The 109,711-nt window shown below is 38.4% G+C and overlaps 1 protein-coding gene across 2 annotated transcripts; it reads right to left on the reverse strand.

The window, feature by feature from the left end:
- Window positions 1-9,054: 9,054 nt before the first annotated feature.
- Window positions 9,055-106,757, reverse strand: NPEPPS (aminopeptidase puromycin sensitive). 2 transcript variants are annotated; one of them, XM_060133369.1, is made up of 24 exons: window positions 106,372-106,757; window positions 95,874-95,958; window positions 80,306-80,440; window positions 50,403-50,480; window positions 41,935-42,056; window positions 39,229-39,336; window positions 37,769-37,969; window positions 37,219-37,315; window positions 37,076-37,109; window positions 36,120-36,234; window positions 33,824-33,988; window positions 32,908-33,012; window positions 32,421-32,481; window positions 30,440-30,549; window positions 28,006-28,069; window positions 25,492-25,631; window positions 23,528-23,662; window positions 22,055-22,274; window positions 17,911-18,053; window positions 16,720-16,776; window positions 13,783-13,890; window positions 13,139-13,294; window positions 12,821-12,868; window positions 9,055-10,568 (listed from the first exon to the last, which is right to left on the reverse strand). In XM_060133369.1, the coding sequence occupies exons 1-24, from the start codon at window positions 106,630-106,632 to the stop codon at window positions 10,416-10,418; spliced, it is 2,901 nt and encodes a 966-aa protein (XP_059989352.1). In that variant the 5' UTR covers window positions 106,633-106,757; the 3' UTR covers window positions 9,055-10,415. The 2 variants fall into 2 exon arrangements, with proteins under 2 accessions (XP_059989352.1, XP_059989353.1); XM_060133370.1 differs by lacking the exon at window positions 80,306-80,440.
- Window positions 106,758-109,711: the final 2,954 nt, after the last annotated feature.

Here is a 109,711-nt window from a genome sequence, read left to right on the forward strand (position 1 = left end):
TATGTATTTGAATCTGGCATATGTTAGGCTGACGTGTGACACATTATACTGTAAATTTTTTTCTAGTTTTTTTCCACTAGTGAGCAGTTTGAGGGCAGGCTCTTGTCTGTAAGGTTCTGGTACTTGACACAGACCTTCGATTTTTTTTTTTTTAATCTAATTTTAAGTCACCACAAGAGACCACAGTTTGAGTTGATGACCACATCTAATACTTGCAGAGCCTTCCGTTGCTCACACACACTGTCACATCCGTCTGCCCCATACTGAGGTTGGTGTTTTCAGTATTCTCTCTTCTACCGTCCCATTTTGCAGACGACGACCTGAGTTCCAGAGAGTGCCTTGCCGAAGGTCGCACAAGTCAGCATTGGAGCCTCTAGCAGAACTCAGGTCTCCTGACACCCAGTGACACATTAAAATACTTTTTAAAAAACTGGTTAAAAAAAATTACCATCAACCATTTTTAAGTGTATAGTTCAGTAGTGTTAAGTATAGTCACATGGTTGTGTAACAAATCTCTAGAACTTACTCATCTTGCAAAACTGAAACTTTATATCCATTGAACAACTCTACTTTCCCCTCACCCCTGCCCCTGGCAACCACCATTCTACTTTCTGTCTATGAATTTGAGTGCTCTAGATACCTTCTGTAAGTGGAATCACACAGTATGTGTCTCTTTGTGATTGGCTCGTTTCACTTAGCATATGTCCTCGAGGTTGATACATTTCCTCCCTTAAGGCTGAACAGTATTACATTGTAGCACATTTTGTTGATCCCTTCTTCCATCAACGGACACTTAGGTTGCTTCCACCTTTTAGCTATTACGAATAATGCTGCTCTGAGCATGGGAATACATGTATCTCTTTGAGATATTGCTTTCAGTCCTTTTGGATATATACTTGGAAGTGGGATTCCAGTAATGCATTTTTTTAAAAAATTATTTATTTATTTATTTTCGGCTGTGTTTGGTCTTCGTTTCTGTGCGAGGGCTTTCTCTAGTTGCGGCGAGCGGGTGCCACTCTTCATCTCGGTGCACGGGCCTCTCACTGTCGTGGCCTCTCTTGTTGCGGAGCACAGGCTCCAGACGCGCAGGCTCAGTAGTTGTGGCTCAGTAGTTGTGGCTCCACAGCATGTGGGATCTTCCCAGACCAGGGCTCGAACCCGTGTCCCCTGCATTGGCAGGCAGATTCTCAACCACTGCGCCACCAGGGAAGCCCCAGTAATGCATCTTTTAAGTTCTCCATCTCATTCCAAAAATGATTTGAGGCCACTGTCCCAGCACCTTCATAAGTATTAAAAAAAAAAAAAAAGTTCTGAATTTCTAATGAATGAACAAAGGGGTCAGAATGGAACAGAGGAGACAGCAGAAAGGAGTGGCCTATGAGAAGTCTGATAGAATAAAGCTTTTTACCTTTACCCTCGGGAAATAGCTGCAAATAATTAAGATCCACCAGAGATGGACTGGAGTGGCCAAGGCTTGTTTTCTCATCTACATAAAGGTCTCCAGAGCATTCCCAAAGTTGCATTCAAACAGAGTAAGCCCTGTGCATATGAAAGGGTCACAAAGGAGGGATTCGGTATTCATGGTACGTGGTCTGTACAGGGGTGGGTGCACAAACTCAGATATTCTGGGCCTGTCATGGGACCTTCATAAAGGATCTAGTCAGAGTGGGGACTGTGGTAGAGTGTGCTGGTCATAAGTCTGTACTCAGCTCCAGACATTGATGTCAGATCTTACGATTTTTCAAGAAAAACTAGATACACCTGAAACTAACACAACATTATAAGTCAACTATACTCCAATAAAATTTTTTTTAAAAAAAGAAAAGCTGGAAATCTGGATTTCTGTGTGAAATACCATGATTTTTTAAAGCTGGCATTTAAATTTTCAAAAAGATTTAAAAGGCATTGTGTAAATCAAAGACAAAATACAAGTTTGCAACCTCTGGTGTGTGGTACTGTGGAGCATTTATGGTAGGTAGTGAGCTCTGGGGAAGAATTGTGTCTGGTTTGTTTGGCCAGGGCTGGGAAGAGGTTAATGGGGCCTAAATCAGATGCCTGCACCTGCACAAGCTCTGCCCTTCTGTCCTTGGGTAAAGTTTAATGTGTTGCAGGCAGAGAGGAAATGGCCTAAAATGAACCATTAAGTTCTCCTGGTAGCATATCTGTGCCGGTCAGACAGGAGGGGAGGGCCCCCAATTTCGCATCATTTCTGTGAGATTCATTTGTGCCTACTTCACAGAACCGCTGTAGAATAAAACATCACAGATTTGGAAAGGTGTTGAATTTCTCCTAAAATGTAATGCAGGTGCTAACTGGGATAATTATCTTGCTGTGAAGAGCTCAGAAGAGTGTAATGTTTTGGGAACAGCTTCTATAAAAGCTGACCTAGGAGATGCTGGGCCCCAGCTGTGGCTGGAAGAAGTGAAGGGGAAAGAATGTGTCAGCCGTTGTGCTCTGGTGGGTTTGAGAAGGAGGCAGAACACTGATCTTTCCTGGAAGTGGCATTGAAGAGTCAGTGCGGAGTTGAGACATACATGTGGCCATAAATGGCATGACCCTGCTCCAAACAGCTCAGCTCGTGCCTGGCTTCGTGAACCTCACACTGGAAGTTTCAACTGCAATAAACTTCTGACCTTTCCATCAGTTCCTTTCAGTCAGAGTTTTATATGTTATAGACTATTTCAGGGACTTCCCTGGCGGTCCAGTAGTTAAGACTCCTCACTTCCACTGGAGGGGGCACGGGTTTGATCCCTGGTCCGGGAACTAAGATCCTGCAAGCTGCATGGCACGGTCAGAAAGAAAAAAAAAAAAAAAATTTCATATTCCCTCTTAGGAGATTTGAACTGTTACCTCTGTTACTTAAGAAAGCAGCACTGCTTATTACTACTACTACTATCATAATGTTAGTAATATTCCTATCATGCTTTATAACTTACAAGACCTTCCACTTGCATTCTTCTCATTTTGTTTCCTGGTAACTCTGAGATTATTATTTCTCACTTTACAGATAAGGAAACTGATGGTTTCCCATTGTCATTTAGCTAAAGTTTAGAATCTTCAACGTGACCTAAGTCCCTCCCTAGTCTGGGCCTTGCCTACCTCTCCAGATCCCTCTTTCACTACCTTCCCAAGACCTCTCTTTGTTCCAGCTATTCTGGGTTTCTTTTGAGTTCCTTAAGTAGGTCAGGTTCTCTCCAGCCATAGGCCTTGTGTTGCATGTGCCGTTTCTCCCACATAGGACACTTTTCCCTGTCCTCTTTGCCTGGCTAGCAACTACTCATCTTTTGGGTCTCAGTTTAACACCATTTCTTCATGGGAGCCTTTCCTGAACATTGAGGCTATGTTGGACTCCCCAGTAATATCCTCTTATACCCCCTGGCACTTCCCATTCCAAAGACTCATCACACTTCATGTTACTCATTCAATAATTCTTGTTCCTGCTGGACTGTAAGCTCCATGAGGCAGAAACCAAATCTGCCTTAATTGATTCTATAGTCTCAGTGCCTCGTATAATATACTTTCATTCTGAAAGTTTTTGTAATGAGTCTGCTATCTGGATTCCATTGCCATGGAACTAATGCATCAAAACCTTGCCTTCAAGTCCAGTGCTGTGGGGCTTTTCTGACAGGCTTCTTCTGATATTTCAATAACCAACATCCTTTGATGAGTGACCAAAATGCACACCTCCCACATCCAATAGCAGGTTGTAAGGTTAGAACACAGCGACACTGTATTCTTTATTAATGACTAGAAAAGGCTGGTGCTGTTCTCACCTCTTCTGTTGTTTCTGTGATGCTCACATACCAATGAGAACCTTTGCCCAGCATCCTTTTGGAGCAGTCAAGGGTGGATCACAGATGACAGGGACATTAACAGCTATTCATGGCTTCCCTGGTGGCGCAGTGGTTAAGAATCCACCTGCCAATGCAGGGGACACGGGTTTGAGCCCTGGTCCAGGAAGATCCCACATGCCGCAGAGCGACTAAGCCTGTGCACCACAGCTACTGAGCCTGCGCTCTAGAGCCCGCGAGTCACAACTACTGAAACCTGCACAGCTCTAGAGAAGCCACTGCAGTGAGAAGCCCACGCACCACAACAAAGAGTAGCCCCCCCACCCCCGACCCCGCTCGCCGCAACTAGAGAAAGCCCGCGTGCAGCAACGAAGACCTAACGCAGCCATAAATAAATTAATAAAATATATTAAAATTTTTTTAAAATAAAGGATTATTTTTAAAAAATAAAAAACGAAAGCTATTCTGACTATTTGCATCTCAGGTCTTGGTTTGGTGCACACCTGGGTCATTTATAGTTGGATGGCACATTTGTTTTACTTGTTGGAAGCAGTGAGGTATAGTTACCAAATTAATGGTGCAAGCCTAGGAGTGGAAGTAATACAGTCGCTCAAGCTGGCGAGGCAGGCATTAAGCAGGTAAGCAGGGTCCAGTGGGAGGAGCGCATGGCCTCATTTCAACAGCTGCAGCAAGCTGAAGTCCCTGAAGGTTTTCAAGCCAGCTACATCTCTCCTCAGCACAGTCTTTATGAAATCTGTCACCATATAACTTCCTCAGTCCAGTTCACGGTGATCAAAACTTGTGGCTAAATACCCAGGCAGTGGCGTATAAGGTTGCAAATGGTAGTTCCAAATATAGTGCAGTTCACGTCTCCAGTAAGGAAAGAACATTGAATGAATTCATTACATGAACGGCTTAAACTAACTGAGCCTGAGAGCTTAAAGCCACATTCCTCAAATATGTGCACTCCGCAAAACTGGCACTTAGCGTCAGGCAGTCAGGCTGGAAAACAGTCGTGAACCAAAGAATCTAAACAAGGAAGAAATGCTCTCAAGGTATGCATTTGCCATATGTTACTTTGTTCTCAAGTCATCTTTGGTGATGAGCTCCATGACTTAAAGCATGACATCAGGGGTCGCAGGTCTGAGCCTGGCACACTTGGCGTCACAAGGCAAAGACTGAAGATGTGTGGCACTGGTTACAAAGGGGAATAGGCAAAAGGGGCACAGCCTGTCTTTGTTACCAAAAATAATTAAGTGCATAAAGTATAAAAACATAGCTGGAAGAGGGCTTCCCTGGTGGCGCAGTAGTTGAGAGTCCGCCTGCCGATGCAGGGGACGCGGATTCGTGCCCCGGTCTGGGAGGATCCCACATGCCGCGAGCGGCTGGGCCCGTGAGCTATGGGCACTGAGCCTGCGCGTCCGGAGCCTGTGCTCCGCAACGGGAGAGGGAGAGGCCACAACTGTGAGAGGCCTGCGCACCGCAAAACAACAACAACAACAAAAACATAGCTGGAAGAATATGCCCCAAACTTATCTATTAATCATGATTGTCTTTGGGAGGTGGGTTTATAAGAAGGGATAGTCACTTTCTAGGGTTTTTTTTTTTCCCTTCAAAATTTGGAAAATGGATCTGTATTACATTTTGTGAACAGAATTAAAATTTTAAGTGGATACAGTATTCTCAGATGAATAGCAAATTGTTACAATGAGGTTGGTAAAGAAAAGCCACAGACTCTATTTTCTACCATACACAAAAAATACACTTGCACATACTAGATATAGAACAGTTCAAATAGAACTTTCTTTGGTGATGGATATGACCTATATCTGTGCTGCCCAATATGGTAGCCACTAGCCATGGGTGGCTACTGGGCACTTGAAATGTGGCTAGCGCAGCTTAGGAACTTATTTTTTATTTAATTTAAACTTAAATAGTGCATATGGCTAGTGGCTACTGCATTTGGACACACAGGTCTACAACTTTCCATTTACAGGAAATAAGATTGTCAGCAGGGGCAGGGAGAGACCAGATTTGGTAGCCAAGAGATCTTCTATAAGCCATGTTCTGTTATGCTGTCTATCCAGTAGAGTCTATGTACTCTAGGATTGTTACAAGAATAGAGGAGACACTTCTTTACACTTGTAAAGGCCACAGCATTAACTTCATCCTACCACACCCCTTCACATTCTCCTGAGTTTAACTGCTCCATTGATAGACGAAGGAACTGACCTATTAGAAAAGCAACAATCATCTCACCCATCCTCATTCATCTCAAATATTTTAAATGTTTTGTATTTTTTTCTTATAAGCTGTTTCTTTTCACCTCTCCTCCATTATCTTGTATTCTACGTTGTCTTGAGACTTCTCCCATTAAACCATCAGCCATTCAGCATACTGTTTTCTTAATTTCTTTGTCAGTCTAATAAGCATTAAGAGTATATCCATAAGACTAGTATATATTATACAAGGTAGATAATCAATCCCCTAATAAATTAGAGTGGATTAAAATTGCAGTGTAATGTAATATACCTGTACAGTTTGTCAAATTTATGATCAAAGTTAAGGTTGTTTTGGGGTGAGAGGAGGCGGATGTCTCAGAGGACCATACTGGTATGATCAGCCAAACCATGGCAAGATTTAATTTTTATTTCTTTCTTGGTTGTCATTTTAATTGGTGTATAACATGTCTGCTGGCAGCTGCTGGCAGCTTCCTGAGAAAGCACAGATTATGATAGTAAGCTACGTTCCTTCTCTTGCTAATTCCACCCCAGCGTCGGACCAGAAGTTCAGTAGTGAAAGCTACAGCTGCCAGATATCAGCAACTAAATCAGAGGAACAGAGTTCTTTACAAATGCCATAAGAACCCGATTGACTTTCCTGACACTGCCATCTATCACAGTTTGCCATCAATCGTACTGTTAGAGCAACCTGATTTGGGTTCCTAGGGAAAGCAGTTGTTTGGCCCAATGTTTCATTAACCTCAGGGTCTCCTGTCTCAGTCTTGCATTGGAAACCAAACACCTTAACCACTTTGCTTGCACTCGGGTTGGTACAAGAAGGCATGGTCCATCTTGGGTGGGTATTTTCCATGACCACAAAAGAGAGTCCTATTAAAAACAACTCTGAGATCCTAAAACTAGTAAGAGATTAAATTCTCATCAGCTGATTTTATTATTCAGTCAAAAATGATGCTGTAGGGCTTCCCTGGTGGTGCAGTGGTTAAGAATCCGCCTGCCAATGCAGGAGACACGAGTTCTGGTCTGGGAAGATCCCACATGCTGCGGAGCGACTAAGCCCATGCACCACAATGACTGAGCCTGCACTCTAGAGCCCGCAAGCCACAACTACTGAAGCCCGTGTGCCTAGAGCCTGTGCTCTGCAACAAGAGAAGCCACCACATTGAGAAGCCTGCGCACCGCAACGAAGAGTAGCCTCCGCTCGCTGCAACTAGAGAAAGCCCATGCGCAGCAATGAAGACCCAATGCAGCCAAAAATAAATTTATAAAAAAAATGATGCCGTAAGTATAGATTCAAAATTATAAATTTATTACCCAAAGCTTTTTATTTTCTTGCTGAGAAAAAAATTACTAACCCTACAAATGTGGCTCCAAGTCCAGGACTCATTTGGATAATAGAGTTGAAAACTTGATTTAAAGCTATAAAACCCCTCCTACCCCCCCAAATTGCACACTACAGAGATATTCTTTTCAGAGGGGTTCCTTGCTTCCTGAAATTCATCCTTAGAAAATGCAAGATAAGAATTCACCCACAACTGCCCACTGTCCCAAAAGGCTTTACTGCTTCCCATTAATAAAATATAAAATAACATTCTCTGTAAGGAAATAACACATTCATCTTTCTTTCCAACCTTCTGATTTCCACTAAAAATTTTAACCGAAGAATATTAGGGAAAAGGACAATGACTGAATATCTTTAAAGCTATTGCCTGGGTCCAGTGTGACTGTATGTTCTTCTAATTGTGGAGACCTAACAGCTGGGAGAACACAGGTTTTTGCAGACTGGCAAGCTTGCGTTGATCACTAGTACTGAGAGTTATTTGCTGTTTAACTACTTTGCCTAATTTTTCGGTACCTGCTTTCTCGTCTGTAAGATGAGTATACTACCTAGGATAGGGAGCTATCTGGAAGACAAATTAAAACATCTGACAGGGAATTCCCCGCCGGTCCAGTGGTTAATGCACTTTCATTGCCCAGGGTGCAGGTTCAATCCCTGGTCGGGGAACTAAGATCCTGCAAGCCTTGTGGTGTGGCCAAACAAAACAAAAATATCTGACATGCAAAATGTCGGACTAAGACCTCTAGAGACACAAAGCATCAGGACTGTGGTGCCCAGATCAATCAAGATATTAGTAGAAAACAGAATACACTAAAACTGGGTAATTTGAGAAAGGTTTAATAAAGGGACTGTTTACAAAGACATGGGCAGAGTTCAGAGAAACCAACAGGGAATAATGGAGTTATCCAGAGCTAGTAAATGAGTGGTCCTTTCTATCCCTAGATCTGAAGGGCCAAAGAGAAGGAGCTAGAAGCTAGAGAGGCTGCCTGATAGGAGTCGCAGTCCTTCGTAGAGGGACTCAGACAACCTATGTGACCTGGCAATTTACAGCCAGGGGAATAAACACCCTAGCTTCTAAATATCCATTCCTCAGCCTTTTGATCTTCTGAGGGTGTTACTAATTGGATCAACACAACCTGAAGTCAGAGGGCAAAGGAGCCTGTTAATGCAGTCCATGGGGGTCAATACCTCCTGGGACGCAGAGCAGGATGAAAAGCAGTTCTAAAGAGGAAGCGGAAGATACCTAGCGCAACCTCTTCCCCAACATATTCACAAACTGCTAAACCAGTATACACAAAACTTGCATGTATGCTGAAACTAAAATAACTTCTTTCCAGAATTTGACTGTGAGTTCTTTAATTAAAGCAGAATTTCTTTCAGTCTTTTTGATGCCCCTGCTTTGCCGGTGGCACATGCCTAGATAAAAGGAAGCCTCAATAAATGGGAACTGGCAGGCTCAAGTTGACTCCTGAATGCTGACTATAAGAGACTTGAGTTAACCCAGAACTAATTTAGGAGGAATCTTAAGATTTTTCTGGTTAGGTACTCTTCATTAGGAATTCAGCAACTGGATTTTCTTAGACTCAGAAAAATCCTATGGTAGTAAAACTTCTCATAATCCTACTGAATGATAGGAAAGGTTTTAGTTGCTTATCAGAGAGAATAAAGGACATCAGGACATCAATTTCACATTGACATTTTTATTAACGCCAACTGTTTTTTAATTATTTTTTTAAAACAACAGCACAAAAATGTTTCAAGGAAGCAGTCTCACAATCTGATGACCTTCTGAAATACAGTTAAGCCACACCAAATATGAATTCCTGTTAATAACACACAAAAATATTTTTTTTTAAGAAAAAGAAAAGAAAAAAGGTAGGGAAAGAGGAAAGGAATGAGATTTAGACTTAAAATGTACTGGATTAGGTTGGTGAGGCTTGTTAGTAGGATACACTGTGGAAGCAGAGTGGCACACACAGGCTTATAGTCTTTGTTGTTTTTAAAACCAGTTACCACTAATATATAGGCCCTGCAGCAGTTACCAATGACTTCTTACATGCCCAAAATGAACCAGAAGAAGCCAGTGTTGATACTGTCATAAAGAGATTCAACAGTTGGCCTGTCAGACAACTAAGACCATTTTCAGCAGAGTAACTCCTTCAGAAAGGCCTGGATGAAAACCTTTCATTTCTATTGTCTCACCTATATGCATTTCAGGGTTCTTAAAAGTCATCTTAAAAAAGAAAGAAAAAAATAATGTATATCAGTTTCTCTTATTTAATGTGGCTATAAAAGATGTTTCCTTATTATTTCTTTATCTCTAAGAAGGACACCGGGGTGGTGGGTTGGGGATGGAACTAGGGGAGGAAAAAACCCAGACCAGGATAGGTTTTTTTTTTAAACTTTTTTTTTTTTTTTTTTTTTGCCAAGGGGTCACACAGAAGGGAAAGCAAGGAGGAAAACTACAATCCTTGGTTCAGATTGAGTTATGCAGGAAAATATATCTTCCTGATCAGTCCCCATGCCAAAAAAAAAAAAAAAAAAAAACCCACTTGAAATTATGCACAGACTCTATGTATACCAGCTATCAGCCTTTCATGTTTAACATCCCCAGCAATGGACACTACCCTTGGTTTGTAGGCTGCTCGTAGAACCCATTTCACAAAAATCCTCTTTACCCAGAAGCCTCTAGTTTCCTTTTGGTAGGTTATAAAAACAGAACATCTGTCATTAACAGGAGAGTGTTAAATACTTTTAACCACTGACAAGGCTTCAGGAAGTTTCACAGTTTCGTTATGCTCTATTTTATTACTATCATATTTACATTTTTTTTATTTTTTATTTTTTTTGCTGAATTGCTGATTTTCCTTTTTCAATAGAATTTAATTCTGGAGTGTGAGCAGGAACCAGTTAACTACATTCAATGTCCAACCCCCACTGGCTTGAAAGAAGACTCCAAATTCTTGGCATATGAATCAGCTGTTCGGTCGCTCCACCTTATCCCTGCATGAAGCAGCAGAACCGCAGTGGCGGCATGCTCCGGGTTCATGCTGTGGGTGGTGAGGCCTTTCGCTGAAGGAGGTACTGGTGGATGCTCTCAGCATCACGCTTTAGCCAAGCAGCATTCAGCAGGATATTTTCACAACACTGCTGGATGGTACGCTCAGCTGAAGGAGCTGGGTGACTCTCGAAGAAAGCCTGGTATAAAACAACCCAGAATGTAGGATCATTACCAGCAATAGTAAGAAGCTAATATCACAGGCTCTGAAAAAATACCCACTGCCTATAAAGGGTTCATAAGCTTCACTCATGAAAATTTACCACTGCCACCTCCAGGCTAAAAGAAAACAAGCAGCTCCTTGTACCTGCCTACAGGAATTCTCCTCCAAATATATTATATGCTTACAACCTAATCAAAAGTTAACAGTAAAGAGACAGAACCTTCGGCCTTTCTTTTAAGTTCATTGTCCAACCAGCAAAAGAAAGTAAAAAAGAACTGGTATCAAGGACTTACTCTGTTCCAGGCCCCCTGTGTTAGTTACTTCATCTAAATGACAATCTTATCACTTCATTTTACAGATGAAACTGGCTCACAGGGGTTAAAAAACCTACTTGAAGTCTAGGTTTTGGAATCAGACTTGGGACTTGATCTAGGCTCCATCATGTACTATCCTGTGACTGAGTAAATTAACTGCTCTAAGTATGTTTTCTCATCTATGAGAAAATATTTACTCCAGAAGATTAAAGAGACAACCCATATAAACAGCATAATACTTGGCACAGAGTAGTTAAGGACTCAACACATTTTGGCTGCTTCAAATAAAGATTAATTTGTAAGGGTTGATAAAATTAAGAAGCTTAAATTGCTTCTATATCCTAATAATTTAAAATTTTATAGACTCGCATTTTTCACACAGTAAAACTACTTCAGTTTCTTGTAATTATCACAATGCTTATTGATTAAACGCTGAATAAATCATTTTCTAATGAAGTACACCTGGTTCCATAGAAAATACCAACTAGCAAAAGGACACGGGTCTTTCCTTTGAGCTAGTCATCACCACAGGTATATAAGAGAGAATGACTAATTCATCAGATTAAGTCTAGACCTTTTAGAAATCAAACTTTATTTACATGGATGACAATGGCTCCTGCTCCAAGGCTCCTATCACAGTTGGGTTCTTAGGGCCTGAGTAAGATACAAGACTTCCTCTCATTTCACTTTGAGAAGCAGCACCACTATTTACATACCAGAAACCTGGGAATTATCCTTGACTCTTCGTTCTTCCTCCCCAGATACGTTCACAACACAGAGAAGCCACTCAGTAAATACTGGTTGAATTAAAGATTAACAAAATCAAGCCCCTGAATTTCTTTCTTACTCCATCTTCTCCAAGCTACTAAATCATTTTTGCTTGGAGAGTTAGCTTCCCGACATCTTCTCTTCTCCTTTCCAAATTATGCATTCTCCACACTGTGGCCAGAGTGAAATTTTTATCATATAAACAAAGGAGTGACTTGATCTGGTTTGTAAGCCGTTCAAGGGCTTCCCATTCTTAGGAAAAGTTTAATATGGCCTACAAGGCCCTCCTCGGTCTGGCCTCTGCCTACTTTACCAGGCTTAGCTTAACCAGTGCCCTCCCCTCAAACTAATTATACATATTTCTCCTTCAGAGTATTTATTACCTTTACAATAAAGTAATTATTAACACAATACAATACGCAATGTAAACTAAATGAATCTTATTTCTAACAATGGATCATAAAGTGAATCAAACATTATAGCTCTCAGAATTTCCAAATTCACACCTGATAACCCCCTTGCTTTCAAGAATGAAGGTGGAAGTGACACTTAAGAAATACTTTGCGATTAAATGCAATGAAAGGCTTAAAGTTAAGATTTTCCTAATCAGTGTAGATTTGTCCTCCAAACACTGAACTCTGCCACTAAACTGATTATCAGTCTTTCTAAGAGCTAAGAGGAGAGTCCCTACATAGTCATCTTGTCTCATTGTGCCTACAAAAGACCTATGAAGGTTTTAGAAAAGGAAAAAGAACGAATATCAAGGACCTACTATGTTCCAGGCCCCCTGTGTTACTTAATCTAAATGACAATCTTAACACCTCATCTTATGGATGAGGAGCCGGGCTCACAGAGGTTAAAAAACTTGCTTGAAGTTACACAGCTAACAAGGAGCAGAGCACAGATTATTTATACCCAGGTCGACTGATGTCAAGTTCCACATTCTTTCAACCACGCTTCAATGCCCCAAAGATGATTCCAACTCTAAATTCTTCAAGCATTAAAGATACAACCTAACCTGTCTTTCTCCAAGCAAGAACATGGAGACCCTAAAGTACAACATTACCCCAACACTCTATCATTACAATTGGGTTAGTGTTTTTACTTACTGGATTGAAAAGTGAAAAGTAAACAGTCCTTTCCTTACCTTAACTTCTCCAGCCATTTTATCAACTGCAAATCCCTCAACTGATAGCTGAAAAAAAAATGGTTTATAAATAGTAAGAACAACTAAGAGTTTAGGAACAAACTTCCATTTACCATAAAAACAAATCATTCCATTCTTTCCCAACTTCAGTTTATTCTAGAGGGTACAGGATGGGTTATGGAGAAACTCTTTAGTAAAGCTAATAACTACTTAAGGAAACTCTTAAAAGGCAAAGGCCATAATCTATGGGTCTAGTGAATCATGGATGTTTCTCAATAATACCCATGATAAGCAAGCTACTCAAAAATTTTCACCTACCTTTATTAGTCTAGATATTAAGAATCCTCCCTGGTATCGATTATAAAGTTCTTCCCAGTTGTCTTTTATGAATTTCCAAGCAGCCTTCCTTCCATGCTTACTGCCTCCAGCCACTCCACCAATTACTGATACAGTGTCCTGTGGACGTACCTCTTCCTAAAAAAAAGAAGAGAACTAAAAGTCTACCATATCCAGAACATCATCTGCTGCCAGAAAGGGCAAATGCTGTTGAGGTATACCCAAGTAATCCCACTGAAGACACTTATTGTTTTAGGAATAACTTGCACCAGAAGCTTCTAACAAAGAGGAGAATGTTTAACCTAAAGATCAGCCAAATTGAGAATGAAGCACTGGGATGGGTACAAACAGGCTGCTCAATAGACACCTGCTCTAGGGTAAAGAAAGGAAGAGACAGAAAGTAGGCACAGGGATGTGTCAGCTTTCCAGTTTATTTCCTCTCCCAACTATTCTGATTCTCACCACTAGAGGGAGATACAGTGATTAGTAACAAAAGCTTATTCCAGTCCTCCAAGAATGAGGGAGCCTTTAGTCTAGGGTTAAGGCAGAGAATACTGAATCAAGGACACTTGCTACAGATCAGTGGGTAACAATTCCCTCTAAAAGCAGTTTTCATGGTAACTTACTGAAAGTGCAAACGTGAGGACTTTTTGAATCAATTCAGGTGAAAGAGTAGCCCCAAGGACTCTTTCAATCCGGTTTTTCTCTTCCTGCATATCTGCTTGTTTGTGAAGCTATAGTGAAAAAATACAGATAGAGATAATTAACTTCTCCCCCATTAAGGTGAAACTTTTGCTCTACATTCTCATTGGCTAAGACTGCAGGATATGAAATTAACAAAAGAATATTTTTCAAGATGTTTGGGCACTAAATTTGTCGTGTGCCCCTATAGTAAGACACTAGGTGCAAGTGCTTACTGTATGAATAGCTTGTCATCAGTTCTAAGCAGTTCAACATCAAGATCTAAGGGGTCAACCTGTCATGACCAAATTCTTTACTCATTGATGTCTGACTAATGTTCTATGTTAGATGAGCAAAATAATAATTACTAATACCACTTCAATTTATAATATTTTTCACTATTTACAATAGTGGAAAATATAAGATGCATTATTGAAAGTAATATTTTAAGAATGTCTGATGACATAAACATGCTCTTGATATATTAAATGAAAGAAGACAGAGCAAAATGATTCTAAATTTTTAAAAAGTTAATGTGAAGGGGAAAAAACACTTGAAAACATATCAAAATATTAACAATAATAATGGTCTCTGATCAGTGGGATCATCACATTTTTTAACTGCAAAAGCAGCACATGCTGAATGAAGAATATTAAGAAAACAGAAAAGCATAAAGAAAAAACAAATCAGGAATAAGATCATATTATACATGCTATATTTGTCACATTTTAAAAATTACAGGTAAGTTCTGTTTTCTTCTTTATACTTTTCTAGTCTCTAAATCTTCCATAGTGAGTATACCAAAATCTTTTTTCATAATTAGAAACAAAATATTATTATATATTTTTTAAAATTAGAACTACAAATGTATATGAGATACTTCTCTAGGACAACTTAATTTATAGACTCTCTTGACCTTTTTTCCCCTCTGAAGATTTAACACTGACCAGTGTCTGGAGACCCCATCACAGCTCCCAGTTTCCTCTTCCTTTCCTTTGGACTCTTTTGAGCAGCAGTGTAGTAAAATAGATAGGAGGTCAGAAGACCTGGGTTCTAGTCCCAGTTTTGCCTCTAACTAGCTGTGTGATCTTGACTAAGTCCTTAACCTCTCCGGGTCTCAGTTTCCCCATCTGTAAAATGAGTGGGGTGGACAGATGATTTCTAAGGTCCTTTTCAGCTCTAATACTCAAGGTCTGAACTCTGGCTTTTAGGAAGCATTCCCCACCCCACCCCCTGGAGAACCTGTTACAGGAGTCCACTAGATGGCATCATAACACCACATTTCAAATACACTTTGAATTAAAGTTATTTATCCTGCTTCATTATTCCTAAATTACCATCAGAAAACTGTCTTCCTTATCTCTCATCAACTGGTTTCTTTCTTTTTTTTAAATTTATTTTATTGAAGTATAGTTGATTTACATTGTTGTGCTAGTTTCTGATGTACAGCAAGTGATTCAGTTATACATACATAATAATAGTTTGCATTTGCTAATCTCAAACTCCCAATCCATCCCTCTGCAACCTCCCCTGACTGGTTTCTTGAAGAACCCTGACTCTGCCTTCATTAGAGCTTTCCATAGTAAAGCTGAATCACTGTGAGCTCCCTTGTGTTAGATGCAAACATTTATTAAATAAACATACTAGTATAAATTGTTAAAAATATGCCATGACATGAAAATGTCTCAGTACCTCTCATGAAAATTTCGGAACCCCTATTTTTCCCACACCTTTATGGAATAGACAAAAAATACCAAGTACTTCATTTCATATGCAAAGAAATACATGATTTATAGTGCATAGGTTCACAGAATATTAAGAATGAGAAGGGACCTTAATGTCATTTAGTTGAAAGGTAAACCCAAAGTATATTTTTTTGTTATTAGAAAGGAAATCCTTATACAAGATAGGTAGTTAAAGCAATACAGTTTGAGATGTAGTTTCTTAAATAAAGTTTATAATATATATTTTTTAAAACATTCTAATCATTTAAATAGGATTTGTTTAGAACTAAAATACTAGAAATTAGATTTGCAATTCTGATCCACTTGGGATAAGAAAAGTATTCTGATTAAGGGTAGAAGTATTAAAGCACATCCCATTCCTACCTATCCTGTTTGTCTCCCTAAGTGCAGATCATTTAATGAATGGGTCTGATAGATGATTTGGGTATTGAGGCACATTTTGCACATTTTATTTAATGGTAATAAGTAGAATCAGCTCTCTCCACCTCTAATGCAACCAGATTGTCAAGTTATTTCTTAGACTAATAACTGCATGGACAAGGACTGGAGATAGCACTTGTTCCACAGCATTAGGACTTTCAAACAGATCACTGCCATTATAAGGACATGGAAAGTTTTACCTATATTTTTCTAAGTCGGAGTTTAATTATATGCCAACCACCCTGGGACTACAGAGGCTGTGAAAGCAAGTGAATTAATTTCCTGTCCATTCATAAGAGGCACTGGCATAGACCAAACCCTTGAGACACCTAATCATCTATCCCTTTTCTAAGCAAAGAAACAAACCTTTTGTATAAAATGGGCAGAACCCCAAGTAAATTTGCATTGATGGGAAAAGTTTTAAGAACTTGACTTTTTAATCAAAATTAACATTTCGGTATTAAGATTTAAGATGCATAAATTCGTGAGTAAAAAAAAAAAGTGAAAAAATTAGATGACTTTTGGCACTTGTATTGGTAGTACAGATAAACAGATATTATATATTTCTCTCACAGTTTCCTAATATTTGCATGTCTACAGTATGCATATCAGCATGTATTTCTTTTGCCAGGACTTTTTTTTAACCGCTCAAGCTCATACTCTATGTCAATTCAACTTAAAAAGCAGAAAGTGGGAGCCCTTTCTAAATTTACTCACCTTCAGCATAATGTCTAAGGTAGTGCCATCACCATGCTTCAAAACAGTCAGATAGACCTACAAGAGAATACAGGAACAAAAAAGAAGGCATCTGATTAAATGTATCTTGTTCCAAATATTCTAACGTTAAGAAAAGACAGAAAGCAAGTCAAAAAAAATTGTGTGGATATTACATATTAATACAAATTGTGGCAAGGATCTAAGAGCCCACATGAACAACCAGAAAGGTAGATGGCAGGTAGTAAGTAACAGCAGAACACACCAGTCTTTCAGGAGAATGTGCACGGACAGTCAATCACCTTTCAGTACCCTAGTGCAGACTGAGAAGCTTCACATCAATGAGAAGCTGCCTACAGACCTCATAAGTGGTGTATATTTAAAGAATCAGGAGGGACTTCCCTGGTCACAGTGGTTAAGAATCTGCCTGCCAACGGAGGGGACATGGGTTCGATCCCTGGTCTGGGAAGATCCCACATGCTGCAGAGCAACTAAGCCTGTGCACCACAACTACTGAGCCTATGCTCTAGAGCCCACGAGTCACAACTACTGAGCCCATGCACCACAACTCCTAAGCCTGTGCACCTAGAGCCCATGCTCCGCAACAAGAGAAGCCACCACAATGAGAAGCCCGCGCACCATAACAAAGAGTAATCCCAGCTCGCCACAGCTAGAGAAAGCCCATGTAAAGCCAAAAAAAAAAAAAAAAAATTGTAATAAAATATCTTAAAACAATAAAAGAATCAGGGGACTTCCCTGGTGGTCCAGTGGTAAAGAATCCACCTTGCAATGCAGGAGACGCAGGTTAGATGCCTGTGTGCCACAACTACTGAGCTCGCGTGCGTCAACGAAGGAGCCAGTCTGCTGCAAACTACAGAGCCCACGTGTTCTGGAGCCCCTGTGCCACAACTAGAGAGAGAAAACCCACATGCCACAACTAGAGAGAAGCCTGAGTGCTGCAATGAAGAGACTGTGTGCCTCAGTGAAGATCCCGTATGCCGCAAGTAAGACTCAACACAGCCAAAAAGTAAAAAAAAATAAGAAAAAAAAATAAAGGAAAAAAATAAAGAAAAGAATCAGACATGATTTGTGAGTCAATACTTAGGTCATTTTTGGTTACTATTAAATACATTCCACACTACACAGAATGATGAAGTCACCTAGAAATCAAGGTACTTTATTATGAAAACCTACCGGACTCCTCAAATCAGCGGAGAGAATCTGTTTCCCTTCCACATGGTCCTTAAACCGACGACGGGCTTCTTCTAACGTTGCCTTATGTCCTGCCTTCCCTAGTTTTCCCAGAACCAAGCCCCTCAGGAGTGCATCGAGATGACCTGATTGAGAAGTAAAAGAGATATAGAACTACTTAAAAAGCTTATTTTTACAAATACGCCACCTAGATATCTTATAATTGTGTTATACCGTGTCTACAGTCTTGAACAAACAAAATCAATTACCTTAGTACTCTAGAGAACACTTGATTTAAATTTATCAAATAAGAATGAAATGAAGTGCTTAACACACTAGACAAGCAAATATGATGCCTCTGTCTATAGTTATAATGCCAACTTGATTTACTAAATGTTCACTCCATCTAGGTAATTACACTAATAAGAATTATGTGTGAAAGGAACAGACTTAGATTATGCAATTTTGACCCAAGATTTAGAGAAAGGTCACATATAGAACTAGTATGCTGGGTACATTGAAATCTTAGATTTTTAAAATCAGAATCTGATAGATTACTCCAAAGATATGCAGATGGCCAATAAGCTATCACTGGCCATTAGGGAAATGCAAATCAAAACCACAAGATACCACTTCACACCAATTAGGATGGCTAGAATAAAAGAGACAATAACAAGTGTTGGCAAGGATGGGGAGAAATTAGAAACCTCATACATTGCTGGTAGGAATGTAAAATGGTGTGGCCACTTTGAAAAACAGTCCAGCAATTCCTCAAAAGGTTAAACACAGAGTTACCGTATGACCCAGCAATTCCACTCTTCAGTATATACCCAAGAGAAATGAAAGTATTTGTCTATACAAAAACTTGTATACATATGTTCATAACAGTATTCCTAACAGTCAAAAAGTAGAAACAATCCAAACATACATAAACTGATAAATGAACAAAGAAAATGTGGTATATCCATATAATACAATGGAATATTATTTGACTATAAAAGGAAATGAAGTACTGATACATGCTACAACATGGATGAACCTTGAAAACATACTAAATGAAAGAAGCCAAATATAAAAGGCCACACAGGGTATGATTCCATTTATATGAAATGTCAGAACAGACAAATCCATGAGACAGCAGATTAGTGGCTGCCTGGGACTGAGTTGCCAGGGAATACAGAGTGACTGCCAATGGGTATGGAGTTTCTTTTGAGGGTAAAGAAATTGTTCTGGAATTAGATAGTGCTGGTGGTTGTACAACACTGTGAAAAAAGACTGAATTGTATATTTAAAAGAGTGCATTTTGTGGTATATTGATTATACCTCAAAAAAAAATAGTTAACCTAGCATACAAACTGATGGACTGCAACAGCACAATGGACAAATAAATTGTGGTATATTCATACAATGAAATAGCACTCAGCGATAAAAAGGATGTATCTCTAGAACATTATACTGAGTGAGACAAACCAGATAAAAGAATAGACTATATAATATGATTCCATTTATATAAAGTTCTAGAAGAGACCATATTAATCTAGGGTGAAAGAAGTCAGAATAGTGTTTGCCTGCAAGGGATGTGAGGGTTGGTGGGGTGGGTAGAGTGGCAGGGACTGGGAAGTGGCCTGAGGGCAACCTCCTGTGGTGATGGAGATGTTGTATGCATTTGTCAAGTCACTGAATTGAACATGCACAATTTGCCATATTTAAATAGTAACTCCATGAAAAATACATTTAAGAAAACCGTAAGAAATCAATAGATAACACGATGCTAGTGAAGGTTCTTATAAGAACCAATTTATAATTCTGGTGCTGATTTGCTGTGTTGATACAGGCAATATTTTTATTATTTTGCTATGTTTGATTCTTCCATCTGTAAAGCTGGGAAACTAATGACATTCTCCCTATTTCAAAAAGGTATTTTTTAGCCCCCAAAGTTTCACATATTATCATCATGAAAGAAAGTGCAACATCCACCAATTTACCTGCATCTGTGTCCATATACTTCCTGTCTTGTTCTTATGGATCTGCTGTATTCCTACCTAAAGCCAACTCCTCCACTTGTGCAATGGATCCTGACTCCTCTCGATTATTCAGCCATCACTCCAGCAATTACCTCTCTTTCACATCATGAATTTTTCTATTACTGCATCATTTTCATCAGCACAAAAACATAAAGTCTCCCACTTTAAAAAAAAAAAAAAGCCCCCATGACCTCACATCTCTCTCCAGATTATCCCCTTTTATCTGATCCTCTTTTTAGCAAAACTCCTTTAAAAAGTTGTCTAAAAGTGCTGTCTCCTTTTCCTCTCTTCCCTTTCTGGTGTTGTTCATCACCACGCCACAGAACTTGGCCAATGCAATCATCAGTTCTTCATCATTCTGCCCGACTTAGAGCAGCATTTGTCACAGACGATCACTTCTCCCTCTCTACTGCTTCTTTAAGGCTTCTGGGACACTCCTCTCCCTCCTGTCTCTCCTACCTTATTGTCCAGTCAATCTCCCTTGCTGATTCCTCCTCTTCTACCCAATCTCTAAATCTTGGACTGACCATGCCCTCATCCAATCTTATGGCTGTAAATACCATCTATGCGTTAAATGTATCTATTCAGCCTGGACCTCTAGGCATGGGACTCCCCACTTGGATGTCTAAAAGGACCTCAAATTTAAGATGTCCAAAACCAAACTGCTGATTCCCTTTTGTACCCAAATCTGCTTCTACAGCAGTCTTCCCCGTCCCTGTATATGGTAACTTCACTCTTTCAGTTCTTCAGGCCAAAATTTGATGACTCCCCTCTTTCTCTCCACCACACAGGCCACCACCAAGTATTTTCAGTTCTACCTTCAAAACATACCCAGAATTTACTACCTACAAGTGCTACCTGCAACCAGCACCTAACTGGATTACTGAAATAGCTTTCTAACTTGTCTCCCTGCTTCCTCTTTTGCCTCCCCTGCTACAGTCTGTTCTTCACACAGCTGAGTAAATAAGTCATGTTCCTCTGCTTTAAACTCTCAAATGAGTTGCTCATACCACTAAATGTGAAAGTCCCACGGGTTCTATAGGAGCTGATATGCTTCCACCCTCCTCTCTCCCTCAGTTTCTCTGTCCTGACTTTACCAGCCTCCTTGTTATTCCTTGAACATCTAAGCATGCCTCTGCCTCAGGTCTTTTGTACTTGCTGTTTCCTGTTTGGACCATTTTCCCACTAGATATCCTCACAGGTCTCTCCTACAGGTTTCTGCTTACGCTCAAATATCACCTCACTAGTTTTCCTGCATTTTCCTGTCCACTCTCCATAAAACAGTGGCTTACTACTCCTTTTACTCCTGATCTACCTTACCTAACTTTATTTTTCTTCACGATACTTGCTGCCACCTAAAATATTATCTATTGAACTGTTTGCTGTGTCTTCCACTAGAATGTAAGCCACACAGGGTGATTTTTTGTTCACTGTTATACCACCATCTCCTAGTACGGTACCTGGCATTTACTGGGTACATAAATATTTGTTGAATCAATAAAAGAAAGACATAGAGCTCTAGATAATTGTTACTATTGTTCTTATTGTAAAAGACTGCCAGAATAAGAAGGGCAGGAGGAAATACCACCTTCAGTTATTAGCATATAGTAGAAAATAATTATATTTAAAGCCCTGTAATCACTATTCCCAACATTTAAATGACAGCAAAAGAGTAAATACAGGATTACAGAAATAAAGAGGACAGGATACATGTAGAAAGCAAATAACTCCTTTAATTCAGAAAACTGGCCCCTGTGTCTCTCAACACCTTTTCAAGCTGTACATAAGGTGCCTGGTATTTATGGTAAAATAATAAATAAAATAATCCAGAATGCCCTTTAGCTTTTCTTTACTAAAAATGGGCCTTTGGAACTTTGTGAAAGACTTCTATTTCCACCATTTGCTCTGTGCATATATCATATTTAGCAACAAATACACATAGCCACCACTGTTTTTATGTAACTTCACCAGGAGGCTTAAAAGTCCTAAGTCTTACTAGTTAGCTGAATACACAGTAACATCCAGCAGACACAAAGATGATGCTATTGTTATTGTTAACCACAGCTGAGTAAAAAAAGGACCAATTTCTGATCAATTCTTTCCCCATTCAGTACATCCATTACCTTCTCCAGGCTTGGGGTCCCAGCCCAGTCTCTCCCCTATAGGTGAAAAGACATCTTTCACAAACTCCTGGATTTCCTCATAGAAGTCTGTGTGGGACAAGAGAGTTGAGAGAATCCCCAGGTTACAGCTCAGGTCGCTCCATACAGTATAATTGGGCTCATTCACAAAAGCCTCCATGACTTTTAGAACCTCTACAGTGCTAATGATTCCAGCTCGAGCCTGGGATAGGAAAAAACATAAATTAATCTAGTCTTCAAACAAAAGCAAAACAAAAAACACAAGCATGTATTTTTGGCATTATCTTCTGCTAGTTAGCCATCCCTTAAGGAAGAGACTAGACTATATAAGCTCAGACTACTACAGAATTTTATAAAATAAAAACTGTATTATGACACCATTCCTTACTTTTTTGCTATTTATAGAAGAGCCACTTTAAAAAATTGCTAGAATTCCACCAATTTAGAAAAAGATAGAAAACAGTTAACGTCCTATTTCTATTCAGTTTCTGGGGTCTTGGCATTGTTTTTTATTTTGAAAATTTTCATACTTTCAGAAAAGTTGCAAAAACAGTTGGGGCTTTGGTTTTTGACAGAGGCGCTTTCAAAACTAGACCTGCAAACTATGTCAACGTCAGCCTGTCCTTTACTCATTTCTAAAAGAAGGCAAACTGGAAGGCACTACAAATTCAGTCCTTTCAGAACTGACTAACAGAGTTAGGAAAAAGAACTTCTGTTACAGCAGCCAACTGCACAAACACACCACTCTCCTGGGACAGGTCTCTCTCAGCAATGAAATCAGCAGATGTGAGGTTTTGTGCATCAATGCTAATCTGTGTTTATACAAAGGAGGAATCCAAAACCAGTTACTGCAGAGGGGAATGAAAATTTCAAGTCCAATTAAAGGAACACTAGGAGGAATCTGACAATTTTATCACAGAGACATCTAGAAATTATCTAACCTATGTTTTGGGGTCATAAAGATAATACTACTAATTGCTCCTTAAAATTTTTTCTGGAACAAAGCTAAATATAAATATAATTCTAAAGCTAATGGGATATTATAATTTGAATAGTAAGGGAATGTTAAAAAATTCTACTAGACTTTCCCTGCAAAGTATAACCACTATTTTAGAAAAATATAAATCACTCTGAATTATTTTTAAAAACTACATAAGTAGAGAAATTTCTTCAAGGTTCGTATCTATGTGTGTTGAAAAGAATTTTTGCCTTACAAAGGATAGTTTAAGTATAGTTGCAAAAAGCTGGCTTAGGAGTAATAAAATGAGATTTGTTTGTGGTAAATTATATAGGTTCAATCTTGTCATGTTAATTAATAATTAGTCATTTGCTTTGGTACTAAAGGCATTCAACCTTCAGGAAGAACTATATTCTTCTAGTTATGTTTCAGTCAGGCACTCCAGGAAAAACAAAATCCTTTAATCAGCAAAATCCATCTTACTACTGGAGGCTCACCAAGGAGAAGAGGTCATTCTGTAATCCAAGTCGATCCACAGGGGGCAGAGAAAGGTCACGAATGCCTGGTAATAAACTTTCCAGCATGGCTGAGCTGTATTGGGTCCGATAAAACCCAACTGTTCCCAGGTTTAACTGAAAAGATATACAACAGGTATTATTAAGGAGCTGCATTTATTTTTTAAATCAATTTTTTGTAGGTATGAAAGAAGTTCTAGTTTTAGTATATCTGGATGAAAAACAACAAAGATCATTTATGCTAACAGACAAATTATTAAAATGAAACAACATATAAAGATAGTAATCAGTTGTCAAAGATGAATACAGAGGCAAAAGAAAACAGAAACTTGGCATAGTGGGAGGCAAAGTGAGCGACAGTGAAAAGAACATGGCTGAAAAGGAGGATATAATGCGGCTAAGTTTCTATTTCTAATTTCAGTGAATGGTTTTCAGTTTACAGAAAACATTTACTACAAAATAAAAATACTTGGACAATAAAATCTCTGAGGAAGACTAAACCTTTACAAATACTGATCTAATGAGCCCAGAGCCTCAACAGAATAACAACTGTCAGGTCCTAGATTTTAAAGAATTACATGGAGTTAAAAGGCAATTTCATATGATTTTTGGAGTGAGGTAATCATTGACTATCATTATTTTCTATAGGCTATTTACCAACAGTCAAAAATATTTTTGATAATATTTATATGCAAAGTATTTTAATGATAAAATGACAGTATAAGATATAAATATTTTGGGCTTCCCTGGTGGTGCAGTGGTTAAGAATCCGCCTGCCAATGCAGGGGACATGGGTTCGAGCCCTGGTCCGGGAAGATCCCACATGCCTCAGAGCAACTAAGCCTGTGCGCCACAGCTCTGGAGCCTGTGAGCCACAGCTACTGAGCCCGCGTGCCACAACTACTAAAGCCCGTGCGCCTAGAGCCCCTGCTCTGCAACAAGGGAAGCCACCGCAATAAGAAGCCCACACACTGCAACGAAGAGTAGCCCTCACTCGCTGCAACTAAAGAAAGCCCACGCACAGCAACGAAGACCCAACACAGCCAAAAATAAAATAAATTAATTTTTTAAAAAAGATATAAATATTTTACTATTTATATATATTTAAGTCACTTCACATTTCTAATACAGTAATTATTTTATTGATTCCCTTTATCTTTTACTATAGGAATAACACCTTTATTTACCTAATTACAATCATAGTGTTTTTTCTTATAAGAAAAATTTCATATTGCTACATATGTTCCAGAATGTAATTTCAAATGGTAATATAGTATTCCACTGGGTATATTACAAAAATATATTAAAAAAATTAAAACAGAGGGAGAAATAGTTCTGCAAGCACAAAAGCCTGAGACAATGTATAATTCCTATTAGGAACCTATAATTGGGAGAAAAGTCTGTAACAGATACTTTCATTATGAAAGGCAGAGTACAGAATAATGAAAAATAATATTTACTGACTCTTAGTGTTGTGAAATGGCTTTAAAACACCAGCTAAAAGTAATTTCACATTTCAGTGACACAAACTGATTATTATATGTCTGATCTCACTTGATTATAGTTGTACATGCACAATGACAACACATCACTGAAGTTAACATGTCATTACAATGACAGGGCAGTTTGAAGTTGCAAGACTACAAATGTTTTGGTTAATGTGACTTTATACATAGACTACTAGTTTTTTCCTGTTTAATCCTATCCCTTTGTAACTGCTTACTGACCACTCCCTTACCTGACATAAAGGCAAATATCTAGACAATACTATTTGAAAGTTGGCCCTAAATTTCACACAAGAAAGTTCAGAAATGTTTTTTTCTTTTCAAGTCCTAGTCCAAAATGAAGCAGTAGAATTTAGAGCCAGCCATAAAATGAATAAAGGAAATGAAAGAAATAAACAAATTTAGGTAAGATAAAAATGGCCATGTCATTTCTGGACTCACCTTCACCCACTGGTCTGGTTTGACATCTTTTAAAACTACATTCATCTCTGGCTTGTCCATGAGAATCTTCATTTTGGCATGGCTGGAATCTTCACTAGTAGAGATTGTGATAGGAACCATCCACTGGGGACAGTCTTCTCCTTAAGCAAGAGAAGAACAAAGAGGAAACTTGAAAAATAATTTCTCACTGGGAGAAATAGAAGGTAAAGTAGAGAGAGAGGAGTGGTGTCCCATGCATGGGTTTGAATCCAATTGTTAAGCCAATAGCTCATTTTTAATGGTACATGAACTCTTCCAGGTAACCTGAATAATAATAAGGAAGAGAGAATTTACTAATGAAATCACAATAGCCTATAAAAAAGAGAACACTGTGTTTACTTGTAGAATCACAAATACAACAATTTTAATTTAATTGTTGTTTTCCCCTTTCAGAGCAAAAGAAATAATGATTTTACTAGTAAGAGACATTTCGAGTGGGTTAAAGCTCTTACATAGCACTTAAAAACAAATTCTAAGGTGCAGGGCTTCCCTGGTGGCGCAGTGGTTGAGAGTCCGCCTGCCGATGCAGGGGACACAGGTTCATGCCCCGGTCCGGGAAGATCCCTACATGCTGCGGAGCGGCTGGGCCTGTGAGCTGCGTCCGGAGCCTGTGCTCCGCAACAGGAGAGGCCACAGCAGTGAGAGGCTTGCGTACAACAACAACAACAACAACAACAACAAATTCTAAGGTGCAATTCTTAACAGGTATATACACTGCTGAGAAACTGAAGGGCTGATTCTATTTCTGCGACAGATAGGATACACCTTGGGAGCTGCTGGATTCGAACACTGAGAAGTCACATCTAAAAGCCAAAGCTTTTGTAAGGCAAATACATACACTCTCTTAGGTATTATACAGCAAAACAGATTTTGCATTAAGATGCCAAACAAAAGAGAGTCATTGCCCAGTACATTAATGAAACTATCTTAATAAATTATATAGCTTTATGCTATCAGGCTAAACCACAAATGAAAATTCCCTCCTGACACTGGGATAATTCAGGTTTTAATAATGCCTAGAGTGGTCACAGAGTATTGGAAAGACCTGCAAAACCTGTCAGTCCTACAATGCAGATTGCAGATATGTGCAGAAAACAGCAACTGTGACACTATTTATTTAGATAATAAACATGTCACCTCACTTGTCAGACATATTTATTAAGAGTAACTCTCAATGCTAAGACTAAGGGTTGAAGGCTGTACCTCTTAAACCTAGTAGAGTGCATCATCATTTGGTGGGTGGAACATGAAAAGGCATTGGTGATTCTGATATACCCTTCCCCCTGTTGGGAACTACTATTTTAAAGGAAGTGAGAAAGGTGCAGAAAAACAGTTTACTTCTTGATTTTTCAATTCATCTTTCATTCCCTGGGTAAAAGAGTCTATTGTCAGGCTTCCCTGGTGATGCAGTGGTTAAGAATCCACCTGACAATGCAGGGGACACTGGTTTGAGTCCTGGTTCAGGAAGATCCCACACGCCGTGGAGCAACTAAGCCCGTGCGCCACAACTACTGAGCCTGCACTCTACAGCCCGCAAGCCACAACTACTGAGCCCAAGTGCCACATCTACTGAAGACCACGCGCCTAGAGCCCGTGCTCTGCAACGAGAAGCCACTGCAGTGAGAAGTCCACGCACCGCAACAAAGAGTAGCCCCCGCTTACCACAACTAGAGAAAGCCCATGTGCAGCAACGAAGACCCAACACAGCCGAAAATAATTAAACAACAAAAAAGTCTAATGTCATGTAGAAATACTTGAAAAAGCAGAGTTGAATGATAATTAAGGGTATAAACTTAAGGATTATAAACTTATATAATCCAACTATTTTGTTTGAATTCCTACTCTTTGACTTATTATATAGGTTATCTTGCACAATTTAACTTAGTTAGCTATGCCTCAGCTTCCCTATTTGTAAACAGAAATAATATGACCTACCTAATAGGGTTGCTGAGAGTATAAAATAAGGGTCAGTTATAGTGCTTAGCACAATGACTGGTACATAATAAATCTAAATAATCATTAGGCTTTATTTATTTGCTTAGTTACTTACTACGCCCAAGAATTAAAAAAAAAAAAAGTAGCCACAATGTATACACTTGGTACACAAATATAACAAATGTACTTAGCACACGAGTGCATAAGACTTAGTACACAAATGCATACCAAGTCTTCTTTTAGGGATTAAGGTTAGAGACATCCCTTGAGTGTTCCTATACTTCTTCATTCATTACAGCCCCCAATAACACACAGAGACATGGACTTTCAAAAATCTAAGAATATGACAATACTACAAATACCCCATGAATCTCCTGTTTTGACTTCCTAGATTTCGTTTTTATTCTATTACCATTACCTTGTTTCTGTTTAATTCTATTAAAAATATTTTTAAATGGATAATTATTTCTTATTAGTTGGAACACTATGGTATGGTATCCAAACTCACTGATCAGCTCCCACTCATAGCCATTTGCTTACCAACATATGGTCCACTGGCACAGAACTTCCTTTGGGACAACCTCAGTAGTCTGTCATCTTCTATCTAAAGAAGCAAAACAAAATAAAGGCTGTAGTAGCAACAACACTTTTTTTTTTGGAGGGGACGACATCTCTGTGACAAAGCAGACGTGAAACCATATAGCCAAATGGCTCCTGAATATACAAAATGCAATGGTGATAAAGAGCATGATACTACAGAATGGTAGAAAAGTCACTATTTCACATTAAGGCCTCAAAATAACAATACTCTAAAAATTAAAGGCCAGGTGCTATGAAATATTGCTCATGTGAAGAGATATGTATCCAGATAAGAACTTCAAAGTGTTAAAGTTTTCAAAAAGGATACATAGTTAACCTTTATGGAGGAAGGTTATGTCTTCAGCCTTTTCTACTTCCAAAAAGTGGCAACATTAAATTAGCATGGGGACTCAATATTCAGAATTCAAATTCTGAATTCAGAATCCAAAGTCATTTTTAGAACAACTGACAAACATGAAAGCAGCACACACCTTGTTTCAAAGGATGAGCTTTGCAATGAAACACAAAAAAAAGTCGGGGAGAGGTACTGCAATAAACTAAAAAGCCAGAAGGAACAAAGGCAAGTACATATTTTTAAAAAACTACTTCAACAATATGCAATCTTTTATTTAGTTATCATTTGTTACTATGCCCTAGACATTTTAAATAATGCAAGATAAAACAATTTTAAGATCACTTAAATCAAACACTAAATTGGGTCAATGACCTTTATAAAGGGATAAACTGCAAGAGACAGAAATGAAAAACCAAAAAATTTGAGTGAGGAAGCAATGGCCACTTTGATGCCATAAAGAAACTACTAATGAACTTAAATACGGATACTACATCACTGATTAATTATGTATCACATAGATTTCCTTGAAAAAGTTATTAGGTGACTTTTAAATTGATTCAGAAATAAAGCAAAAATATTTAAATTTAGGGAATATAAAGTGAGATACAGATCATAATCAAGATACAATGTTGCAGAGTTCTCCTATCTGTAAAAGAACTGAGCCATAGACAGGCTTTTTATTGTAATGTAAAATGGAGGATTAGTTTGGCTGTGCTTGGAGACAAAAAAAAATGCAGAGAAAAAGTAAGATCTTGAAAGTAGCTTGATGGAAAAGTTCGCTGAGTCTCAATAACATTGGGAGGAAGTGGGGTATTAGTGTCCTCTGTTCTGATAAACTAGAAAGAAACAGAATGGTCACAATGACAGCTCACTAAAGTTTTAGATATCCTTTCTCACCAAATATGATTAATTGTGTTCCCTAAACTGCCTTTTCAAATGCTTGCAGCCAATCTAACTGAGAGGTTCTCCAATGTATGTACTTTATTGCCACATTGAGCCTTTGTAAAATATTAGCTTCATGGACAATGCAGAACCACAAGGACAAACACATATCTAAAAAAGAGCTATGAATCCTCCTCCCTAAAAAAGAATGGAATTAATTCCCTATGCAGCTTATAAAACCATGGCAAAGAAATTTAAGAGAATGATTTCATAGTTTCATACAATTAAACTAAGTTAAGACAAACTTTCTGGTATGCATTATAGGTTGATGGTAATTCTCAGTACTGTTGGAGGACAACTCATTTTGAATTACACCTGTCTGAATTCAGATAACAGTTCAACTAATATGAATGCAATTCTAATCAAAATCACAATGCCATCCAACATTAAAAACTAATTTTAGGGCTTCCCTGGTGGCGCAGTGGTTGGGAGTCTGCCTGCCGATGCAGGGGACGCAGGTTCATGCCCCGGTCCGGGAGGATCCCACATGCCGCGGAGCGGCTGGGCCCGTGAGCCATGGCCGCTGAGCCTGCGCGTCTGGAGCCGGTGCTCCGCAATGGGAAAGGCTGCAGCGGTGAGAGGCCCGCGTATCGCAAAAAACAAACAAAAAAAAAAACAAAAAACAAAACAAAAAAAACCCTAATTTTAAAGAATGATATTATAAACGGGTGTAGTTGAATTTTACCAAATCCTTTTTATGCAACAGGTGAGGTCATTATGTGGTTTTTCTAATTTGATTCTGTTAATGTAGTGACTATGAGTCAATACATTGACTGTTTTTTAATATTAAACCAACCTTGAATTCTCAGAAAAAACCTCATTTGGTGATTTTAGAACTATATCAATAAGGTTACAGTGTTTTCCTTGGGGACAGTAAGGGCGACAATATTTTGTTTTCTACCATAAGCATGTATAATTTTAAAGACATGGGGGTAAACTGTTTGGTATAGACATAATAAATCATTGAGAAAAGAGTATAAGGGCTGGCTTAAATCTTACCTAGAATACTTAAAGGACAGAAAAGCAAATTTGATAACACTGACTGAATTTCATTTAATACAATATCAAAAAAAATTGAAGGACTTTTTATAAGTTTACCTGTTCCGCTTCCACATAAATGAGGGGGAATCCCATTTGTTTGGTCCAGGTATTCATCACAGCGGCTATAGGTTTACCACTGGCATTTTCTAAACTTTCCCAGAGATCCTCTAGAAGATATACAAACAATGAAAATCTAAAATGTTTCCATTTTTATTTTCCTAAACAAACCAGAAATTTTATATAACTCTTGGCACTGCAACACTGACCAATTTTGTGGTTCTTTCAGGTTCAGGAACAGTGGGCCAAATTAACGTTCCCCTTGCCTTCCCATTAAGTGAACTCTATGGTCTTATATTCTAAGATGTTCTTAATTGTTCCAATTTATTAAAAAATTACAAGTTATAAACAAAAGACAAACAGGTGAGTTCAAACAAGAAGAAACAGAAACAAACAAATGGAAACATATTCAAGGTCACTACTAAACAATCATTCACAAACTTAAAACTATTATACCCATTCAATTAACAGAAGTTAAAAAATACTCAATGCTGATGCTGTTTTTGACCCATATGGTCAAACAACTCTGGTGGTAGAATAAGCAAAACAACAATACAATGTGGTACATACTATAACAGGGGCAAGAACAGAGAAAGAAAAATCCAAAGAATAAAGGCTTCACAAGAGGTAAACTTTTGGTCTGCAGCTTGAAGAGGAGTTGTTCATTAGACAGTGGGAAAAAGAGCATTCCAGGTAGACAGAATAAAGGTACAAAGAGGTAAATAAAAAGGAATTCGCCGGCGTCCAGTGGTTAGGCCTCTGAGCTTTCACTGCCGTGGGCCCGGGTTCGATCCCTGGTCAGGGAACTAAGATCCCATAAGCCATGCAGCATGGCCAAAAAAAAAAGAGGAAAGTATAAGAAATGACAGAAAATGTCAGTACAGCAATACATTCAATAAGCTGAAGACAGAGGCGCATGTGTGGGAGCAACAGGCCATGAGGCTAAAAAAGTAGGCAGGGGTTGAACTGTTCAAGACTGTATGGCTTACAAAGAAGTATAGACTTTATCGTGAAAGGAATGTGGCATCTCAAGTGTTTTTAATCAGTAGGGTGATGTAATTAGATATTCACTTTAGAAAGATAACCCTAGCTAGCCTCAGAGTGAGAGATGAAACTGAAGAGAGTGGGACAAGGCGAGTAGTAAATTAGTAGTGAATTCCAGGGGAGAGATTAAGAAAGCATAAATTAAGGGCGGGGCGGAGACAGTAGACAGAGAGCACTACAACTGCTACAAGAGGATAAAAATCATGGATGATTAACGGGAATGTATTTGAACTGCCAATTGTCTTTCATAAGTAACAAAAACAAACCAAAAAAAGTTACATGGTACACCCTGTACCAGTTACACTTTGGTAAGCTAAAGTACGGTCCATGAACTAGTAGCACTGGCTTCACCTGGGAGTCTGTTAGAAATGCAGACTCTCAGGCCCCACCCCAGACCTATACTAATGACATTACACAAATCTTGTATTTTAAACTATTTTTGTTCACTAAGGAACTCAGCTTCACAGTCAATCAACTATTACACCTTTATTCTTCCTTTTGACTCTAATATCTAATAGACCATCATAAAATCTTAAGAATTTACTTCATTGAAAATCTGTAGTTCCACAAGTTCACTCCTACAAATGGTTAATTTGCAGCTATTTTAATGGCCAATGGTCAACGAAGGGCAACAAAACCCACAAATCATCAAAAAGAACAAGCTCTGGTAAAGTAAACAGAACTTTTCAGATTCTTTAAAGTGACAAAACATTGAGCTGTGGAAAGCAGACTACTGGAGGATGACCAAAAGGATAATAGGTCCTGATTCATGTTGTTGATCCATGATGTAACACATCTTCAAATACGTCGACTCTATTTCCTATCCAGCACATGGAAAATTAAGTATTTAGAAAAAATAAAATGTCACACTCTAGATAGTATGCCAACACTTTCTCTCCATTTCTATCTCAATGGATTATTGAGATAGAAAGATTACCTGTGGCAGCATTCTTTTGTTGAAACTTGGTTAAATACATGTTCATTCCTTTCTTAAAGTCCTGAGAAAACACAATTTTTAAAATCCAGGAGAGTCAGAACTTAGAATTATAGTATATTTTGAGTATATAGTACTCAAAAACTAATTTACTCAAATTACTTGACTGTTAGATTTACTAAAACACATGTATCCCTCTAATGTCTACTACTTTCTGTTTAAAAATGCATACTCTTTGCCTTCTACTTTTGCTTTTAAGTTTTATACCAGACTTCCACCAACCCCCAAAACATATCTGCAACATCATTCATCTCAGAGACCAAAATAATCAGCATAAAAAGAAATAAAGACAAGCCAGAGTACTATCCTTATAAATTCTAGAAAAATTACTTAGGAACTTAACCTAAATAAAATCAAACTTTTTTTTTTCATGCAAAACTCTATGGCTTCAGCATAAAAGAATGGAAGATTTTTTAAATTGCTTTTTTACCTTATCCCCAATGTAGTCATGTAGCATTCGGATGACAGATGCACCTTTGCTATATGATATAGCGTCAAATATCTCATCAACTTCAGAAGGATGGCCCACACTGACCTAGCAGACAGTGTGATTCAAGGTTATGACAGGAAGCAGACAGCCTGTAATACTGAATTACATAAAAAGCTTTCTAGGAAAACCCTTCTAAATCATAAGATACTTTTTCCCTTTAGGTGACTCATAATGTGTAATTGTTTAAAAGGGCTTAATAACTAATACTAATAAAATAGAATATATAACACAATCCCCATCATCTCTTAGGACCTGGGTTCCAACCTTGGCACTGCTTTGCTGGGAGGCAAGTCACTATTGATCTCTTTGTGGGTAGGGAAGTGAGGGTAAGGAAGGGAGAGATGAAAAACATTTGACGTCTTGCACTAATTGTAATGGCTTACAGTTACACAGGACCCTGGTTAAATATGTCCAGGTAGACTCTAAGTCTAGCTCTTTAGAGGCAAAATTTATACAGATAAACTAGCTGAAATAAGGACAGGCTAAGTCAAAAGAATTAAAATATTTATATAAAAACAGACAATGACAACAATAAAAAGTATGTTCAGAATTTTCTCTGAAACAACAGAATCATACTACCCAACAGCTATGGTTCCCCCACACTATTCAATAAAAATCTATTTAGTGAATGCTTATGGGTACAGAGCACTTGCTTCTACAAAGATCATAGATGTTTAAAAAGAAACATAATTAGAACTTAGTATTGCTAGAATTTCAAGAATGGAAACATAAACTACAAAAGTAAATGACATCACCAATGCAATTTTCTTTTCAGAGTCCTAAGTATCTCTATAAACAAATTATATATTTTATTGAAAATGAGAGCAAAGGCCAATGAGTGAAAATTATGTCTCACTTCAATAGGATGGCTGTTATCTAAGGCATCAAGCTCCTGGGCACGTGTGTAATCAGCAGAAACAAACTGAGTCCAGATATCATACTCTGGGAAGCAGTGGTCTACACACAGATATTCAATCCATGATGCAAAGCCTTCATTTAACCAAAGATGAGTCCACCATTCCTAAAAACAAAAGATGGAAATATATTAAGAAAACAAGATGCTTGTCACTCCACTAATTTAAAAAACTCATATGTCCCTTCCACTATACTCTAAAGCTCTTAATGAACTGAAATTCATTTCAAAACATTTAGTGAATAACTCACATCCCTGAACAAAAGAAATGCCAAGAAAGGCCAACCTGGTGACACTAGCATTATCACCACTGCTAAGTAACTTTCTGGTACTGAAGGTAGAAAAGGAGGAAGAAGGAGGATGAAAAACACCCTAAATACGGAAAAGGGGAAGAGAGCGCATAAATATAGGCAAGAGCCTACACTGTCATATAAAATTTAGTTTAATGAACAGTTCTCTTAAAAACAACAGAAAGCTTATCAGGACCAAACAAGGAAAACTGGAAACTATTTCCACAATGACAGGGAAAAATCACTGTTGATTGAAAAGTTAAACTTTCTAGATAAACAGAAAAGCAGTACTGCTTATATAAGAATTATGTGAAATTAACAGAAATGTCATGGCAGTAAGTAGTTCAGTAACGAATTAGTGTTTAAACATTTATGAAATATAAAATTCTCATCTGTTAATAAGAATTAACAGTGGAGTGGATAAAGAATATAATGGGTCACAGACAAAATCAACTTTTTGAAAAAGAAATCAACTTTTTAGAAAGAGATTTCAATCTAATTTTCATTAAAGTTGATTAAATCTCTTATGAAAAGAAAGCAATACTATATGAATTTAGGACAAAGGACTAACGCAATGGTGAAAAACAAAAGGGCATTTTAAAATTCTGAAAAGATCAAATATTTTCAATATCAACTGATAAATGGCTATCTGTCTATATGCTTTGTGCACTTATTTAACTAAAAGCCTCCACTGAGATAAGCTGGTACAAACCTAGTAATTTTCCAACTATGTCTAAGCCTTTGAATTTTGGTTAATGAAACAAGTGACATCTAATAACTAGAAGTTGCTCCAATCCAGTAAAAAGTTGTTTAAAAGCAAAATGAGAATGCACACATTTCCCCTACTAAAATTTATTACTGGAAGTTTAAAAATAAAATCATAAAAAATAAAGTCTGCTCAACACTGAGCAAAAAAAATTGTTTGGCAGCAACAAACTTGCTGCATTAGGAGAAAAGAATGTTCCTGACATACTGAATACAGGTACTAGTATACTTACTTCCACATAAAATTATATTTCAAAAAAATTTTTTTTACCCCTAAGCAAAATTTTAAACATCCAAAGCAAAAAGGAAAGGATTTACTTTCAAGGGCTGACCTTCTTTAGAAACTCTTTCAAATATGTAAGAGTTGCTAAATGTTTTCCTTTCTTGCTTATTTTTGTGACATGTGGACTCAACTAATATCCAAATTGGGCTCTGCTCTTTGGCAGCCTAAAATGCCATCAGGGAATCTGGCTGGCTCCAGAATCTCCAGTTCTTTCTCTGCAGAGGCACTTCTAGTTCACTTATTAAACGCTGGGCTCCCAAGCTCTAACATAGTTGGCTGCTATAGATAGTACTTATTCAGAGTAAGAGGGAAAGGTCAAGACTAGAGGACAGAGATCATTCACTGCAAACATTATAATAAACAAGAACTTCAATAGGACAGTTGGAAATTTTAATATACTTCACAGTTATTGTTTCTTTGCTTTCATTTCTGTCAAATTTCAACTTAAAATTTCAGGCAATGAAGAAAATGACCCTTAAAAACATTTCAACCTAATCAAGGATAGTTTGTCATTTATCAGGTTACTTTACAGCTAGTGAGCTACATAATATATATGACACAAGAAACTACAATTAGTCTGAATCTCACTGCATGGAATCTCTCTACCTAAATGGAATCTCTTCCTTTCACCCAAATTAGTATCATGACTCCCCCCGCTTGCAGGCAGTATTTAGAACAGTTTAGGAAGTATTTTCTGTTGAATAAAGATTATCTACATGCTTTTGATCAACAAGAATATTCTGATAAACACTTCAAAGTGGACCTTTTAAAATAAAGTTTTTCAATCAAAAAACTACTTTTTTGGTACAACATTCCAGCCAAACCTGAAATACTATGTAGACAAAAAAAGGTGCAGCAGGAAAAAAATAAATATATTTGAGCACTTAAAAATATTAAATACCATAGTAACAAGATTTCCAAACCATTGATGGGCGAGTTCATGTCCCACAACCAGGGCAACCCACTGGCGTGATGAAGAACAGGAGTTTTTTGGATCAATAAGCAATGCAGTCTCCCTGTGTTTAAAAAAAAAATTTTTTTTTAAGTATTACAACCAAAGCAGGCATGCAGAAGTGGGGGAGGGAGATTCAAACAGTAAATAAGATGGTCAAGTTAGGCTTTAAAGATGTCAAGAAAACATTTCCTCAGAGTACACAGGATAGAAAAAGTTCTGGGAAGATTAAAGACACCACTCCAATAGAATTCATAACAGAAGATCAAAGATGTGACACAAGTTTAATTATCAGTTTGTTTATAGGACAGCTGCCTGAAATTTCAGAAAAACTTTGTCTAAAGGATTAGGGATTATTGTGCTAGACAGAGAGAGAAGACAGTCCTTCCATTAAAAGAAGGGGAGCAGAAAGTGGGGGGAAGATACATTCCACAGTCCTAAAGAGAACACTGAGCAGGCTGTCCAAAACTTAGCTCACTGAAGAAGGCAACTGAAAGTGGAAGACAAAAACTTGTTTACAGACACTGCTTTTAAAATTATACAACCTACATGTTTGTATTGTGGTGACAGACATGCAAAAATTTGGCCAGAAGATATTAAATCAGGGAAAGTTCTTCAAGCTGGATATATAACTATGTAACTACTAGAAGGAAGAGAAGGCACTGAAATGAGAAACTCAGCCAAAAATACATCTACAAATGCTACTAATGCCAGATGCTCACTTTAAAATCTTATACTCCAGAGGGTGTTCATCTGCATTCTTGAAATGTTCAAGGAAGTGGGGGGAGGTAGGAAAATTTATGACAGATCATAAAGCAGAAGCTACTGAACTGTACTTAGGAGTGAAGCTCTCATGAAATCAGTGATTTAAAAAGATAAGGCAGGGTAATACATCATTAACATACCTATAAGTAACAAGGCCCCAGTTCTCCATGGCACCTTCATAAAACAAATATAAACATTTATTGATATTTATATATACTTCTTGAAAAATCATAAAATTCAAAAAAGTTATTACAATTCATCAATAAAATGAAATTTACTTTACCAGCTGCAAAGTCTGCAATAGCAATGAGATCAATTTTAGGTAGAGGATAAGGAACATTGAAGTAGTCCTTATAAAAAGGCAGAGTTTTAGCAGCAACCTATAAAAGTATAGACAAAAGAACCATCTGATAAATCTTACTGTCATTCATATAGAAATCCACAAAGGAATCCTGTTGCAAGCCAAATATCTCAAGTTACTAGAAACCAACCCTGGGGAGCCCCACCTCCAAAGAGTGCTTTAGCCCTAAGCTTTGTATGTCAGCCAAACTTTAATCCATTTATAATTCAGAATGAAAAGTATAATTACGTATTTTCCCACCCACTCTCTGGGTAAATAAATTCTACTCTAATATTTTCTTAATCATTATCTTGTAAAATGTTAATAAAACACCAAAGTTGCTAGTTCCCAGATTCTATTAAAAGTAAAACCAAAGTAGTACATGAAATTTCAGATTAAATTATAAATAATTGTACTAATAATTGATCAGAAATGTAAATTCCCCAACCTGGAGTTATGGACTGTTGGAACAATCCTCTTCAAGTACATTTACCTCTAACGCAAATTTTCCTTGCTCTGCTTTGCCAACAGGGGTGTAAACACGGACACACACACCATCTTTTGACCTTGTTTCTACAAAGTCATATTCACCCACAACAAATGCCACCAGATATGTAGACATGACAGGTGTGCGAGCAAACTTCACTTCCACTACATTTTCATCATCAGGATATGGTTTCCGATCAATTACATTCTTTAAAAAAAAAAAAGGAAAATTTAACAGATTTACATTAAATACCTTAGAGCAAACACTAGCCAAAAACTCTAGGCTTTGGGGCCTTTTCTTCCCCCTTTCCAGCACTGCTTACTTCTCTATCCTAATTCATCCAGTGCTATTATGCTGTCAAGATCTTTCTTATTAAGAAGGAAAGTCACCTGATAAAGCATTCACACTAAGAAACTGGGGCCTAAAGTGTTAAAACTTCCAAGGATTTGTAAGAAAAAAGAAGCAACTTTTCTTGAATACCTACTAATATGCCAGATACTGGGATGTTTTAAGACCTCAATACTTTTCAAGTGAATGAAGGATAGGAGACAACAAATATTAATGAAAATAAAATGTAATTGTGTAATCAGACATTTCAAAGGGTACAGATTTCTAGATTTAGAGCATTCTCTGTACAAAGGCTGGCTCTAAACAAATTAGTCACAAAATCTCCACTTTACCTTTGGAGTCCCCTAATTTCCCTTTGGTGTTCTCCCTCTTTTTCCTATTCAGGATCTCAGTTTCCTCAAGGTCTCTCTATTCTTTCTTCCCAGTAAGACTTATTCAAGAATTGATCCGATAAATTCATTCATACTAAATTGTAAATGAACATTTCAGTGTAATATATTAGCTTCCTCTCTGAGAATATTTGAGAAGAGAATCTATGGAATTCTCTCCACCAATAAAGGAGGCAAAAGCCAGTTATTTTCAGGTGCAGCAGGCATTTCCAAGTTCCCTAGACTCCTATTATTATAAGCTACAAGCTACTCTATGTCTTAAGTAAGGCAGTCTCAGACAATACACTTCAAGTAGTGAATGCTTACTCTATTATGAATGAGGATCAACGACATCAGTGAAGGGAGCATATTCCAAGAATACAATCAGCCAAAAACCTAAATACACTTCATTATGTGGCTATATCTTTTGGCATTTAATAAGAATATCAGATTTTTTTTCTTTCAGGTAATATTTATTAAACTCATTTCTTATTTAGATTTCCAAATTGAAGGAATTAGATGATCTTGTTAATACAGTTTATAAAGAATTTCTTCCAGGAGGGGGGAAACTCCCCAAATAAGGCAATAAAGAAAAAGAAGGCTTTTCAGAAATTAAGAAAACTAACATTTGTGTTCCAATTATGTGTCAAGCACTGTGCTGGGTGGTTTCATGCTATCCCATCTAATCAGCAAACTAAATCTGCTAAACGCTTATTCAAAATATGAACATACTCACAAACACAAACGTACCATGTTTGATAAAGCTACTCTGTCTTTAGGAACAACCAATGAGATATCAAAAGTTGCTTTGATGGCAGGCTCATCCCAGCAAGGAAAAGCTCTCCGGGCATCAGTAGCCTTAAGAAAAGAATATGAAATATAAAATATCACAGAATTAACCTACCAGACTATTTCATGAAATAACAGACATTTCTTTCTTTCTATCATTTGTTCATTCACTTTTTCAAATATTTATTTTCTACTCAGTGCCAGGCAACAAGCTAGGCACTGACTACAAAGAAAACACAAGGTTTACTATCATTGCCACATCAGCAATTATCCAGGAACTAGGTCTGCTATAGAGCTTAACAATTTATAGTATTAGAATAACTGACAATTATACTTTTGTTTTTATTAAAACATTTCAATATTTCAAATTAAAGGCAAATGGCTTTATCTATAATGTCAACACAACACAGAGCACAGGAAGGTTAACAGTATACTACTGTAAGGATTCAACGATGGGAAAATATGACTGGTTGCCTCTCTGGCTTTGATTTCAAAATAAAAATAAAAATATCTCCAGAATTTTTGATGTGCTTTGTTCTTTATCTGGAATGGTAGCAACAGGAATAAAGACAGATGCTGTATCAGTTCCAAACAGGTCATTTGTTTAATGGCACTTCCATATACAACACATAACACTGTCACCATTTGACCTACCTTTTGAAAGAGATCTCATTCTTTCTTTAAAAATAAAAAAGAGCAAACTTGTTAAAGCAAAATAAGATTAGTGGTGCAGTAGAATACCAGTTATAAAAGAAAAAATCTTTAATAAAATAGAAATAGAACCATCGACAAGATTCTGTATCTTAAAAAGAAGTAACGAAATATGCAGAGGAAGCACATACTTCTGAAAAAGGATTTCTCCAAGGAAAAACATTAGATGGCTGATTGTACTCTCAAAGAAACTAAATAAATTATGAATTCTACTAAAGAATAAATAAGACTAAAGATGTTTAAAAAAAGAATAAATAAGACATTTGGAACAGTAAGTAGAGTGTAAAGAAAGAAATGCACAGAAAAATTCAAATTAGGAGCAACAGCAGTAAATAAATATATTTATATTAGAGGAAATCAAATGAATGACATAGATAGTAAGATTTAAGTTTCCAAAATATCCAAAGGACAAAGTGATAAAAGCAATCTAAGGTACATGTGGGGGATAGACACTAGAGCTAAAGTTATTATTAAATGATGTTCCTGAAGAAGAGATCAGAACAGAAACCATGATGAAGACGCAATAGAAGAAAATACTGCTACACTGAAGAAAGCTCTGAATATGAACATCAATAGGGTTCACCAATTATTAAAAGTTAATGAAAAGTGAACACCTGGTGAAATTTTTTAATTTTTACGTACAAAGAAATAATTTAACAAGCAATCAGGAAGAAAATAAAACAAAATTTTAAAATGTGTTACCCTACAAAGGGAGAAGAAACATTCTAGTCTGACTCCTCCCCCTCAACAAAATGAGATGTGAAAGACTTTAAAACAATATTTATGCACCTTTGAAAGAGAAAAATTGTAAGCCAGTTGTACCACTCTTATCACTGAAGAAGTTGGGCTTATTACTCACTGTAGCAAGGGAAAACTCACATCAAAAGAAACCATGGGGTATCTCAGTAAGAGTCTAAGAAAGAAACAATTATGTGATTTTGGATTTGGCTGAATGATTTGGAGGAGGATTTAAGAAGAAAGGATTCATTCTAAGTTGGGTGCTGTCAGAAAGTGGAGGCAATTTTATGAGTGGGTATCTCAATAACTGTTATTTACCTGTGGAGAGGGCAGACTACATCAAGCCTAAAACTGCAAATGGTAAAGAAGCAGCAGTCACTCATTTTAACCAAGAGAGAGAGTTGTCTTTTGTGATTAACAAAGTGAACTTGTTTTTGTCTATGCTTGGATGAAATTATGAAGTGCCCTTGTTTTGTCTCACTTTATCATGGTCTCGGAGTGACCTTGTCTGAGGTTGGCATTCTATGATACTGTTTATGTCCAACAGGAAAACAACTTGGACTAGCTTTCAGTGCTAGGACAACTTCTGGATGTCAGGGGCTGCTTTTTTTCTTTTCCCCCCCAACAAATCTCTTACATGCTCAGTAAAACTGGTCATGTATAAAGGCAAATGAAAGATTTTCAGATATGCAAAGACTCAGGAAGTATACCACCCACATACCCTCTCTTAAAAAAAAATCATTTGGAGACACACTCCAGCCAACCATTCCAGGATGAAGAAGTGCTCAAAAGGGCTAGAGATAAGCATTGGAATCACACTCACACTCATACACACACACATACAGGTAACAAAATTATATATAAATTGATAGGTCTATATCTATATATATCCATATATAACTATATATACAGACATACAGGTAACAAAATTTCAATACCTGGATTCCTTTTATACTTTGTACCTCTTTTTGTACCTGTGGCTTTTCCTACTAAATTAATAATGGTACTGTTATAAATAAAATCATTCCCCAGCCCACATCCCTAATTCTCTCTCTTGTATAAGAGAGATAACTGGCTGAGTATAAAATAAAAATTCCAAAATCAATAATACAATTATGGCAAAAGGCACCTAAGCCTCAAATAATCATGCAAATAATAGAATTAGACCTTTGTCAGAATGTCTAATTTAAGGTCATAATATATTAAAGAATACCATACCTCAAACTGTGTGACAGCAGCATAGCGCACCTCTCCAGAAGGGGTAGTATATTTACTTCTATAGAAACCTTTCATTTTATCATTCAGCTCTCCAACAAAATCTATCTTTAAAGTTCCTGTACCTGTGATTGAAGATAAATGAAAACATTTTCATGGAGATATTAAGTACAAGTTATCAAAAGTATGTCCCTAAAACACTAATTCAGCTGGCTATTGACAATGTTCAAATCATTCCTTCCTTTCTCAAATACTCCTCCTGGCAATGGAGAGAATACAGTATTTACTAAAGTAAATGGCAGACTAATCTCATGTTTAGGGTGACTGCTTAGAAAGTTCTTTAATTTTACTAACTTAGTCTCAAATTACCAATACATGAAGATAAAAGCAGGAAAAGAAATGAACATTTATTATTAAATGTATGACAAGCTATTGTGCATTGGTGCTTTAAAAATATTTAGTTGGGTAGGTATTGTCTCCATTTTTTCAGATGAAGAAACTGAGCCTGAAAAGTTAAATAACTTGTCCAAGGTCACACCATTAGTAAGTAGCAAGAATAAGATTAAAAAGTTAGGTCTGTTTAATCCAAAGTTCATGCTCTCTGCCAATTATACCATGTAAATTGGTCCTTTTAGATGACTTCATGCCAATTATTCTATTATTAAGACAAGACACAGATGTTCAATCCAAATGGAACACTGATTCCATACATTTGTAAGGAACTATAGAGAAGACCAATGATTTGATCAGCAACAGGGCATAAAACAAACTTTTACAGTTACCTCAGTCATTTGAAATCTAATAATATTAAAGAAATAAATTTTAATCAATAATTATTAAATGCAAATAAAAATGAAACCTGAATACATATACCATTGTTATATAAGAGCAAAATCAATTTAGACAAAATGGGAGTTTCTGTTTTGTTTTTTACCAAAGTGTATTTGATTTACAATGTTGTGGCAACCTCTGCTGTACAGCAAAGTGACTCAGTTATACACAGAGACGTTCTTTTTTTTATATAAAATGTGAGTTTTGGACTTCCCTGGTGGTGCAGTGGTTAAGAATCTGCCTGCCAATGCAGGGGACACGGGTTTGAGCCCTGGTCCAGGAAGATCCCACATGCCACGGAGCAACTAAGCCTATGCGCCACAACTACTGAGCCTGCAAGCTACAACTACTGAGCCCATGCGCCTAAGAGCCCATGCTCTGCAACAAGAGAAGCCACCGCAATGAGAAGCCCATGCACCGTAACGAAAAGTAGCCCCCGCTCACCACAACTAGAGAAAGCCCGCACACAGCAATGAAGACCCAACACAGCCAAAAATAAAATAAATTAATTTAAAAAAAGAGAGAGAGAGAAGAAAATGAGAGTTTTTATGAGTATATATACAGCTGACCCTTGAATAATGCAGAGGTTAATCCACCTATAACTTATACAGGGCCCTCCATATCCACAGTTCCTCCACATCTCCTAATTCAACCATCCTTGGACTATGTGGTACAGTATTTACTACTGAAAAATATCTGAGTATAAGCGGACCCATGCAGCTCAAACCTGTGTTGTTCAAGCATCAGCTATGCTCTCTTTTGCTAACAGAAAAAAATTATCACCATTATCTAGTAGTCGTCTACTAAATTCAGATGCATGACAAAACAATAATCCCATTCTACATTTTACAAATCCAGTCACAAAAAAAAAACCCCAAAATGTTGACTTTGTAATAGATCCCTTTAAAGTGCCTATTTATAAAAGAATCTAGAGCATGGGAATCTAACAAGTCAGATACAGTATGACTATAAAGTAATTAGCCACTTATATTAAAACTTTTATATCCTAATGTTTCAAACTGTCATTTTGGAATGCTGTAGAGCAATGACACTGACATTGTTCAAAATGTTCTTACTCTCTCTCTGACATATCCTTTTGGATGTTCTCAAAGTCATGTCTTCACCTTCCAAAACTGAACTTGCTTTTTGGAAAGGTCCAAGTCATGAAGAGTTCAAGTCTACAGAATATGTGAATGACAAATTGCAATCTATTTCTAGACAAAACACTAATTGTGTCTATGAAATAATTAAACTGATTTTCTTATGTGCCTCAAACTGGCTCTGAAAATAATTTCAAGTGAAAATTTCAGAACTTTGCAGCAAAGTCACCACTAAAGAAAGTGCCACATTCTTAAATTAATCGTGCTGGGAACATAAAACAAAACAACTCAGTTGAAGGTCCAATGAATAGACATTTGTGATAGTTTTTTTTTAAAACCAGACATTCTGTCTGAAGGGGTCAATAAATGCTTTTTCTTTATATTTATTTATTTTATTTATTATTTATTTTGGCTGTGCCAGGTCTTAGTTGCGGCATGCAAACTCTCAGTTGCAGCATGCTTGTGGGATCTAGTTCCCCGGCCAGGAATCAAACCCAGACCCCCTGCATTGGGAGCACAGAGTCTTACCCACTGGACCACCAAGGAAGTCCCAATACTTTTTACTTTTAAAGAGAATGATAGATTACTGGGACAGGAAATAAGAATACAGTAAAAGAATCTGAAAGAATTCTAAATGATTGATACTGAAGAGTTTAGCTATAAATAATAAAAAATTTCTATTTTCATTAGGAATTCACTGATTTTTTTTTAATATTTATTTATTTTCTTTATTTTTTTGGCTACATCAGGTCTTCGCTGTGGTGCTCGGGCTTCTCTCCAGTTGCTGCATGTGGGCTTCTCTCTAGTTGTGGTGCGCAGGCTCCAGAGCATGTGGGCTCTGTAGTTTGTGGCATACAGGCTCTCTCATTGAGGTGCGCGGGCTCAGTAGTTGTGATGAGCGGGCCTAGTTGCCCCACGGCATGTGGGATCTTAGTTCCCTGACCAGGGATCGAACCTGCGAACCCTGCATTGGAAGGCAGATTCTTTACCACTGGACCACCGGGGAAGTCCCTCACTGATTTTTTTTTTTTAAAAAGCAGATGTGTTCACATTAATAAAGTTTACAAGGAATATCTATTAGATTACAAAAACCCCTTTAAAGATAACTATTTGATGGAACTTTATGTTACAATTCCATAAATGGAATTGGCCAGTCTGTTTTCCCTAAGTCAGCTGTTAAGATGTCTTTTATATAACTCATATTCCACAGTAAATCTACTTCTGACTTTTCTTATTTGGAATAAAAGTGGATTTAAAACTCAAAACTAAATAAGAAAGGCTGCTTACACTTTTAATTGGTTTTAAATCTCCAAGGTCATCATACTATATAGCAAGATACTGACAGTGACCACTTCCAAAAAATGGCATACTAAACAAAATATAAGTTATTGGGAATTCAAACAAAACACAAGTTTAAGTTTTTTTAATATATTAATATTTTAGTGTCACATTATACAATACTAATTACAAAGTATCTGCTATTGATATAGTAGAATTTTAGGGCAAGAACAGGAGGGAAAAGGACTTCACGATAAATTTCATTTATGAAATTTATACCATATTGACAAACCAATTGCCAGAAAGTCTGATTTTATACCTATTTTCACACATAATTGACACTGCTTCCTCAAATTAGATACCTTATTTGAATATCCAATGTATGCAATATTTATCTGCTTGGGGTACTAAGCCTCTTAAAATATACAATAAGCTCATTTATTAATTAAACAACTGAAAAATTGGGACCTCCTCCAAAAACCTTATTTGTTTATTAAAGCTTAGGAGAGTATAATAATTGTTGTAAAACCTGAGGTAATAAAATTACTAAAAATTAAATTATTAAAAATTTAATAAGCCTACCAAACACTATGAAATTTGAGACAGATTACTTTATATAAAGAGAAAACAAAGGTCTCTGCCTTTCTGTCACCATTTCTTATGATCCTGTTTTCCACTCTTCAAAATGTTAACATCTTCTAGTGTTTCTCCAAATGAACGTCACTCTACAGGATCCTTAACCACCGATTCTGAGGCTGTTAGGCCTTACAATGATCATGGTAAGTTAACCATTATTCTAGAATGGTGCTAATTTCAGAAAAGAAGATATTTTACTTAGCTATATAATATTCGGCATGACTGTTAAGTTTGAAGAGGCTAAACACAAAGGTTACTAATATCCTCCTGATATATGTTCAATATTTACTCCATTACCAGAAGAGAGACCACTTAAAATTTGAAAAAATAAGGACTTTATTCTTAAAGCAAAGAATGACTGGGTAACTTTGACCCAGAGAATCTTGGGAAAATGTGAAAGGCAGTGATTTTTGAACAGATATTTATAGATATTCAATAATTTAATATAGTCACATCTGCAAATAATTTTTTAATTCTAATATTCATATCAATTACTTATGTATATTGTTATATTAGCTAAAAATCTCCAAAACTCTGTCAAATGATAGTATACTAATGGTCATAACCTTCACTGACTTGTTCCTGCTTTTATTAGAATTGACTTAATTTACCATGTCTACTGTAAACAGTCCTTATCAAGAATGATGCAGCTCTTATATACTGATAATAAATGAACTCATATATATAAGGGGAAAAGAAGGGTACAGAATATGTATGACATGCTAACTTCTGTGTTCTTAAGTGGTACATACATAAATGCTTATAAACGCATGGAACAGTTTTGAAAGGATACATAGGAAACTGATCACTTCTGAGAAGTGGAGCTGAGAGAGGAAGACAGGACAGAATGACAAATTATCACTATATATCATTTGAATTTCAAACCATGCCCATGTATTATATTTTTTAATATTTAATTTAAAAAATAAAAAGAGCATAATGTGGTGGTTAGAAGTGCAAAGTTTTTAGTTAAACTGCTGGTGTTCAAATTCAGACTCCGCCTGAGTTTATTTAACTTAAATAACTTGCCCAAGGTCAATAGCTAGTAAGTCATTTTTATTTCATTAATTTCTGCTCTTAAATCTTTATCGCTTCTACTTTCTTCAAGCTACCTATTCTTTTTGTCTAATTTTGATGTTGATGCTTACTTAGCTAATTAATTTTCAGTCTTCCTTCTTAGCTAAATATACTCTCTGAGAATGTTTTACCTGCATCCCACCTGCTTTGTAAGTAGTAATTTCATTATTCAGTTCTAAATATTTTCTAATCTCCCTAACAAATATTCTTTGACTCATTAATTTTCAGAGGTATCATTTTTCCAAAGAAGGAATTTTTTTGTTTCTCTTTTGCAACTAACTTTTTTATCTTTTCACAGTGTGAACATAGAATATAGTCTGTAATGATACAGATTTTAAATTTTTTTTAAAGTTCATGTTACTTCTATCAAAATAATATTTCATAGTTTAAAACCTCATATAGTTCTACAGGCTTACATATGTAAGCTGCAGGCACCTGCCCAATGCCACTTACTCCCTACACTTGCCTCAGTAGCAACTCTGTGATTTCTAAATACCTTGCTTATTTAGCTATTTTTTCATTTTACAATTTTTTTTTTCATTTTACAATTTTACACACTCTTTTCTTCTTACTATAAAAAGTGAAGCGGGGCTTCCCTGGTGGCGCAGTGGCTACAAATCCGCCTGCCAATGCAAGGGACACGGGTTCGAGCCCTGGTCCGGGAGGATCCCACATGCTGCAGAGCAACTAAGTCCGTGCACCACAACTACTGAGCCTGAACTCTAGAGCCCACAAGCCACAACTACTGAAGCCCACACATCTAGAGCCCATGCTCCGCAACAAGGGAAGCCACCGCAATGAGAAGCCCGCACACCGCAACGAAGAGTAGTCCTCGCAAAAAAAAAAAAAAAAAAAAAAAGAGTAGCCCTTGCTCGCCGCAACTAGAGAAAGCCTGCGTGCAGCAACGAAGACCCAACGCAGCCAAAAATAAAATAAATAATAAAAATAAATACATTAAAAAAAAACAGTAAAAAGTGAAGTGTAGCTAAACTACTTCTCCACTCCTACATCTTTTACAAAGAATTAAATTTTCTGTAACCTTCCAAATCTGAAAATATTTTATTCTCTTTAACTTCACAGTTGGGCTAAGCACAGAATTCTAGATTGAAAATCAGATTCACTCATAATTTTGAAGGAACGGCCATACTAGAGTCTAGTTTCCACTGTTCCTGATAGTAAAATCTACTGCTATTCTGATTCCTGAAATTTGAAGGCAATCTGTCAGTCTTCCTTCCTTCCTCCCAAGTCCCTCACCTCCGGTAGAAACTCTTTGAGAGTCTCACTTTACCCCTGAAAGTTCTAAAATTTCCTCTGATGTGAGACTTTTTACATTTGAGTCAGTCCCTCTCAGTAGTGTATTTTTTTCAAACCTAAGGCTCATGCCCCATCCGTTCAGAGAAATGTTCATGTTTTGTGTCTTTCATCATTTCCCCTTACCATCTTCTCTGTCCTCTCTTTCACTAGATGGACGTCCAGTCCTGCTAGATTGGTCTTCCAATTTTCCTAATTGGAAGATGCCTCTATTTCATCTTCTACAACTTATTTTGGTTTTTTACTTCTAATGTATTATAATTTCCAAAAGTTTTCTTACTCTATTCCATACTGTCCTTATTTAATGAATGTAATATTAATAATACTTCTAAGGATATTAATCTGTTTGGGTTTTTTGAGGCTTTCTTTTCATTTGTCTTTGTTTCTTCCAAGTTCCTATATTTCTATTATACTTATTGTTTTGCTTTTTGCTTTATGTTTCATATTAGAAGTTTTATCAAATGTCTGGTAATTGTTGTGACTTTGCGCTTGGCCATGCTATTTGCTTTGGCCAATGAAATGTGAATGGACATCACCATCCACGCAGAAGCTTTAAATGTGTCTTTGTGGTTTGGCTCTGTCCCCATCTCTGAGCTTCTGCCTTCTGCCATGTAAGAGAACAGCATGCTGCAGATAGTAGCTACTCACTACAGAGCCTAGAATGAGCAGACTTGTGAGCTTAGTGGTGCTCAGTAAAGTTGGCAATATGGCTGCAGATGATCAGCAGTCCTCAGGGCCATGCGTAAACAAGAAATATTTGTTGCAAGCCACTGACATTTGTGATCCCATCTGTGGGTTAAAAGGTACATACACACTTATGGAATATTTCTAGAAAGAAACAGAATATTTCTGGAAGGATTAGTAGACAATGGAAGTAGAAGGGGTCAGAGAGAGGGAATCTCAATTTTCAGGTTATATTCTTCAGTATCTTTTAATACATGTTCATGGCAAGCATTTGTTTTTATAATAATTTCACACAAAAATAATCTTAGTTAGAAAAAGACAAAATGAAAGGTCTTTACGAGTATCAAAATAAAAGACAAAATTTCTCCAATTTAAAATTTTTCTTAAAATACTTTTATATTAAGGGAATATATTCTCAATATAAAAATTATGGAAACCAGAGAAAGGTATGAATAAGAAGAAAAATCGTCAATTATGTCAACAACCAGACATATAATTTCATTTGTACCATTTTAGAGATCTGATTCATCACCTTGTATATGTAATTTTGTATTCTGCTTTTCAATTTTACATTATAATAAGTACTTTAGAGTGTTAAGAATTCACAAACCTCACTTTTAATTGCTATATATATTCCACCATACATGTATGTCATAATTAGCTTAATTATTCCCTTAGTGTTGGACAAATGTATTAATTCTAATTTTTTACTACCTTAGGTAACGTCTCAATAGACATTTCTAGGCATAAAGTGTCTCCTGTATTTATGATTTTTCTTTAGGATATATTCCTATTACCAGAATTGCTGGGTCAAAGACATGAACATGTTTAGGCTCTTAATACATACTGCCAGACCGCTTTCCAAATAAATTACATGGATTTACATTCTTACCAGTAATATGAGGCAGTCACATCATTGAGAATCGTTTTTTTACTTCAGCTTATATGACAGGCAAAAACTGACATATCAGTAGCTGTTGTTTTAATATTGCTCATTACTAGGAGGGCAAATATCTTTTCACATGTTTATTATTTATTTGCATTTTCTTGCATACAAATTATCTGTGGCTTTTCATTTGCTCACTACTCGAAGTCTTAGTGCTTTACCAATTGATTTGTATATGATTTCTTCCATTATATTAAGCTCAGAACATCTAGTTTCTTTGTGCTTTTATATAGAACATATAGTAACATACCAACGAATCTTTTCATCTATGCCCTCACTAGTATAATAGCTCCCTAATCTCTGGTTGTATCTCAGAATCATCTGTGGGACATTCATCTCAGAGATTTGGATTCAATTAGTAGAAGATGGAGCTAGGTAGATATATTTTTTAAAAACCGAAAAGGTGAAAACAATGCATTATGTTCTATGTTTTTTTATTTTTTCTGGTGGCCCAAAAGTTGAAGTGCACCTGACTCTGTCTAAAGCTCTGTCTTAATACTTAATCTCCTTAAAACAATGAGTTAAAAAAAAAAAGGGCATATGATAAATTTTTCTGGAAGAAGATGTCACTATTCATAACAGGATTTTACAAAAGCCATTTCTCCTACCTGGTTGGAGAGTACTAGGAAAAGACAAGGTGACTTTTTCATCTTCATTCTGATAGTTAAATCCTGTAGCATGTATTTCTGGAATGGAAAAAAAAATTACTTCACAAATCTGACTGGACTGATAAGATCAAATCCAGATGGCAGCAATTAACATTTTCAAGAGCAAAATCTCTACTAAAACTAAATATTCTTAATTTAATAAATTAAGTTTCTATTAACAAGAGTATCATTTCAAAGTAACCTATTTTAGGCTATGTAACCTAAGTTAAATATGCTCCTTAGAAACAATTACACATCCTATATTAATTCACAAAACTTTTATGATATAAGGGAAATAGGGCTGCTATAAATATGAAAAGGTTTTCTACCAGATTCCCAGACACGCTTCATTCTCATCTTTGTGTGACTATGATACTGCTTTATACGTTGCAGTCTTACTCATGAACATTTGAAATACTGAGCAGATTGCTAAGATTTCAGTGTTAAAGATACATCAGTAAAAGTTCTGTCCCCCACCCAAACATAGGTAACAATTCCAACAAGATATAAATCATATTTCCAGTGAAATTCTTTGTTACATTTTACAGAAATAAGGAAGGTGAAAACAGGTGTGTGGATTAAATTTAGACTTTGATTTATTCCCTACCAGGAGTGAGAAGAGTCTGCTTATTTAACTGATACTTCAGAATGCTTAGTTGACACTTTAGGAAAAGAGCTAAGTAGATCAACTCCCAACCATATCATATCCCCATTCTGAAAGAAAAACTGCCCAAAGAGGCAGCCTTAATAAGCACTTGAAAAGATGTTCAACATCTTTAACCATCAGGGAAATGCAAATCAAAACCACAATGGGAAAAAAAAAAAAAAACCCACAATGAGATACCACTTAACACCTACTAGGATGACTATAACCAAAAAGATAGACAATAATAAGGTTTAAGGGAGGATGTAGAGAATTTGGAACCCTCATACATTGCTGATAGGAATGTAAAAATGTTTCCAAATGCTATGGGATGGACTTCCCTGGTGGCACAGTGGTTAAGAATCCACCTGTCAATGCAGGGGACACGGGGTTTGATCCCTGGTCCGGGAAGATCCCACGTGCCACGGAGCAACTAAGCCTGTGAGCCACAACTACGGAGCCCGCGGGCCTAGAGCCCGTGGTGCTCCACAACAAGAGAAGCCACCGCAAGGAGAAGTCCGCACACTGCAATGAAGAGTAGTCCCCACTCGCTGCAACTAGAGAAAGCCCAAGTGCAGCGACAAAGACCCTGTGCAGCCAAAAAAACAAACAAAAACAAATGCTATGGGAAACAGTCTGGCAGTTCCTCAAAAGATTAAATACAGAGTTACCATATAACCCAGAAATCCCACTCTTAGGTATATATCCAAGAGAAATGAATACATATGTCCATACAAAAATTTATACACAAATGAGATCTTAGTAGCCAAAAAGTAGGAACAACCCAAATGTCCAACAATTGATGGACAGAAAAAACGTGATATACAATGGAATATTATGCTACAACAAAAAGAAACGAAGCGCTGATATATGCTACAAAATGGATATGCCTTGAAAATATTATGCTGAGTGAAAGAAACCAGACACAAAAGGCCACATGTTTATATGAAATGTCCAGATTAGGCAAATCCATAGAGACAGAAAGTAGACTAGCCGTTGCCTAGGGCTGGAAGGTCATGCAGAAATGGAAAGTGACTGCTCATGGGTACTTTCTTTTTGCGATGATGAAAATGTTCTAAGGGACTACCCTGGTGGTCCAGTGGTTGAGAATCCACCTTCCAATGCAGGGACGCAGGTTCAATCCCTGGTCGGGAACTAAGATCCCACATGCCGCGGGGCAACTAAGCCCGCGCACTGAAACCGCTGAGCCAGTGCACCTCAACTAGAGAGCCTGCATGCCGCAAAATACAGAGTCCACGCACCACAACTACAGAGCACATGCACTCTGGAGCCTGCACACCACAGCTAGAGAGAAGCTCCCGTGCCGCAACTAGAGAGAAGCTCGCATGCCGCAACGAAGAGCCCACATGCCGCAATTAAGACCCGACGCGGCCAAATAATAAATTTTTTTTAAAAAAAAGGGGAAGAAAATGCTCTAATTGATTCTGACGATGATTGCACAACTCTGTGAATATATTAAAAACCACTGAATTGAACTGTATGGTGTGTGAATTATATCTCAATAAGCTATTATTAAAAGAGAGGTAGCCTTACCAGCCACAGGCTTAAGTTTGATATGGGTAACAGTGATTCAAATTTAGTAACATTCTATGAACCAGGCAAGATGCCCACAATTCACTTTTTTTTTCAAATGAGTCAGCCAAAGATTAAATTTCCAATGTTTCTTTTTTTTTTTAAATATTTATTTATTTATTTAGGTTGCGCTGGGTCTTAGTTGCGGCATGCAGGATCTTTTAGTTAAGGCGTGCGGAATCTTAGTTGCCGCGTACGGAATTCTTAGTTGCGGCATGCAGATTCTTAGTTGTGGCATGTGGACTTCTTAGTTGCAGCATGCAAACTTTTAGTTGCAGCATGCAGACTCTTAGTTGTGGCATGCATGCGGGATCTAGTTCCGTGACCAGGGATCAAACCCGGGGCCCCTGCACTGAGAGCATGGAGTCTTACCCACTGGACCACAAGGGAAATCCCTCCAATGTTTCTAATACGATGGTTCAAACATGTCTTTATAAAGCCAAAATCTTTACAAAACCAATAAGAAACTATAATTTCAGTTTTTAAAAGAACTTTAATCAATTATTCCTCATTTTACAGATGAAGAAAATGAGGCATATAAAGTTAATGATTCACCTAAGGTCACAGAGTTGGACTAGAACTCAGTTCTCTTCCTATTCCTGTTGCCAAAATTCTTTCTGCTATCATAAGCTAGCTCCTAAATTTGAACAGAAACTCAAGACTTGGTATATATATACAATATTAATGAAATCTCTACTGAAACAATGACTTTTGCTGGCAAAAATCTGAGATTTGCTCTAACTTGATCCCCAAGAATAGAATCTTACTTTGCCTATAGGGAAGCTAAGAAGCACTTCAAGGCTTAAGAATGTACCTTTCTAACTAATATATGAAGTAGGATTATGATACCTCTGAGGTACTATGATCAAAGACCATCTCCATAAAAGTTTACTAAAGCTAACTTGTTTTTATAGATGCACAAAAAAGCTTCAAAATGGTAAGAAATGAAGCTAGAAAAACAAAAGAATAGCAGTTTTTAAATTGAAATAATCAAGCACTGTCTATTGTTAGGTTACATTCTACAAAATATGCTTCCAAATGTACATATCAACTATACATGTGTACCAAAAAAGGAGTAAAATTCTCTTAGTAAAAAGGGAGTAGCCATATATTTGAATTCTTTAAATGTCTACTGTATTATGGGATACTCTTCCAATTACTTTATATTGGACAACATACTACTTGGCAAATGTACATTAGAGTTTGAAATAACCTCAGTCAGTTGTAGTTTTGTATATTTTGCATATGGCACCACCATTTATCCAGTGGCTCAAGTCAAAAATACGAAATGATCCTAACTGCCTCCCCTCCATGTCTGTCTGTCTCTTATATCATACATCCAACAAGCAAATTCAACACCCTTAATCCCAGACTTTTCAGTGTCTCCACCACTACAGCCCAGTCCAGAGTACCATTATTTTCTCTCCTCGACCACTACAATAGCCTCTTAACATTGCTGACCAGGGGATTTTTGCAGAAACTGTGGCCGGCAATTTGTTACATAAGGGAATATTGAAACACCCAAGTTTGAGTAAATACCAACAACTTTTTTTGCACGTAATGTACTTATTTGAAACTTTGTACATGTCTTACTAAAGCATTCTAATAGTTTGTTAGAGTGTGATATGCAGTACAGCAGGCACCTCTGTGCAGGGGAACAGAACATCTGTCACAAATATGCCGTGTTTCACTACGCTTTCCCCTAAGAGCACACTACGCTTTCTGGCAGCATTTTTTTTTTAGTCCTGTGTATATTATTTCCTCTAGCATATATTCTTTTATTTTACTTGAGAGTCGACAAGGTGGATCTTTGCGAAACACCACAAGAAGGACCAGGTTCGGGACTACCACTACACTTACCAGAATGTCCAGTTACCCATTCTCTAGCTACTGCTAAGAAAAATTGCTTGTAAGTCATTTATTCTATGCATTAAGGTTACAGTAAAATTTTAAATGCACTGAATAAACCTCAATTACTCAAATAGAAACTTACTTTCTTATACCATTTTCAAGTTTTCTGGAAGATACTGAAGTTTGCCAGATATTGATCAGACTGATCAACTCCTTTCATATATTTATTATACTCTAATACAGGGGTCCCCAACCCCCAGGCCACGGACCGGTAGTGGTCCGTGGCCTGTCAGGAACTGGGCCGCAGAGCAGTTAGGTGAGCGGCAGGAGAGCAAGCAAAGCTTCATCTGCCGCTCCCCATCGCTCGCATTACCACCTAAACCATCCCCCCGCCATCCGTGGAAAAATTGTCTTCCACAAAACCAGTCCCTGGTGCTAAAAAGGTTGGGGACAGCTGCTCTAGTATGTAAGTGGGCTTAGTTATCTGATGGCCAGTCCTGTCTTCCTTCCTGTAGATGTTATGGATCCATGCTATGGAGAGGCTATGGATGCGTCATGAATAGTTGTCACCATGGGGACCAGTCTCTTGTCTTTCCATATAAGAAGAGTCACTTCTCCCTTCCGTAAGAATGTCATTTCTCCCCTCTGCAGATATTTAGATTTCTCCTTTAATTGGTTTGGTAGATCACGATTCTCTCTTATAGTCCCACAAACTCTGGTTTTATTTTCAACAATATTTCAGATTTGGACACACTGTTGTAATAACCGTCTTGGTAAATATGGTGCCACGAACCAAGATAACGTTGTAGGACCGATAATATTGTTTCCTATAGTTTCTTTCCTTCATCCATGTAAATCTCAAGGTTGCACATATATCCAGTTTCACTTTCACCAACCATCCTGACCAAAATTCTGTATTTTGTAAGTTTTCTGGGGTTACAGGTTTTGAATCTGAGTCATCCTCTCTACTTTATCACTGCCTCCACAAGTGACAGCTCTTGTCTGGTTATATAGATTGATTGACATTTTGGTAGAGGGATTTCCTTGGTGGTCCACTGGGTAAGACTCTATGCTCCAAATCCAGGGGGCCCAGGTTCGATCCCTGGTTGGGGAACTAAATCCCACATGCATGCTGCAACCGAGAGTTTGCATGCCGCAACTAAGACCCGGCGCAGCCCGCATAAATAGATAGATAATAGATAAATAAATAAATAAATAGATAAATATTTTTAAAACTTATTAAACATTTTTGGTAGAAAATAAACCAAAAGAGGTTTAACTTTTGAAATTCTGTCTGTAGGAAGTGGAGTTCCTGAGTTATCATTAAAGTGAAGAAATGTCATTATTTGTTGGAACCTTCTTCTCGTCATAATCTTTGGAAAGATAGGTGTTTCAAGTAAGGTATCAGTCGACCAATGTTCCTTCCAGTGTGACTTTCTTATTTGTCCCATCAAAGTTATTAATCCAAGAAACTTCTTCATGTCACTATTGGTTACATCAGAACATTTTAAAGCCTCATCATACTTTTTATATGATTTTTCATTCTGCTGATGATACAAGTTTGTTTGAGACGTGACCAACTCAAAAAAGTCGTTACCAAAAATTGTTATTTCACTAACATTTTGCGGGTTATTACATTCAATAGTTAAACCTGGGCTTTCCTGGTGGCGCAGTGGTTAAGAATCCGTATGCCAATGCAGGGGACACGAGTTCAAGCCCTGGTCCGGGAAGGTCCCACATGCCGCAGAGCAACTAAGCCCGTGTGCCACAACTACTGAGCCTGCGCTCTAGAGCTCGTGTAACTACTGAGCCCACATGCCACAACTACTGAAGACTGCACGCCTATAGCCCATGCTCCGCAACAAGAGAAGCCACTGCAATGAGAAGCCCGCACACAGCAATGAACAGTAGCCCCTGCTCGCTGCAACCAGAGAAAGCCTGCACACAGCAACAAAGACCCAACGCAGCCCAAAATATAAATAAATAAGTAAATTTATTTATTTAAAAAAAAGGTTACACCTGACACACCTGTAAAGTATTCTAATTTTTGTGAAATGTTGTCTTCAACCCACTCTTCTGCCGAAGAAAAGGATCATTCTCCAGCATCATGGGTTTCATTTTCACTTTCCATATCAGAATCAATCACTGAGGTGTTTTGTCTTTTTGTTGGTCTAATATTCACATTCGTCTGAATCAGAACTATGTTCTGAAGAACTATCATCTTCTGAAACACTAGTATATACGTCGCTCAGACAATCAGTGAAAGTATCTGGATAAAATTCACTGAAATATTCTTCACTCAAAATTTCACAATGCATCATTTTTGAAAACTTTATGGTAATAAACTTGCATTTATAATATACACAAGGTGGAACAAAAACCTAATGGAGCAAAATGTGAATGATAACGACAATCATAAGTTGTATAATCAACCCTTGATCAATTTTAAGCTCTAACAATGTCTCACGGTGATGTTAATTGTATCGGCTAACAAAAGACGTATTAATATGTCCCCGGTCAATAAATTGTTAACTGGTCTGTTTCCACTTTTGCTGCCTTATAATCTTGTCTTCACACAGCAGCTAGAGTAATCAGTGAGATCTAAGCCTCTAACAGAGTCCAAATATTCAGAATGAAAAGCTAAGTCTGCTTAAGATGGGCAATTATTTCTTGGAGAGGACCAAAAAAAGCACTCACCATAAAATTAAAAAATTGATAGATCAAATTTCGTTAATATCATACTGTACGGCGCAGGGAACTATATTCAATATCCTGTGATAAACCATAATGGAAAAGAATATATATATGTAAAAAAATTTTTTTTAACTTGTAATTATCAAAAGACACTATTAAGAAAATGCACAGGCAAACCACAGACCAGGAGAAAATATTTTACTTTGTATATATGACAAAACACTTGTATCCAGAATACACATAAAAACTTCTACAACTCAGTAAAAAGACAGACAACCCCAGGGCTTCCCTGGTGGCGCAGTGGTTGAGAGTCCGCCTGCCAATGCAGGGGACACGGGTTCGTGCCCCGGTCCGGGAAGATCCCACATGCCGCGGAGCGGCTGGGCCCGTGAGCCATGGCCTTTGAGCCTGCACGTCTGGAGCCTGTGCTCCGCAATGGGAGAGGCCAAACACGGGCAGAATCTTCCACATTGGTCTTACCAATACAATGTCTTTCTAGATATGCTTCCTCTGGCAAGGGAAACAAAAGCAAAAATAAACAAATGGGATTACATCAAACTAAAAGGCTTCTGCACAGCAAAGGAAACCATCAATAAAACAAAAAGACAACCTACCAAATGGGAGAAGATATTTGCAAATGATGTATTTGAAAAGGGGTTAATCTCCAAAATATATAAACAACACATACAACCAACAACAAAAAAAACCCTGATTTTAAAATGGACAGAGGAGCTAAATAGACATTTTTTCCAAAGAAGACATATAAATGGCCAACAGGCACATGAAAAGATGTTTAACATCACTAATTTTTAGGGAAATGCAAATCAAAACCACAATGAGATATCCCCTCATGCCTGTTAGACTGGCTATTATCAAAAAGACAAGAAATAACAAGTGTTGGCAAGGATCTGGGGAAAAGGAAACTCTCATAAACTGTTGGTGGGAACGTAAACTGGTGTAGCCACTATGGAAGACAGTATGGAGATTCCTCAAAAATTTAAGAATAGAATTACCGGGACTTCCCCCTGGTGGCGCAGTGGTTTAAGAATCCGTCTGCCAATGCAGGGGACACGGGTTTGAGCCCCGGTCTGGGAAGATCCCACCTGCCGCAGAGCAACTGAGCCTGTGTGCCACAACTACTGAGCCCGAGTGCCACAACTACTGAGCTCTGCAACAAGAGAAGCCACTGCAATGAGAAGCCCACGCACCGCAACACAGAGTAGCCCCCACTCACCACAACTAGAGAAAGCCCGTGTGCAGCAGTGAAGACCCAACACAGCCATAAATAAATGAATGAATGAATGAATGAATGAATGGATAGAATTACCATATGATCCAGCTATCCCACTTCTGGGTATTTATCCAAAGAATAAGAAAACACTAATTCAAAAAGATATATGCACCCCTATGTTCATCACAACCTCATTTATAATAGCCAAGATATGGAAACAACCTAAGCACCCATCAACAGATAAATGGATAAAGATGTGGGATATATACACAATGGAATATTACTCAGCCATAAAAAGATGAAATCTTGCCATCTGCCACAACACGGATGAACCTTGAGGTTATTATGCTAAGTAAAATAAGTCAGATAGAGAAAGACAAATACCATATGATATTACTGATATGTGGAATATAAAACAAAATTAATTTTAAAAAAGCAAAATAAATGAACAAACTAAATCAAACAAAAACAAACATGCAGATACAGAGAACACAGTAGTGGTTACTGGGGGTGGAGGGTGCCCAGGAGAGGGCAAAATGGGTAAAGGAGATCAACTGTATAGTGATGAACAGAAATGAAATTTTTGGTGGTGAGCACACTGTATGGTATACAGAAGTGGAAATATAATGTTGTACACATGAAACATAACAAAATGTCATTGAAGATATGGAGCAATGACTAGAACTCATATTTTGCTGCTAGTGCCTCACTGTTGTTCCTCAAAGACTGTAAGCATTCTCCAACCTCAGAGTTTCTGCAACTTCATGGAAAATTCTTTATCCAGTTACCTACACATTTTGTGTCATTCAGGTCTCTGCTCAAATCACTTCTTTAGAAATCTGTTCTATCACCTTAAACAACAATCTTCACTCTATATCCTCTTATGTGATTTCTGAGTACTTATCACTACTTTACACCACATATTTGTTACTGTCTTTCTTTCCAGATTGAATATATGTATCTGGAATGTTGATTCTTGGTTTTGTCCACAATTCTACCTCCAATGCTAGAATGGTTTCTGGACCATAGTAGGTTTAGTAAATATTAGCAGCACAAATAGACCACTTTAAAAAGCAACAGACTAAGTGATTATATCATAGAGATCATCAATACCATCCATACAAAATACATTAATAAAAAAACCCTGGGACTTCCCTGGTGGTGCAAGGAATAAGTTGGCGCAGGTGGATAAGACTCCACGCTCCCAATGCTGGGGGCCTGGGTTTGATCCCTGGTCAGGGAACTAGATCCCAACATGCATGTCACAAGTAAGGAGACTGCCTGCCACAACTAAGAGCCAGTGCAACCAAATAAATAAATAAATATTAAAAAAAAAACCTTTACTAATGTTATATGAATGGGGATTTATGGCTAGAGAGAAATTTTCCAATTAGAACATAATACAGTGATTCAAAAAGGGATCTATCTCAAATACCTTAGAAGATAATATTTGCTCTGGAACAATTAGATTGTTCAAAGTGTGGAAAGCCATTAATACTAAAATACATATGAAAAGTCTGAATAAATATACTTCATTGAAGTAGAGAAGAAAAGGTAATATTTCTAAATTAATGTTCATATTAATTTAATACTAATGTATCAATAACAGTTTATATTAACATATTTATAATTTAAAATGTATACATGTAAACTGAGCATTATAAGTAGACACTTTCCTACATCATGTATAAACAATAAACTTAACCAAACTTAACCTTGATTAAAAAGCTTTTTAAAAAATATTTTAAATGGGAGAGTAGGAATCTTATAATCAGGCATATATGGTTATTCAACTCTCTGAGCCTTCATTGTCATACTTGTAAAATTAAAATCATTACCTACTCCTTAGTTATTTGAAGATTATATAATATACTCTATGCAAAGTGCTTAGCATAGTGTCTGGTTATGACAAATTACTTATCATGGAGTGCTACATTTCAGAAAAAAATTAAATGTAATTGGCATTTTCAAATCTATGGATATAAACATACCTATTTGGGAATAAGCATGCATGTGTTAAGTATGTATTTTAGTAATCAAATAAACAGAAGCAAAATTTGAATATAACCATAGCATGTATAAAACTGTAACAAGAAAAATCTTATACTCAAAACTACTAACAATATTCACTTTGACTATAAAAGGTTACTCATGACAATATATACCTACAAAGTTCATAACAAGATAGACCTATAAATTGGATTTTAAATGTCACTTTTTAAAAACCAATTAGGATATAATTTTGACTTAAGTAAAAAAAATTTCAGAACACAGGATGCTATCATTTATGAGCACACACACATTACATATGTATATATAGAAATATAGACACACATATCCATATATTCTTAGATATCTGTAGATATACAGACACACACACATGAACGTATATACACATATATGTCTGTAAATGCATAGAACAATCTGAGGAAGGATACATACAAACCTGACAACTTTGTCTCCAGGCAGGAGAGCTGGAAGGCTGGAGAGGCCTTACTTAGCAGGCTTACTTAGTACTGCATATCTTTTGAACTTGGCATCATGTGTACATATTAACTATGAAAAAAAAATTAATTGTTTAAAAAAATCTTTTTAAAGATATTCCTTTTGAGATCCTGGTCAAATTTTTATAGGAAGCCCATTTATCAAAAAAATCTAATGAATATGTGTTCTCATTCTGGGTTTTCCAAGTGTGGCTTATTGACAAGGAGGCACTCTTGCCTAGGTCTTTAGGACTTTGGCCAACCATAATTCAAAAACCATATTCATCTTTAGAAAACACAAAAGGTGAAGTGGCTCATCTTCTTTGTACAATCAGCCAGTGCAAAACTCTCTAACTATAACCAAAAGAAGGCAGACACTCTTAATCACTGTACCACTTAGTCTCTGACAAAATCTGAGAACCTCTCTCACATGAGTTCTTCTAGAACAAAGAGTTTGTTCAATATTTGTGCAGGTATCCTATCTGGTCCAATACCTTTCCTTTAAATTACCCTGCTTACTTCCACAAAGAATACCAGGATCCTCAGGTCCCTTCGTGAATCTGCTTTACTTCATTGTAATTTCCCCCCTCTCAGCTGGCCTTTCCCACTTTGTCACTTAATATGTTAATTCTGGTTCTCTCTTCTGCCATAATAGGCCTCAAGAGGGATACAATGCCTTTTATTTAGTAAACACCTACACCGCTATAAGGGAACCTACTGTTGCCCTTAAAGCCAATTTGTGTTATCAATGAATAACACAATGAGTAATTATGAGGTAACTCCTGCTCTCCTTATTAAAAAAAATCTAGGTCAGGGACTTCCCTGGTGGTGCAGTGGTTAAGAATCCGCCTGCCAACGCAGGGGACACGGGTTCGAGCCCTGGTCTGGTAAGATCCCAAATGCCACGGAGCAACTAAGCCTGTGTGCCACAACTACTGAGCCTGTGTTCTAGAGCCCACGTGCTGCCCGCGCACCTAGAGCCCGTGCTCTGCAACAAGAGAAGCTACCACAATGAGAAGCCCACACACCGCAACGAAGTGTAGCCCCTACTCGACGCAACTAGAGAAAGCCCGAGTGTAGCAACGAAGACCCAACACAGCCAAAAATAAATAAAAACAAACAAAAACAAGGTAACTTGTAAAAAAAACAAAAGAGGCACCGTTAAGAAAGTGAAGATGCAGAAGATATTTGTAACACACAAGGGGCAGAGAACTTATATCCAGAACATAAAAAGAATTCCTTTAAATTCTAAGAAAAAGACACAGAACCCAGTAGAAAAATGGACAAAAAACTTTTAACAGATACATCACAATAGAGGAAATAAATATGTCCAATATACATATAAAAGGTAACCAACCTCATTAAAATAAGGAAATAAAAATTAAAACCTCCATCAGATACCCACCAAGTTAGCTAACAGCAAGAAGTCTGAAAATATCAAGTGTTAATGAGGACAAGAAAAGATGGTACCCACTCCTGGAAGTAGTGTAACTGCTATAACCTAAAGATATGCATACCCTATAACCTAGCAAGACCACTCCTAGGCATATATTTTATGGAAAAGTGTGCTTATGTGCACCAGCCTGAACATTAAGTACATAGCAGCACTGTGCACAGTAGCCCCAAACTGAAACAATCCAGATGTTCATCAATGTCCACCAGTGGGAGAATGGATAAATACATTCAGTATATTCCTATAATGGAATACAGGGCACTGCAGCTACACAAAATGACATGGATAAATCTTTAAAACGTAATACTGAGTGAAAGCAACCACACAGTATTTACTGTGATTCCATTTATATAAAATACAAAAAAAAAAGGGTAAATTAAGCTATATTGCTCAGGGATGCACACTTACATCGTCACACTATAAAGCAAATTAAGAAAATTATTGAGGACTTCCCTGGTGGCGCAGCAGATAAGACTCTGCACTCCCAATGCAGGGGGTGCAGGCTTGATCCCTGGTCAGGGAACTAGATCCCACATGCATGCCGCAACTAAGGAGCCCTGTGCCACAACTAAGGAGCCCCCTGCCGCAACTAAGGAGCCCACGTGCTGCAAGTAAGACCTGGAACAACCAAATAAATAAATAAATATTTTTAAAAAGAAAAAGAAAATTCCTACCTCAAAAGTCAAAGTAAGGTAGTCTCTTTGAGGAAGGAGAGGATGTGATCAGAAGGGGGCATATGAGGGCTTCCCTGGTGGCGCAGTGGTTGAGAGTCCACCTGCCGATGCGGGGGACACGGGTTCGTGCCCCGGTCCGGGAGGATCCCACGTGCCGCGGAGCGGCTGGGCCCGTGAGCCATGGCCACGGAGCCTACGCGTCCGGAGCCTGTGCTCCGCAGCGAGAGAGGCCACGGCGGTGGGAGGCCCGCGTACCGCAAAAAAAAAAAAAAAAAAAGAAGGGGGCATGTGAGAGGTTCTTAGGGTTATAGTGCTAAGCTGTAAAACTGTTACATGCATTTTTCTGAGGTAATGATAATTTTCACAGTAAAAAGTTTATAATTTTTAAGGAGGGGGGTCATACTAAAAACAGATGGATACCATCTACCTTAACGCCAAAACATTTCTTATAGTGTTTTAAACACAACTAAACCAATTCAGTAAAACAGATTTAAAAGACGAATATAATTTACTCCATAGATGCTGAAAACAGAATAAAAGTTCAGTAGCCACTCTTGATAGAAACTCTTAATAAAATTGGTATAGATAAAAGTTCAATGCTTGCAAGTGATAAGACTATATGTCAGGAAAATCTAAAAGAGTCAACTGAGAAACTATTAGAAATAAAAAGAAAATTTAGTAAGGTAGCATGATACAAAATTAATATAGAGGGATCAAGAACCTCGTATATCTCATAACTAGGAGATATAATGGAAGATAAGACCCCATTCATAATAGCAACAAAAAGTATAAAACACCTAGGAATATATTTAATAAGAAATATGTAAAATCTTTACGAAGAAAATTTTAACACTACTTAAAGACACAGAAGACAAACAATGTAAAGGTAAATAATATTCTTAGTTGGGGATATATCTTAAATATTATCAATTCTCTTAAGTTACATATCATATGATCCCAATAAAAATACCAACAGGATTTTTTTCATTTTATAATTATGCAATCTGACTTCAATGTCCATATGCAAAAATAAATAAGAGGAACTAAATGAATTCAGAAAAATAAAGTGTAACGAGAGGGCTTGCTCTACCAGACATTAGAACATATTACAAAGTTACAGTAACTATAATAAGTATGGAACTAAACTCGAATACAGAGCATATTCGAAGAGTAAGAAGAAGAATCAAATACATATATAATTTAGTATATGATAAAGGTGGCAACTGGATGTGGGGAAAAAGATGGATTATTCCATAAATGGTGTTGAAGCAAAAATCTAAGTTGCATTCATACCTTATACCTATTAGGAAAATTCCAGATGGAACAAAGATTTAAATAACAGGAACTACTAAAATAGTGATTTAAAAAAATAATCTCTGGCTGGCAAAAGCCTTTCTAAATATGTCTTAAGCACATGAAAAGATGCTCAACACCACTAATTATTAGAGAAATGCAAATCAAAACAACAATGAGATTATCACCTCATACCTATGTCAGACTGGCTATCACCAAAAGGTCTACAAATAATATATGTTGGCAAGGATGTGGAGAAAAGGGAGCTCTTGTACACTGTTGGTGGGAATGTAAATTGGTGCAGCCACTATGGGGAACAGTATGGAGGTTCCTCAAAAAACTAAAAATGGAACTACCATATGAGCCAGCAATTCCACTCCTGGGTATGAATACAGAAAAAACAATAACACTCATTCAAAAAGATACGTGCACCCCAATGTTCACAGTAGCACTATTTACAACAGCCAAGACACGGAAGCAGCCCAAGTGCCCACCAAGAGACAAACAAATAAAGATGTGCTACAGGGACTTCCCTGGCGATCCACTGGTTAAGACTCCATGCTTCCACTGCAGGGGACATGGGTGGGTTTGATACACACACACACACACACACACACACACAATGGAAAATTAGCCATAAAAAGGAATGAAATTCTGCCATTTGCAGCAATGTGGATGGACCTAGAGAATATTATGCTTAGTGAAATATGACAGGCAGAGAAAGACAAATACTGTATGATAATCACTTATATATGGAATCTAAAAAATAATACAAATGAACGTATATGCAAAACAGAAACAGACTCACAGATATAGAAAACTAGTGATTACCAAAGGGGAGACAGAGGTAGGAGGGGCAAGACAGGGGTATGAGACTAACAGATACAAACTACTATGTATAAAATAGATCAGCAACAAGGATATATTGTATAGCACAGGGAATTATAACCATTATCTTGTAATAACTTTTAATGGAGTATAATCTGAAAAATACTGAATCAGTATACTGTACATCTGAAGCTAACATAAAATTACAAATCAACTCTACTTCAATTAACATTTTTAAAATGTTTTAATAACTAAATGTCTTAAGATCTAGAAGTTATAAAAGAAACAAATACATTAATACAAAACACCTTGGCATTATAAAAATAACCATAAGCAAAAATCAAAAGACATATAACAAATCAGGGAAAAAATACTACAACCCATATTATGGAAAAAGTTAAATCAGTAAAAAAGGGCAGCACCCAAGTAAAATGGACAATGACTTGAACAGATTACAGAAAAGTGAAATACAAATGGCTTTTTAAATATATGAAAGATTTAAATTTTACAATATAAAGAAATGCAAAGTAAAGGCAGTGCAAAATAATCATTTTTTACCATCAGATTAACAAAGATCAAAAAATTTGAGATATAGATATGCTGCTGAGCAGGGTGTCTGACTAACAAGCTGGTAGGTGTTGATACAATTTCTATAAAGTGCAATTTGACAATATCAATCAAAATCACAAATACAAATACCTTCTGACCCAGCAATTCCACTTCAGGAATTTATCCTAGATAAATGATGTGAGATATGTACAATACTATTCATTGCAGCATAGATTCTTAATGATTTATGATAAATTCATTCCATTTAATTATAAAAAGGGGACTTCCCTGGCAGCACAGTGGTTAAGAATCTGCCTGCCAGTGCAGGAGACACAGGTTCGATCCCTGGTCCGAGAAGATCCCACATGCTACGGAGCAATAAGCCCGTGCGCCACAGCTACTGAGCCTGCTCTCTAGAGCCCGTGAGCCACAACTACTGAGCCCACGTGCCACAACTACTGAAGCCTGCATGCCTAGAGCCCGTGCTCTGCAACGAGAAGCCACCGCAGTGAGAAGCCTGTGCATCGCAACGAAGAGTAGCCCCTGCTCGCCGCAACTAGAGAAAGCCTGTGCGCAGCAATGAAGACCCAACACAGCCAAAAATAAATACATAAATAAATAAATATATAAAAATTTTAAAAAATCATAAAAAGGAGGAAGCTCTTTTTTTTTTAATATGCTACTTTTTTTTTGGCTGCGTTGCATGTTCATTGCTGCGCACAGGCTTTCTCTAGTTGCGGCGAGCAGGGGCTACTCTTCGTTGCGATGCACAGGCTTCTCATTGCCGTGGCTTCTCTTGTTGCGGGGCACGGGCTCCAGGCACGGAGGCTTCAGTAGTTGCACCATGCAGGCTCAGTAGTTGCGGCACGCAGGCCCCTAGAGCACGTGGACTTCAGTAGTTGTGATGTGTGAGTTCAGCAGTTGCGGTGCGTGAGCTCAGTAGTTGCGGTGCATGGGCTTCAGTAGTTGTAGCTCGCAGACTCTAGAGCACAGGCTCAGTAGCTGTGGCATACAGGCTTAGCTGTTCTGCCACATGTGGGATCTTCCTGGACCAGGGATCGAACCCGTGTCCCCTGCATTGGCAGGCAGATTCTTAACGACTGTGCCACCAGGGAAGCCCCGGAAGCTCTTTATGTACTGATTTATAACAAGCTCCAAGATAAGCAAAGTACAGAACAGTTTTTCAGAAGATGCTACATTTATATCAAGAAGGAAGTTTACAATTAACTAAAGTTGTTATTTCACCACTAAAATTTAGCAGAAGCAATCAGATTTTTTAAATTAATTTTTATTGGAAGAAGCAATAAGTTTTAAGTTTAGAACAACACCTCTTCTTCCTCACTTCATTTAACATTTTAATGTTAGCCCTCTATATACACATATACACACTCTTTCTCCCTCTCGCTGCATCAAAAAAGCCTTCTTATATTAATATTTGAGCATGATTGGGACTTCCCTGGTGGTGCAATGGTTAAGAATCCATCTGCCAATGCAGGGGACATGGGTTCGAGCCCTGGTCTGGGAAGATCTCACATGCCATGGAGAAACTAAGCCCATGTGCCACAACTACTGAGCTCACGTGCCACAACTACTGAAGCCGACGCACCTAGAGTCCGTGCTCCGCAACAGGAGAAGCCACCACAATGAGAAGCTCCCACACCACAATGAAGAGTAGCCCCCGCTCGCCATAACTAGAGAAAGACTGCATGCAGCAACAAAGACCCAATGCAGCCAAAAATAAATATATAAATAAATTTATTTTAAAAATATTTGAGGGCTTCCCTGATGGCGCAGTGGTTGAGAATTTGCCTGCTAATACAGGGGACACAGGTTCGAGCCCTGGTCTGGGAAGATCCCACATGCCGCACAGCAACTGGGCCCGTGAGCCACAACTACTGAGCCTGTGCGTCTGGAGCTTGTGCTCCGCAACAAGAGAGGCCGCAATAGTGAGAGGCCCGCGCACCGCGATGAAGAGTGGCCCCCGCTTGCCGCAACTAGAGAAAGCCCTCACACAGAAACGAAGACCCAGCACAGCCAAAAATAGATTCATTAATAAAAAAATAAAATAAAATATTTGAGCATAATAATCTTGGATTGAAAGGTAATCATTAGTTGAGCCATGATACACTTTTCTCCCTCTTTATGTTTAAACATGGTGAAATTTAATCACAGAAAAGGAAGTACAAAGAGAGAACTACAAGGTGGTACACTCAGGAGGCCACATTTTTTAAAAGATTGAAATAGAAAAAACATACAGAAAGTCAGCCAAAGTTGTCATTGCTTATGTCATATAAACAGGCCTCTAATGGATTCTGCTCTCATATTATATTGAGATTCAAATGTAAAATCTTCTAAAAATCCCAACATTAGAAGCTCCAATTCAACTGTACTTTAAAAGTTCCTTTATATATTGTCTATTTGGAACTCAGAATGTCATTTCCTCCAAGCCACTGCTGTATGTAAGTAACAGGAAACCTAGCCCACATAATTCTATATAGCCCACATACGCCTGTATAGTTCAGTACTAGATTAAACATGTGATGAGGTTTTATTTTGTTTTTTTGGCAACCTACCTACCATATTGTTTCTGTGGTCTTAGAAACCATTCTGGTGTATTGCACAGTTACAGATCAAGCAGTAACTATATTCACAGTTCCATATTTTGAAATGGATTTATATAATATAGTAATGATCCTACCCCATTAGGCTATCTAAAAATTCTAAAGAGAATTAGCCATATACCAGATACAAATCTGGCCCAAGAGAACGAAGAAATCCCTTCTAGAGTATACCTATTTTAACTAAATGACTGTTGTATATTTAGTTAAAATGACTTATCATTAGTACAAGTACTAGAGTAACACAAAGACATAGATTGTAGACCTGGTTTTGCCACTGATTATGTGGTCTTACAGTATTACTTAACCTGTTTGGATCTCAGTTTCTTCACCTATAAAACAATTAGAAACTTTATTTCAAGTAACGGTGTAGTATATAATTTAAACAAATTCTCCCTCTCACTTACCCAACTCCCTCAAAACTAAAAAAGTTAGATGGGGGAAAAAATCTCTTCTTAAAAGCATCAAAAAGCAACAAGATAAGGAAGTCAAGATGAAAAAGAAATAGGATTACAAAAGTAGGAAGCTATCCCATGCCAGGCCACTGTTGTTCTAGAGTCATTTGTTGATTTGGTAGACATGCCTTAGAGGCTGAGTCTAGTAGGCCCTTGGGACAAAAGTTGGAATTCAGGGTCCATCAAGACTGGTGGGGAGGGGTCTTGGCAAACCAGTTCCTCCTTTGGACCTGAACCTCAAAAGGTGATAACCTCATAGTAAAGGTGACTAAGAAGAAAACTAGTCCACACATGGAATGCAATAAGACTTCAGAAAATCTGAAGCCCTGATGTTGGAAAAAGATTGTAACTAGTACTAGTGACCCCCAGACGAAGTAAACAAAAAATCTTCCCTAGACAAAGAAAATATCATGTTATTTTGACCATATAATTTTCCTAATTTAACATACAATAATCAAATAAACCCTGGCACATCAGAGGACAAGACAAATTAAATGAAAACAGTTAAAACAATGGATGATAAAACAGGAGTCCCAGGTATTAGCAGATATATTTATATACTTTCTTACTATGTTCAAGAAGATAAAAGCCCAAGCTTGAAAAATCTGGCAGAGAATGACAAGCTACCCCCGCCAAAAAAACCCACAAAAACAACCTGTACACTTGGAAAAATAAATTATAGAACAAAAATATACAATGACAAAAACTGAAACAAAACACAAAGAAAAACACCTTCAATGGACAACCTTAAAAGCAGACTAGGGACTTCCCTGGTGGCAAAATGGTTAAGAATCCACCTGCCAATGCAGGGGACATGAGATCGAGCCCATCCGGGAAGATCCCACATGCCATGGAGCAACTAAGTCCATGCGCCACAACTACTGAGCCTGCACTCCAGAGCCTGCAAGCCACAACTATTGATCCTTAGTGCCACAACTACTGAGCCCACGTGCCACAACTACTGAAGCCAGCATGCCTACAGCCCATGCTCCACAACAAGAGAAGCCACCGCAATGAGATGCCCACTCACCGCAACAAAGAGTAGCCTCCACTAGCCACAACTAGACAAAGCCTGTGTGCAGCAACAAAGACCCAATGCAGCCATAAATAAATAAATTTATTTTTTTAAAAAAGCTGATTAGATACAGCTGAGGAAAGAATTAATGAGTTGGAAGATAAACCAGAATAAAAGATCCAAACAAGGCACATAATAACAAAAGAATAAAAAATACGGGAAAGGATAAGAAAGATGGAGGATCTGTTAGGAGAACAAACATATATTTAACTGGAATCCCAAGAGCGCAGATGAGAGGACAGAATGGAGCAGAAGCAGTATCTGAAGAGATAATGACCAAGACCATTCTAAAACCAATTTAAGATATTAAGCCATAGATTCACCAAGCCCTTCAAATCCCAAGCAGGCTACATAAAAAGGAATCCAAGTGCATACAGTATAGTTAAACTTCAGAAAAACAAAGACTATGAGCATCTGGGGTAGGGAGGTTTGGAGGAGGGCTATTTTTAAAGAAATAACAGCCTGAGAGCTGACTTCTTAAGATCAACAATGGAAGAAAGAGGACAGCTTGAATAAAAGAGTGAATGTACGGGAAGAAAATAATTGCAATCTAGAGTTTTACAGCCAGCAAAAAATAATCCTCGAAAATAAACTTTATAACCCAGGCACCTATGGTCAATTAATGTATGACAAAGGAGGCAAGGATATACAATGGAGAGGCTTCCCAGGTGGTCCAGTGCATAAGACTCCACACTCCCAATACAGGGCACCCAGGTTCAATCCCTGGTCAGGGAACAAGATCCCGCATGCATGTCACAACTAAGAAGCCTGCATGCTGCAACCAAGAAGTCCACAAACTGCAACTAAAAGATCCTGCATGCTGCAACTAAGACCTGGCACAGCCATAAATAAATATATGTATATATATATATATATATTTTTTTAAAGAATATACAATGGAGAAAAGACAGTCTCTTCAGTAAGTGGTGCCAGGAAAATGGGACAGCTACATGTAAAACAATGAGATTAGAATATTTCCTTAAACCATACACAAAAATAAACTCAAAATGGATTAAAGACTTAAATGTAAGACTTAAAACCGTAAAACTCCTAGAAAAGAACATGGGCAGAACACTCTTTGACATCACAACAATATTTTGGGGGGTCTGTCTCACAAAGCAAAAGAAATAAAAGCAAACATAAACAAATGGGACCTAATTAAACTTAAAAGCTTTTGCACAGCAAAGGAAACCATCGATAAAATGAAAAGACAACCTTTGGAATGGGAGAAAACATTTTCAAATGACATGAGCAACAAGGGATTAATATTCAAAATATATAAATAGCTCTTACAACTCAGTATCAAAAGAACAAATAACCCAATCAAAAAACGGGAAGAGGGCTTCCCTGGTGGCGCAGTGGTTGAGAGTCCACCTTCCGATGCAGGGGACACGGGTTCGTGCCCCGGTCCGGGAGGATCCCACATGCCGCGGAGCGGCTGGGCCCGTGAGCCATGGCCGCTGAGCCTGTGCGTCCGGAGCCTGTGCTCTGCAATGGGAGAGGCCACAGCAGTGAGAGGCCCACGTACCGCAAAAAAAAAAAAAAAAAAAACGGGAAGAAAGCCAGAAGAGACATTTTTCCAAAAAAGACATACAGGTGGCTAACAAGCACATGAAAAGATGTCCCAAATTGCTAGTTATTAGAGAAATACAAATCAAAACAACGAGATATCACCTCACACCTGTCAGAATGGCTATCATCAAAAAGTCTACAAATAATAACTGCTGGCAAAGATGCAGAGAAAAGGGAACCCTTGTACACGGTTGGTGGGAATGTAAATTGGTGCAGTCACTATGGAAAACAGTACGGAGGCTCCTTAAAAAAACAAAAATAGAACTACCATATGATCCAGCAATTCCACTCCTGGGTTATGTATCAAAAAAAAAACAATGAAAACACTAATTTGAAAAGATACATGTACCCCAATGTTCACAGCAGCATTATTTACAATAGCCAAGATATGGGAGCAACCCAAGTGTCCATCAACAGATGAATGAAAGATGTAATTTATATACAACAGAAACTTAGCCATAAAAAAGAATAAAACCCTTCCATCTGCAATATGTGATCAGTCAGAGAAAGACAAATACTGTACATTATCACTTATACTTGGAATTCTAAAAAATAAAACAGGGCTTCCCTGGTGGCTCAGTGGTTAAGAATCCACCTGCCAATGCAGGGCACACGCGTTCAAGCCCTGGTCCGGGAAGAACCCACGTGGCGCAGAGCAACTAAGCTCATGCGCCACAACTACTGAGCCTGCGCTCTAGAGCCTGCGAGCCACAACTACTGAGCCCACGTGCCACAACTACTGAAGCCCGTGCGCCTAGAGCCAGTGCTCTGCAACAAGAGAAACCACCGCAATGAGAAGCCCACACACCACAACAAAGAGTAGCCCCCACTCACCTCAATTAGAGAAAGCCCACGCGCAACAACGAAGACCCAACACGGCCAAAAAATAAATAAATTTATTTTAAAAATAAAAATAAATAAAACAAATGAATTTATGTAACAAAACTCAGTTATAAAGAACTAGTGATTGACAATGGACAGAGAGAAGGGGTGAGGGGCAAGATAGGGGTATGGAATTAAGAAATACAAACTACCATGTATAAAGTAGATAAGCAACAAGGATATCTTGCATGGCACAAAGAAATAGAGCCATTATTTTGTAATAACTTGAAATGGAGTATAATCTGTAAAAACGCTGAATTGCTATGCTGTACACCTAAAACTAATACTGTAAATCAACTACAATTAAAACAAGGTAGGAGGGCTTCCCTGGTGGTGCAGTGGTTAAGAATCCGCCTGCCAGTGCAGGGGACACGGGTTCGAGCCCTGGCCTGGGAAGATCCCACATGCTGCGGAGCAACTAAGCCTGTGTGCTACAACTACTGAGCCTGCGCTCTAGAGCCTGCATGCCACAACTACTGAAGCCTATGCACCTAGAGCCCGTGCTCCGCAACAAGGGAAGCCACCGCAATGAGAAGCCCGCGCACCGCAATGAAGAGTAGCTCCTACTCACCGCAACTAGAGAAAGCCCGCGTGCAGCAACAAAGACCTAACTCAGCCAAAAATAAATAAATAAATTTATTTAAAAAAACAACATAGGGATTCCAAACGAAGGTAAAAAAATAAGGTAAAGCAAAAATATGCTCAAAGAAACAAAAACAGACTTTGCCATCAACAGACCTACATTAAACATTACAAAGGGTATTCTTCAAACAAAAAAAGAATGATTCTAAAAGGATTACTGGAATAAAGAACAACAAAAACAGTCAATATTTGGGTAAAGCTAAATGAACATTATACTATATAACAGTAATAATGTATTTAACTAAATATACATACATACATAAGAAAATTAAACTACACCACAATAATACCATGTAAATCAGAGGGAGATAAATGGAGATTAAGTGCTCTAAGATCCCTGTATTATCCAGGAGAAGGGTAAAATGATCAATTAACACTGGATCTTTTTTTAAGTCAGGGATGGCTGTTATAGTTCCTGGGGTATTGACACACATCCAAAAAACAACAACAATAAAAAAATTTTTTTTAACTTTTCTAATTAAGAGAATGTGAGAATGTACATAAGAAAATGGTAGATTTAATGCCAAATAACAGTAGTTACATTAAACGTAAATGGATTAATAAATGCTTTATTTAGAAGGCAAAGATTTTCAGACTGGATTTAAAACGAAAAAAAAAAGTACAATGAGCCGTTTATGTGAGATATACCTAAAACATAAAGATTGAAAATAGTGAAGGTAAAGAATGAGAAAGGGCATCCCTGGTGGCGCAGTGGTTGAGAGTCCGCCTGCCAATGCAGGGGACATGGGTTCGTGCCCCGGTCCGGGAGGATCCCACATGCCATGGAGCGGCTGGGCTCCTAAGCCATGGCCGCTGGGCCTGCGCGTCTGGAGCCTGTGCTCCGCAACGGGAGAGGGCGCAGCGGTGAGAGGCCCGTGTACGGCAAAAAAAAAAAAAAAAAAAAAAGAATGAGAAAAAAATTACGTGCAAACGTTGACCAAAACAAGCAAGAGAAAAAAAATCAGTAAAAATGGAAGATTTAAACAAAATTAACAAACTTGACTTAGTAAGACATACATAAAACATTACATCCAACAGCTATACTCTTTTGAAGCACACACAAGCATTTTAAAAGTTGACCATATCCTGGGTCATAAAGCAAGTCTTAAAAGTCTAAAGGACTGAAATCATATGTTTCCTGACCATAATACAAGTAAACTAGAAAATCTCCAGGTACATCTAAACATTCCAGATCAAAAATCACAAAATATTTTAAATTGAATGAAAAAAACACTAAATGTCAAAAACTGTAGAGGCAGATCAGTGGTTGCCTGGGGATGAGGAGAAGGGGAGAAATGGATTACAAAGGGACATGAGGAAACGCTGTGGGGGTGATGGATATGTTCATTACCCTTGTTGCATTCATAGGTCAAAAAGTACCAAATTACACATTTTAATATATGCAGATTATTGTATGTGAATATTGAATATACCTTCACAAAGCTATTGTCGGGGGGGAGGACAGGAGTGAAGGAGGAGGAGCAGCAGCAGCAGCGAGCAACAAGAGCTACAGTCACTGCCTGGAGAATTTCCCCCAAAACAAACAAACCAAAAAAAGTGGGGGATACAGCTAAAAGCAATATATTTTTAGGAGGAAAATTTACAGCTTTAAGTGAATATACTAGAAAAGCAATTAATAAGTCAAGTATCCATCTCAAGAAGTTAAAAAAAAACTACAAAATAAACCCAAAGAAAGTAGAAGGAAATAATGAAGATAAGAGCAGAAATTAATGAAATAGAAAATAAACATTCAGTTGAGGATTTAAAAAATCGAAAGTCAGTTTTTTGAAAAAACTAATAAGGGACTTCCCTGATGGTCCAGTGGTTAAGAATCCGCCTTCCAATGCTGGGGGTGCAGGTGGGGATGCAGGTTCGCTCCCTGGTCAGGGAACTAAGATCCCACATGCCGGGGGGCAACTAACCCGCATACCACAACTACTGAGTCCACGTGCTCTGGAGCCCACACACCACAACTAGAGAGAAGCCTGCACACCACAATGAAGATCCTGTGTGCTGCAACTAAGACCCAATGCCAAATAAATTAAATGTTTAAAAAAAGACTAATAAAATGGACAAATATCTGGGGATTAAGGGCAGGAAAAAGAGAAGACACAAATAAATAAAATATATAAATAAATATGTTTATAAAATTATTATTTATAATAGAATATATACATAGAAAAATAAAATAATATTTTATTATAAGGGATCTGGAAAAGAAGATCCCTTGTAATTCTAAAAGTTTGAAACTATTTACAGCAGAGAATTTCCAAGCAATATTCTGTGGCAGTTCCAAATATGAATTACAGATTTGCCAAAATATTGATTTCCTTGGCCCTTGGGGCAGCCAACAGGTCTTGAGCAATGAGAGGCCTCTGACACCCTCCTTGTGTGAGCCTCTTCTTTCTGGTGTACCAAGAAAACATCCTTTTCTATTAACATCTTGGAAAAAAAAAAGTTAAGCACTGATTTGGAGAACTAACTCTTCAGTTTAGCATTTAAGAACAAGCATATGTATTATGAAAAAAGACAAAACATACTAAACAAGTGGTGGCAAGGATATGGAGAAAAGGGAACCTCTGAAATACTGTTGGTGGGAATGTAAATTGGTACAGCCATTATGGAAAACAGCATGAAGATTCTTCAAAAAATTAAAAAAAACTATTTTATGATCCAGCAATCTCACTTTTGGGTATACAACATAAAGGAATGAAATCTATATCTCCCATGTTCATTGCAGCATTACTCACAATAGCTATGATATGGAAACAAACTAAATGTCTGTCAGTGATGGATGAATGGATAAAGAAAATATGTTATGTTTATGTGTGTGTGTGTGCGTGTATATATATATATATATATATATACACACAGACATATAAATATGTATATATATACATATATAGATGTATATATATATGAAAATATGTTATGTTTATGTGTGTGTGTGCGTATATATATATATATACACACAGACATATATAAATATGTATATATATACATATATAGATGTATATATATATGAAAATATGTTATGTTTATGTGTGTATGTGCGTATATATATATATATACACACACAGACATATATAAATATGTATATATATACATATATAGATGTATATATATATGAAAATATGTTATGTTTATGTGTGTGTGTGCGTATATATATATATGAAAATGTTATGCTTATGTGTGTGTGCGTATATATATATACACAGACATATGTGTATATATATGTGTATATATATATACACACACAGACATATATATATATACACACAATGGAATACTATTCAGTCTTAAAAAAGAAGGAAATCCTGCCATTTGTGACAACATGGATGAATCTGGAGGACATTACACTAAATGAAATAGGCCAGACACAGAAAGACAAATACTGCATGATATCACATATGTGGAATCTAAAATAATCAAACCCACAGAAGCAGAAAGTAGAATGCTGGCTGCCAGGAACTGGAGGGAGGGGGAAACGGGGAGATATTGGTCAAAGGGCACAAAGTTTCAGTTACACAAGATGACTAAGTTCTGGAAATCTAATGTACAGCTATGTATCTATTGCTGTACTGCATGCTTGAAATTTGCTAATAGGGTAGATCTTAAGTGTTCTCACCACAAAAAAAAAACAAAAAAAAAACAGAAAATGGTAAATGTGTGAGGTGATGGACATGTTAATTAGCTTGTGATGATTATTTCACAATGTATATGTATATCAAAACATCAAGTTGTATATCTTAAAGATATATAATTTTTTGTTAATTATATTTCAATAAAACTGGAAAAAACAATAGCATATAATACAATATTATATAATGCTATGGAATCAGTTTTTCTCTCCATTTAATCTAAAAAGTACGTAATTTACAATTTTTACACTCTGCATTTCCTTAATATTTAAAACACTGTACAGAATCTTTACAATTAGTAAATATCTTGATTGTATTCCTCAAAGGGAAATAAAATACAAATTAAAGCTAATGAAAAGTAGTCCCAAATATAATTTTGTTTGTTACACATAAAGTCAATAGAATAAGCATATGAAGAAATTCAGGGGACTTCCCTGGTGGCACAGTGGTTAAGAATCCGCCTGCCAATGCAGAAGACATGGATTCGAGCTCTAGTCCAGGAAGATCCCACGTGCCGCGGAGCAACTAATCCTGTGCCCCACAACTACTGAGCCTGTGCCCTAGAGCCCACAAGCCACAACTACTGAAGCCCGTGTGCCTAGAGCCCGTGCTCTGCAAGAAAAGAAGCCACTGCAATGAGAAGCCCGTGCACCACAACGAAGAGTAGCCCCCACTCACCACAACTAGAGAAAGCCCGCGTGCAGCAATGAAGACCCAACACAGTCCAAAATAAATAATACATAAATTTAAAAAAAAAAAGAAATTCAAGCCCAAAAAATATGACAGACTTATTACTGCATTTCTTTACATTTTGCTTTAGTTCACTCAATACGTATTTATTGAACACCTACTATACGTCAGATACCATGGAAGACCACAGGTGAAAAAGAATGAATCATGGCTCTTAGTCCTTAAGGAACTTAGATTCTAATAAGAAGTAGCACAGACACAAACAGATAATTAAAATATGGTGTGGAGACTGCCCTGGTGGCTCCATGGTTAAGAATCCTCCTGCCAATGCAGGGGACATGGGTTCTATCCCTGGTCCAGGAAGATCCTACATGCCACAGAGCAACTAAGCCCATGCGCCACAACTACTGAGCCTGCATTCTAGAACCCACGAGCCACAGTTACTGAGCCCATGCACTGCAACTACTGAAGCCCGCGCACCGCAACAAAGAGTAGCCCCCACTTGCCGCAACTAGAGAAAGCCCACACGCAGCAACGAAGACCCAATGCAGCCAAAAATAAAATAAATCTATTAAAAAACATATATATATATATGGTGCGGTTTTTAATGACAGGCAGTAGACTGTGTGATGATGTGCATGGACCCAAGGAGCTGAACTGTCTAGGTTTGAATCAGTTACCAATTTTATGACCTATAGTAGGTTATATAACCTCTCTGTACCTAGGGTTAGCTATATGATTATGTAATGCATTTAGTGCCTAGCATACACTAAACAATGAATTCATTTTTTTAATTATCATCACTATTAACATTATCATTATTAAGAAAAATGATACCCTTGGTTGGATCTGGTCTGAAGGTTAGGAAACCTAACTTAGGAAGACAAATACACCTTGTATAATCAAATGATAAGTCATCTAAATTCTTAAAACAACAGTCACTAAAGCAATCCATATCAGCTTAAAGCTGTTTAAATATGTTTTAAAACTTGCCAAATACAAATAAAACTTGAAAACCATTATACACTCATATACTTTATATTTGTACACAGCCATATGGAAACTTAACTATTCCTCATCAGCGAGTCTTTCACTATCACTCAAAACCAACTAAAGTGAAAGTGAAAGAATGTAAGTATGTACAATCGCAAAGTTCATGTTCTTTCTCTGTGACCTGTACTAAAAAGGAATAAAAAGGTTGGCTATTGTTATCATTTGTTCCTTCTAATGCAAGGATTTATTCAATGGGACTCCAGTTTTTTTTTTTTGGCCATGACTCATGTCTTGCGGGATCTCAGTTCCCTAACCAGGGATTGAACCTGGAACATGGCAGTAAAAGCCTGGAATCCTAACCACTAGACCACCAGGGAACTCCTGAAGATTACTTATTTTAAAATGGATCCATTCCGGGAGTTCCCTGGTGGTCTAGTAGTTAGGATTAGGTGCTTTCATTGCTGTGGCCCAGGTTCAATCCCTGGTCGGGAGCTGAAATCCCACAAGCCGCAGTGTGGCCAGAATTTTTTAAAAAAAGGATCCATTCTGCATAGAAAGCAGAACACAGTTCACAGATAAACTCAGAAATCCCAACAAGATCAGGAATTAAAAATGTGAGGTTTTGGGACTTCCCTGGTGGTCCAGTGATAGAGAATCCACCTTACAATGCAGGGGACGCAGGTTCGATCAGTAGTCAGGGAAGTAAGATCCCACATGCCGCGCGGCAACTAAGCCTGCGTGCCGCAACTACTGAGCTTGCACGCCTCAACTACAGCCCGCATGCCACAAACTACAGAGCCCACACGCTCTGGAGCCTGCGAACCACAATTAGAGAAGAGAAAAACCTGCACCCCACAACTAGAGAGAGGCCTGTGCACCACAACGAAGAGCCCGCCTGCCGTAACGAAAGATCCTGCATGCCGCAACTAAGACCTGACACAGCCAAAAATAAATAAAATAAATAAATAATAAATAAATCTTTTTAAAAAAATGTGAGGTTTTATCTTAATGTTAATACTATTTATAAATTCTTCCCTTGAAAAATATGTCTTCTGTTTGTCTCTACTGTCTTTGCAATTGGTTTTAAGTTTCTTGTAGATAAAGGATACTTCAGACATGCTTTCACACTTACCAAACTACTACTTAAAAATGGATATTGGGACTTCCCTGGCGTTTCAGTGGTTAAGACTCTGTGCTTCAGGACTTCCCTGATGGTCCAGTGGTTAAGACTCCACACTCCCAATGCAGGGGGCACGGGTTCAATCCCTGACCGGGGAACTAAGATCCCACATGTCGCCCGGTGTGGCCAAAAAAGACTCCGCGCTTCCACTGCAGGGCGCATGGGTTCGATCCCTGGTCGGGCAACTAAGGTCCCACGTGCCACGCAGTGTGGCCAAAAAGAAAAAAAAAACTTTTTTTTAATGGATATTAAATAAAAACTCCTTGAATTACTACACAAATGACCACTTAAGCAAACAAAACAAAACAAAACAAAAAACTTTGATATGGGGAGGGGAAGGCTTCAAATAAATAATAAACTAAACTTCCTTTAGTTAATTTATCTGAAAAGTGAGCAGACAGGCAGAACCTGGGAGATAGAGGGAAACATTCTGTACAATATTACTTGCAGTTCCACAATAATCGAAGGTACTTGATTCTAACATTAATTATGATGCTTACATAAATAATTATTTATGTACACATCAATAAGACTTAAATAAGGAATTCCCTGGCGGTCCAGTGGTTAGGACTCGGTGCTTTCACTGCTGTGGGCTCAGGTTCAATCCCTGGTCGCGGAACTAAGATCCTGCAAGCTGTGTGGCCCAGCCAAAAAAAAAAAAAAGACTTAAATAAACCAAAATGTTAAATGTTTATAAAGCAGCCAAATAATGTAGGTTTTGGAACCAGTGCTTAAATGTTAGAATATATATACCTTCAGAGTAAAGTTCCATTAAAGAGGAAAATAGGAAAATGTGGGGAGGAAAAAAAAAACAACCTACTCACCAAAATTGTCACTGAATTGTTTACGGTTGTCAAAGCATCTAAAGACACAATCTGTAGGGGATTCCCTGGCGGTCCAGTGGTTAGGACTCCGGGCTTTCACTGACAAGAGCCTGGGTTCAATCCCTGGCCGGGGAACTAAGATTTCACAAGACACACGGTGTGGCCAAAAAAAAAAAAAAAACAAAAAAAAGGATCAACTGTTAATATATCTGGATTAAAAGATATGAGAAAGTTTTAGTTTCTATTTGAAATGGTCTCACTTTCCTCTTTCCAAGGGAAAGCGGGTAGAAGAGTAGACAACTCATACTCAGTATAGGTAATATAAATCCTATTATGCGTTATTTTAAGGCAAGTTCTAAGATTTCTGGATAAGTCTCAAGTGACTGAATGGTCACAGGATGCTAATTAGAAATTTTAATTTGTAGACTCATGATACCACAGACTGAATCAAGTCCAGAAACATTAACCAGAATATAAAAATCTAGAAAGACACGACAAAAGAGAATTCTAAACCAAAATGCGCCTTTCAGTTAGCTGCAGATTAGCAAGGTGGGAGAAAGCTAACTTAAAAACTTCACTCAACTGACAGATTTAACTAATACGGCAAAGTTAAAACACAAAAGACAGACACAATGAAATTTTGCAATGATAGATAACAAAGGGTGTACCTACAATATATATCATGTATGTTCAAAGCAATACAAAAATAGACCAAAAAAATTACAAATATAAAATTGTTACCAAAAAAATTAAAAGGCCAATAGTATATGAAATGATATTCAACTCTATTAATAAAAAGTTCAAATGTAAACAATATATTTTCCATTTCTCAGATGAGAAAAAATAGAAAGATTCATAATAACATGCAGTAAACCGGCAATACAGCTATTCAAAACCTGTCACACTGGTTCACAAAAGATGTCTTTTGCGCTACTGTTTATAACAGCCAAAAAAGGGAGGGATAACCAATATGTGCAACATTAAGAAATGGCTTTGTAGGGGGCTTCCCTGATGGCGCAGTAGTTAAGAATCCGCCTGCAAATGCAGGGGACACGGGTTCAAGCCCTGGTCCGCGAAGATCCCACATGCCGCGGAGCAACTAAGCCTGTGCACCACAACTACTGAGCCTGCGCTCTAGAGCCCGTGAGGAACAACTACTGGGTCTGCGTGCCACAATTACTGAAGCCCACGTACCTACAGCCCGTGCTCCGCAACAAGAGAAACCACCGCAATGAGAAGCCCACGCACCGCAACAAAGAGTAGCTCCCTCTCGTCGCAACTAGAGAAAGCCTGCACGCAGCAACGAAGACCCAACACAGCCATAAATAAATAAATAGATAATAAATTTAAAAGGGAGATAACCTTCTTTAAAAAAAAAAAACAGTTGCTTTTCCATACTCTAACAATGAACAATCTCAAGACTTCCCTGGAGGCGCAGTGATTAAGAATCCACCTGCCAGGCCTCCCTGGTGGCACAGTGGTAGAGAATCCACCTGCCAATGCAGGGCACACGGGTTCGAGCCCTGGTCCGGGAAGAACCCACATGCCGCGGAGCAACTAAGCCCATGCGCCACAACTACTGAGCCTGCGCCCTAGAGTCCGTGAGCCACGACTACTGAGCCCACGTGCCACAACTACAGAGCCCGCGTGCCACAACTACTGAAGTTCACACGCCTAGAGCCCGTGCTCCACAACAAGAGAAGCCACCAGGATAAGAAGCCCACACACCACAAAAAAGAGTAGCCCCACTGGCTGCAACTAGAGAAAGCCCGTGCACAGCAACGGAGACTCAACACAGCCAAAAATAAAATAAATAAATAAATAATAAATTTATTTAAAAAAAAAAGAATCAACCTGCCAATGCAGGGGACATGGGTTCGAGCCCTGGTCTGGGAAGATCCCACATGCCGCAGAGCAACTAAGCCTGTGCCCCACAACTACAGAGCCTGCACTCTAGAGCCCGTGAGCCACAACTACTGAGCCCATATGCCACAACTACTGAAGCCCACGGGCCTAGAGCCCATGCTCCACAACAGGAGAAGCCACCACAATGAGAAGCTCGCACACCACAATGAAGAGTAGCCCCCGCTCGCCATAACTAGAGAAAGCCTGCACATAGCAACGAAGATCCAATGCAGCCATAAATAAATAAATAAAGTTATTTTAAAAATAATGAACAATCTCAAAGGGAAATTAATAAAACATTCTATTTACAATAGCATCAAAAATAACATAAAATACTTAGGGAAAAACTTTAACCAAAGAGGTGAAAGACTTGTACACTAAAAACTACAAAAGGTTGCTCAAAGAAGTTAAAGATACAAATAAATGGAAAGATATTCCTTGTTCATGGATTAGAAGACTTAATATTGTTTGATGTCCACAATAGCCAAGGTGATCTATATGTAGAGTCAATGCAATCCCTCTCAAAAGCCCAACAGTGTTTTTTGCAGAAATTTTAAAACCCATCCAAAAATTCAAACAGAATCTCAAAGGACCCTGGAGAGCCAAAACAATCTGGAAAAAGAACAAAGTTGGAAGTCTCACATTTCCTGATTACAAGGCTACCCTAACCCCAAAAAGTGTGGTACTGGCATCAAGACAGACATATAGACCAATGGAATAGAATGGAGAGCCCGGAAATAAACTCTTGCACATACAGTCAAACGATTTTCAACAAGGGTGCTAAAACCATTCATTCATTGGGGAAAAGGGAAGTCTTCAAAAAATAGTATTTGGAGGGCTTCCCTGGTGGCGCAGTGGTTGAGAGTCCGCCTGCCGATGCAGGGGACACGGGTTCGGGCCCCGGTCTGGGAAGATCCCACATGCCGCGGAGCGGCTGGGCCCGTGAGCCATGGCTGCTGAGCCTGAGCGTCCGGAGCCTGTGCTCCGTGGCGGGAGAGGCCACAGCAGTGAGAAGCCTGCGTACTGAAAAAACAAACAAACAAAAAATAGTATTTGGAAAACTGGATATCCACATGCAAAAGAATGAAGTTGAACCCCTTATACCATATACAAAAATGGATCAAAATGTGGGAATTAACACTATAAAAGGGACCTAAATGTGGGAACTAACACTATAAAACTCTTAGAAGAAAATATAAAAGTTTCATGAGGGCTTCCCTGGTGGCGCAGTGGTTGAGAGTCCGCCTGCCGATGCAGGGGACACGGGTTCGTGCCCCGGTCCGGGAAGATCCCACATGCCGTGGAGCGGCTGGGCCCATGAGCCATGGCCGCTAAGCCTGTGCGTCCGGAGCCTGTGCTCCGCAACGGGAGAGGCCACAACAGTGAGAGGCCCGCGTACCGCAAAAAAAAAAAAGAAACATTAGCAAGGATATGGAGCAACTGGATCTCACACAGCTGATGGGGATATAAAATGTACAACCATTTGAGAAAACTGGCAGTTTCTTTAAAAATTCTCCATTTACCATATTATGCAGCCATTGTATTCCCAGGTATTTTTTTTAAGTGTTTTTATTCATTCATTCATTCATTTATTTTTGGCTGCATTGGGTCTTCGTTGCTGCGCGTGGGCTTTCTCTAGCTGTGGTGAGTAGGGGCTACTCTTCTTTGCAGTGTGCGGGCTTCTCATTGCGGTGGCTTCTCTTGTTGTGGAGCACGTGCTCTAGGCGCGGCGGCTTCAGTAGCTGTAGCACGCGGGCTCAGTAGTTGCGGCATGCAGGCCCTAGAGTGAGCGGGCTTCAGTAGTTGTGACTCGCGGGCTCTAAAGTGCAGGTTCAGTAGTTGTGGCACACGGGCTTAGTTGCTCTGCGGCATGTGGGATCTTCCCGGACCAGGGATCGAACCCGTGTCCCCTGCATTGGCAGGCAGATTCTTAACCACTGTGCCACCAGGGAAGTCCCTATTCCCAGGTATTTACCCAAGAGAAATGAAAGCACATGTCTACAAAAGGGCACATATTGCTTTTATATTTTAAGAATGCAACCTTTTATATTGGAAATAAAACTAAAATCACTAGGAGGATTTCTGATATCTGGTCTTACATGTAAGGAGCCTAGAAGTTGCCACTCCATCCTAACAACACAAGTAAAAAGCTGGAGAAACTGAAAAATCAACAACTCTCCTTAGATCCACCAGAGAAGTGAGGACAAAGAGCAAACCACTGCTGAAAAAACTGGAGACGGGCAGATACAGAAAATCACAACATACCTGGGCAGAAACCCACAAGAAGAAATCACCCCTGGCAACTAGTGCTGGGGTAGGAATACCTGAACTGTAATTGATGAAGTGCTGGAGGCTCAGTGTGGACAAGCTTGAGAGTTTAAAATTCCAGGAGGACCCAGTCATAGGGAGACCCTCATGCTTTTTATGAGTCTTACCTTCAGGAGCTGTACCAGGTCCTAAAAGTAAATATCAGAGAAAAATCCTCTCGTGCTTCCGGCAAGGGGAGGGGAAAAGAAACCATTCTGAAATATGCTAGAATATTCTGTTCTTAACAAAACCTGCCCTCAGAAGAAACTATTTTACCAGAGTTTAACCTGCTGGGGTTCCATCAGAGCCTAACCTACCTGGGGTAAAGTAAATGCCCAACTCCAGCCCCTCCTAAGGGGGCTACCTAAGGGGGTAAGAAATATTCTACCTAAGGGGGTAAGAAAACCTGAGAAGCACCAGTGAAGCTCACAGACCAGGAGCACAAGCTCACGGAAAGACTAAGATTTAATCATAGGACTAAAGAATGCTTCCGCTCCCCTCTTACCTTACCACTGCATTATTAAAGTCCTATTTATTGCAGTTCCTTTTACCTAGTACATCATGTCTGCCTTTCAACAAAAAATGGCAAGGCACACTAAAAGGCAGAAAACACCGCTTAAAGACACTGAACAAGCATCAAGACTAGAAGCAGATATGGCAGGAATGTTGGAATTATCAGACCTGTACGATTAATATCTAACAATGGATAATGCAAGCAGAGACATGGAAATTCTGAGAAATAAAAAGAAATGCTAGAGATCAAAAACACTGTAACAGAAAATAAATAATATCTTTGATGGGCTCATTATTAGACACAGCTGGGAAAGGAATCTCTGCTCTTGAGGACCTGACACTAGAAACTTCCAAAACTGAGAAGCAAAGACAAAAAAGACTGAAAAAAACAAAAACACAACAAAATATCCAAGAACTATGGGAAAAGTACAAGAGGTGTTACGTACATGTAACAGGAATACCAGAAGGAGAAGAAAAAGAGAAAGAAACAGAAGCAATATTTAAAGCAATAACTAAGAATTTCCCCAAATTAATGTCAGAAACCAAACCACAGATCCAGGAAGCTCAGAGAAGGATAACAGAGGGGAAAGAAAAAAAAAACAACAACAATTACACCTAGGCATATTAGAGTCAAAATTTAGAAAATCAAAGCTAGAGAAAAAAAAAATCTTGAAAGAAGCTGGAGGAAAAGAAAAACACCTTACCTACAGAGGACCAAAGATAAGAATTACATTCAACTTCTCAGAAACCATACTAGCAAGAAAAGAGTGGAAGGAAATCTTTAAAGTGTCAAGAGAGAAAAACTACTAACCTAGAATCCTGTACCTTTCAAAATTGTCCTTCAAAGTGAAGGAAAACCAATCTTTTTGTGAACCTAAACTGCTCTTAAAAAATAAAGTCTTTTTACAAAGTGAGAATAGACTTTCTCAGACAAACAAAAATTGAGGGAATCTGTTGCCAGTAGACATGCTTTACAAGAAATGTTAAAAGTTCTTTAAAGAGAAGGAAAATTATATAAGTCAAAAACTCAGATCTACAATAAAGAAAGGAAGAGCATCAGAGAATGAGTAAATGAGAGAAAAATAAAAATGTTTACTTCTCTTATTCCTAATTGATCTTGAAGATAATAGTTTGTTCAAAATAGTAACAGCAGCAATGTATTTGATTATGTTGGCTTCTGTGTGGATGCAAATGTGTAAGGGAAATGAATGACAGCAATGACACAAGGAATGGGAGAGAAGAATTAGGAATATTTTGTTATTATAAGGTACTCACACTACCTGTGAAGCAGTATAGTTTTATTTGGAAGTAGACTAGATTAGTAGTAAATGTATACTGCAAACTCTAAGGCAATCACTAAAAAAACTTAAAAAAAGGAATATAATTGATATGCTAAGAAAGGAGAGAAAATGGCATCATATAATGTTCAATTAAAACCATAAAAGGGGGCTTCCCTGGTGGCGCTGTGGTTGCGAGTCCACCTGCCGATGCAGGGGACACGGGTTCGTGCCCCGGTCCGGGAAGATCCCACATGCCGCGGAGTGGCTGGGCCCGTAAGCCATGACCGCTGAGCCTGCGCGTCCGGAGCCTGTGCTCCGCAACGGGAGAGGCCGTGGCAGTGAGAGGCCCGCGTACCGCAAAAGAAAAAAAAAAACAAAACATAAAAGGTATCAATGGTATAAATACACCAATGAAACAACAGACTGTCAGAGCAGATCAAAAAACAAGACCTAACTACATGCTGTCCACAAGAAACCCACTTTAAATATAAAGACACATATAAATTAAAAATAAAGAGACGGGACTTCCCAGGTGGTGCAGTGGTTAAGAATCTGCCTGCCAATGCAGAGGACATGAGTTCGATCCCTGGGCCAGGAAGATCCCACAACCCATGGAGCAACTAAGCCTATGTGCCACAACTACTGAGCCTGCGCTCTAGAGCTCGTGAGCCACAACTACTGAAGCCCATGATCCACAACAAGAGAAGCCACAGCAATGAGAAGCCCGCACACCGCAACAAAGAGTAGCCCCTGCTCGCCACAACTAGAGAAAGCCTGCACGCAGCAATGAAGACCCAACGCAGCCAATAAATAAATAATTTTTTTACAATAAATAAAAGAATTTTAAAATATGTTTCATTAAAAAAATAAACAGATGGGGAAAAGATATATTATGCTAACATTAATCAAAAGAAAGTGGAAGTAACTATATTAATTTCAGACAGAGCAGACTTCAGAAGAAGGAAACTTATCAGGGATAAAAAAGGGGAATTACATAATGATAAAAGGGGCAATACTCCAAGAAGACATAACAATCCTTAACATGTATGCCTCTAACAGCAGAGTGTCAAAATACATGAGGCAAAAGCTGACAGAATAGCAAGGAGAAATATATGAATCTACTATTACAGTTGGAGATTTTAACACCCTTCTGTAAGAAACACGCAGATCCAGCAGCAGTAACTCAGTAAGGTTACAGCTGAACTAAACAGCACCATCCATCAACTGGATATAATTGACATCTATAGACTATTTCATCAAACAATAGCTCATTATACATTCTACTCAAGCTCACATGGAACATTCATCAAGACAGACCACACTCTGGGTCATAAAACACACATTAAAAAAAAAAAAAAAAAACACATTAACTAATTTAAAAGAATAAAAAATTATGAACTGTCTGCTCTCAGACTACAATGGAATTAAATTAGAAATCAATAAAAGAAAAATAGCTTGAAAAAATACTAAAATACTTGGAGACTAAACACATGTCTAGATAAGACACAGGTCAAAGAAGAAATAACCTTCCAGAACAGAAAACACCAGGCCCAGATGGGTCCACTTGTGAATTCTACCAAACATTTAAGAAAAATTATACCCGTTTTCTACAATCTCTTCCAGAGGATAGAGGCAGAGGGAACACTTCCTAACTCATTCTATTAGGCCAGCCATTACCCTAATATCAAAATCAGACACATTACAAGACATTACAAGAATACTACAGACCAATAAATATCTCTTATAAACATAGATGCAAAATTCTCAACAAAATATTAGCAATATGCAAGGCGGTTTCAATGTTCAAAATTAAATTAATGTACTCCATCACAGAAACAGGCTAAAGAAGAAAAATCACACGATCAAATGAATAGATGCAGAAAAAACATTTGACAAAATCCAACATCCATTCATGATAAAAACACTCAGCAAACTAGGAATAAAGATGAACTTCTTCAACTTGATAAAGAATATCTACAAAAACCCTACAGTTAACATCATACTTAATGAGAAACTCTGAGCTTTCCAGCTAAGATGAGGAACAAGCGAGGATGTCCCTTCTCACTTCTACTTTTCAACATCATACTGGAAGTTCTAGCTAATGCAACAAGACAAGAAAAGGACAGGAAACAAAAGGTATACATACTGGAAAGGTAGAAATAAAACTGTCTTTGTTCACAGATGATATGGTCATGTAGAAAATTCAAAATAATCAACAAAAAACTCCTGTTACGAATAAGCGATTAAAGCAAGGTTTCAGGATACAAAGTTCAAAGTTGCAGGATACAAGGTTAACACATTAAAGTCAATTGCTTTCCCATATACCAGCAATGAATAAGTGGTATCTGAAAATTTTTTTAAATTATATTTTAGGGACTTCCTTGGTGGCGCAGTGGTTAAGAATCCACCTGCCAATGCAGGGGACACGGGTTCGAGCCCTGGTCCGGGAAGATCCCACATGCCGCGGAGCAACTAAGCCCATGTGCCACAACTACTGAGCCTGCGCTCTAGAGCCGGCGAGCCACAACAACTGAAGCCCGCACGCCTAGAGCCCGTGCTCCGCAACAAGAGAAGCCACCACAGTGAGAAGCCCACGCATCACAAAGAAGAGTAGCCCCCACCTGCCACAACTAGAGAAAGCCCACACGCAGCAGCAAAGATCCAACACAGCCAAAAATAAATAAACAACTTAAAAAAAATTATCATTTACATTATCACCCCCCAAAATGAAATGCTTAGGTATAACTCTAACAAAATATGTACAAGATTCATATCTGATGAAAGATACCGAAGAAGTAAATGAATAAAAAGATATTTCATGTTCATGGATAAGAAGACTCAATACTGTCAAGATATTTCTTGTTCCCAACCTGATCTACAGACTCAATACCAATCCCAATCAAAATCCCAGAAAGTTATTTTGTGGATATTTTTAAATTGACTCTAAAGTTTATATGGAGAGGCAAACAATCCAGAATGCCCAACTCAATACTGAAGGAGACAAAGTCAGAGGACACTACCCAATATCAAGACTTATTATAAAGCTACAGTAATCAAGATGATGTGGTACTGGAGAAACAAGAGAAAAATAGATCAATGGAACAAAACAGACAGCCTAGAAATAGACCCACATAGATATAGTCAACTGATCTTGACAAAGGAGCAAAAGCAATACAATGGACCTATCTTTTCAACAAATGGTGCTGGAAACTGGACATCCACATGCAAAAAAAAGAAAAAAATCAATCTAGACAGACCTTACCCTTTTTATAACTCAACTTTTTAACTCAAAATGGATTATAGACCTAAATGTAAAATGCAAAACCATAAAACTCCTGGAAGATAACATAGGAGAAAATCTAATTGACCTTAGGTATGGTGATGACTTTTCACATACAACACCACCAAAGACACAATCCATGAAAGAAATAAATGACAACCCGGACCTCATTAAAATTAAGAACTTCCGCTCTGAGAAGGACAACATTACAGAGAATAAGAATTCAAGCCACAGGGTAGGAGAAAATATTTGTGAAAGACACTCCTGATAAAGGACGGTTATCCAAAATGTACAAAGAATTCTTAAAACTCAACAATAAAAAAAAGAACAATCCAGCTAATATTGTGCAAAAGACCTAAACAGATATCTCACCAAAGAAGATATACAGATGGCAAGTAAGCATATGAAAAGATGATCAACATGAAGTCATTAGGGTCCTGCAAATTAAAATAATGGCATACCACTGCACACTTATAGAATAGCCAAAATCCAAGACACAACAACAAATGCTGGGGAGTATGTGGAGCAACAGGAACTCTCATTCATTGCTGATTGGAATCCAAAATGACAGTCACTTTGGAGGACAGTTTGGCAGTTTCTTACAAAACTAAACACACTCTTCTATCATAGGATCCAGGAATCATGCTCCTTGATATTTAGCCAAAGGAGTTCAAAGCTTATGTCCTCACAAAACCCTATACATGGATATTTACAGCACCTTTATTCATAACTGCCAAATCTTGGACACAACCAAGAGGACCTTCAGCAGGTGAATGGAAAAAAAAACTGACACATACAGACAAGGGAATATTATTCAGAGCTAAAAAGAAGTGAGCTACAGAGCAATGAAAAGACATGGAAGAAATGCATATTACTAAGTGAAAGAAGCCAATCTGAAAAGGCATGACTCCACCTAATTCTAGAAAAGACAAAACTATAGTAAAAAGATTAGTGATTGCCAAGGGGAGGGATGGGTAAATAGGCAGAGCACGGAAGATTTTTAGAGTACTGAAAAACTCTGTACAGGGCTTCCCTGGTGGCGCAGTGGTTGAGAGTCCGCCTGCTGATGCAGGGGACACGGGTTCGTGCCCCGGTCCGGGAAGATCCCACATGCCGTGGAGCGGCTGGGCCCGTGAGCCATGGCCGCTGAGGCTGCGCGTCTGGAGCCTGTGCTCCACAACGGGAGAGGCCACAACAGTGAGAGGCCCGCGTACCGCAAAAAAACAAAACAAAACAAAAACCTCTGTACAAGACTATAATGGTAGATACATGTCATTATACATTTGTCAAAACCCATGGAATGTATCACAGCAAGAGTGAACTGTAAGGTAAACTATGGACTTTAGGTGATAATGAGGTCAATGTAGGCTCATTGACTGTAACAGATGTACCACTCTGGTTTGGGATGCTGATAGTGGGACAGGCTGTATGTGTGGGGACAGGGGCTATATGAGAAATCTCTGTACTTCTACTCTATTTTGCACTGAACTTAAAACCCTAAAAAATAAAGATTTTAATTAAAAAAATAAAATCAACAAAATTTAATTCAGAAAACAGGCAGCTCTGATAGTTACCAAAGAACTGGGAAAATATTTGGTTCCTCAATGTAGCCTGGACACTATGGTTAGCTTATGCATTAATTCATCTATTCTTCAGAACAGTAATAGCATATAACAGACTTTATTTTCAAAATTCCCAAAACTCGGGAGTTCCCTGGCAGTCCAGTGGTTAGGACTTGGGACTTTCACTACCATGGGCCTGGGCTCAATCCCTGGTCAGGGAAATAAGATCCCACAAGCCTCACGGTGTGGCCAAAAAAAAAAAAAAAAAAAATCCCAGGGACTTCCCTGGCAGTCCAGTGGTTAAGACTCTGCCCTGCCAATGCAAGGGATGCAAGTTCGATCCCTGGTTGGGGAACTAAGATCCCACATGCTGCGCAGCATGGCCAAAAGATTTAAAAACCAAAGAAAAAAAGAACACCCCAGAGAATCTGGGAGTTCTAAGTAAAATAAACAAACAAATAAATAAAATCCCCAAACTCAATACACCTGGGAATAGTAAATAAACGAGAGACAAAATAAAAACAAGTTCTCAAAAACAATGTCATTTTAGTGCTCGAAAAACTAAAAGCTACCTAAAAGAGCTATTATGCTAGATTCTGAATTTTTTTAAAGTACATACCACTGGAACTCATATAGCAAACTAAAACAATTTGCTTAACATATTTAATAGTGATATGGCATAATATACATAATTTATATCAGTTTCAATTAAGAACTTAGAAGAATCTCATAAGGGTTTTTTCTCTTTTTTTTTTTTTTTTTAAAAAACACTTTTTCTTTTTTTTTCCTGGACGCGGGCCTGTCACTGTTTTGGCGTCTCCCGTTGCAGAGCACAGGTTTCGGACGCGCAGGCTCAGTGGCCATGGCTCACGGGCCCAGCTGCTCCACGGCATGTGGGATCTTCCCGGACCGGGGCACGAACCCGTGTCCCCTGCATCGGCAGGCGGACTCTCAACCACTGTGCCACCAGGGAAGCCCTGTTTTCCTTTTTCTTTCTTTATTTTTGGTTGCATTGGGTCTTCGCTGATGCACGGGCCTTCTCTAGTTGCTGAGAGTGGGGGCTACTTTTCGTTATGGTGCGTGGGCTTCTTACTGTGGTGGCTTCTCTTGTTGCAGAGCACGGGCTCTAGTCACGTGGGCTTCAGTAGTTGTGACACGCAGGCTCAGTACTGTGGCTCACGGGCTCTAGAGCACAGGCTCAGTAGTTGTGGCACACGGGCTTAGTTGCTCTGTGGCATGTGGGATCTTCCCGGACCAGGGCTCGAACCCGTGTCCCCTGCATTGGCAGGCAGATTCTTGACCACTGCGCCACCAGGGAAGTTTCTTTTTTGGGGGGGGGGCGCACTGCGTGGCATGTGGGATCTTAGTTCCCCAACCAGGGATCTAACTATGTTCAAGTCTTATCTTCATGTCCAAGTGATAAGAATATGCATACACACCACAGTTCTCTGGAATCCCTCTTTAGAGGTTGCAAAATCAACAGAACTCAATATGGCCCACAAAAATGTTCTGTTTGGCCAGAAAAAGTTCTTTAAAATGTTAGTAGATTTACGTGAGACATGGACTCTTTGGTTCAGCCTCTGCCCCAACATTCTTATTTTCCTACATCCAGCCCAATTCATTCAAGGTTGTTATTTGCTTAACCCCACAGTAACTTTGGTTTTAGGCCACTACCCTATATTGTTATTTGTGTAACTAAAGTTATACTCAGACTTCTTTGAAAATTTCCTTATGAAATACGATATATTTCAATACATTTGTATTAGAAAGGAATATATTCCCTTCTCTTTCAATCCTCCTGACTTTGAGGGCTAGCACTTAATTAGTCACATATGTATTTTCAGAACAATGCCATGAACAATTCTATTGCAAAGAGAAGATGGTTTATTAATGTTTTTACTAATCCACACATAACTGTATGACAGAATATAGATTACTAACAGTTGGATAAAAGCTTATGATCAAGTGTGAGGAACGTTTCCTATTTTTGAAGTGAATAGTTTTGCTCAAAATTAATATTTGGCAGTATTTCTAAGCTGTTTGTTTTATCCTTCCATTAAACACACACGCACATATGCGTAACACTGAAATATACAATCCTACTTTAAGAATAAATGTGTTAAAATTTACATGCCTTCTATGGATAAACCAAAGTGATGCTGGTGGATCTGAAACTATATATTAGAACTCTGCATGAAATATGATGTAACCAATGGAAAAACTTTTTCTTACACAGCTAATTCTGCAAACACATACCTGACAGAGTATACTAAGGCAAAAGTTGGTACAAAACTTTCAAGTGATCATTCTCTATGTGGTTATGCCCAAGCCATCAACTATTAATGATAAATTAAAAGACTCTTTACCTGTCAGGACCTGAGTTCAGGCACTCAAAAGTTTCGTATTTCTCTTGCAGAAGCTGATGACAATACTAATCCCTGCACTGTGTAGGGAGGTGCATTCCTTGCACTGGCTTAAGTGCTAATGATTTCACCAACCCTTGAAGTGCAGAACAGTAAAAAAACAGTTTTCAGCCGTTTTTCTTACTGATTTCTCATTTTAAAAAATATTACAAAGATTTCAAATAGGTTTTAAAATAAATTATTTCTGTTTAAAAGGCAGTGCTTTAGTTTAAAAAAGACACACGCCAATAGATCTTTCTGGGTTACTGCACATATCACAAGATGGCCTTTTTCATCAATTAGAAACTTACACAAAGAAGCAACAACTTCACGCCTTCAAATCATTTTCTGATTTTACCTGAAAGCACCAAGATTTTGGCTACAGATATGTAAAACAGTCTTCCAGAAGGCAATCATAAATAGGTACTAGATGAGATTAGCTGGGTTAAAAAATGGTATCTCTCCTATTAACCCATTTATCACCCTGTCACCAGCATACAGCCCTAGAAGGAGCTGACAGTCAAGTTCACAACTATTAGTTTCTAAAGAAACAATATTATACTCTCCAAATAAGATAAAAATCAAGAAATGCTTCTCTATCTAAGGGCAAAATTAAGCTATGTATATACCTGGAAGGCCAAATCTATCTGTTCTGACTCCTTAAAACATGAAATTAATACAACTCCCCATTCTTTTATACTCTAAAATTAAACGGGTTTACACGACTCCAGGTATTTCCTACTGCTATAGGAGAACAAATTGAGAAATGTACCTTAGCTAGTTCTGAAGAAAATATTTTATGTATGTAAAAAAATTTAATGTTTTATATGAATCACTCTCCAAATCCTCTCTACTGTATGAATTTTCATTGAGAATACTAACGCTGCTTCCTTAAGATTCAGATCATTATGAGCTTGGCACCATTCAGTTATGCATATTCAAACATTTAAATTCTCTGAATTCTTTCCTGGCACTTCAGTAGAGGAGGATAAAAAAACAAACCTGAGCTGAAACCATGCCAGCTGGAGGGTACACACTTATTTTACTAGTTCTACCTATCTAAACTTGACAACATTTTAAAACCCTATATTGAATTTAAATGTTCTCTATCTACAACAAAGAAAGCTTGCCTTGATATGCCTAGCTAAGGTGCTCCCATTTTTCTTCAGCTAAAGAAATTAAAGTCTCTCTTTCATTTACCAAACAATTTTTTTAAAGTTGGCACTCAATCAAAGTCCATTTGAAGGATCTGTTCCTCTAACTTAAAATGGCAGCAGCTGATCTCAATTACAATCAACTGAACATAAGTACTTCTTGGCAATAATACGCTCAACTGCTACTTGCATTTTTTAATCTTTCTATGGACAAGATATTTTAAGAAAAATCCACAAAATAAATATAGCCAGGCCTTAAAATGTTACTTGTATGCTTATTTTCAGTATAATGTAAAGAAGGGAAATAGCAATACAAAATGTAAATTAAAAGGTCAAATTTCTAACTTAATTTATATCAAATAAGAAGACTTTCTAAGAGGAAAAGTCTGAGTAGTAGAGGCTAACCAATAAGCCATTTTAACAAGGAATGTGAAGAAGTCAAGAGTAAAAAGTAATTCAGATCCAATATTAATACACTTGTGAGTTTATACCAAACTTGATAACTTTTTAAAATGCAGTTTATGTGGGAATAAGAATTCAGGCCAAAACTGATTATTCAATTTAATTCTTACTGTAATTACAAGGTCCAAAATATTTCTTATTTTAAAGATGCTAATTGAGTTCCCTCACATTCTATACCATGTTTCTTTTAAACATATTCTTCCCCTGTAATTAACTCCATCATCTAGTTTCTAAACTTCACATTAGATCTCATAAAGCAAATATTTTTCTCCCAATTATGAGTAACACTATCTCAATTTTAATCTATTTTTCAAGAGAAAAAAAAAAAACTTTAAGAAAACCGCATATGAACTAAGCCTGCCTGAGAAACTTTTCATGTCCAAAGTACTTAATTTTTAAATAACTCTTCAGCTTTACATGATTGATATTATATTTATTTTACACTCATGAAATGTGATCTGCCTAGGGTCACAAAATAAGTTAATGTTTGAAGCAGAATTTAAATTGTTACATTTCCTTTATCTTACATTACTCAAATATCTCCTATGAACATCTAAAGAATTTTCCTATTTCAAAAGTAACAAACATTAATATCTTAATTTGCAAGTGTATACATTATGTATACACACACACAAAAGCACATACAAGTACATATTATACATAAACACAGAGACAGCAAATTAAAAGGGAAAACAGCGCTTACCTTCATCTCCTTCTGGTACATATGAAGCTGTAATAATGTCAATATCAGCACAATTCATCACAATCTGATTGGTTGCCTGCCTCACCTAAGGAGAAAAAAAAAAAATCGGCAATGTCAGAGATAGCCTAGGTTAATAATACGTACATCTTCATCTCAGCCTAAAATATGTCACAGGCAATTTTTAAAAACCCATACATCAGCGGTTCCCACCTTTTTAGCACCAGGGACCGGCTTCGTGGAAGACAATTTTTCTATGGATGGGGGGGGTGCGGGTTTCAGGCGGTAATGGGAGCGATGGGGAGCAGCAGATGAAGCTTCACTCCCTCATCTGCTGCTCACCTCCTGTTGTACAGCCTGGTTCCTAACAGGCCGGACTGGTACCAGTCCGAGGCCCGGGGGTTGGGGACCCTTGCCAAACACCACTTAAACCAATACTAAATATATATGCATCAATGGTATAAATTAATGACTAGTTCTGAATAGATATTATAATATCTGGATTATATTAAAAGCAATACTAAATACTTAGGTATTTCACAGAATTCAAAGATCTGACCAATGAGCTAAATAAAAGCCTTTTTTTTTTCTACTTAAACTTGATTTAAAACTTCTTTTTTTTTTTTTGGCTGTACGCAGGCCTCTCACTGTTGTGGCCTCTCCCGCTGCAGAGCACAGGCTCCGGACGCGCAGGCTCAGAGGCCATGGCTCACGGGCCCAGCCACTCCGCGGCATGTGGGATCTTCCCGGACCGGGGCACGAACCCGTGTCCCCTGCATCGGCAGGCGGACTCTCAACCACTGCGCCACCAGGGAAGCCCTAAAACAACTTCTTAATTAAACTTTTTAATTTCAAAAAAATTTTAATTAGGAAACATTTCTTATATGTTGCAATTAATCATGTATTTCAACCTGCACATCAAAACCATCATGAGGGTCCCCTCTTTTTGTAAGGATAGAGGAAGAAATCTGGTATCATAAACTATGTCAGAACTTCATAAAACACTCTCTAAATTTTTTCTTTTCCTGAAGAAACATTTTGAATATAACAGACACTAATGACTCACCATCAAGATTAAATAAACTTTTAAGACTTTGTCTTACTTGATTTAGATCCAAAAAATAAAATACAGATATAATGAAAGCCCATTCCTCTCTTCCTCATTCCCTAGAGATAACCACTATCCTAAGGCTAATGTATATCTCTCTCATATATGTTTAGTAGTTTTGTTACATATATAAAGATCAGCAAAGAATGTTTTTAATCTTACACAAATGGTATCAAAAGTGTGTATAACCTTTTGCAACCTGTTTTTTTAATTTAACATTGTTTCTGAGATAGGTAAATGCTGATAGATGTAAACCTAACTCATTAATTTTACTTCTGCATAGTAGTATTCCATTCTATAAATAAACCACAGTTATTTATCCATTTCCTTCCTGAAGGAAGTTAGGTTATTTCCACTTTTTTGTTATGTAAAAGAGTACTATAATAAACATCTTGGCCCATGTCTTCTTGTGCACCCATTTTCTTTACCAAGAATTGCTAAAATTATCCTCCAGAGTAGTTTCAATGCACGCTCCGATAAGAATAAAGAAATCCCAGTTTCAGCAACCTCCAAAAAACTTAATTTTTCGACAGTCTGGTGGGTATTAAATGGTATACCAGGGACTTCCGTGGTGGCGCCGTGGTTAAGAATCCGCCTGCCAATGCAGGGGACACAGGTTCGACCCCTGGTCCAGGAAGATCCCACATGCCATGGAGCAACTAGGCCCATGTGCCACAACTACTGAAGCCCGAGCGCCCTAGAGCTGTGATCTGCAACAAGAGAAGCCACCACAATGAGAAGCCTGCACACAGCAAGGAAGAGTAGCCCCCGCTCGCCACAACTAGAGAAAGCCTGTGCACGGCAACAAAGACCCAATGCAGCCAAAAATAAATAATAAATAAGTAAATTTATTTTAAAAAATGGTATTCCATTATTGTTTTAATTAGAATTTCTCTGATTACTAGTAATATGAGTTACCTCTTTTCTCTTTCTCTTTCTCCTTTCTGTTTCTCTTCCTCTGCCTCCCCCACCCCTGCTTCCCTCCCTCCCTCTCTCTTTCTTTCTTTTTTGACCCTTAAGTTTTTCCTCTCCTACTTGCTCATTCATAACCCTTGCTCATTTTCCATTTGGTTGGAACCTTGTCTTTCTATAACTGTTGCATTACACAAAATCTCAAATTCATTTTCAGACATTTTAATGGTCTAAATCTAAAGTAACAAAAATACAGATGTCCTAAATCACATATGCCTACAGAGGCCAATGAAACAGATGAGTACAGTAGGCCAGGTGAAGGCTATGCATAAAGGAAAGCTATGTGTAAAGGAAGGGGGAAGTAGACATTTCTTGGAGCTAACCAATTATTGCTATATACAATAAAAAACAGACTGAGTGTTGACAGATCTTCCAATTAAAAAAAGCCACAAATTCAGATTTCATGTGCAATCTCCCAATTTCTAATTGATGACAACTAATTCAAAATTTTCTAAAACACTGTATAGACCAAACAAAACCCAACAGTGCCTTGAGTGTCACTGAACGGACCACAGAACTAAGTAAGGACACAGAGTAATATAAAATCTGTATGAAAAAGCTATACCTAAGAGTAATTATTTTATTAATAACCAATACATAAACATGATTAATATTAAACTAAAATTACCTGACCTAAATTACAGATAGTATGTTATTAAGCCTGTAACAGACTGTCAAAATCTCTAACACATAAAGTGAAACTATTTTGGCTCATTTAAAAAAAAAAAATTCTTCTCATAAATCTTCCTGTTTCTAAACAAAAATGCCATTTAGTGAACAGTTTTTTGGGTTTTTGTTTTTTGGGTTTTTTTTTGTAAGTGATAATATTCCTTCACACTGTTTACTTCACCAGAACATACCTAAACAGCACTAAAACTTTTACATCTCAACTGGCTGTTTATAGCACTATGTTTGAACAAAAAGAAAAGAACAACTCTTTGCCTATTCACAAACTGACTTTAAAAAAAATTTTCAGAAACACAAAAATGAAGCACTGGGGTGTGCTCCAAAGGGTAAAATGAATAAAAACCTTCCAGAGTTTGACGTTTATGCCAACAAAATCATTAACAGTGGCTTAGTTACATGTTTGTTGTTTTGTTTTGGTCTTTTTAATATTTATTTATTTGGCTGCGCCAGGTCTTAGCTCTGGCACACGGGATCTAGTTCCCTGACCAGGGATCGAACCCAGGACCCCTGCATTGGGAGCACGGAGTCTTAACCACTGGACCACCAGGGAAGTCCCTAGTTACATGTCTTAATCTTTACCTAGGCAATCCTATTTTATTCCACCAACATCTACAATGAATTTAATGGTAGCCAAGCAGTTAATCTACCATGTCAAGATACCTGTACTGGGCTTCCCTGGTGGTGCAGTGGTTGAGAGTCTGCCTGCCGATGCAGGGAACGTAGGTTCGTGCCCCGGTTCGGGAAGATCCCACATGCCGCGGAGCGGCTAGGCCCATGAGCCATGGCCGCTGAGCCTGCGCGTCCGGAGCCTGTGCTCCGCAACGGGAGAGGCCACAACAGTGAGAGGCCCGCGTACCGCAAAAAAAAAAAAAAAAAAAAAAAGATACCTGTACTACACTACATATGCCAAATGACATTTATCTCACTACTATTGTACCATTTTGAGGGAAAGTGTTCGTTAACTTTGGAAAGGTACAGGGCACAACATCTAGTTACAAGTACATTCCAATTCTTCCTGGGTTTAGGGAAAACCCACCTGTTTATACTAATGAATTAAGCTGCTTGTTGAACAGCAATTCTTTTTTTGTGTGTGTGGTACGTGGGCCTCTCAGTGTTGTGGCCTGTCCCGTTGTGGAGTACAGGCTCTGGACGCGCAGGCTCAGCGGCCATGACTCACAGGCCTAGCCACTCTGCAGCATGTGGGATCTTCCCGGACCGGGGCACGAACCCGTGTACCCTGCATCGGCAGGCGGACTCTCAACCACTGCGCCACCAAGGAAACCCAATTAATTCTTTTTTTCAGGGTATTGCCATTTCTGGAAGGGTGGAAGGGGAGAACTAAAGGAACAAAAATACTTATCTTAATAATAGAACTCCACTCAAACTTTAAAAAACAGACAGTATATTCTGTCTCATATTAGAGATTTTTTTTTTTTTTTGGCTGCACCTCGCGGCATGCAGAACTTCCCCGACAAGGGATCAAACCTGTGCCCCCTGCAGTGGAAGCGTAGAGTCTTAACCACTGGACCACCAGGGAAGCCCCTAGAGATGCATTTTAAACAACAGGATAATCCATAGAAAGGGCTTTTACCACTTAGTGCCTGATACATAGTAATCACTTAATAGATGACATTATTAAGACACATGCACAGAGGGCTTTTCTGGTGGCACAGCGGTTAAGAATCCACCTGCCAAAGCAGGGGACACGGGTTCGATCACTGGTCCAGGAAGATCCCACATGCCGCGGAGCAACTAAGCCTGTGCGCCACAACTACTGAGCCTGCACTCTAGAGCCACAAGCCACAACTACTGAGCCCACATGCCACAACTACTGAAGTCCACGTGCCTAGAGCCCATGCTCCTCAACAAGAGAAGCCACCTAAATGAGAAGCCTGCACACCTCAACGAAGAGTAGCCCCCCACTGGAGGCAACTAGAGAAAGCCGGCGCAGAGCCACGAAGACCCAACACAGCCAAAAATAAATAAATAAAATAAATAAATTAAAAAAAAAAAAAACCGTGCACAGAGACCAAGACTAAATGTGCACCTAACAGTCTATAAAGTACCTAATCAAAATGCTATAAAATTTAAGAACTATGTGCTGTATTATACAGCACATATTATATCTTATATTGGATATTAGCATACTCTATGTACCAACCAAGGAATGTAATTTAAAATATCCGTGTGGACTTAAGCGTATGCTTAAGTACTCAACCGCCACACTGATCTTTTTGATGCTTTCCCAACAAGAGCACTGATTCAATATTATTTCTCACACACTAACATCATCATGTTATTGAATACTACCTGTATGTTCCACTGTCAAAAATACAGGTAATAATGTAAGTCAACTATACTTTAATTTAAAAAAAAAACAGGTAATAAATCAAAGGAATTTCAGCATTATCATCTTCACTGGACTTCCCTGGTGGCGCAGTGGTTAAGAATCCGCCTGCCAATGCAGAGGACACAGGTTCGAGCCCTGGTCCAGGAAGATCCCACATGCCGCGGAGCAATTAAGCCTGTGTGCCACAACTACTGAGCCTGTGCTCTAGAGCCCGCAAGCCACAACTATTGAGCCCACATGCCGCAACTACTGAAGCCCATGCACCTAGAGCCCATGCTCTGCAACAAGAGAAGCCACTGCAATGAGAAGCCCGCGCACCGCCACGAAGAGTAGCCCCCACTCACCACAACTAGAGAAAGCCCACGCGCAGCAACGAAGACCCAACACAGCCAAAAATAAAATATAAATAAATAAATAAATTTATTTTAAAAATCCTTTAAAAAAAAACTTCACTTTCCAAACTTAAAATAGAAGCAGAATGTTAAAACTGGCATATAAATTGTGTTGATAACAAGCTTATTTTCAACTTTTCCATTTGGTGCTATTAATGAATGGAACGTTAGCATATCCTTTCTTTGATTCAAACCCAGGGTTAGTTAAGTCTTCTTGGAGTCCCATACAGACTGTACTTCAACTGAACCAAATGTTAAGTAATGGTTCTACTGAAGAGACAGCTTGACCATTGGTAACAATTTTACAATGGAAGTTTCCTAAGAGCTAGGAAAGCAGCAATCTGAGACAATTTTTTTCCTGAATAAGTCTTTACTACAATCACTCAGGAATACACATTACATGTACTAGAAAGACTCAAAAGGGTTTTTTTCTGATTGCTAAAATCCTGCGATTTTAGTAAAAGGAAATCTCCAGTGTGATAATTCTAAATACCAGTCAGTCTGAAGCCTGAGTCACTTTGCCTAAAAAGTGATTTCATCATTAAAATTTTGTAATAATCATTGCCTTTGTGGAATAGGGCTATAATTTCTAAAGACTATAAGGAGCAAATAATTAGTAAACACAAATTGAGCTGAGTTTTCTAACAAAAGAGACATTAAAAAGGGCAAGCTGCAGAAAGTCAAACATAACACATAAACACATGAACATATAGAACATTACTATTTATTGTTTGTAGCTACTTTTATACACCCTAAAACTTTAAAACTATACATAGGAATAATACCTACCAAAAAAGAGAATTTACCTCTCAGGGTGAGGGCGAGAAGAGATGGAAATGAACTTTAGTGGTTTCTGTGACATTTTATTTTCCAAAAAACATCATGTACACGCTAAAACAAATGGGGCAAAACATTAATATCTGCTAAATCTGGGTGGTGGTTACTTTCTCTGTATTTAAAATGTTTCCTAATTTAAAATAAAATTTTAAAGTGATTACATGTGGCCAAATAAACTGAGAGCTACATACTTGTATGGTGTTCAAAATGGAATCTCCAAGATCTAGACAACTAATCTCAATTAACAACAAAACAGCTATCTGAAGACTCAGTGCTTTGCCACAGACTCAAATACAGATTAGAATAAGATTTACTTTACAATAAGAACAGGCTCATTTATGTAGCAAAGTTCAGAGAAGTTTCATAGATAATTTACTACTCAAGACTGCATTTATCCAGGTTGTATTGTTGTATTGGACAATATCAATTATCAAGAACCAGGAAGTTTAAAAAAAAAAAAAAAGCCTTTATGGAAGCCAGAATAGATGATTCAAAGTCCATACAATAAAGCTCATACCCTACACTCAGAAGAGAATCCATCAAACCCTCACTTAGAAAAAAATTTTAAGCTCAAACAAGCTTGTTTATTTGGTTACTTAGACCTCTTCAGATCAAGTTCAGTAAAATAGAAGAGGGAAGAAATTGCACAATAGGGAGCAACAAGGCACAACAAGCAGCAAGTAATAACCTGAGAGTAAGGAAAACAAACTTTAAAGAAAAGATATGAAACTAATAAATTATAGTACACAGTTTTGGGTAATTACACAGTTTTGGGTAATCTATGGATATAAGTATCAATGACATGTTAGAATGCTGTCCAGTATTTAGAAAAAGAAGAAAAGAAAGAAACCTAGATTATGAGGAATTATGGAGCTTAAAAAGATAAACATTTCCATCAAAATATTTACGTATTTTTTAAAGTCTGAGTGCCTCAAAGGGTAAGCTTCATTTATCTGGAAAATTCAATGCCAGATGATACTGGACTTATCATACAAAAGTTTCTTATACCCAGGTGTTTCCTCATTGATACATTTCAAGAAACAGAATAGAAAATCTGAACAAATTCAATTCCTTATGACCAATCTTTCAAATTTAATTTAAGACCATTTAGTGATCTAGCACAATGCTGTACAAATTAATTAACTTTATCTGTTTTAAGTAATAAAAAACTACTAAAATGACTGCATAGAATATCTGCAAAATTTGGGCAGAAAATTCCATAACACAGGGTGACAATAACATCCATTTAGGCGCCAAGTTGTAGCCTGCCAAACAATCTACTGTATCTGAAACTCTCCTCTACGTGCCAATTTAGTCATCACCATCATGAATATTTTGTTGGCGGAGGCCAGGGATTGTTTAGTATATCCTGACTTCTGGCATTGAAGGATAAAGTTAATTTCTCTGGCACAGGTGAAATATTTCCATAAGAGAATTACTGTATAAACCACTATACACTCATAACCAGGAACTGTAGCCACTCACATAAACTTGTAATCTATTTTTAAATTAATTATCCACAAAGCAAGAGAGTCAGAATTTTAAATAGCTACGAAGTCTGTTCCTCTCAAATATCCTAATGTAAAAGGAGAGGAAAGGGAATGTCCCATTTTTCTAGGCCCATGATAACACATTTTCAAAACCTGCTGAATTAGACCACACTCACTTACGTAAAAGACAACTACTTTTAAATCACTGCACACTGACTAATTTTCATCTTCCCCAGAAGTCCACACCCCAGACCAGGTTAAAAATCCACTAAGTTTCTAATATGTAACCTGTACAAATACTCTGAGCTTATCATAAAATTTTGCAACTAAAGCAACCAAGCAACTTGCATACTTTGTGCAATGTAATTCCAAACTGTTAGGGAACTGACACAATACCAATTATCAATCTAGGCTTCTAGAGATATAATTTTGTCCACATTTTATATTTCCACAATCAGATACCACCTAATGCCACAAGTTAAACTTATTGCTCCAATCTATGGATTTCAAAAACATCAATATATGCTTTTTACTACTAATGTTAACTTTTTACTAATGTTAACTCCTCTTTACACTTCCAAAGTGGCAAAGCATACAATTAAAAAGTCCAATCATCCTTTAATAAAACCTGTTAGAATTCTCTATCATGCCATCTTTCATTTGTGTTGCCACCTTGCCTGAAAAAAATTTTCTGAAAAGCTTTGAAAACTTAATGTTACAAAAAAAAAAAAAAGATTCATTTATTTCCTTGTATCAAATTAATGAGTCCCTGCTAATACCTAGTACATTACCACACGCTCCTTCATTGGCTCAAACCAGTCCACCAACTATTTCTCATTTCTTTCCAAAAGCAAGTAGAAAAGGGGTAAGGACAAGCATGTCACTGCTTGTTGTTATACCCTAACACAAACAAAACTATCATTTCCCAATAAAATAATCATTTGAAAATCTTTATTATTGATAATATTTTTTCTGAAACTTTTCCCTAAATATGTATACCTCTCAAAATTATGAATGCATTATGGGGTACACCAACTATTGGGGTAAAGAAACAAATGATTTTTTTTTTTAATGTTAGTCTTTGCACATAATGCAAACTCATTCATTGCTAGGTCCTTCTTCCCACAGGTCTGCCAAGTCACAAGACACACTACTGTTTACAATCCCTCCCATCTGCCCACAGCCAATATATATCAAACACTCTAGTCACTTGGCTTAAATAAACAGTCTCTCCCAAATAACCCTCTCAAATCCTAATTTAGACCCAAGATGCACTCATTCTGATTCATATTCTTAATGGAAAATTTTTAAATCACCTGACTTTCACAGGGGTAAGTTTTGCCTTTTGATGCAGCCAGACAACAGAGCCCTCATGCTTTCGTACAAGCACTCCAAATCTGACAGTATACTTTTTAATTCTACACTTTTAGACATATTTTCAGTCTGAGTACTCGGCTTTCAAAAACAACTGCCAACTTTCAATTCATTCGAACGCTACCCTAGTCTACATTTCTTTCATTTCGCTGCTACATACACCCTAATCTTTAAGGTTGAGGCCTACTGATTTTTTCCCCCTGACTGCAGGAGGAAAAGAAATGAAACAAAATGTATTTACCACCATTCTTTTTAAAGGTAACTACTAAACAGTTCCCATTTTTCATTACAGACTTCACATAATACATCATATAACATGGTATCACAAATGTCTATTGTTCTAGATCTTTGTAGGGCATCAATACTAATGATCTCCAAAATCAAACAATACTTTAGATAATCTGCGGGGGGAGGGGCGGGGGGAGCATGATTCACCAAAAACTGCAATGAAGACTAATGGAATATTTTCACCGGTGGTATGCTAAAACCAATAGCTTCTTTCAGAGGAGGGTACTGCTAAGCAACCATCGCTGTACCAATAAATCCACCTGCTTTAAAGGCTGCAAAGCTAAGAAGATGGAAGGAAAAGCGGAGATGGGGGTCCTCCTTCAGCTTCTTTAGAGGTTAGGAGAGAACAAAGTCAATGCTGCACTGTCACTTGAGGGAAAGAAGGGGGAGGGGGCGGATCATCTTAGAAACCCAGCCCCTGGGCCGGAGCAGGCGGGGAGAACTCAGCAAGGCTGCCCGGGATTAACATTCTCCTTCTCACCCTCTTCCCCCTTCTAGAATCTCCCCTCCTGGCTAACGCGCGGCAGCCGGAGTCCCAGATGACTGCCCCTTCCAATGTGTCCTCCATGGCGCGTAGGGAGAACGAGAGAAAAGAACTGAGTCAGGAGGCTACGCATGGACTCCGATGACCCCTCTGGCCTCCCCAACACCCTCCAGCCTCTCCCAGACCAAGACCAAGCCAGGAAGGGCCGGGGTTTGGGGGAGGCTCCACACAGGTGTGCTGGCCCCGAGGGGCACACGGGCCGGGCCGGCCGGTTCCCGCGGCGCTCCCTGCAGCACGGCCCGGGCCCCAGGCCGGCAGGGCAGAGCACAGCCGCCGGGCGCCCCGCGGCCGCCCCAGAGGGGCGCGCCCGTCCCCGAGCCGGCCCCCCCCAGCCCCAGGTCCGCAGCGCCCAGGCCCGCGCGCCCGCTCGCCCGGCCGACCGGGCCCCCAGCCCAGCCCGTGGGCGCGGCCTAACTGCTTGCCCGGCAGCTCGCCCCCGGCACCCGAGGGTCGCCGTACCTGGGCGGAGGCCTCCAGCTTGCCCTCGAAGGTGAAGTCCAGCAAATCGGGCTTGAGGCAAAGGCTGTAATTGATGGGGCAGACGTCGGCAGGCAGCCGCTCGAAGGGCCTCTTCTCCGGCATCGCGGTGAGGCCCAGGCTGTGGAGGCGGCGGCGGCAGCGAGAGGAGCGGCTGAGGAGGAGAAGGAGGAGGGGAGGAGGCGGAGGGCCGAGGAAGAGCAGGCGGCGAGCGAGGGAGGGGGCGGCGGCTGCCAGCCACATCCACCGAGCGCCGGCGACCGCCTGAGGAGAGCGACCGGGGGAGCCTGGGGGCGGGGGAGAGACCCAGCCCGATCGCCAGGGGCCGGGAGGCAGGCAGTACGGACGCGCGGGCTGGCGGGCCGGCTGCCTACAGGGAAGGGGGCGGAGGGGAGGGAACGGGAGGAGGGCCAGCAGGGAGGGAGGGAGAGAGGGAGGGAGGGAGGGAGGGAGGAGGCGGCGGCGGCGGCGGCAGCGACAGTTTTGCGTGCGCGGCCCCGCCGGACGGGCGCGCCTCCGCCGGTGTGCGCGCGCGCGCCGGGAAGGGGGCGGAGCGGCGAGGGCGCGGCCAGCTTGGCGGGATGTAGGGTCGCCGGCGAGCCCTGGGGGTGGGAGGCGGCTGCCGGCGCTGCACCTGTCTCCGCCGCTGCGGGGAGCAGGCCGCCTGCGAGCTGGAAGAAGCCCGGAAGGGTTTGAGAAGCACAGAAAAGGCGTGAGGGCCCCCCACCCCCTACACACACACACACACACACACACACACACACACGGCGTGAGGGCCCCCCCACCCCCTACACACACACACACACACACACACACACACACACACACAAGGCGTGAGGGCCCCCCCACCCCCTACACACACACACACACACACACACACACACACACACACACACACACACACACACACACACACACACACACACACACACACACACACACACACACACACACACACACACACACACACCCTACCTCTCTCTCACTCTGTCTCTCTCTCTCTCTCTCTCTCTTTCCCCCCACCCCGCTAACCCCTGGGCTGTCTTTGGAAATAGAAGCCTATGTAGTTGGTCAGTGCAGTCAGGGCAAAATGTTGAAATATCAATTAAGAGCAAAACCCCAAACTAGATTTTTACCTCCAGACCAGCAGAAAACCCTGATGGGAGGCTCTTTGGCCGTAATTATTTCTGTTATTTTAAGTAGTAACTTCAGGGGATGATATGAAAAATTTTGTCAGAAACCCTTTAATAATTCAGGTTACTTAAACCAATAAGATTTGGACCTTTGAGGGTGTGATTTCAGAAATTAGAAGATTTTTGTTTTCATGATTTAATGTTCAAAAGTAAGATGTGCTTCACCTGTTTTCGTCTTTGCTTCTGCTTTTTTTAAAAAAATAGAAGACCTGGGTATTCCCTGCCGGTCCAGTGTTTAGGATTCTGTGCTCTCACTGCCAGGGCCTAGGTTAGATTCCTGGTTGGGGAACTAAGATCACGCAAGCCTCGTGGTGGGGCCAAAAAAAATAATAATAATAAAATAAAAGACCTTTTACCAATTGTGGCCTCTTTAAAGGTAAATTAGCTGTGGCTCCCTCAGTTTTGTAGGTATCTCGCAAATTGAGGTATATATATTTTTAATATAAATATATATTAATTACATATAAATGTGTGTATATTTAAATATATGTTTTAAAGTATCAAGGACAAGGAGATTTTGTCTATAATTCCCTATATTCCTTTATAGAACCTTCTCATGCAGAACCGCTTAATATTTAAAACTCAGTGCTGAAAGTTGTACTGGACCACTATTGTTCAATAGAAATATAATGCAAGGGACTTCCCTGGTGGCGCAGTGGTTGGGAGTCCGCCTGCCAGTGCAGGGGACACGGGTTCGATCCCTGGTCTGGGAAGATCCCACATGCCACGGAGCAACTAAGCCCGTGCACCACAACTACTGAGCCTGCGCTCTAGAGCCCACCAGCCATAACTACTGAGCCCACCCACCTACAGCCCACGTTCCGCAACAAGAAAAGCCATGGCAGTGAGAAGCCCGCACACCCCAACTAAGAGTAGCCCCTGCTCGCCGCAACAAAGACCCAAATATTTATATAAATAAATTTATTTTAAATATATATATATATATAATGCAAGCCAGCTACGTAACTTTAAATTCAAAAAAAAAAGAGAAGAAGGTGAAACTGATACATCTTATTTAACCCCATATATCCAAAATATTATCATTTCAACATGCAATCAACAAAAAAGTTTTAATGAGGGAGTTCCCTGGTGGCCTAGTGGTTAGGATTCTGGGCTTTCACTGCCACCGCCTGGATTCAATCCCAGGTGGGGGAACTGAGTTCCCGCAAGCTGGGTGGCCAAAAAAATAAATGTATATGATTTTTTTTTCCATAATAAGGCTTTGAAATCCAGTGTGTATTTACAGCACATCTCAATTTACAGCACATCTCAGTTTTGACTAGGCACATTTTGGGTTTTCAACAGCCCCACGTGACTAGTGACTATTATATTGATCAGCACAGTCTCGGACACTAGGCCTGCCCTCCTATCCTCTGAATCCTACATACCTTTTAGAACAGACTGAAAAGCTGCAATCATTTCAAAGTAAGATGTGAGATGGGGCCTTTTGTTACATGGATGCATTTCTATGCCCACTTTTTGGTCATAAAATAATAATATAATACTAATATATTAATAATGTAATTAATAATTGCATACTAATATATTGAGTGCTTACTAAACACTTTTCATGTATTAATTCATTTAATCCATTCAACAATTCTGTTAGGTGGACACCATTATCCCCATTCTACAGATGAGAAAACAGACACACAGAGATTTAGTGACTTGCCCAAGGTCATATAGCTAATAAATGGCAGAGCTGGCATTAGGACCCAGCCATTTTTTTTCTCTCCTGGAAAATTTTGCAGCATCTCCCCTATTTTCTACTTCTCCAGTTTTGTTTTATTCTAATTCATCTGTACCTCAGCTTCTTAAAAAGTAATTTTTATTATGCAAGAAACTTTGAGGCTCCCTCTTTTCTGTTAAAGCAAATTTGATACATAACCATTTAAGGCTCTTCATGCACTGTCCTTACCATTTTCTCCGACTTGTTTCTCCTTACCCTTTAACATAGATTCTCCAGTCTTAGCAAGCTAAGCTGTTCACCACTTGGTCCTTAGAGCTTGCTCACTCTCTTCTCTACCATTGCTCATGCATTATTGCTAGGAAAGGCCTCCTCATCCTTCTTCGCAAACCCATGCCCCTCCCTTCCTTCAAAACTCACCTCTTCCAGAAAGTCCTCATTG

This window comes from Lagenorhynchus albirostris, chromosome 20 (genome assembly GCF_949774975.1).
Source record: "Lagenorhynchus albirostris chromosome 20, mLagAlb1.1, whole genome shotgun sequence".
Taxonomy (NCBI): Eukaryota; Metazoa; Chordata; class Mammalia; order Artiodactyla; family Delphinidae; genus Lagenorhynchus; species Lagenorhynchus albirostris.

Excerpts from the sequence above, each read along its gene's own strand:
- NPEPPS (XM_060133369.1), bottom strand. The coding sequence starts at position 106,632 with ATGTGGCTGGCAGCCGCCGCCCCCTCCCTCGCTCGCCGCCTGCTCTTC. Across the intron at positions 39,337-41,934 it reads CTGCTGTCACACAGTTTGAG|GCTACTGATGCCCGGAGAGC; the intron begins GTATGGTATTCT and ends TCTTTTCTTAAG. Across the intron at positions 18,054-22,054 it reads GGACCCCAAGCCTGGAGAAG|GTCATCTCGATGCACTCCTG; the intron begins GTAATGGATGTA and ends CTTCTCAATCAG.